The 111,483-nt window shown below is 42.3% G+C and overlaps 1 protein-coding gene across 2 annotated transcripts; it reads right to left on the bottom strand.

Annotated features, from left to right (window-relative positions):
- Positions 1-7,345: 7,345 nt before the first annotated feature.
- Positions 7,346-109,001, bottom strand: SLC1A1 (solute carrier family 1 member 1). Of its 2 annotated transcripts, XM_010389197.2 has the most exons (12): positions 108,582-109,001; positions 56,321-56,461; positions 39,416-39,508; positions 37,010-37,124; positions 35,382-35,424; positions 33,723-33,821; positions 28,681-28,865; positions 26,953-27,060; positions 24,843-24,965; positions 24,202-24,396; positions 11,662-11,796; positions 7,346-9,508 (listed from the first exon to the last, which is right to left on the bottom strand). In XM_010389197.2, exons 1-12 carry the CDS (start codon positions 108,670-108,672, stop codon positions 9,262-9,264), a joined length of 1,575 nt encoding a protein of 524 aa, XP_010387499.1. In that variant the 5' UTR covers positions 108,673-109,001; the 3' UTR covers positions 7,346-9,261. The 2 variants fall into 2 exon arrangements, with proteins under 2 accessions (XP_010387499.1, XP_030776198.1); XM_030920338.1 differs by lacking the exons at positions 37,010-37,124; positions 56,321-56,461; positions 108,582-109,001 and adding an exon at positions 46,244-46,322.
- Between the last annotated feature and the right edge of the window lie 2,482 nt (positions 109,002-111,483).

Here is a 111,483-nt window from a genome sequence, read left to right as displayed (position 1 = left end):
AGTTAAGTCAGGTGGCCTGGGCTTGTTACAAAGTGAAGGTGAACTACTTAGTCAGCAGAATGAAGTATTGATGGAGAGAATAATTGCCCTGCAGAAATAAGGACAGTGTCCTTCATTTTGTGGATTCATATTCTTCATGATGTGTGAGGCAAGATGAACTGAAGGACTAAGGGAACAAAATAGGAGCTCAAATGAAATCCTTTAGGGACTTTTGTTTTTGTGGTCTCTTTTTGGCCAGGGAGATAGAATAGGGAACACTCAGAATTAGTAGGGGGCAGGGTGGGTGTTTCAGAAGCAATGGAGGCCTTGTCTGGGATTTTGTTTAGTATTTTTTTAATCCCTCTGAATCTTGTTCTTATCGTGAAGGCCTCATGGTTGTAAATAGAATTTAGAGGATTATCAAAATACAAGTTGTTTATTCAAGAATTACTTGGGAAGAGAAAATGCAGGAGTACACCACGTCCAGTGATTCATGTCTGGACAGAGGCTGAGTCTTGGGTCACTCACTTCACAAAGAGGCATCACTGTTCACTCAGGGGCTCCCACCTGAAGCCCAGAGCAGAGGGATTCAAATAAATGGACCAACCTCTATAGACCTGCCTTGCAACCTCAAGCCTCTTGGGGACAAAAGCAAGAAGAAATGTTTATGATCCTAGATTGTAGGGGAAATAATGGTGATTTTTAAAAACACAATTCCCAATCTGGGAAAGAGAGACTACAGAAAAGATTGATGAGATTGATTTTGGATAAGTTCAGTTTAAAAAGATGGTGGAAAGGCCAAGAAGAAGTGGTCAGTAGAAGTTGGAAGTGGGGATCTGAGATTTGGCTTGGAGATCAGTGCAGGAGAAACCAAGGGCAGCTGTAGATTTTGTGGATACGCATTGTTGTTAATCATCTGCATAGAGATGGTAGTTGAATCCATAATATTGGAGGAGTATCTGGTGGAGAGAGAAAGACCAGAAGCGTGTGAGCTTGTTCATTCATTCCACAAATATTTGAGGGAACCCTGTGTGTGTGGCACAGGCAGAGATGAGACCCACAGCAAGGGAGCAGCAGGAGGAGGAGGTTACAAAAGTGATGGAAGAGTGGTGGGAAAGGGTCAGGTGGGACAGAACCTCGTAATGTCTTGGAAGCCAAGGAAATATAATTTAGCGGAATATAAAGCTAACCGATAGCGATAAATGTTGCAGAAGAGTAAAAATTGACGACTGAGAAAATGTCTTTTGGATTTCATGAGCAGGGCATCGATGACCTCGGAGTTTCAGGAGTGCTGTGGAAGCCCGACTGTAGGGGATTAGGTGTTTGTGAGTGGGGAGGAAATGGAGTCACAGCATAAAGAACAAAAAGCAGCCCCTAAAATTTTGCAAGAAAAGGAAAAGAGAAATAGGGTTTCAGTTTTTATTCTGACAACTCCCCATCCCTGGTTTTGGAAAAGAAAGGGGTTTTGGGGAGAGTTAGGATTTGAGTGAAACATTTAAAGGTGATATGAGGGAGGGATACAATGATATTGTATACCATAAAGGGGGTGAGGCTGGGCAGCTAGATGAGGTGGGAGATAATCTAGACATATTTAAAATTAATTTTTGCTACAATGAGAAAACAAACAGGCAATTTGAGGGAGCAAATTTGGTTGTATCAAATAAAATGTTATGATTACAAAAGATAAACAGCTTGTAAAGAGGTGATGATTGGATACTGTCATGCATTTCCTCTTACTTTTTAGGCATTTTGAAGCACTATATCTTAATAGTTAGGAAAAGACTCGGAATCATGTGAGTCCCAGCTCTGTGAACTTGGGCAAATTACTTAACCTCCCTAAGCCACAGTTTCCTCAACTGGGAAACAGACAGTAATATGACCTGCCTAATAGAAGTGTTAAGAAGAATGCGTGAGACTATGCATGTAAAGTATTTAGTACAATGGCAGCACATAATTAGCACTTGGTATTAGCAGTTTTTTTATATTCGTTTTTTCTTAAACCACTTTATTCAGGTATGATTGGCATACTAAAGGTGTACATATTTAACATGTACAACTTGGTGAGTTGTGAAACCATCACCAAAGTCCATGCCATAAACCTATCATCTTCAAAAGTTTCCTCTCACCTTCTTTATTAATTAATTATTTTGGGGGGTATGATAAGAACACAATGTAAGAGCTACTATATTAGCAAATTTGTAAGTATACAATGCAGTATTAAGTATAGCTACTATGCTATGCAGTAGATCTAGCCAATGATTCTTATCTGCTTTGAACATTTAGACCACCCCAGACTTGAGTTATAATTAATATTCTAGTAGTCCTGGCACTCTCTGCCTTATAATGCCTGGTGAAGAACAGTGACACTGCAGCCAAATGGCTGAGCCATCTATTTGTTGTGTGGTCTTTGGGGAAGTTGCTTAATGTTTTGTGCTAGTTTCTTCATTTGTAGAAAGGGGGTAATAATAGTACCCACTTTATGATGCTGTTATGAAATTAAATAAATTCATATTTAAGTGGTAAGAACACTGCTTGCCGCATAGTAATTGTAGTGCCAACATTTGCTGAGTAAATAAAAATGTTCTTCCTCTGTGTCTTTTTTTTTTTTTTTTTGAGATGGAATCTCGCTCTGTCACCCAGGCTGGAGTGCAGTGGCGTGATCTCAGCTCACTATAAACTCCGCCTCTAGGGTTCAAGCCATTCTCCTGCCTCAGCCTCCCAAGTAGCTGGAACTACAGGCATGTGCCACTACACCTGGCTAATTTTTGTATTTTTAGTAGAGATGGGGTTTCATCGTGTTGGCCAGGCTGATCTCAAACTCCTGACCTCAGGTGATCCACCCGCCTCAGCCTCCCAAAGTACTGGAATTATAGGCCTGAGCCACTGTGCTCGGCTTGTTGTTGCTGTTTTTTCTTCTGGGCTCAGGACATCCCACTTGCTTGGGCACTCATCCTGGCAGGGAGGAATCTCAGGGGATACCTGCAGCTGTTAGGTCAGCACCTTAAAAGAAACTGGACCTTGATTTGCCTTAGAGTGTCATCTCTAGGAAGGATAATGATGCCCAAAAATAGGGTAGTGACTGCCTGGATTGATGTAGAAGCAAACATTTTCTTAGTGGCAAGAAAAGCAGACTAAATATCCTTGCAGGCTGAGTCAGCATTGTTTGCATGTCTAATTTTTTCATCAACTTCTGTGGCATGTTTTTCTAACTTAACTGTCCTCTTCTGATGGAGCAGAGAGCCTTGGGTTTGTGATTCATGTGGAATTGACACATTCTTTCTACCTTAACCTTTCTGGCTAAAATAGGAAATGGGAGGATTAGCTCCAAAGTACCTGAGAGGTAAAGCCAACCTGGCATGCTGGGAAGACAGAAGCAGGTGTTGAGGATGAATCAGCCAGTGTCCCTCCATCGCCGACTGGTATTGCCTTCTTTTATCACATGAATTTATACAGTAGCACTTCTCTGACATCTGTCAGACTTGCCTAGTTTCCTAAAGACCTGGACAGGATAACCTCGGATTCATTTTGGAGAACCTTTATAATTTTTTTTAAGCGCTTGGCTCAGAAAGGCCTTTTGGCTGGCCTTTTGTTATTCTTGCCAAGCTAAGCTAATAACCTTGGAAACACAACACAAGGGCTCTTTAAATAAAAGTTATGTTTGAATGCTTGGAGGAGGATCAAAGTCATCTTTAAAATGTGCATGCCTTGAGCTCTTTGTGAAGGCATGCTCATAAACTGGAAGGAGTAGTACCTTTCTCCAGCGACTGCCCTCCCAAGATGACTGAAGTCATTTCAATCTGTCTTACCTTCAACTTGGAAAAGGTAACTTTCTATGGGGCACAGACAAAGACAAAGCAAATCCTGGCTGGTGTTATATCTCCAGACCTCTTGCACCTTCCCCTTGACCCTGAAATGCTCAGATGATGCAACTCTGCATCACATTCCCTGAAGTGCCCTGAAGCCTTGGTAATGACTTTCCTGCGTTATGTAGGAATGGCAGCTATCAGAGCCTGCAGTCTGAGAGGAAAAGGCAGCTTCTTGGAGGGAAAATGGGGGACAGGCATCCAGACACTACTGCTCAGTTTAGTTGATTCTGCATTTAGTTCCAGGGTTATTTGCCTCCCTCCATTTTTTGATAAACAGTACTTTTGTGAGGCAAGTTTCTCTCTAGGTAATATCCTGGAGTTGTCCCCATGGGACTAGAGCTTCCGAGCTGCACGCTGCCGGGGCCTTCTAGAAACCAGTGGAATTTCCCTAGAAGAGGCAATGGTATTCCTTTCTTATTTTCTCCAGCCAGAATAATCAAAGGAATGTAAATGTTTATCTTGTCTTTTGGGGGTTTATTCATAACTGTTTTGAACTTGGTGTGGCAGGCCAAGTGGAGATTTGTAGATGAAACCGTAAGTGTCACCCTAATTCTGGAGAGACACCTTCCAAATCACACATGACAGTGGTTTGCCCCAGTGAGGGAAGAAATGGGACGTCAACTGTGTGGTTAGATTTCACTGCTTGCTTAGGAGTTTTGTGGCACTGTGCATGCAGCCTAGGCCATTGAGAAATGTCCCGATCATTTCCATCCCTGATGGATAACTTTATACACTTAGGTACACTCACCCAATTCCATATACAGGTCAATGTGTTGTTCCCAGCCAGGCACGGTGGCTCACGCCTGTAATCCCAGCACTTTGGGAGGCCGAGGCAGGCAGATCACCTGAGGTCAGGAGTTTGAGACCAGCCTGGCCAACATGGCGAAACCCTGTCTCTACCAAAAATACAAAAATTAGCTGGGCATGGTGGTGCACGCCTGTAATCCCAGCTACTTGGAAGCCTGAGGCAGGAGAATCACTTGAACCTAGGAGGCAGAGGTTGCAGTGAACCAAGATCGCAGCACTGCACTCCAGCCTCGGTGACAGAGTGAGACTCTGTCTCAAAATATATAAATATATAGTTCCCAAAGCTAATTTAACAAGGCCTGCTTCTTCTTCTTTATATTATCTGGCTTTCACTTTAAAAACCTAGGATTGCAGAGAGGTACATTTCCTCCCACAGGGTATATTAAAAAGCTCCAGGTAGGGCCCTGCTTCTATCAGGTGAGGAGACTGTTTTTGAATAGTCACACAAGATTTATAGGCTGACTGCAAAAGTGAACTTCATGCTGGACTCTCATTTTCAGGATGTATGAAGGGGTGTTATGTGAAGGTACATCTCAGCTTCACACAGCCCAAGCATCTCAAATCCCTGTCTGTGTCTCAGGGCATAGGAAATGACTGCGAACACTTATTTTTTGTTTATCTCCTACATGACACTTTATAGGAAAAATTTCAGTTTGCTACTCTTTAGATTAAAATGTCCCATTTCTGGAAGAGTTTCTCCTTTATAGAATGGGGGCTGTTTACGAAGTCTCACTAGGTTGGGTATACTGTTTGCTCTGAGAACTCAGCCAGCACCAAGTGGTAGGAGCTTCATTCCTTCACCACATCAGGGACACGGATCCTAAAACACTGGAAGAGCAATTGCATCTCTATGGATTACCCATGTAATAAATGGGGGAAGGAGAAGGGTGTAGTTTTTTCCCAGAAGCAGGGGTGGGGAGAAGAGATACTAGCATTTATTAGACACAGTCTGTAACAGAGTCTTTCCTACATGCATTTTCTCATTGACCACTGAAAGCAGTCCCGTGAGGAAAGAAATTTTATTCCTATTTCATGGAAGAGGAAACCAAGGCTTAGGTTGTTGGCAAGGGACACAAAGCTGGTAAGGAATCAGAGCTGTGTGCCCACTCATTGTATTCCATAGTCCCTTGCTGGGCAGTTGGGGAATACAGAATATCAATCCTGTTGCATAGAAGCTTCTAGCAGCCTTCCAAGGCTCCGAAGGGTCACTTCCTGTCTCCTGTTCCAGGAGGGAAGATTCTTGAGCCCCTGCAAAGCAAACACTGCAGCCGGCCTACTGCGTGAGTATAAGCCAAGCACACTTCCCATGGCTCTTCTAAGAATCGGGGTGTGCTTTAATAAAGGGCCTTGTACCCACTGGACTAATAAAGATTTGCTGGAAGAATAAAGTCATTCATCAGCTGATAACATCATTTCTCTATTCATGAGTAAAATCACATGGAGACCCAGGGGCACCAGCTCTTCCAAAAAAATATCTTTTTCTAAGGAATTGTGTTGTTGAGTATTTTCTCCCACGTTGTACACAAAGGAAACTACCCAGTATTCCATTGGCCAGGTAGCGATAGGTATTTTTCTGAGGAGATAGGATCCTCTCAGTGGGAAACAGGGAGCTGTTCATTCCTTTGTTGTCTGTCACAGCAAGTAAGTCCATTGCCCCCTGCAGGATCCCCTCATGTCTGAGGTATTCCAGGCAGGACTGCACCATCCCATCAGAGATCACTCTGAACACAGCCATTTGTAGCTTGTAATCTTACTTCAGAGGGCAGGATTGGTCCTTTAGTGAAACCAAGCCACCATCATATTGAGAGGTAAGACTTTTTTGTTGTTGTTTTTAAATATAGGGTCTCTGTCACTCAGACTGGAGTGCAGTGGTGCTATCACAGCTCACTGCAGCCTCAACTTCCCCAGGCTCAGGTGATCCTCCCACCTAAGCCTACTGAGTAGTTGGGACTACAGGCACACACCACCACTCCTGGCTAATTTTTGTATATTTTTGTAGAGACGGGGTCTTTCTGTGTTGCCCATGCTGGTCTTGAATTTCTGGCCTCAAGCAATCTGCCTGCCTCGGCCTCCCAAAGTGCTGGGATTATAGGGGTAAGCCACTGCATTCAGCCGACTATCTCTTACTGTAGTAACTTCTAACAAAATCCTACTTTCATCTTCGCCACAAAATATGCATGAAGCTGTTCATAATGGCACTGTATTTCCGCCTTGTAATCCCATTGGCTAACATGAACAATCGGATTATCTTTCCTCAAGCCTCACTTTTTCATTCTTGGGGTAAAAAGTTTTAAAAACAATAATCCAGCTAGGCACACTAGCTCACACTTGTAATCCTAGCACTTTGTGGGGGTGAGGCAGGGGAATCACTTGAGGCCAGGAGTTCAAGACAAGTGTGGGCAGCATATTGAGACCCTGTTTCTACAAAAAATAGAAAAATTAGCTGGAGTAATGGTGTGTGCCTGTAGTTCCACCTACTCAGGAGGCTGAGGTTTGAGCCCAGTAGGAGGAGGCTGCAGTGACCTGAGATCATGCCACTGCACTCCAACCTGGGTGACAGAGCGAGATTATATCTCAAAAAACAAACAAACAAAAAACTGTGTAAAATCTAATTCAACTAATCATATCTCTGCCTTTCCACACCCATCCAAGTAAGTTAAAACAACAGATAACAAGAAGAAAAAGGCAGGGGGGAAAGAATGAGGGAAGTGTTTATTGAGACTGAAATGGAACATTGTTCTCTTTTATGAGTTAACAGCAATGTGTTAAGAGGCTGGTTACAAACTGATTCCAAAATGATAACTCGCAGCTCATGAACAGCTCTGCCAACTCTAGTGCCACTAATTGGGGCATCCTAGTAAGGGGTAGAACCATTTAGGCCAAGAGAAATTACTGATTCAATTTCATTTACATTTAGATTTATTTCCTATAAACAATAGCAATATTTGCATTTTAAAATTCACATTGAATCATTATTTACTATTTATGATGTTTACATAACAATTCAGTATCATTATGTTATAGATTTCAGATGTAGGTGGTCAATACTGAGCACTTATTTACTCTTCTGCTATCTTTGGCACAATTTCTCATTTCTTAAACATGAAAGCACAGGTTTAAGTTGGCTACACAATACTGCAGAAACATGACTATTTTGGATCTCAGTGTAAGTACAAGTTTATGTTAAGCATTATTTACAAGATGAGAACTGAAGCACAGACTTTAATAAACTATCTTCATAAATTAGCAGAATGACAAGCAGAGGATGTAATGAATAGGGCCAAGATTACTAGTTAGAACAGTCCTCCCTGGAGGAGGAGACGAGTGTCATAGAATGGAACTATTTCCCCCGAACCACTGGTATCAGTTTATGTCGTGGGATTTACTCTGCAAGAACCCAGGTTAGGGGCAGCTCTTTTTCTGCAATGTGGCTTGTTCAACCCATGGAATCTTTATTAAAATACAACTTAGTTGGTAGCTTGCTGCCATTATTTGGGCCCTGATAACAGAAGTGCAAGGATGGCAAAGTACTGGCCTCTTTGAGTATGAATGAACTTGGAAGAATAAAGCCTTCCAGTTGGATGAAAGCACATCCAGCCTTTTGTGAGTGACAGCTTTGTATATAATCTTATGCAGAGCTAATATGGATTGCCTCGAGGCAGCTCAAATCTGGAAGTTGTAAATGAATGGCTCTGCCACCTTGGAGTATCACCATAGTACATCTCTGCTTTAGGCTGATATACAGATGTAAAACTATCAAACAACATGATTTCTCATTCTAGTGCTCCTGAGAAAGGAGTTCTGATAAGCCCCAAAGCAGACCTGGGTTGGAATTGTGGTTATTATTCAAGTACAAGGAGAACGCTTTATTTCACATTGACAGTTCAGTTCTGATCTCTGTCTGGCAAATTATATGAAAATAATAAATATATACATATATACATATATATATATATAGCTTTACGCTGAACACTGGGTTAATAGTTACCAGCATCCCAATACAGTACATTAAAAAAAGAATCCTTCTCCCTTTCTTCCAAACCCTGTGCCCATCTTAAAACTTATTGCAGAACTATGCTGGTCTGTTTTCTTTGAAATTGGCTGGAGATAAGTTAAAAATGGACATTTTGGCACATTAACTGGGGAGAGGTGGTTGAGATGCATTATAATTTATAAAAAAGTGAAAGGTCAAAGGAAATTCATGCCAATAGAAAGCCTGAGTAAACATTTGTAACCAATGACAGAATATTTGTTTAAAAACCCAAAACACTTGTCTATGCATGAGAAAGCATTTTCTCTTTCATATCCATTACCTAATTCTAATAGTTATTACTTTATGTACTTCCAAACTTTGTCTCTTATAGAATTTCTAAAACTCAGATAATAGAACTTTCCTTTTAATCGATTTCCCTTCATCTTACCCCACACTCAAATCCCAAAACCTGGAGAGCAAAGGCTGTGAATCCAAATATAGAAAATAATCTGGAGGTCTGTATATCAAATTAAATGAACACCTGGCCATTAGCGTTTTTCTTTTCCTTAACCAGTGTTTGAGATGACTCTCATGGAAATGTCCTTCCTTGTTTTCAGTTATCTGCAGCCAGGGGCCCTAGAACTGTGAGGTCTGGGTGAATGAGATGGTGTCAGACTTGTCTACTGCAAAGCCTCCATTGACATAAGACTTCTTGGTATCTGAGTCTTCGTTGTCAAGGATTGTGGATTCCAAGGCAAAGGGATTCACAATGTTGACTTCAGATGAAACATCCATCTGCTCCAGCTCCTTCTTGGAGAGCTTTTCCACGATGCCTGTCCCAAAAGCATCGCCAAGGACGTTGACCATGGTCCTGAACCGGTCCCTGGGGAGAGATGGGAGGAGTCAGACAGGAGGCCCAGATTTCATTTTCCTTCATCATCGGAGAGATGCAAGGACCCGACATGTTCAGTTTAGATTTAAGTAAATCCAGAAAGTGCTGTCCTTATGACTGACCGACTGAAGGCTCCTCACAGGCCTGGGGTTGTTCATAAAGACACAGCATGAGCTCTCCCAAAGTAGCAATGATTCCCCTAAGTCTCCCTAAATTCCCTCCTCTTCTCCCAAAGAAACATGAATAGAGTCATTCCAGATATTTTCTGGGGGGACTGAGGGAGGTTCAGAATTCAGTAAGTTTTTCAGCCCTAACCTCTGTCTTGTGGTTTTCTAGATTCGATGCAAATGCCATTGTGGGCTGTCTTTGGGCAAAGGTCAGAGAACTTGGGTGTTTTGTGGGTGGTGTATGTACCATGTGCATGGGGGGTATGTGTGTGTTTGTTCAGGTCCATGGTGTACTTGTTTATTTACCAATCTAGGTCACTCTACTTATGAGCAAACCAGGAGGCACGGCGCAGAGCACGGGGTCAGAAGACACAGGTCAGCCCAGGAATGGATTTCTCTGTGAGCCACCCTCATCCAGTCTTAACTCCCAGAGAGCCTGGGGAAGAGACCGGTGACAGGAAGACAGGTAGAGAAGGCACACTGCAGAGGAGAGGATCCATTTTGATACTGGTGCTTTGTTGATAGCAACTGCATGCAGGGGGAATCTTGTGAAAACTACACCTGCAGAACAGAAAAGGCTGACAACGCTTACACATGGCCACCCTGGATGCCCTTCTGTTATTTAGAACAAGTCCAGGGATTGAACTGGACCTAGTGTCTTTTTATCCCATACCTCCAATTGGACCTCTGACTCATCCGGGTATCTTGGCAGTGAAGGTAACTGGTTCTAGGAAGACTCAGGGAAAGGAGAAAAGTGCAAGTCCACCATCATCACTAGAAAGAACCAAATCTTGCCTCAATGCTAGGATATCTTTGCAAGAAGGGTGCCACCTCATTTGGGCCTATAGCCCAGTTAGCTACTGAGGACCCCCTTACCCATGACACAGCTTCCAAGCCAGGTGCAGGGGCTTTGCCATCTGAAATGTGAATCTGTGTTTTCAAGCCCACATAGGATGTCTCTGCTTCCCTTTCCATCTCATCTGTCACCTGCAAACTACAGTACATTGCACTGTACTCCCCAGTGAGCCTGAGCTGGTTCTGAGCAAAGGCCCCATGTGGAGTGATACTTACCTGCAATGCCAGGGGACAGAGCCAGACCTAGATGCTGCAAGACCCATGCACAGAAGTGGGCATCAAGGGTAAAGCTAGGAGCCAAGCTGGTTCTGACTTTAACCTTGAGGGTCACTGAAGGTACGTTCTCACGCAGATGTTCTGCTATATTCTGTGTGTGTGTGTGTGTGTGTGTGTGTGTGAGAGAGAGAGAGAGAGAGAGAAAGTGTTGTTGATTGAGGCCTGAATGGTCCAACTCATTCTAATCATAACAATGAAACTTGCCATTTATTGAGCATGTATGGGCTGCCAGATACTGTTCTAGACACTCTACTCACATAAGCTCACGCAGTCCTTAAAACAACCCAATGAGATAGGCAGATTTTTTCCCATCTCACAGATTATACAACTGGGCCTCAGGTTACGGAACTTGCTCGAGGTCAAGGAACTTGCTCAAGGTCAAGAAGCTGGTAAGACACAGGATGGAGATGCAAACCCAAGTGCTCGTGCCACTGTCCCTGATGGTTCGGAAGATGCTTAGGAAGATGGACTGATTTTGAAGTAGGTGGTTCTGAGCCTATGATGCTGAACCGGGGCTGGGATAGGGCAGGATGGCTCAGAGGCCCTGCCTGGCTTCTCACCTTGTTGTTCTGTGTTTATCTTTGTCCCACACCCAGCTCCTAACCTTGAGCATTACCAGGTATAATGAGCTAATGGAGCTCACTGGCTTTTTAAAATCACTACTCCACGTTATGAGGAGTTAATTTTTAAGCACATTATCAGATGGCCTGGTCAGAGGAAAATTAAAGCAGCAACAGGTGGCTCATTAGGCAATCTGAGGAGAGAATGATGACAGACTGCAGAGCCCGTGAGGCTGGGAAGCCCGCCTGCACATCCGGCTGAGGCAGTGCATTTATTCCAACTCACAGGAGCCAGTCGACAGCAATGATCAGGGTGACATCCTCGGCGGGCAGGCCCACGGCACTCAGCACAATCACCATGGTCACCAGGCCAGCCTGGGGCACACCAGCAGCTCCGATGCTGGCAGCTGTGGCCGTGATACTGCAGAAACATACCAGCAGGAAAGGAGTTAGACAATTACCTCTCCCGTTAAAGCCCTGGCCTGAAATGGTTTGTCCCGCTTAGTCACGATGGCTATTACTGCTGTGTCCCTAAATTGGGCAGTTAGAATCTGTGACCTGCTGAGCCCCAACTCTGCCTCATTACAGGATTAGAGCTGCAGGGGGAGGGGGGCTGGGCGGGGTATGATGCCATCTCCTTGTAGAGAGAGATGTGGCACATCACTCTAATGCAAGGAAGAACTGCATAAGTGGCACCAAAAAATGAGCAAGAGAGATACTCAAGAGGAAAGCAGGAGTTTACTAAATGGGGTGTTAATAGAAGGCTTTGTGTACTCATCTATGTATACATACACTTATCCTAAATAAGTGCCAGGTACCTCTGCACCTGTCTTCCTACACCCTTCTTCCATCTACTCACCACCCAATAATTTACGGAGCACCTAATATATGGCAGGAATTTAAATTGCCCTGAAGAATGGACAGAGGGATAGCTGTAGGGGCAGATGGACAATGGCATTTCAGGTGAAGGCAAAGGAATGAGACAATGGTTAAGCAGGCCTTATGCACTCTCTTGACATCACAGGACTCTTTACCTCTGGGAACTGCTCTTTAGGGCACTGGATTGAGAAAGAGCTGATCCTGTCCAAGATGCAAGCATTTACTCCTGACTGCTCCTTTTTGCCAGTAGATGTACTTTGTGGGAAAGAAAGATCTGGAAGCCAGGAGACACAGCCAGGTGAACTTTATTACCAGGTATTTAAAAAGATTCCTCTTGATAAGATCAGGTGAGGGAGTAGGGATTTTTCTCTTTGTAATGTGCAGTCTCTTTATCAGCAACGTCTTCCTTATTTTAATTGGATCATTCTGAAGGAAACAAGGGCTCACCCTTCCCTGAAAAGTCCCTTGATTTAGATAAGCTTGAGACCACACCCACGATGCTTTCTGGAGACAAATCCTTGCCCTTGGGCCAAGGCCTGAACTGCTGCCCAGGTGCCACTGGGTTGAAAGGTGAAAATGTAAAAATTGCCAATTTAAACTGGAAGAATCCCTGATTCTATCCACAAATTCATATGCTTTGGGGCTAAAAAAGTCTTAGAGTTCTTAGGAAGGTGATTCTACTGCCCATTCATCTGCCTACTGAGGTGTTGCAGAAAGCATTTGAGGGTACAAACACAGGCCAGAGTTTTTTGACAAGTGTATTTTCATTCAGTGGTTTTGACCACCAAATTACAGTAAATTAGAGATTTCTGGGGCTGTACCAATTACTCTAAAGGTTTCAGGCCTCAGTCTCACAGGTTTCTGGCCTCTATAACCCTTTGGATCTCTTCTGACATAATCACTCTTTGGAAAGCCGAAGCTTATTTTAATGCTGGTTGAAAAAACTTTAAATGGAATGCATCAACAGGTTTTCTTTGTCAGAAGTGATTTGTGTCCATGTCAGCTGATCCCTGTTGGAAACCCTGAGATGTCACAGTTATCCATGTTGCTATAGCCTGAGGCTGGGCTTGAAACTCAAAATTCATTTAGTCCAAGAAAACTCTGTCCTTGAGCCTTGACCTTGCTTACTAGACTACGGCTGTTTGACTGGCATTGGTCTGAAAGTCGGAACTATGAACCTTCAGATGGGAGAAAATAATATGAAAACCTACTCCTGCTGCATGAACATATTCTACTTTGAGTTAGAGGATTTCCACAAAGAAAACATAAATATCAGTGGCACAAAGTTCTTTCCTCACACTGAGGCCTAGTTTTAGGACCAGCCATTGGACTCGGCTCTCTAAACGGGTTGAAGGATGGGTTGTGACTTGGAGGGAACACAGGTTTTAGTGTCAGACAGACCTGGGTGATATACTTTGGGCTCTACCATTTCACTGATGGCATTTCTTTAGGCAAGTTACTTCTCTGAATCTCAATTCCTTGCCTGTAAGATGGGGACAGTATGTCTACTGCAAGCTGCTGGGAAGATTAAATGAGGTTAATACATGTAAGGCATCTGGTATAACACTTGTAGATGCTTAAAAACATGCCATTTCCACATGTGTAGCTATGTAACAAACCTGCATGTTCTGCACATGTATCCCAGAGCTTAAAGTAAAACAAAAAACAAACAAATAAAAAGATTAAAAATGTGCCATTTCTGCTGCTACTTTTGCAACAGCAGTAGTTGCTGCTAATGCTTCTTCTATTGCTATTGTCGCTGCCACCACTGGTATTATTACTACTGCTACTGCAGCAACCAGAACAGCAACTATTACAACAACAACTACTACTACTATTACTACTGCTACCTTTTTTCCTCTCTGCTCTTTCTAGGCCCCAAATCCTATAATTATCTTTCTTCTTTATTATATATATATATATATTCCCCCCCCCCCCCCCCCCCCCCCCCCCGCCGCCAGAGACAAGGTCTCACTCTGTCGCCCAGGCTGGAGTACAGTGGCATGATCACAGCTCACTGCAGCCTCCACCTTTTGGGCTCAAGTGATCTTCTTGCCTCAGCCTCCTGAGTTGCTGGGACCACAGGTGCGCTCCACAGCACCTGGCTAATTTTTGCATTTTTTGTAGAGATGTGGGGCTTCGCCGTGTTGCTCAGGCTGGTCTCGAACTCCTGGGCTAAAGTGATCTGCCTGTCTTGGCCTCTTAAAGTGCTGGTATTACAGATGTGAGCCTCTGCGCCCTGCTGTATAATTAGCTTTACTTTTCTTTCTTTTTTCTTTTTCTTTTCTTTTTTTTTTTTGACATGGAATCTCACTTTGTTGCCTAAGCTAGAGTACAGTGGTGCCATCTCAGTTCACTGCAGCCTCTGCCTCCTGGGCTCAAGCAGTCCACCCACTTCAGCCTCCTGAGTAGCTGGAACTACAGGCACATGCCACCATACCTGGCTAATTTTTCTTTTTAGAATATTTTTGCTAAATATGGGGTTTTACCATGTTTCCCAGGCTGCTCTTGAACTCCTGGACTCAACCGATTCACCCGCTTAGGTCTCCTAAAGTGCTGGGATTACAGGTGTGAGCCACCGCTTCTGGCCCTAATTATTTTTTATAAGACAATTTATCCTTTTTTTTTTTTTCATTTTGACACGTGTACTCACACCAATTTTCAATCAGTTATAACCTTTGCGTATTATGATAAAGCCACAAAAGGGTATGTTTTGGGTAGATGGTACCTATGTTTCTTTGACATCCAGTCCACAGAAATATACTTTGGGTCTAAAAATCTCTTTAACCATTAGTCACATGAACTATAACGGTAACTGTCAAGTAAAACCAACTTTTATTATTTCCCATGTAGAGCCAGTGAGGATTTTAAATTTTAAGCCAACGATTACTTTGGGTCTCACAGTTGTTATTGGTTCTGGGCCAGTAGTTATCAGCAAATCTGATTTAAGAACACACCAGAGAGTAGGGGGGAGGCTTTAATGTGAATTGACTAGCCTCTAGGCCCAGAGTTCATTTCTCTGGCAGTGAGGTTAAAAAATGATTAGAAAGATCTAGAAAACTTATAAACAAAAAAGAGGGAGGGATTTCATCATAAAGTGGCAAATACACAAAAGAATTGGCACCTCATAAACCACTCCTTGGAAATCAGTTCAGTGAAGACTGGGTTCCACATGCCAGGGTGAGGGAAGTGGGAAAAAAAACCCTTGGAAATGTAGAAGTAACAACTGTTGGAATCACAGGGGTGGTTGTGGAGCAGAAACTTTCTCAGGCATGACTCAAGGTTTCAATTTTGACATACTCTCTGCTGTTATAATTATATGACTTTACTCAATCTCTTTGGCACAGGCTTCTTTAGCCACTAACACTTTTTTATAGATTACACGGCATTGGGATAGTTCTCCAGCTGGTGTGCCAAATGGTGTATTTTGCACTTGTCTTCAGCCAACAGAAATACTTTGTGATTTAGGGGTGGGGAGGATTTAAAAAATGCATTGTGTTAGAACATTCTTAGTTAACAAACTCTGATTTTATGCCTAGAATTTGTGTTTAGGCTGGGGACACAAGAATGAATTAACTCTAAAAAGTTCAGATTCAACCTTGAGCAGGCCTAGGGACCAGTTTGGTCTTAAACTTTCATTCTAAACTGAACTAAAGTCTTCAGGTTAATTCTAATCCCAGCCTATTACTCTAACATAGCACTATCCAAAATAACTTTCTGCAATGATGAAACTATTCTATGTCTGTGCTATCCAATTCAGTGGGCCACATGGCTAGTGGTTACTGTATTAAACAGTGCTGTCCTAGAGAAACAAATCTGGCAAAATCTACTTATGACAGTTCTACCATCTACTTGGGCAGACAATTTCTATCCTCATTTCATTAGAATTCTCTGCAGCATCTGACTCTGTGGACCATTTCACCCTTGAAAATCTCTCTTTTCTAGGTTTCCATGATACCAAGGTTTACTGGCTTCCCTCCCATCTCTCTGTCCTCCTTCTCCCTCTGCCTCTTGGGTTTTCCCTTCTCTACCTGCTTCTAGTATTAGGATTTTCCAAGCCTCCGTCCTTAATCTCCTTCTCTTCTCTACAAACTCTCCCTACGTCATGTCATCCATTTTCGACATTCACTGAGTGCTCACTACATAGGCACAGTTATAAGCATTTTATATGCATCTTAATTGCCACTACTTGAATAAGTTGTAGGTACTATTACTCATTTTACAGATGAGAAAACAGGAGCTTAAAAATTCAAGTCACTTGCCCAAGATCACAGCTAATCACGATGTAGCTACGATTCCAATACAAGCAATAACTTGTGACTCATACATTTGAAGACCATCATTAAGCTCATGTCCCTGATGTCTGTATCTTCAGCCAGACCTGTATTTCTCATTGCAGGTGTCCACCTAGAAGTCTTAAAGGCATTTCAAATTCAATGTGTCAAAAAGTATTAACTATCTTTCCCACCTATATGTGCTTCCCTTACACTAGTTCCTGTTCTGGTGAGCCCCACCCACCAATTTAGAATCATCTACCAATCCTGGGATTCATCCTAGCATTCCCTTGCTTTTCACCCTGAATCCAGCTGATGCTTCTTCAATTCGTTAGCTCTTCTCCAACCTCAGTGTCAGTGCCTTCTAATACCCTGCCTGGACTTTTGCAATGGTCTCCTAACTGGTTTCCTAGATTTGGTCCCTGCTGCCATCCAATACATCTGCCATATTGCCAGTTATCATTGTAAAAGGCAAATCTGCCAGGTGTGGTGGCTCACACCTATAATCCCAGCACTTTGGGAGCCTGAGGTGGGCGGATCACCTGAGGTCAGGAGTTCAAGACCAGCCTGGCCAACATGGTGAAACCCATTTCTTTTTTTTTTTTTTTTTCATTTTTTTATTATACTTTAAGTTCTAGGGTACATGTGCATAACGTGCAGGTGTATTACATATGTATATTTGTGCCATGTTGGTGTGCTGCACCCATCAACTCATCAGCACCCATCAATTCATCATTTATATCATGTATAACTCCCCAATGCAATCCCTCCCCCCTCCCCCCTTCCCATGATAGGCCCCAGTGTGTGATGTTCCCCTTCCCGAGTCCAAGTGATCTCATTGTTCAGTTCCCACCTATGAGTGAGAACATGCGGTGTTTGGTTTTCTCTTCTTGTGATAGTTTGCTAAGAATGATGGTTTCCAGCTGCATCCATGTCCCTACAAAGGACGCAAACTCATCCTTTTTTATGGCTGCATAGTATTCCATGGTGTATATGTGCCACATTTTCTTAATCCAGTCTGTCACAGATGGACATTTGGGTTGATTCCAAGTCTTTGCTATTGTGAATAGTGCTGCAATAAACATACGTGTGCATGTGTCTTTGTAGTAGAATAATTTATAATCCTTTGGGTATATACCCAGTAGTGGGATGGCTGGGTCATATGGTACATCTAGTTCTAGATCCTTGAGGAATTGCCATACTGTTTTCCATAATGGTTGAACTAGTTTACAATCCCACCAACAGTGTAAAAGTGTTCCTATTTCTCCACATCCTCTCTAACACCTGTTGTTTCCTGATTTTTTAATGATTGCCATTCTAACTGGTGTGAGATGGTATCTCATTGTGGTTTTGATTTGCATTTCTCTGATGGCCAGTGATGATGAGCATTTTTTCATGTGTCTGTTGGCTGTATGAATGTCTTCTTTTGAGAAATGTCTGTTCATATCCTTTGCCCACTTTTTGATGGGGTTGTTTGTTTTTTTCTTGTATATTTGTTTGAGTTCTTTGTAGATTCTGGATATTAGCCCTTTGTCAGATGAGTAGGTTGCAAAAATTTTCTCCCATTCTGTAGGTTGCCTGTTCACTCTGATGGTAGTTTCTTTTGCTGTGCGGAAGCTCTTTAGTTTAATTAGATCCCATTTGTCAATTTTTGCTTTTGCTGCCGTTGCTTTTGGTGTTTTAGACATGAAGTCCTTGCCCATGCCTATGTCCTGAATGGTACTACCTAGATTTTCTTCTAGGGTTTTTATGGTATTAGGTCTAACATTTAAGTCTCTAATCCATCTTGAATTAATCTTCGTATAAGGAGTAAGGAAAGGATTCAGTTTCAGCTTTCTACTTATGGCTAGCCAATTTTCCCAGCACCATTTATTAAATAGGGAATCCTTTCCCCATTTCTTGTTTCTCTCAGGTTTGTCAAAGATCAGATGGCTGTAGATGTGTGGTATTATTTCTGAGGACTCTGTTCTGTTCCATTGGTCTATATCTCTGTTTTGGTACCAGTAGCATGCTGTTTTGGTTACTGTAGCCTTGTAGTATAGTTTGAAGTCAGGTAGCGTGACGCCTCCAGCTTTGTCCTTTTGACTTAGGATTGTCTTGGCAATGCGGGCTCTTTTTTGGTTCCATATGAACTTTAAAGCAGTTTTTTCCAATTCTGTGAAGAAACTCATTGGTAGCTTGATGGGGATGGCATTGAATCTATAAATAACCTTGGGCAGTATGGCCATTTTCATGATATTGATTCTTCCTATCCATGAGCATGGTATGTTCTTCCATTTGTTTGTGTCCTCTTTGATTTCACTGAGCAGTGGTTTGTAGTTCTCCTTGAAGAGGTCCTTTACATCCCTTGTAAGTTGGATTCCTAGGTATTTTATTCTCTTTGAAGCAATTGTGAATGGAAGTTCATTCCTGAATTGGCTCTCTGCTTGTCTGTTACTGGTGTATAAGAATGCTTGTGATCTTTGCACATTAATTTTGTATCCTGAGACTTTGCTGAAGTTGCTTATCAGCTTAAGGAGATTTTGGGCTGAGACAATGGGGTTTTCTAAATATGCAATCATGTCATCTGCAAACAGGGACAATTTGACTTCTTCTTTTCCTAACTGAATACCCTTGATTTCTTTCTCTTGCCTGATTGCCCTAGCCAGAACTTCCAACACTATGTTGAATAGGAGTGGTGAGAGAGGGCATCCCTGTCTTGTGCCAGTTTTCAAAGGGAATTTTTCCAGTTTTTGCCCATTCAGTATGATATTAGCTGTGGGTTTGTCATAAATAGCTCTTATTATTTTGAGGTACGTTCCATCAATACCGAATTTATTGAGCGTTTTTAGCATGAAGGGCTGTTGAATTTTGTCAAAAGCCTTTTCTGCATCTATTGAGATAATCATGTGGTTCTTGACTTTGGTTCTGTTTATATGCTGGATTATGTTTATTGATTTGCGAATGTTGAACCAGCCTTGCATCCCAGGGATGAAGCCCACTTGATCATGATGGATAAGCTTTTTGATGTGCTGCTGAATCCGGTTTGCCAGTATTTTATTGAGGATTTTTGCATCGATGTTCATCAGGGATATTGGTCTAAAATTCTCTTTTTTTGTTGTGTCTCTGCCAGGCTTTGGTATCAGGATGATGTTGGCCTCATAAAATGGGTTAGGGAGGATTCCCTCTTTTTCTATTGATTGGAATAGTTTCAGAAGGAATGGTACCAGCTCCTCCTTGTACCTCTGGTAGAATTCAGCTGTGAATCCATCTGGTCCTGGACTTTTTTTGGTGGGTAGGCTATTAATTGTTGCCTCAATTTCAGAGCCTGCTATTGGTCTATTCAGGGATTCAACTTCTTCCTGGTTTAGCCTTGGGAGAGTGTAAGTGTCCAGGAAATTATCCATTTCTTCTAGATTTTCTAGTTGATTTGCGTAGAGGCGTTCATAGTATTCTCTGATGGTAGTTTGTATTTCTGTGGGGTCAGTGGTGATATCCCCTTTATCATTTTTTATTGCATCTATTTGATTCCTCTCTCTTTTCTTCTTTATTAGCCTTGCTAGCGGTCTGTCAATTTTGTTGATCTTTTCAAAAAACCAACTCCTGGATTCATTGATTTTTTGGAGGGTTTTTTGTGTCTCTATCTCCTTCAGTTCTGCTCTGATCTTAGTTATTTCTTGCCTTCTGCTAGCTTTTGAATGTGTTTGCTCTTGCCTCTCTAGTTCTTTTAATTGTGATGTTGGAGTGTCCATTTTATATCTTTCCTGCTTTCTCTTGTGGGCATTTAGTGCTATAAATTTCCCTCTACACACTGCTTTAAATGTGTCCCAGAGATTCTGGTATGTTGTATCTTTGTTCTCACTGGTTTCAAAGAACATCTTTATTTCTGCCTTCATTTCATTATGTACCCAGTAGTCATTCAGGAGCAGGTTGTTCAGTTTCCATGTAGTTGAGCGGTTTTGAGTGAGTTTCTTAGTCCTGAGTTCTAGTTTGATTGCACTGTGGTCTGAGAGACAGTTTGTTATAATTTCTGTTCTTTTACATTTGCTGAGGAGTGCTTTACTTCCAATTATGTGGTCAATTTTGGAATAAGTGCGATGTGGTGCTGAGAAGAATGTATATTCTGTTGATTTGGGGTGGAAAGTTCTATAGATGTCTGTTAGGTCTGCTTGGTGCAGAGATGAGTTCAATTCCTGTATATCCTTGTTAACTTTCTGTCTCGTTGATCTGTCTAATGTTGACAGTGGAGTGTTGAAGTCTCCCATTATTATTGTATGGGAGTCTAAGTCTCTTTGTAAGTCTCTAAGGACTTGCTTTATGAATCTGGGTGCTCCTGTATTGGGTGCATATATATTTAGGATAGTTAGCTCTTCCTGTTGAATTGATCCCTTTACCATTATGTAATGGCCTTCTTTGTCTCTTTTGATCTTTGATGGTTTAAAGTCTGTTTTATCAGAGACTAGGATTGCAACGCCTGCTTTTTTTTGTTCTCCATTTGCTTGGTAGATCTTCCTCCATCCCTTTATTTTGAGCCTATGTATGTCTCTGCATGTGAGATGGGTCTCCTGAATACAGCAGACTGATGGGTCTTGACTCTTTATCCAGTTTGCTAGTCTGTGTCTTTTAATTGGAGCATTTAGTCCATTTACATTTAAGGTTAATATTGTTATGTGTGAACTTGATCCTGCCATTATGATATTAACTGGTTATTTTGCTCGTTAGTTGATGCAGTTTCTTCCTAGCCTCGATGGTCTTTACATTTTGGCATGTTTTTGCGATGGCTGGTACCGGTTGTTCCTTTCCATGTTTAGGGCTTCCTTCAGGGTCTCTTGTAAGGCAGGCCTGGTGGTGACAAGATCTCTAAGCATTTGCTTATCTGTAAAGGATTTTATTTCTCCCTCACTTATGAAACTTAGTTTGGCTGGATATGAAATTCTGGGTTGAAAATTCTTTTCTTTAAGAACGTTGAATATTGGCCCCCACTCTCTTCTGGCTTGTAGAGTTTCTGCCGAGAGATCTGCTGTTAGTCTGATGGGCTTCCCTTTGTGGGTAACCTGACCTTTCTCTCTGGCTGCCCTTAAGATTTTTTCCTTCATTTCAACTTTGGTGAATCTGGCAATTATGTGTCTTGGAGTTGCTCTTCTCGAGGAGTATCTTTGTGGTGTTCTCTGTATTTCCTGAATTTGAATGTTGGCCTGCCCTACTAGGTTGGGGAAGTTCTCCTGGATGATATCCTGAAGAGTGTTTTCCAACTTGGTTCCATTTTCCCCCTCACTTTCAGGCACCCCAATCAGACGTAGATTTGGTCTTTTTACATAATCCCATACTTCTTGTAGGCTTTGTTCATTTCTTTTTCTTCTTTTTTCTTTCGGTTTCTCTTCTCGCTTCATTTCATTCATTTGATCCTCAATCGCTGATACTCTTTCTTCCAGTTGATCGAGTTGGTTACTGAAGCTTGTGGATTTGTCACGTATTTCTCGTGTCATGTTTTTCATCTCTGTCATTTCGTTTATGACCTTCTCTGCATTAATTAGTCTAGCTGTCAATTCTTCCACTCTTTTTTCAAGATTTTTAGTTTCTTTGCGCTGGGTGCGTAATTCCTCCTTTAGCTCTGAGAAGTTTGATGGACTGAAGCCTTCTTCTCTCATCTCGTCAAAGTCATTCTCTGACCAGCTTTGATCCGTTGCTGGTGATGGGCTGCGTTCCTTTGCAGGGGGAGATGCCCCCTTATTTTTTGAATTTCCAGCTTTTCTGCCCTGCTTTTTCCCCATCTTTGTGGTTTTATCTGTCTCTGGTCTTTGATGATGGTGACGTACTGATGGGGTTTGGTATAGGTGTCCTTCCTGTTTGATAGTTTTCCTTCTGACAGTCAGGACCCTCAGCTATAGGTCTGTTGGAGATTGCTTGAGGTCCACTCCAGACCCTGTTTGCCTGGGTATCAGCAGCAGAGGTTGCATTGCTGACCAGCGTGGGTACCTGTCTGATTCTTACTTTGGAAGCTTCCTCTCAGGGGTGTACTCCACCCTGTGAGGTGTGGGGTGTGAGACTGCCCCTAGTGGGGGATGTCTCTCAGTTAGGCTACTCAGGGGTCAGTGACCCACTTGAGCAGGCAGTCTGTCCGTTCTCAGATCTCAACCTCCGTGTTGGGAGATCCACTGCTCTCTTCAAAGCTGTCAGAGTCGTTCGCATCTGCTCAGGCCTCTGCTACTTCCCCTGTTGTTTTTTAGCTGAGCCCTGCCCCCAGAGGTGGAGTCTATAGAGACAGGCAGGTTTCCTTGAGCTGCTGTGAGCTCCACCCAGTTCGAGCTTCCCAGGGGTTTTGTTTACCTACTTAAGCCTCAGCAATGGCGGGCACCCCTCCCCCAGCCTCGCTGCTGCCTTGCGGTTAGATTGCCGCAGACTGCTGTGTTAACAATGAGGGAGGCTCCGTGGGCGTGGGACCCTCCCGGCCAGGTGAGGGATATATTCTTCTGGTGTGCCCGTTGCTTAAAGCGCGGTATTGGGGTGGGAGTTACCCGATTTTCCAGGTGTTGTGTGTCTCAGTTCCCCTGGCTAGGAAAAGGGATTCCCTTCCCCCTTGCACTTCCCAGGTGAGGCGATGCCTCGCCCTACTTCAGTTCTCGCTGGTCAGGCTGCAGCAGCTGACCAGCACCGATTATCCGGCACTCCCTAGTGAGATGTCCCCAGTACCTCAGTTGAAAATGCAGAAATCACTGGTCTTCTGTGTTGCTTGCGCTGGGAGTTGGAGACTGGAGCTGTTCCTATTCGGCCATCTTGCTCCGCCCCCGGTGAAACCCATTTCTACTAAAAATTCAAAAATTAGCCAGGTGTGGTGGTGCATGTCTATAGTCCCAGCTACTCAGGACGCTGAGGCAGGAGAATTGCTTAAACCCAGGAGGCGGAGGTTGCAGTGAGCCGAGATCGTGCCACTGCACTCCAGCCTGGGCAACAGAGCAAAATTCCATCTCAAAGCATAAAATAAATAAATAAATAAAATGCAAATATGTCCACAATATGACAAAGCATCTAAGAACTTTCCACAAACTCCTCGTACAAAACCTTTCATGACATGACCCCGTCTCCTCATTCCTTTATGTTCTCCACATTGTATCCTTTATGCCAGCCATAGCAAGAAATCTGTATGCTGTAACTAGCCTATGGCTGCATCACAAGCTATTTCTGCCACCCCAGATGCTCTTAGCTTCTTCCTTTGCCTGCTAAATTCCTATTCTTTTAAGATTCAGCTAAATGTTCCCCTCTGGGAAGCCATCCTTCACCTTCCCAGCTAGAACCATCCCTTCCCTCTCTGGAGTCCTCTGTGAACACCGTACAGAGTTCTCTTATATCCCTCATCAGGGTCTTCAGCATTCATTTGGATATGTGCATCCCAATCTAGCAGGGATCTTTTGAAAGCAGGGACTGGCCCTTACTCAGCCTTGAGTCTTTGTGCTAGCCTGTGCCTAGATCCTACTGGCTTCAGTAAACTGAGCACAGAGTGATGGCTTTGGGTACCCAGACCCCGAAGCAGAAATCTTGCATACCAGGATATAGTTGTATTTAATCTTGGGAAGGTACTTTGTAGATCAAGAAAAATAATCCATCACTGGGACATTCTTGGTGTCCCTTCACGGACCATTTTTACTGGCAGTAATCCCTGTATCACCGATGACAATGAATGTGACACCACGCCCCACCTGATGGTGATGATCTGCCCAATGCTCAAATCCAGGTCATTCAACTGTGCAATAAACACCGCTGCCACTGCTTCATAGAGCGCGGTCCCATCCATGTTGATTGTTGCACCAACGGGTAACACAAATCGAGTGATCCTCTTGTCCACCTGGTTCTTTTCTTCAGCACAGCGGAAGGTGACAGGCAGTGTTGCTGAACTGTGTGATAAAAAGAGAAAGGAACTTATGGTCTAGAAATGCTGGTCCTCAGTCCCTGCCTGAAGACATGCCTGTCTTCCAAAAAGTAAATAAAGGGTCCTTTTGGGTAATCTTGTCAAGAAAAGTAAAGAAAACAACAAAACAAAATGAAATAAAGGATCCAAAGCATGTTGGCCCTTTAGGCAGGTCCAGGAATCAGAAGGTGCTATGCCCACCGCTGCTCCCAGTTATGCCATAACCCCTTCCTGAGCTGCAGGGCATGCTAAGAGGGCAGGAAATATGCAACAGCGTGGAGCAATGTGTTCAGGGCCAGGGACAGAGAATACGGAGGCCATTTCTCAAAGGCAGCTACAAAAACCGTAAGCCGGAGTCTGTTTTGTAAAGTGAGGTGAGAGTTGATGACGTTGAGTCTGGAGGCTTTTTCCAGAAACCCCTCTTCTGATTACCTGGAAGAGATCATGAGAGCTGTCAGGAGAGCCTGGGCCATTCCCATGGCAAATTGGAAAGGGTTCTTTCGTACGACTATGAAATATATCAGTGGGAGAATTACAATGGAGTGGATTGCAAGCCTGTAAACAAGAAAGAGAAATTAAAGTTTCAAAGATAATACCACTTCCCCACACTGAATCCTTTTATCAAACATCTTTTTAATTTATAAAATTGACTTTCATAATGGCCCAATGAGAAATGGGAGTAGGGCAGGAATATACATCCCCATTCCATGTATGAGGGTGTAGAGGCTCACTTAGCAAATGAAGCATCTTGTTAGAGTTAATGACAAAGCCAGTAGCTGAATCCAAATTCAAGGCTTCGCAGAACAGAATTATATCATGCTGCCACACCCCTGTGTGTGCTATTCCTGCCACATGCACAAAAATGCCCTTTTTTCCTTCTGATGCTGCTGAATTCTTCTCCTCTAACACTCAGCTAGGCATCCCCCTTCCTCCAGGAAGCCTTCCCTCACTTACCCAGGTAGGGCTGAGCCTTTCTTCCTTTGTACCCTCTATGTCACCACTACATTATACCTCATTAGACCTCTTATCACAGCGCTCAGTCCTCACCCCTTCCACTCCTTGCACCAAGCTGCTGTCTTGCTGGTGGCACCCACTGTCTAAGAAGGAAGTCAGATTTACAGTAAGGAAAAAAGTCTCAGCTCTTCCACAGCCATACTTTGGGATGGACTTTCTTTTCTTTATTATTCCTGCCTTTTCAAACTGTTCCTTATTTCACATGGAAATACACAGATTACATGAACTAGGGGGCTTAAGAAATGAGACTCATTTGGCGGATAGATATATATGTAACTGGCAGCGTACAGTTTACAGATCAGTTATGTGTGTTTGAAATAATAGGAAATGGTCATCAAAATTACAGATCCTGGAGGTCTGGAGAGAGGATCTTCTCGATAGAGAGCTTGTAGCTAAAAACCATGAGGAACTGACTTTTAGTTTTCCATTAGACACCTAGCTGGGGTGACAGAATAGAAATCAGCAGAACTTGGTTATGAAATGGCTCAGCTCAAACACCCCAGCCACATCACTGCTGAGACACAATCCCTGGCACTGCCTGTTTCAGCAGCCCTAGAGCAGGGTGGCCTCCAGTGAGGTGGAAGTCCCGCCTCCCTTGGCACCATGGTCCTCACACTGTAGGGACCAAATCTACCTCTGTGTTGGCTGGCAGGGCTGTGTTTTTGGGAAACACAGATTAAGAACAAAATGTGCTGTGCTGAAAATCTGCAATACGATCAAGTTCCAATAGGTGAGGTGATTGCTCAAGTTGGGTGCTTGTAGGTATTGACTTGTGGGAGTCAAATCAATAATATTTACTTATTCCCTTAGTCTGTATTTCTTAGTGTATGTGACATATTCTGCCTCTGGCTAGGTGTCAAGGGGCACCATTCATATGTTATCCCACCTCATATTTTCTCAAGGAAACAATAGCTAGGCTATAATAAATATGCAAACTACCCAACCCCTGCTGCCTTCCTGTTTAATGGCTTCTAAAAAGGCCCACACAATTCCTCCAGCCTCAAGATTCTCCTGGCACCCTCTCTGACACTCTGATGGTGCAGGCCATGGTGGTGGTTAACAGCCCCAGCAACAGTGTTTGAACCAACAGCCATCCTGCTCCTACTTGCTCAAGTCTGATTTCATTTAGGCCCCTGCTAATTTATTTCAGGTTCAAGGTGCATGGAGGCTATTCTTACTTGCTTGGCTAGTTTACATTCTTAAGGAAATGAAGGCCAGGAGAGAGCCAAGGGAGGCTACAAGTGGGTTTCTCTCTTGTTTTAAAAAATTATTTTAACATAACCAATAAAGGCAGTGACAAAGCCTGGTCCAGGCTGTTCTGCCAAGAGCTGACAATTAGCACAGCATGATCCACCTACAGTACAGCTGTTAAAGGGCAGCCCTCCTCCCCCTGCTGTCTTATCTCTGAACCCTATCTTTCCCAGCACATAGGGGAGAAGCCAATTTTAACCAACTGAAACCCAGCCTCGCAGTGGCCATCCTATTGGATTAAAGGAACTTCCTGTCTCTTCTCTTGAGTCTGACATACCCAGTCAGGACTGTGGCCATGTAAAGGCCCAGCTTGCGGAATATTTCCCAGTCTTCAACTTCTATGATCTTCCCAGCAATCAGGAACAAAATACCCAGTGGCATATAACTGGAAAGGAAGCACAACAGAGGCATGATTCCATCAGCAAGTGTTTTCTCATGCTGGGTTGGTGGGGAAGGAACAGGCCAGTGTGCGCACCCTCGGCTTGGCATGCACACTTGGTGGAGCACAGGATGCAGAATTGAAGCTAAGAGCTGTTTCAAGTCCTGGGTGAACAATCCTGGCTCTAGTTTTCAGTACCTATGTGCATCTTAAATTCTACCCATCCAAACTACCACAGGGTAGTTTGCAAACTTGGCAAGAACATGTGGTTCTTGTTGATCTGAACAGATCCACATGATGATCTGAACAATTTTCATGGTTGCATCACTCAAAGCATTGAAGAAATCCACCAGAATTTGTGGATGAGGGCGCACACCTCATGCCATGTTCCTAGTGCACATATATCCTGCTGATTGTCATATCTGCAGATCTCACTTGAGCTTGATCCTCACTGACAAATATGGCTCTTTCTAGCCATGGTCATCTGTTTCCCAGGTATTAGCAATAGAGGCAATAGTATTAGTACTGGAAGTGATCATAATAGCTCTATTTGTGGAGCTCCCATTATATCTTGCGTTAGGGAAAGTATTTTACGTGCATCATTTCATTTAATGTACTTCTCCTATCCCTGGGGGTAGGTTTTATTATCCTTTTTAACAGATGATGAAGCTGAGGTTTCTGCAGTATTAAGTGACCTGTCTGGCCATTTTTACTGAACCCTTTACATCACTGTCAGACATCACTGTCAGTATCTACACTTTGGATTAAATAATGTTGAACCAATTAAATATGAGGTAAGTGAGGCAGATGTCTCCTAAGAAAGGTGGACTTTTTGGCATTTCCAGGGACAGGGCAGACACTCAAGTGGTGTCACTGGTATGCTCACGGATGGTAGGTTTCATTCAGATGGGTTAGTGCCCATGCTGTACTAGTTATAAATATTTTGAAACTCACTTTTGCATGGGGCACAATAGGGAAAGCACTTTGTGTTCTCATGTACAATGAACTCCTTCTAATCATTTTTTAAAGAATTACTTCTTACATGAAGGCTGACTGGGTGCAAGATGATCTCGCAAGGCTTTGAGGGAAAAGACAATGGTTGATAGCTAGACTTTTGTTCATGAACTAACTCCTGGGTAATATGTGGAATTATTTAATACTCTAGTGGTGGCTAGGTGTGGTGGCTCACACTTGTAATCCCAGCATTTTGGGAGGATGAAGTGGGTAGATTGCTTGAGCCCAGGAGTTTGAGATCAGCCTGGGCAACATGGCAAAACCCTGTCTCTACAAAAAATACAAAAAAATAGCCAGGCATGGTGGTACATGCTTGTAGTCCCAGCTACTCAGGTAGCTGTGATGGGAAGATCACTTGAGCACAGGAAGTTGAGGCTGCAGTGAGCCGAGATTTCACCACTGCATTCCAGCCTGGAGTGACAGAGTGAGACTCTGTCTCAAAAACAAAAACAACCAACAGCAACAAAAGCCCCACAAAATACTCTGGGGGCTCAATATTAAATGTCCAACTTCTCTAGCATGAGGTCAGTTGAGAAACATAAAACCTCTTCTAATTTTGAGGAGACAGAATTGTCAGGGGAAGCAAAATGACATTAAACGGTGTCTGCTCACCACATGATGATCTGAACAATTTTCATGGTTGCATCACTCAAAGCATTGAAGAAATCCACCAGAATTTGTCCCTTTTCTCCCATTTTTCCAATGACAAGTCCAAAGACAAGGCAAAAGACAATCAAGCCCAGGACGTTTATGCCATCTGAATACATGCCAGTGATTTTGTATTCCTTTGTTTCGTTCTGTGGATCAAAACCAAGAAAACATATTGACGCATGATTATAATCTTGTTAGAAAGCACAGGTTTGGAAATGAGAAGATATGATGACCAAACATAATAAACTGGTGATCTCCCAGGCAGAGTCAACAAAACTATAGAAAATATAAAAACAATAATAAAAATACCTATGCATGTAACAAACTTAACCCTTGCTCCGTGAAGTTAACATGCTTTCTCTTCTTTCAACAAGTCCATATTTGAATATTTCTTATAAAGATTTCTTATTCTGGAACGGTTTATATTTTTATTATGAATTTTAGAATCAAGGCACTTTTCAGAGTCATTTTAACTACTAGCTACATTTGGAGTCTGCTTAAAAAAGACAGGAATTAATAATGCAGGAAGTACAAAGTACTTACCAGTGTAAACACTTTTACCATCTGTTTTACCCTGATAATGAAGCATAGTAACATTCTTTATGCCTGTGGTCTTGGATGACCAATAGGCTTTTTTATTTATTTATTTATTTATTTATTTATTTATTTATTTGGAGATGGAGTCTCTCTCTGTCACCCAGGCTGGAGTGCAGTGGCACGATCTTGGCTTGGATGACCAGTAGGCTTATTTATTTATTTATTTATTTATTTATTTAGAGATGGAATCTCTCTCTGTCACCCAGGCTGGAGTGCAGTGGCACGATCTTGGCTCACTGCAAGCTCCGCCTCCCGGGTTCACGCCATTCTCCTGCCTCAACCTTCCGAGTAGCTGGGACTACAGGCACCTGCTACCATGCCCGGCTAATTTTTTGGTATTTTTAGTAGAGACGGGGTTTCACCATGTTAGCCAGGATGGTCTCAATCTCCTGACTTTGTGCTCCGCCCACCTTGGCCTCCCAAAGTGCTGGGATTATAGGTGTGAGCCACTGCACCCAGCCTATTTATTTATTTTACTTATTTTTTTTGAGACAGTTTCACTCTGTCACCCAGGCTGGAGTGCAGTGGTGGTATCTCAGTTCACTGCAAGCTCCGCCTCCCGGGTTCAAGCAATTCTCCTGCCTCAGCCTCCCTAGTAGCTGGGATTACAGGCATCCGCCACCACACCCAGTTAATGTTTTGTGTTTTTGGTAGAGACAGGGTTTTGCCATGTTGGCCAGGCTGGTCTCGAACTCCTGACCTCAGGTGATCTGCCTGCCTCAGCCTCTCGAAGTGCTGGGATTACATGTGTGATGTGTGAGCCACTACGCCCAGCCAGGATTCTTTTTTTTTTTTTTTTTTTTTTTTAAACTTTTACCTTCAAGGGTACATGTGGTGCAGGATGTGCAGGTTACATAGGTAAACGTATGTCATGGGGGTTTGTTGTACAGATTATTTCATCACCCAGGTATTAAGCCTAGTATCCATTAGTTATTTTTCCTGATCCTCTCCCTCCTCCCACCATTCACCCTCTGAAAGGCCCCAGTGTGTGTTGTTCTCCTCTATGTGTCCATGTGTTCTCATCATTTAGCTCCCACTTATAAGTGAGAACAGGCAGTATTTGGTTTTCTATTCCTGTGTTAGTTGGCTAAGAATAATGGCCTCCAGCTCCATCCATGTCCCTTGCAAAGGACATGATCTTGTTCTTTTTTAATGGTAGCATAGCATTCCGTGGTGTATATGTGTACATTTTCTTTATCCAGTCTATCATTGGTAGGATTTTAGACATATAAAAATTAGCTAAATACCTACTACTGTGAATCATGTTTTTACTTTTTTTTTTTTTTTTTTTTTAAAAACGGCAGGGTCTCATGTTGTCCAGGCTGGGGTGCAGTGGCATGATCATAGCTCACTGCAGCTTCAAACTCCTCAAGCAGGGCTCAAGTGATCCTCCCACCTCAGCCTCCCAAGTAGCTGGGTCTACAGGTGCATGCCACCATGCCTGGCTTAATTTCTTCACTTTATCCTGGGTACAAATAGCCTGAGATTTATAGAGAGATAACTGAGTGGTGCCAACTAGGTTTATAAAGAATTATGTTAGCTAGGCACGGTGGCTAACACCTGTAATCCCAGCAGTTTGGGAGGCTGAAGCAGGTGGATCACCTGAGGTTAGGAGTTCGAGACCAGCCTGGCCAACATGGTGAAACCCTGTCTCTACTAAAAATACCAAAATTAGCCAGACATGGTGGTAGGCGCCTGTAATGCCAGCTACTTGGGAGGCTGAGGCAGGAGAATTGCTTGAACCCGGGAGGCGGAGGCTGCAGTGAGCCAAGGTCGCAGCACTGCATTCCAGCCTGGGTGATAGAGCAAGACTCCATCTCAAACAAACAAAAAATTATGTTGAGGAGCCACTGGGCTATCAGTCTGTTTCTTACTTACGATCAAACATATATTTAGGGAAAAGCTAGAGTATTACTGCACTGGCTATAGCATAAGGTCTTAAGATTCAGTTGGAGAGACAAGACTGTGAGAAACATGAGCCAATAATAGCAGGATGGTATGTAATTAATTGTGCACCCAAACTATGAGATACAAGTGTCATATAGAGAATGGGACATGAATGAGGGTTTCAAGGTTAGGGAAAGCTATGGCTGAGGAATCAGCAGCCAGGAGAAAAAGTATGTTTCAAAAAGATGGCAAGCAAAGGCAAAAATGATCATGCACTGGGCCTTTGCACCCTCCTTGAATAATTCTTGCTCATTCATTACGGCCTCCAGACTAATTTAACACCCCTTGCTGAATGCCCCCCAAACATCCCACTCTTCCTGATTGTAATACTCATCATTCTTTGTGTGAGGACAGAGGCCTGGTGTCTGTCTTTTCACCATTATAATCCCAATGCCCAGCAGGGCCTGGGGTATGGAGGGTGCTCAGAAAATATTTGTGGAACAACATCAAAAGGCAAGAATAAGGAGTGATGGAGGAGGTGGATCTGGAAAGAAGAGAGGCGCCCACTGGAAGTAAGTTGTGAAAACTAGGGAGAAGCCAGGTCATGCAGCGCCTCTGAACCCAGTCAGAGGAGTTAAGGCTTTCTGCAGTAGGAAGCAGGGAGCCAACAGTAGTTTATTTAATATGAATTCTTAAGTCTGATGAATACTCCTTTTCTCCTTAAATCATTCCTTCCTGTGTGAAGTTGAGAGAACATTCAGGAGAAATCACTACAGGCTTACAAAGATGCCACTGCAGGCCCACACATTCTGATCTCCAATTCTGAAATCCCCAAAGCTCTCAAAGCATGTTGATTTTATTGATAAGTTTATAGCACACTCTTTTGGCAGCAAAACCTATCCTAAACTGAGATGAGGCTACTGGCTACTAAGGGTCCATTTCTCTCCTTGGCAGAATATTTATGAGTTTGTTATAGAAACATTGATGTGGTTGATTCTGGCATGTTGTTGCCCATCTCACTTACAGAGGTTGCATAATATGCAGTACACACACCACATGGCCTTTCTGAAGTCTGAGAAACTCTGAACTCCGAATTACATCTGGGCAGAGAGATTCTGACTAGGAATTGTGGACCTGCATTGCATGCTTATGTATCTGACAAATCTACAGCAGTTCCTAGAGATGGCCAGCTCTACCGTAAGCAGACCCGGAGAGGTAGAGGCAACAGGGCTCATTTTTTTTGCTCTCTGTGGTCGATTCTCTCTATTCCTGGTAATTATGTTCTATAAAGTGCCCATGAACACTGCATTAGCAAATACTGAACTGTTGCTCCTAGGAGAAATGCAGGGTTACGTTTCTGGGAACCTTGGACACATCCTTTTCAGCAAACAATATATAACACTGTTGTGTGTATTTCTTTTACAGACGCCTTGTTTCATATAGGTTGTTGATTTATTAATATTGACCTCACAGCCAACAGCACTGTAACTCATGCCTGAATGAAGCTTATCTAAAGCACAAATTTTCTCCCTAAGGCACATCAAGTCTTCTTGTGCTTAGGAACCCTGGAGACCACTTCAACATGATGCTTATTTTTTTGAAACAAGAGTCTTGCCCTGTCACCCAGGCTGGAGGGCAGTGGTGCAATCATAGCTCAAACGATCCTCTTGCCTCAGACTCTCAAGTATCTGGGACTACAGGCATGTGCCACCACACCTGGGTAATATTAAGATGTTTTGTAGAGATGGGGTCTCACTATGTTTCCCAGGCCAGTCTCAAACTCCTGGCCTCAAGTGATCCACCTGTCTTGGCCTCCCAAGTACTGGGATTACAAGTGTGAGCCACCATACCCAGCCTGGTCCCTTTTTATTTTTTTATTTTTGACACAGGGTCTCTGCTACCCAGGCTGAAGTACAGTGATTCAATCATGGTTCACTGCAGCCTTGACTTCCCTGAACAAGCGATCCTCCTACTTCAGCCTCCCAAGTAGCTGGGACTATAGGTGTGCACCATCACACCTGGCTATTTTTCGTTTTTTGTAGAGGTGAAGTGTCACTATGTTGTGCAGACTGGTCTGGAACTCCTGGGCTCAAGTGATCCTCCCGCCTTGGTATCCCAACATGCTGGGATTACAGACGTGAGTCATTGAACCCTGTCCTGGTCCATTTTAAACAGCAAAATCAGCAAGGAAAATCACAAAAATGCAAAAAAGATGACACTAAACACACTGCAAAATGGACACTTGTTTCCAGTATGAGAATCAAAGCATGAAAACAGAGCACAACCTTGTTCAGCTGGGAACGTGCCTGTCGGGTGACTCAAATATTTTGCTGCTTTTTATGTACCTGTGGATGACCATGAAAGCCCCATAAGTATGGATTTTGGGGTCACAAATTTTAGCAAGTAGGTGAATTCACAAATGCAGATTCTGTGACTGACAAGGATTGACTGTATTTCCTGCTTGGTCATGATTCAGTGCCTGTCTCCTGGGGAAGAGGAACAGGAAACAAGAATGGTACCTTGGAAATAGCAGTTGTCATGACAGCTGTGAAGGACTCTTCTGTCATGTTCGTCTCTGGATCACTGGGAGGCTGCACTTCTTCACGCTTAGTTTTGTACTGCACGTTGGAGAAAATCAAGGACAAGCAAACAAAAAAATGTTTTTTAAGCTTTTGAGACTAAATCACAGGAACATGTTATTTTGGTCAAACAAGTGCCACTGAAGGGATCTACCTCCAATGCCTCTGTTGGCTCCAGTTGTCAATGGTACCTCCCATCAGGTTTTGGAACTAAAAGCAAGGCAGAAATTTAAACCCCTGACTCCCACAGTCACCATTCACTTATGTCAAAATGTTCCTTCACTTTCACAATAAGCAACAAGTTGATGGAGGAATAATACAAAAGAAAGTACAGGCTTGATCTGCAGGTACTTTCAGAGACAGACTCTGTAAGGATTCCTGTCAATCATTTTTGTTTTTATTAATAAATTATTTTTAATTTGAGCAAAAACACTTCATCACTTTGATAACATCACCACGACTTTAATAAGCATCAAGAAAGGTTTAACGATATGGTTGTTCCAAAATCAACAGTCCCCTTAGGGCTATTCAGTGAGACTGCTGTTGAATTCTCTTCTTTCAGCCCTGTTTGGTTCTGTGGAGTTTCCACATGGGGGTTTAAGAAAGAGTGAGTATATTATTACACCAGGCATAAATGTCCCTCCTATAAGGCTCTGCCAACACCGAGAACCTTACAAACAACCACTGTGACTGATTTGCAAAGGCCCCCCTGTAATAGAGGAGGTTCTGTCCCTCGTGGAGGTCGGCAGAGAGCAACAGAGTTGCCATTTTTGTTGGTATACACAGAAGCCTCTGTTCATGTAACTTATGTAAATGAATACAGCAGTTTGTGATGGACTCAGCTGTCTTAAAGCACATAAATAAATAGGAGGGAAAGGCTTGAAGTAAATGGAGTGAAGAGATTGTTCAATTTTCCTACAGAAAAAAAAAAAAAATCATGGCTTTGTTACACTGCATTGTAGAGCTCCAGCAATGGGGATGCAATGATTTTTTATTATTTCTTTTTAGAGACATGGTCTTGCCATGTTGCCAAGGCTAGTCTGGAACTCCTGAGCTCAAGGGATCTCCCACCTTGGCCTCCCAAAGTGCTGGGGTTACAGGTTTGAGCTTCCACACCTGTCTGGGACACAATGATTAAGGAGAAGACTGAACCCAGATGTGGACCACACCAGGAGGGTTAGATCCTAGGTTCTAATACCAGAGGAAAAGCAAAGAGGAGATAAAGAGCTACCTTTTTTCTCCAGAAAGTTTAAACTTCTGTACAAATATACCACGGTTCTCCAAAAATAGGTACTGGAGGCCACATTTTAAAATACTCATTATTTGACAGATTTCTGACTTGTACCATTTGAGCCCTTTTGGGGGGAAAAGCATAAAGGAAAAGGAAGCAGTGTAAATTGTGACATGCACCTTACTGTGAGCCAGAAAGGCTAGATACAAAATAGAGACATCACCTTAAACTCGGCCAGTCACAGGTGTACGTCCTGCTGCCATTTTTGTGGGGCTAATTCCATTTCTTGAATCACAGCAGAAAAAAACATTTTTTAATTGATAATAGGAAGAGGGTAGCAACTTAAGAGCACGAGTAATTAATATTACCTGCTGAAAACAGGCCTGGACAAGATTCTCAGGGAACATATTCCTGTTGGAGACATGAAAGGCAGTATTATGTTAGGGCAAAAAGTATTGTTTTGTCATACCTAATATATTGGTAGAAATGAGTATAATATAAAACTGGTACTTTGGTTTCTCTTCTGGCCTCTCCTTTGCGGAATACTTCCTTGTATTGAGATTTCTTTTTTCCTGCTGAGCTTCACCCAAGTATAGAAAGCTCTCCTAATCAATTATCACTTAACTGATTCACTGAGTAACTGACATGCTTGCTCTCCTTGGTGAAATGGACACTCACAGTCAAGAGACTATTTATTCTTTAATATTCTGAACATTTCTGTTTTCATCAATGATGTATGTTTACTGATATGGTTTGGCTCTGTGTCCCCACCCAAATCTCATGTCAAATTGTAATCCCCACATGTCAGGGGAGGGGCCTCATGGGAGGTGATTGGATCATGGTGGGTGATTTCTCCCATGCTATTCCTGTGATCATGAGTGAGTTCTCACAAGATTTAGTTGTTTGAAAGTGTATGGCACTTCTCCCTTCGGCCTTGTTCTCTCTCCTGCAGCCATGTAAGACGTGCCTTGCTTCCCTGCCTTTGCCATGATTTTAAGTTTCTTGAGGCCTCCCCAGCCATGTGGAACTGTGAGTCAATTAAACCTCTTTCCATTATAAATTACCCAGTCCCAGGTAGTTCTTTATAGCAGTGTGAAAATGGACTAACACACTTACCATGGGTTCATTGTATTTGTTCCCAAATTCTTTATACCAGTTGCAAATATCATCATAATTACTGAATTTCATATTATGTAAACCAGTGAAATAGGAGCATAAAAAGGAAGGTATGGTTTCTATAAAATCTAAGCCACATGCATGGAAACTCAATAAAGGCCAGTGACTAAGATTTTTATGGTTAGATTAGGTATGGGAAGATCACTGAAATTAAAAAGAAACACTGGAAAGATTTACACTTAGCTTTCTTTGCAATGTCTAAAGGTTTTGGTGCTCTGTTCTACAGAAACTTTATCTGGAAATTGCAGATGATACGTTTATAAGGGCTGTATACGCGACAGAAACTTGAAGAAATTACTATGAGCTAACAAACTTGAAGAAAAGACCTTGACTTTATGTCAAACAATTGGTGAATAAATGCACTGTGTTAAGTGAAAACAAAATATGTAATGTGTATCTTATGTCTTTTTTTACGAGTCTCTGCATTAATTGGTATTTTTTATTGACTGACCTATTTACAGCTCTGGTTGCTTTCAATAAGAGAGTTTCTCCTGTACAATTAAAAAATGTATTTTTCTACTGTGCTTCAGAACTGACTACCAATCCATCCGAGCATCTCTCTGGAACATGTATCTGCACTTCTGTTCATCCTAAATCCTGACTCAGAAGCCTGTTTCTTCTCTTCCCTCTTGGAACCAAGACTTGGCAAGCAGTACTGGCTATGTAATTTGTGGGTTCCTGAGCAAAATGAAAGTGCACAATAATTCAAAAGTTATTAAAAATTTCAATAGAGTAACAGCAGAATATTAAACCACGTACAAGGCCTTGTACTACTATAGGGTTGCATGTCCTTGAAGCCACCTTGTGGCAAGACACTCACCTGATGAGATCTAACATGGCATCCACTGTACTGACTTCAGGGGTGCTGCCTGTCCTGTCGATTTCAGCCACTTTCTGGGTGACACCAGGCTTGATGCTCACCACCAGCACAATACCTGTGGCCAAGGACAGTGTCCACAGAGCATTAGGAACCTTCCAGGGCACCTGGCACAGCTAGCACCTTTAGTGGGCATGGTTATACCAGGCAATAGTGTGATGGGGAGGACCCTGAGGTCCAGCCAAAATGCTGAGCCTCCTCTGGAACCTCAGCAACCACTTTAATTACTCTTCCATTTAAATGAGTAAGCAGAAAGAACTCCGTATGCTTGCGTGCATGCGTGTGTGTGCATGTGTGTTTAAAATGAAGGGGCTGCATCCCAGAATTGCTTCTGGAAATACCTGCTGATGAGAATATTCTTTTTCTTGAACTTATGAGATCGGCCTAGGAAGGTGTTAGGGTAAGGATGATCCATTTTCCAGCCCAGAGAATGCATCTGATGTCTTTCTGCAACTTTTACCCACAATGTTGGTTATCCTCCTGATAATGCAAAACCAGCCTTGCCTTCCTTCCACACCATAGGTCTTCAAGTATCTCGAAAGCAGTCATGCGGGAAAATCCTATTCCAGAGGTGGAATGAGGACAAATAGGTGGGAGTTATAGGGAGAGAAGGTTCATCTCTCTGTAAGGAAGAACTGCCTACATGGCAGAGCATCTGACATCACCATTGTGGCCTTGGTAAGTAATGGGTTCCTGTCACTTGAGTGTCCAAGCCAAGGTGGGAGGCTGTAGAAGAGACCAAGACATTGGAGGGTGTTTGACTGGAAGGAAGTGAAGATGAAAAAGGTCCTCATGCTCTTTATTGCTCCTCCCTCAAGAGGAGGCAATGGTAATCCAAGGGGTAGGGCTCTGGTTTGCTGAATGGGTCCGTTTTGCTAGTGGGAGGAGTTGCTGGGCAATAAGGGGCCATGAGTGGGCATGGCCCACTCTTTTCCTCTCTCAGGGGTGTAGAAGGGCTATATGCCTCCAGCTAATAAGAGAGCAGGATCTTGCTTCTCATTGCTATTTTTTCTCTGTGTCTGTCTTCCTCAGGAAACTCATGAGATGATGTGGTTTTGTTTTATGGCAGAGTTCAGGCCCTCCTGGGTCCCTTGGCCTAATACCATTAAAGCCTCACCACATCCCACCTCTTCTTATCAGCTCATTGAAGCAGGGCTACAAGGGCCGAGCTGCTGCCACATCTGAGTACATGCTCTTTCTGTCTTCCCCCTCTGGACATTCTTCTTAAAATGTCACTCAGGGTTACAAAGACCAAGCATTCTTCAAAAAATCATGCTAAAGGTATAAGAGCAGCTACTCCCTTATTAGAATTTTCTCCCTCCTACAAGTGGGATTTATCCTTAACAAGGATAGCTTAACAAGGATAGCTGTTAGCTCTTGTTACTATGTGAAATGCACTAAAATGCTATATTTCTGGAAATATTTTATAATTATACTCAACTTCACTATTATAGACCAATTTTCCACTTTAAGAATTATGTAAGTGGCTGGGCGCGGTGGCTCACGCCTATAATCCCAACACTTTGGGAGGCCAAGGTAGGTGGATCACCTGAGGTCAGGAGTTTGAGACCAGCCTGGCCAACATGGCGAAACCCTGTCTCTACCAAAAAAATACAAAAATTAGCTGGCCATGGTGGTGTGCACCTGTAATCCCAGCTACTCAGGAGGCTGAGGCAGGAGAATCGTTTGAACCCAGGAGGCAGAGGTTGTAGTGAGCTGAGATCATGCCACTGCACTGCAGCCTGGGTGACAAGAGTGAGACTCCTTCTCGAAAAAAAAAAAAAGTAGTCAGGGCCAGGCACGTTAGAGCCACAGGGTGGCTCATGCCTGTAATCTCAGCACTTTGGGAGGCTGAGGCAGGCAGATCCCTTGAGCCCAATAGTTCAAGACCAGCCTGAGCAACATAGCAAGACTCCCCACGTCTCTTTTTAATTAAAAAAATATATTTTTTAAAAAGTAGTTGAGCTTTTCTTAACGCACAATTTTTTTTTTAATCTTAACACACAATTTTTTTTAATCAGAAAGTGGTATTGTCAAAGTACCATAAAGTTTCCCTTTGAAGTCTGTCTGCCGGGTTCAAGTGATTCTCCTGCCTCAGCCTCCCGAGTAGCTAGGACTACAGGCGCATGTTACCATGCCCAGCTAATATTTTTGTACTTCTAGTAGAAACAGGTTTTCATGTTGGCCAGGCTGGTCTCAAACCCCTGACCTCAAGGGATCTGCTCACCTCAGCCTCCCAGAGTGCTGGGATTATAGGCCTGAGCCACCGTGTCTGGCCGCCAACTACTTTTTGAATGAAAAAAAAATTACCATTACATAGAGGAATAAGGATTCAGAAATAAATATTACCTAGAATAACAGCAATGAGAGTGGTACAGAAATAATACACGACAGCGCGTAGACCAATTTTTCCAGATACGTTGGAATCCAGTGCAGCAACACCTGAAGGGGGAGACAGAAATCAAATTACATTAATTTTAAAAGTTTCCAGGACCCGTGATTTAATCCTCAAGGTGTGAAATAAAGAGATGAGAGGTGTTCTCATCTACAGACAATGGGCAATAACATGCAATGGGCAAAAGCAACACTTCAAAATTCCAAACAGATGTAAGAGAGGGAAGCCCAGTCAGGTGCAAGTTCCCCTGCAGGCAGCTTCCCACAGCCTTGACCTCCAGGAGTGCCCTGCCTTCAGATCTTCTTGGAGTTGGTCAGAAAATGATCATAACGAGTCCCCCTACCACATTTGCAGTAAGAACTTTACCAAGATTTGTATTATATCATTCAACATCCCTTATGATAAACCTCCTTTGGAATTCAGTTATCTAGGAAAAGTTTATCTCGAAGAACTGAGATAGTTTTGTTGTTGTTGTTTGTTTGTTTGTTTGTTTTGAGACAGAGTCTTACTCTGTCATCCAGGCTGGAGTGCAGTGGTGTGATCTCGGCTCACTACAACCTCCGCCTCCCGGGTTCAAGCGAGTCTCCTGCCTCAGCTTCCCGAGTAGCTGGGATTACAGGTGCACACCACCATGCCCAGCTAATTTTGGTATTGTTAGTAGAGATGAGGTTTCACCATGTTGGCCAGGCTTGTCTCAAACTCCCGACCTCAGGTGATCTGCCACCTTGGCCTCCCAAAGTGCTGGGATTTCAGGTGTGAGTCATCATGCCTGGCCTGAGATAGTTTTTTTTTTTTAACACTTGAGAAATCATGTAACTCATGATAGTTTTCCTTTCTGCCCTTTCCAGGAAGCTTAGGCTCAACTGGAAAAAATAATGTTTATATACAATTATAAAAGTAATATATATTCATTATAACTATCTGAAAAAGGAGAAAAGGTAAAGATGACAACAAAAATCACATCATCTCATCAACCAAGTTAATATTCTGGTGAATTTTCTTCTAATATTTTCTCAATTTTTTGTAAACAGCTGGGAGAATTTTATAGTTTTTAACCCTCTCTCTTCTTAATATTGTAGTTGTAAGCATTTTCCCTCATTGTTACAAACTCACCCTGAGGATAATTTTAATGGCTCAATAATCTGTCATGTGGCTATACCAAAATGTATTTAATGATCCACTTATTGCTGGATCTTTAAATGGTCCTGGGGCCAAATTCACAGTAATGTCATTATCCATTCTGGTTAGTGTGTTTCCTTCCTCTTTTCATGATTTTCAAATTGCTTCTGTGTAAACAACCTTATTGTGTATAGCTTTTATTGTGAGACATCTTAAAATTTCTTTTGAAAGAGGAAAGATATTAATAAATAATTTCCCAGGGCACAGGTAATGTCAGAGACTTACGATCATATGGTTAGATCTCACTTCAAATGATTCTTGGCTACCAGTAATATGACTGAGTGTTGCCCAGATTTGAAAGGGCTGTCTAGAGTGTCAAGGACAGCTGGATTAGAGGTGGAAGGCAGGCATCCCTCCTTGCCAGAAACCGTTGCTCTCTGTCAAAGATGCTCATATAAATGGAGTCAAAAGCCGTTCTCCAATTGGACTTGGACGTGGGAAATGGGCCAAGTTGAGAAACAACTGAATCATCTTTCAGCAAGCTGTCACTGGAGGTTTCAGACACTACCCAGCCTGATTTCCAAAATGAGGGTCATATTTTGAGTCAAAGGATCATTATAGAAAATGATTTTGCATATTCAGCACACGTGAGTTGTCCCATAACCATTTGCAAAGCCTAAGGTACAGGGTAGCAGGAAAAAGGAAGAGGTTGTCACAAGGCAACCCCAAGGGAAAGGCAGTAAACCTGTATGGCTATCAGCATGCATAGGTAACTTTTATGTTCATTTCCCACACTAAAAGGCCTATCCATTTTTTTTAAGTGACTAGGGGATTATGCTTCTCATATATAATCATACATATTTGATGTACAGGAAAAATCTGCAAGGAAGTGATCACCATTATGATGACAGAACAAGTCATTTCTCACTCTAAACACACCATTTCTCTCGCTGTTGATTGCTCCTTTGGAAGTTAATATTTTGAGAGAAGGTGTTCTGGCCTCTGTAGTAGCTACCCTAGAATGTTGTTAAGGGGCCATTCATCAACCTCTGGGAAAAGATTGTGCAATTGCCATATAATGGGCATACTGCAATAGTCACATTCTAGAGTAATTTTTATGATAGATTCTATTTGATTTGAGAAAAATGCAGTTTGCTGTGTTGAAGAGTCTTTTCCTCACAGTAAGACAACGAAAGGTAACAATTAGGCAAGCAAGAACAAAAAAGTCAAGAGAGATTGAAGGCCAAAATTCAGAAACAAATTCACTATCTCATGTTTAGTTTAGGTCTCTTAAAGAGCAAATCATAATGCAAATATGTAAGCTTGCTAAGTATATTATATGATTATAAAACGTGCCTATTTCATTTTAGAGTTCAGTGTATTGTTTTGATAACTATAATAATTATTTCTAACAAAAATCATAGGTTAAAAAGAAACAAAAAGAATCACCACCTTAACAGACTCCAAGTAACTCATCTGTAGCCCTAATATGGGATCTATTTTCAGATATATTGTCCTTCTTTGGTAGATGTCTAATTTAAGCGGACTCCAGCCCCTAAAGTGCTGACAAGTGACAGTCACAGCGCAGTTACAGAACTGTTCTAGGAGATGTGTTTGGTGCCCTTTCAGGATTTTCTTCCAGCAGTGAAACAAATTAAATCTATGTGGGTAATTGTTTCCAGCATATGTTAATATGTCTTAATTTGTCTTAATGATTTGGCCATGGGCTGGTGCCTCTGCTTGTACTCCAGGACTCAGCTGGCAATAAAAGGCTTGATAATAATGAGATCTTGGTGAAAATATCTTAAACAAATACATCCCCAAGTAGACATCCAACTTCCCCTCTGTCCTGGAGCACAGCAATTATCTTGCAGTAACTTTCGCATGGTCGTTTGTTTTCCATTCCTCTAATCTACCTCTTTCGTACTGTTTTCCCGGATATATCAGATATTTACTCAAATCAACAATTATACTTCTCTGCACTGTATAGTTACCTCTACCTCTGTACAGTTACCACTGTATAGTTACCCTCTACCTCTCTAGTTATCAATATGGGGGCAGAGCTGGCTCCCAAGTCCAGGCTCTTGCATGATTTATAATGCATTGTTGGGGATAAGAGTGGTGACCACTATAGAGGGAGAGAACAGATACAGGGAAACAGCCTAATCTTTGAAAACCTCTGTAAATAGGAACATTACAGAACTTAATGACCATAAAATGTCTGTCTGGATGGTTGTAAACACCCCACCTGCCACTAATATCAATAATGATGAGGATGATAATGATAATACAAATAATGATAATGACAATAAACACTATAGTGACTGCAATGTTAATGCATCATCTTTAATTCTCATTATAACCCAAGGAGGCAGGCATTATTACGCCCATTTTACAGAGGACAAAACTGTAGCTCAGAAAGGCTAAGTACCATATAATCATAAAGCTGGTAAGGTGAGTGGTAGAACTGGGATCCCAATCTACATTTTACCTCAAAGGCCATATTCTTAACCACTATTCCATACTGACTCTATCCACGTGCGACAAAATTCTAGACTAGCGCTGCCCAGTAGAGCTTCCTGACAGAAAGGTTCTGTTTTTGTGCTGTCCCCTGCAGTAGCCACAAAGTGCACATGGTTAGCAAGCACTTGGAAAGTGGCTAGTGTGACTGACGAACTGAGTTTTCATTTTAGTTAATATATATTAATTTAATTTATTTATTTTTTTTAATTTTAAAGATGAGGTCTCACTATGTTGCCCAGGCTGGTCTTGAACTCCTGAACTCAAATGATCCTCCCATCTTGGCCTCCCAAATTGCTAGGATTATAGGTGTGAGCCACCACACCTAGCCAATTTTAATTAATCTCAATTTAAGTAGCCACACGTGGCTAATGGCTATCCTATTGGACAGCCCAATGTCTCTAGACCCTACCAGTGTTTAGCATTTAGTGTGTGCTCAACAATGTTGAATGAACAAACTACAGCTTAACTCTATTATCAAATTCAGGAAAAGTTCTTTGCCTTGCAAGCATGGGCAGGGGAAAGGAAGATGCTAAGCCCAAATCTCCTGGCACGTAGTTCCATCAGTGCACTGACTGTATTGCTCTAAGGCCTGAAGCTTATTCTTCACTGGGCCCCCGGTGCCTTAAATAAGGTGCTCTAAGAATGTTTGTACTTGAAGCTTTCTATAGGACAGAAAGAGCTGCATATTTTACAAGTAATCCTCTCCTTACAAATGACCCTATTTCAAAGATCCACTTGTGGGTTTGAAACTTGGAACTCAGCAGGTAGTCTCCTTAGAAACCACTTATACATGGTGGTTTAGTTTGGTTCCCAGAGCAGCCAACGAGAACACTTTTCACCATAAAAGACTCCACAGGGGAACATATGTAACATCTCAGTCTTTTTCAACCTTGTTTTGTTGTTGCTATTGTGCAAACCCACCCCCCAAAGCCTTTTTCCTAATCACCACCCCTGTGAAATTCTAAAACCACAAACTGTATATCTGGTTATATAGTAAATGATACATGTGTTTTTTTACATAAAAACAAGTAAGATTTTCTCCCCCAACTCACCACCACCAAATAAAGACAGCTTTTGCTGCCTTGGGGACAATATTGTCTTGGTGAGAACTTGTGGTCTAGCTCAATGAATGTTGACTGTGAGAATGAGAATCCAGGCACTAGACTCTTACTGGCGGGACATCAGAGAGCAGGCCCACCTTAGTCCCAGACAAGTAAAACCTCATTTGCACTTTATTTCTGAGTTTTTACTCTCAATGGCCACCTGTGTTTCTTGCTCTCAGGCCATCTTTGGTGGCTGGCGAGGTCTAAAGGACCCCTTCGCTTTACAGTTCACTATCAGAACTCGTTTCACCTGGGAGCTGAAAGCTGTCCTATAGGAGGTAATAAATGAGAGGGAACCAAGCAGGTGTGATGGCATCTGCACAGAAATCAGCAGTGAGGATTTAAATGTTTATAGTAATCGGACAGTAACTTTATTTCTGTTAAATGTAATAATAAAAAATAGGGGCCGGGCATAGTGGCTCACGCCTGTAATCCCAGCACTTTGGGAGTCCCAGGCAGGTGGATCACCGGAGGTCAGGGGTTTGAGACCAGCTTGGCCAACATGGTGAAACCACATCTCTACTTAAAACACACACACACACACACACACACACACACACACACACACACACACACACAAATTTGCTGGGCGTGGTGGCGTGCACCTGTAATCCCAGCTACTCAGGAGGCTGAGGCAGGAGAATCTCTTGAACCTGGGAGGTGCAGGTTGCATTGAGCCCATATCATGCCACTGCACTCCAGCCTGGGCAACAAGAGTGAAATTCCATCCCCACCCCCTCCAAAAAAAAAAAAAAAAAAAAAATAGGGCTAGTATTTCATGTCTATTTTTAATATAATTTTTCTAGTAATTTGCTCTAACTATGGTTTAGGAAGGTTATTGATCTGTAACAGATCAGAAAATTTAACAACTGGATTTGCTCCATTCAGTTGAAAAACTAGATGTTTTGTGAAGCCCTGGTGCGGAGACTAGGTACTGTGGGTTTTCAAAGGAGCCTGAGCTGTCACCAGATTGAGATGACCAGGAGAGGCTTGATGGAACAGGTGGCACCTGAACTGGGCAGAAAAAGAAGAGCACGGTTCCAGTTCCTTGTGAGCCCAGAGTTGTCCATTAGAACCTGGGACAGTTTTGAGGCTGGGCTGTGGCCTAGAAACAGGGATAAAATCCCCAGTTGTCCTTGGAAGTCAGGGGCACCTGCTAGCTCTTTATTTTAGGAAAAGGCATTTATTTGCTTTTTTCACCTCAGGAGAAGGCTCTGATGAGCAAGGGTGTTGGCTCCCAGCCAAAGCAGTAATCATCTGAACTTTTTACAAAAACACTCCAAAGGAAGCAGTTGCCTGGCTAAACAATAGCCTGTTTTAAAAATAAACATCCGAGGGCAAAAGACTCCTCCTAGAGCTCTCTGATTAAGCAACCACCCACTGAGAACAAAGCTTTCGTGACAATCTCTCCACATTGCTGTTAAGGTATCAAAATTCAATCCCTTATTGGAAGTTCTTTTAGGTCTGGCATTTGGCGGTGTTACGCCATTATAAGTGAACACCACATCCAAGAAACTCACTGTTGCATAGGAGTTAAAACTCGCCATGTGGATGACTTCTGTCTCTGTCACCAACAGAGAGGCCACCTGTGCGGAGAGAAGGCATGGGCTTTGGTGGGATAGACTGGGCTCAAATCCCAGCCTCCTCCCAGACTCAGCTTCTCCATCTATAAATTGGAGGATCTGAAATGCCTCTATCGCCTTTAGGTTAATTGTGAGGAGCAAAGTGAACAACCAACTTCAGCTTGCATAGCTGTTGTGAGGATTAGAAACAATGTATAACAGGCCTAATACAATGCTCAGGACACAGTGTGTTCTTAGTAAATAGCCTCCATGGTTACTGAATAAATGATAAAGATGATGCAGGTCACTGAGCAAATGGAAGGCATTCAACAAGCATTAACTGATTCATTCCCTCCCTCATTCATTCCTTCACTACACGGTCACTAAAGAGATCTTTTAAAGACATAAATCAGGTCATTTTATACATCAGGATAACCCTTCAATGGCACTGAAGATAAGAAGAAAAAATCCTTACCTTGGCCAACAGGCCTTGCAGGGGAGACACCTGCCTGCCTCTCCAGCCCCGCCTTGTGCCATCTTCCTGTCTCATCCTCTCCTTCAGCCTCTTCTGGATCAGACCAAGCTCCTTCCCACCCCAAGGCCTTTGCACAGGCTCTTCCCTCTGCCTGGAGTGCTCTTCCTCACTCTTCATCTGGCTTTTAAGTTCTTTCCTCAGAATCCTTCCCTGATTATCCAGCCTAAACCAGGGTGTCCTGATTTCCTTGCTTGGTATCCTGTGCATATCACGTCTCAACAATTTTTATCATTGGTTCATTATTTTACATCTCTTTCTTGCTAGGTTTTAAGCTCCGTGAAGGCAGGAGACCTAGATATCTGCTTGTTCACGAATGTATACTCAGTGCCCAGCACATAGGAGATGCTCAATAAACATGCTGATTGAATGAATAACAGTTATTTAAGTATGGCTGCCTGCCCTAGATCCCTCTCCCAGGCTCTGGCCCCTTGGCAGCAGAGTGCTGCCAGAACAAAACTTGCCAATTCCAGCTGCTGCCCTTATGATCTGTGTGATCTTGAAAAAGTGGTTTAATCTGTCTTCAACCTCCTGTTTCCTTATCTCTAAAGATGGAGTTAAGGTCCCACCTACTTGACGACTTCATAGGGCTGCTATGAGGATTAAATAAACAGGTTCACAATTTTTAAATTCCAAAATGTTTCTTTTATTCCCCAGGGAAAACAAAGCAGGATATGATCTTACTTTGTTAATCCAGGGCATAGGGAAATCTCTGCAGCCTTGATTAGTACTCCCTGGATGTTCAAAGGGAAAGGAAGAGGCAAAGGGGAGCATGCAAAATCTTTCCATGCATGCGTCACCTATCACATCTACTTTTCTCAGAGACATTAAGAACTCTCTTAAAATAGGTAATATCTCCACTCTAGGCTATTTGGTGATATTAACAAAATAAACTGGTCCTTAAGCAGAATCAGCTAAAGGTCCACTTGAAGCCTCTGTCAGCTGGTCCACATTTGAAGTTCAAAACATGCATCAAAAAGCGGTGGGCTCTCCAGGCGCAGTGGTTCACGCCTGTAATCCCAACACTTTGGGAGGCTGAGGCAAGTGGATCACTTGAGGTCAGGAGTTCAAGACCAGCCTGGCCAACCTGGTGAAACCTCTTCTCTAGTAAAAATACAAAAATTCGCCGGGGGTGGTGGCACACACCTATAGTCCCAGCTACTTGGGAGGCTGAGGCAGGAGAATCTCTTGAACCCAGGAGGTGGAGGTTGCAAGTGAGCTGAGATCGCACCACTGCACTCCAGCCTGGGCAACAGAGTGAGACTCTGTCTAAAAAAAAAAAAAAAGAAGAAGAAGTGGTGGGCTGTGTCCTGGTTTTAGCAGTCAAGGAGCTGTTTTAGCATTTTTTTCATTACTATGGAACACGGTGGTATTTGTAGTTAGGACCAGTTTTTCAGAAGACTCCATGAACTTTTTGACTCCCTGAACTTATTGTCCAGTAAAAGCATTAAACACACCCCAAAGAATCTGAGGAACTCAGCTGTTCTTTTCCAAAGTCCATATGAATGCTCTGACAGCAGCAGCTAGCAAATGGCTCGGTGAGACTTTTCCGGGTTTTCGCCACAACCTAAATATGACTGAGCTGTCTCTTTGCTTCTTTCTCCATAAAATTGGTATCTCAGACTTCTAGGCAAAAGCTTGTTACATGCTGGTGAACTCTATAAACTGATGGCAGAGCAAGTCTTTTTATATTGTTCTCATTTCCAGAATGAATGCATTCAGTATGTTCATATCTGCGTAGCTCAATTCTAATATTGGTCCTGTAGATTCTGCTGCCAGTTCAGGTACTTTGTAGGAACTTCTGAAGGTCTCAGACAAAAAAGAGTAAGTAAAAAAATTGTATAGCATTCTAGATGTGCTATGAAACATTATTATTGTCCATATTTTAAAGCCGAGGACAAGTTAAGTAAAATCCAAGGTTTCACAGCTAATCCATGGCAGAACCAGGATTCAAACCCAGGCAGTGTGGCTCCTGTCTGTGCTCTTAACCACTAGACTCTCCTGCCCCTCTAGGATAGATACTTGTTCAGGTGTCCCTCTGTAGAGAATGGCACAGGTGGGAGTCACTGCTAGAATTGCTTCCCTCACCTACAGGCTCAAGTCCAGTCCCCTTGGCAAGGCACACAAAGCCAATAAACCCTTGTGCTCACCCCTTCCCTCCCATTCCTCTTCCCCACGTTTCCAGCATTCCACTTCAAGTCTCACTGTCCTCCCAAGATGCTATTTTGGGAGGACAAAGATACTATTTTCTTCTGCCTGGAATACCCACCCTCTTCCGTTCACTTGATTTCTATGCTTCCTTCAAAATGGCTCCCTCTAATGTCCCCTGCACTGTCCTCATTCCCAGAAAGTGCTTAGCACACAGCATTGAAATGTACTCTTTCTTGCTGAGATAAGACTTAATTTTACACCTTGTGTGTCTAGCAGAGCCTTGCTCATTAAAGATGGAATGAATGAATAAATAAATGAATGAATGGTCTCCCAGGTCCATGCATCCAGTATATAGAAGGTCCTAAGAATCCCTTTTAAATAATAAAATCAGGTTATCTTACAGCTGAACAGAGCTATGAACAAGTCTAGTACCTGTTTAGTCAGAAAGAAGGCTCATGCATGGTTGATTCTCTGGGCTTCAGTCTCTGGGAAAGACTAAAGCAGGGCATATTTATCTCTTGCCACTATTCATTTTATTACTTGCAAATGACATGTTCATTATGGGAACTCTTCCTTATACACTATGTGGTTGTTTTGTCTTTGGAGGCCAGGCATTACACAGATCAAATTGATGCAATAAGTCCTTTGGCTTCAACAGCTGTATTTTTACTCAACACAAATGTCTTGATAGTCTTAGGGAAAGGAGCACTTAAAGTGCAGGAAGAGCCCACTTGTTCCAGATGTTGCAAATGAGGCAAGAAGTTCATGCTCAGACTGTACAGTCTTAGGCAACAACCTTGTCTTCCTGCCTGGAGTTTTAAGTTTATAAACCACCTTGAATGGCAATTTTCATAGAAACTAAACTGTATAACGGACCACCAATGTTTCAAGAAAAGAATGCATACTCCTCCCCCATAGCTAAAATTGACATTAAATGCTCTTAGCCACCTACGTTTATGAACAGTAGCTTAGTTTTAATAGCAAGTCGTACAACAAAGTGATGTGTGTCTTCAAGTCATACAATTGTTGCTAACAAGGGACTCCTGGACCTGACTATCAGATGACCTCAGCTCTGTGACCATGTGAGTAGTAGGTCCTCACCCTCTTATACGTGGTTTTCTGTTAGTCTGTTTTCATGCAGCTGGAGTTAACAAATGTTAGCTGAATAAAACTGAACCTTGTCTCGGGGAGACACGTGGCATGGTTCTTTTCATAGGAGGATGTGGGATTGTTTCCAGATACACAGCTGCCTCTGAGTAAATGAATACATAGCCTTTAAAAAAAAGCCTTCCTCAGCCCCAAATATTTAAGTGTGTCATCTGCTGTAAAGCCTGAGTTTACAAATAAGGTGTTCTAAGACTATCACCAACTGCACTTTATTCTGCTCATCCTCTATTCTTCAGTCTCTTCAGTGCATTCATACTCATTGCCAGATGTGGTAGTTTATTTTATTACGTGGATTCAACCTTAACTAGATTGTATCTGGAGTGTCAGAGTCTCACTGGGCAGGGGTCAGCTCCTGGCTGGCCTCCTGTTTTTGTAAACGAATGTTTTGCTGGCACACAGTCACCCTCAATCATTTACATACTGTCCGTGGCTACTCTCCCAGGACAAACAGAGTTGGGTAGTTGGGCAAAATACACAGGGCCTGTAAAACCTAGAACATTTACTATTGGGCCCTTTATAGAAAAACCTTGCTCGAAAGGCAACCAACTCACATATGTATTCTACATCTGGCTGTTGTTTAATAAATACCAAATATACCTAAGGTTTTATAAGGCTTTAAACTTTTTTACTTGGTTAAAAAGTAGGGCAGGTGTGGTGGCTCATTCCTGTAATCACAGCAGTTTGGGAAGCTGAGGTGGGAGGATCACTTGAGGCCAGGGGTTTCAGACCAGCCCCGGCAATATATCAAGACCCTATTGCTACAAAAGTAAGAATTAGTCAGGCATGGTGGTGTGCACCACCTGTAGTCCCAGCCACTAGGAAGACTTAGGTGGAAGGATGGCTTGAGTCCAGGAGTTCAAGGCTGCAGTGAACTATAATAGTACCACTGCATTATAGCCTGGGCCACAGAATGAGACCCTGTCTTCCCACCCTCTCCCAACAAAAAGTAGTAGAAAACCTCTGATCTTATGGTTGAGGTCAAGCCCTAAAAATTTTGAAATCCTAATGTGAAAGCTGGAGTAACAATTATCTAAAAGTCTGGAACTTTTTTTTTTTTTTTTTTAATCTTCCAAGGGTAGAGTGTTAAATTTATCTTTGGAGAAGCTCCTCAATTGTAAATCCAATCACCCAACCAGTGTCTGGTGGAAACTGAAAGTTATTGATAAACAAAACACAAATATTTTCTCCTGACGTCTAGTGTTTAGTAATGTGACTTGTTCAGGAAGCAGAATCAGTACTAGGACTCACACTCAGTGGCCTGGGGGAGAGAGGAGGGAAAGGAGGGATTTTTCTTGGCTTGATATCTGCTTGGCTTGACATCCACTGAGCTGCAAACTGGTGCTGTTTCTTGAGGAGCTGTGTGTGCCCTTGTTTGAGCAGGCATTTATAGGAAATCCAGAGCTGCGACATCACAGGAATGGTTAGGAATGAGCTTCTCCTTGCTCTGGAGGAAGAAATGTGCACAGGAACTGGCATGGACTTGGCCCAGCCTGACCTGGACAGACTCCCAAGTTCTACAAGCAGGGTGGTTGCAATAACCCAGCAGGTACTATGGTATGGAATCTACTGAAGGCTCCTGATGGGGTCCACGAGGAAAGGCTATCCCCCTGTGGCTGTGAGGGGGGTTTTCTCTGAAGTGGATATTCCACAATGGCAAGCATCCCAGGAAGAGGTCACTCCAGGTCAGGACAGGATGGCCTGTGTGCTAGTGGAATTTTTCCTTCTTAGAACCTGGTGTCAGGTTCTGGGATCTGGGGTACAGGAAAGCTTGGAATACCTTTAGGGGAGAGATGAACTCCAGCCTCCTGAAGGCAAGCTGGCAGCTAAGCAGAGGGGCATCCCTGTTAAGGGACCCTGGGAACCCCTTCAGGGAGCAGCTGGATGTCACCATTGGTGTTTCATCTGCTTTCGGTTACCTTTAGCAAAGATTATGTCCTGAGTAGCAGTGTTGTCTTAGCTGTACTTTGGAGAATTAAGCTTCTGTTCCTGTCTTAGGATGGAGGAGCAAAGAGGGGAACTCCTTAGGTCACAGGGGTAGTGGCAGCCACAGCAGACACCAGGAGGCGCAGCTGTGCCCACTGGAGTGCTTCTGGCCCAGGTGGGGGTGGTGAGCAAAGTAATGAGCATCCAGGAAGGATGCTCAGGGGACCTCTGGGAGTGGGACTGGAGGTGCTGTTCTGTTCCTGTGCCGGTCATAGGAGGCTCCAATCATCATAATTTAGTTTTGGGAAGTATTAAAGAAAATGTGACCTGAATTTAAACTTACTGGCTAGTGAGACCTGGACCAGGATTTTTCCAGAGCCACAATCCTCAGGCATATTCATAAGCTATTTCCTGTTATTTCTCTGGTGGTTTGACATAAATACGGCTTACAAGACTAAATGTTAGCAGACCCCCAACACAGATATTCCTCAGCATGGCAGGAGCGTGTTCTTCACAATGTAATTTATGGGTAGGATTCTATTAGTACCCACAATGACTGTCTCTGAAAATGTCTTGAGTTTATATCAACTGTGCCATTTTTTTTTCTGTTTTAAAGTAACTTTGAGACATTATGTCATTTCGTAACTCCATATGCATTTAAAAAGTAAGGACATTTTCTTATACAACTATATGCCATTACCATCTCTAACAAAATCATTAACAATTTATTGATACCATCTAATAGCCAGTCTGTATTCAAATTTCCCTGGTAAATATGACTTCTTAACCTTATCACATAAAAAGGAGTTCTTCCTGTTTTTAAAAAAAGCTATAAAGTGTTTTTTTAAATCTCACCAGAGGCTTTGATGGCAGAATTTTTTTCTACCTGTTAATTTGGCAAGAGAGTTTCCTTTCTGCAGGAGCACAGATTATTAATCTTGGGTCTGAGTTCCAGCTGTGTTTCTCCTTCTGATTTACATATCCTTAGGGAACTCATTCAACCCTCCCCAGCTTCCCACCTGCATCCTCCTTCGGCCTAATAACTGTATACATTAAGCTACCAGCCTGCTGGATTTATGAGGGCATTTGCAATGTGAAATGGCCCTTCCTGTGTGTTTTCCATGGCCATCTTCTGGGTGGGGAGGCTGAGGACTACTTCAGAGTTTGGAGGAAGGAGCTGTGTACCAGGTAAAGGTGGCACTGAGCTGGCAGGGGAAGGGAGCAGAGATGGGGCAGAGAAGCGACCAGAGGCAAAATTGGAGGAGCTCAGGGCAGAATCCATCCCCATCTCTTTTATTAAAAATACAAACCAAACAAAGACACATGTTCAGTTGAAAATGTAAAGAAAGCACAATGGATCATGTTTTCTTACTTTCCGGATGTTAACCTTTTGGTTTTGATCACAACTTTTAAAAATGTGTATACATTTTAATAAAATTTGGATTGTACACACTATCCTGTTAATTTTATTTTCCCGCTTTATACTGTATTGGGAATATTTTCACATGTAATTAAATATGATTCTAAAACAAATTAAATATAATTTTTAACAGTTGCTTAGTATGAAAATTTGTATACTATGTATACATATGTATACAATATACATTTGTATACATTTAGGTTGCTTATAATTTATCACCATTACAAAAAAATGTTACCATGAATATCCTTGTACTTAGGAATTTGAACATATCTCTGATTATTTCTTTATGATCTATTCTGAGAAACAGAATTACTGGGTGAAGAGATCAGAACATGCTCCAAACTGTCCTCCAGAAAGTTTGTTCCAATTTATAAGGTAACTGAAAGTATATGAATGAACTTATTTTCCTATAACTGTGCCAACACTAGTCTTGTTGCTTTTCCTCTCTAATCTGACAATTTAAAACATGGACATGCCATCATTGTCCCCACCCTGCTTTGTTCATATCCCTTGAATCTTTGACTACTTCATTGCTCCAAATCAAAAGATGGGGTGGTGGTTTTGCTCACTGTCTCTAGTTCTTGACTGGCTGCTGCAGGTTTGGTGGAGGAAAAGTGGAGAAATGACTTGACCCATGCTATAGCTTCAAAAATAGCTGGGCTATGTCAGTGGAATGCTGAGTTGTAAATTATTTTCCTAGATTATTTGCAAGACTGAGCTAACACACAAAACATCCAGACTGCAAAAATCTCACTAGAGGAAGTACCTGTTTCTGGCTTCTGGCCAAAGGTTATACTTCCCAGAAAAAAAACCAAACCAAACCAAAACAAAACTCACTTATTGACTGCCAAGAGTGGCATGTATTTTCAAACATCTGATATTACAGAATTAGTATATCCACACATGTATTTTTACCTTTTCTTCTAAAACCTGTTTTACCTCAAGTTTTGGGTTTGCTGCATAATTTGGATCAATCTTCTATACTTCCCCTCATAGATACAAGAGTTAAATAGTATTGCTCATCAGGTAGCTTATGCACCTTGTGCAATTGCATGCAAAATACAGTATATACATGTACAATTGTGAAGATTTTTCTTGAAGTCCAAAGCTTGCATTGTGTTCTCAAAGGAGCCCAAGAAAAGATTAGGAATCTTTGGCTGAGTGTGGTGGCTCACATCCACAATCCCAGCACTTTGGGAGGTTGAGGTGGGCTTGATTTCTTGAGCCTAGAAGTTCGAGACCAGCCAGGGCAACATAGGAAGACCCCATGTTTAAAAAAAAGTTTTTTAAAGAATCTTTGATATGGAGAAGATTCTAAGGGGTTATAACTGCAATCCTTATAGCGGCCAGGCAGGTAACGTAAGAGTGAAGTGGACAAGGTATTGGGCAATAGGGAGTTGTGAAGACTATAGCATTCTCAAATGCATTTGCTCCAACTAAATGAAGTAGTTGTCTCTTGGTTTCAGACCACTGTTGGTAGGTGGGAATATTGGGCCAGTGTTCCCAGATCTTCTTCTTCTTCTTCTTCTTTTTTTTTTTTCAGAGAAAGCCAGAAATTTGGATATTTACACGAAATCTTTCCAATTTTAAATTCTTATGACAATTTAAACAAATAAATATTATATGGGACAAATAATTGGTCTGCTGCTGTGTCAGTCAGGCTGCTAGGGTTAAAAGGAACCAGACATTTCCAAACATAATTAAATACATTCATAAAAATAATTAAATGTTCTCTTTAGGTTTCTCATAAGCCAAGAACATCAAGACCATTTAAGGACAGAGTTCCCAAGGGACTCTAGTCTGGTTGGAGTTTGGCAATTGGGAAATCCAAAGACCAAATGTGACAGCTCTTCAAGCAATGCAGTCCCTGAATGCAGCAGATCCTGACCCCCACCCTTTCTTCCCCTGACCAATGTCCAGTACTCTACCAGGGCCAGTCCCAGGTCTTTACAGTGGCAGTGAAGAAAAATATTCTAGAAGGGGACATGTCACCACTTCTAATTGCGTGTTTACATAAAACTTTGATTTTCAAGCTAACAGCACCAGCTACTGTCATGCCACGTTTTACCAATTGCCAGAGTTAAGTACAAGAAACTGTGCAATGCAGAGAAACTTATCACACCCAGACAAATGACATTTTTGTAAACCAAATTTATCTCTATCTACCTAACGAAGCTTCCTCTTCAAAGGAACCCTGCAATATAATGATCAATAAGGGAAAAGTCATTTCCAAATGCAACTGTGTCACAAGTTTTAAAAATACTGGGCTTTTCAAATGTGGTGCACATCCATATTTAAACCCTTCTCACAGAATTTGACTGCTGGTCCCCATAGCAAATACGTAGGGCAGATACATAGCAAGTTCTGGGTTTGAGTAGAAAATGGGTAAGGAGTAGAGAGACCCTGAAGGCAGCTGTTGAGAGGCTGAGGGCAGTACAGCTGCAGTTGGGAAATAAATGAGTGAATGACTGAAAACATGATCAAAATTGACAACCATATTTTTCCTGAGGACACTAGCTAACATGTCAGTGACCAAATAAGCTTTTTTTTCCCATGCCCCAGATAATGTTTTGTTTATGTTTGAAAATGACATTTTCCTCCCAAGACATCATATGCTGGTCAAATGAAGATTTGAGCAGTGGTGAACAGCGCCGCTATAGGCACAGTGTATGACAAAGCAATGCCATGTTGAGAGCAGTGAAATATTTCCACAGAAGCAAATATAGACATTCCAAGTGGAGAGAGGTGGAGAGGGAGAAGGAGAGGGAGAGAGGGAGAGGGAGAGGGAGAGAGGGAGAGAGGGAGAGCGGGAGAGGGAGAGAGAGAGAGAGAGAGAGAGAGAGAGAGAGAGAGAGAGAGAGAGAGAGAGAGAGGCATCTAATGTATTTCAATTTTTCCCATAATTAGAAAAGAACAACTTAGGTGAAAGCCTTTTAAATAATCATAGAGAATGACATGGTTAGGCTTTGTGTTCCCACCCAAATCTCATCTTGAATTATAATCTCCATAATCCCCACGTGTCAAGGGAGAGACTAGGTGGAGGTAATTGAATCATAGTGGCAGTTTCTCCCATGCTGTTCTCGTGATAGTGAGTGAGTTCTCACAAGATCTTATGGTTTTATAAGGGGCTCTTCCTGCTTCGCCCGGCCTTTCTCCTTCCTGCCGCCTTGTGAAGAAGGCTGCCTTGCTTCCCCTTTGCCTTCTGCCATGATTGTAAGTTTCCTGAGGCCTTCTGAGCCATGCTGAACTGTGAGTCAATTAAACCTCTTTCCTTTATAAATTACCCAGTCTTAGGAAGTTCTTTACAGCAGTATGAAAATGGACGAATACAGAGAACATCAGTTTTCTGAAGGTACCTGTAATCATGCTGGATATAATTAATGGCAAAATGATGAGTTTCAGCATCCGCATTAGAATTTCTCCAGGAAAAGCAAAGTAGAATTTCTCCAGAGTTGAGAGATTGCTGTGTTCTCGAACCAAGACTCCTGTGGTAATGCCTAAGGAAAACAAGAGTTGGAAAGAAGGAAGAGGAACATTATTGAGTTCTCCTGTATCCATGTCTATGGAAAAATACCCGCAAATGCACATTTTAATGGGAAGAAAAATAGTTTAGATCATTTCCCACGAGTCTGTAAAATCTAGACTGAAGTTAATATTTTAAAAGATAGCGAACAGAAAGTACACATTATTCAGTAAGTCTATAAAAAGTATTCTACACATGAAAGCTTTGTTGTCTTCTTCCCCATCAATTATACTTATTATAATGACAAAATATTAACACTGTGAGAAAAAAAAATCTTAGTCAATCCAATATAGCTCTTTTGCTTTCACATACCACCTTTGTCTACCTGCAGAGATATTTGACATATTTTATTATTTTTATTAAAACAGGGTCTCTCTGTCACCCAGGCTAGAGTGCAGTGGTGCCATCTCAGTTCACTGCAGCCTCGACCTTCCAGGTTCAGTCGATCCTGCCACCTCAACCCCCGAGTAGCTAGGACTATATGCACACCACCACATCCAGCTAATTTTTTTTTTTTTGGAGAAATAGGGTTTCATCAGGTTTCCCAGGCTGGTCTCGAACTCCTGGCCTCAAGCGATCTGCCCACCTTGACTTCCCAAAGTACTGGGATTACAGGTGTGAACCACCATGCTTGGCTATTTTACATATTTTATATTTACATATCAGTTTGTATTTTTCTCATATTTTTATTATAAGTACATTTTGTAGCATATTTGTATAATCTTTCCTGTTTATGCGACTTTTATAATTTTAATAGGAATATAATATCCTATTGATTTATTTACCATATTATCAAATGACTGTTATCTAATGTTTTGCACTCTTTTCAGTATTTCTAGATAATGATATGTTCAGGTTTATCTGATTAAAAGGCTTTTTACAAAGTTTCTGATCTTGAGTACCTTGTACATGAAGTCTTATAATTATGTGAGTATAGGGACATGTTCACTATTAAGAAATGTTACCATTCTCTGAAAGCTTTGCCTTAACAAGATGCCCATATTGAAATCCTTCAGTTGTATGGATAACACAATTTAATGATGACTTTGATAACTAAAAATCACAAATTTTTATTTCTTCTTTATTCTCTTCCAAGTATTTCTAATAACATCTAACTGCTTTACGCTTTCCTTCTCCCAATACACACACCCTTATTTTAAGGCAGGAAAGGAAATGGCATGACTTTTACATCTTTTTTCCTTCATCAGCCTCTGTTGGATGTCATGATACTTGGAAGTAAAATGACTAAATGGCAGAAAGATTCAAGGAGGATATCACTGGATATGTGAATCTACAAACTCAAGCTATTAGTTTGTGAATACCGAGATTTATTTGGGCAAAATTAAAAACTCTAGGGCAATGAAAGAATATGTGAATTATAATCAGTACTAGAATTTTCATTTAAATTCAGGCATCCTTCCCATGCCCACTAGTAGACCAAATAGATGAACCTCACAAGATGCATTTTGTGTATTAACCTTATCCTTAGCTTAATTTTATTTCCCTAAATATTCTACCTTTGCCTTGATTTCTATTTTGTGCATACACTACTGGATGCATTTCTGGTGATTCAGTAGTGTTTACACACTACTGCATTGTGAATACACAATTTTAAATCATTATTGGAACAAACATATACACATACACATATAAACATTTCCCAAATTGTAGCTAAGACAAAGATGAAACAAAACCCTATTATCAATGCTATTTGGGTTCTATTTTACAACCGTAGTGTTAGAGACTCTTGAATGGATAAGAATACCAAGAATTCAAAATATTTTAAGTAAATTTAAAAAGCATGATATGCTCACTTCCTGCTTTATAAACTGCCTGTGTTCAGCTGTTCTATATAAACATACCCATATTATGCCCTAATACTCTGTAATTCCCAGGACTTTAAAAAACAAACAAACATTCTCATACTATTCAGGTTGCTTCAAGTAAATTTTTGGCTTGTATGTCAAAGAAAGCTCAGTATGTAAAAAATAAAGATGTGTCTGTGCTCAAAAACTAGCCACACAAGGACTCTGTTGAATAGCAAAAGAAGCCCATGTGCCCCAATCTCAGGGCTTATATTACTAATGATTAACGGTGCCTCTAATTATCTCTATGCTAAACTAATGTAGGGTCATTAGAAAGATATGCACTTGCTATTTTTCAGCCTTTAGCCAGATACAGGATTTTCTTAAAGGGAGAAATAAAAGAGCTGCCAGGTATAGTAGCTTGAAAGCAATAAAAGGCGACATGCATGCCAAGCAGGTTACTGTATTTGGCAATTACAACTTTCTAGCTTTTTTCAAGCTTGTTCTTGAAATTGAGTGCCACAAATTGTACTCCAATATTTCTATTTTCCTTCCTTCCTGCCTCCCTCCCTCTCTCCGTGTCCCTCTCCCTCCCTCCCTCCCTTCCTTCTTTCCTTCCTTCCTTCCTTCCTTCCTTCCTTCCTTCCTTCCTTCCTTCCTTCCTTCCTTCCTTCCTTCTTTCCTTCCTTCTTTCCTTCCTTCTTTCTCTCTCTCTCTCTCTCACCCCTTTCTCTCTTTCTTTCTTTCTAAAAAGAAGAATAGAAATACCAATCTAGTGCTGGAAATGAAGTTGGGATATTCACAGATGTCACCCTGAGACCCTCAAATACAAGAAATGGCTAGTGAGAGGCCGGGTGCGGTGGCTCACATCTGGAATCCCAGCGCTTTGGGAGGCCGAGGCGGGCAGATCACGAGATCGAGACCATCCTGGTTAACATGGTGAAACCCCGCCTCAACTAAAAATACAAAAAGTTAGCCGGACACTGTGGCAGGCGCCTGTAGTCCTGGCTACTCAGGAGGCTGAGGCAGGAGAGTGGCATGAACCCAGGAGGCAGAGCTTGCAGTGAGCTGAGATCGCGCCACTGCACTCCAGAATGGGCGACAGAGAGAGACTCCGTCTCCAAAAAAAAAAAAAAAAGAAAAGAAAAGAAAAGAAAGAAATGGCTAGTGAATGACCTCACCTAGGAGGTATGCCTTGTAAATTGGTGTGCTTTATCTTGGTCTCAAGCAGTTTAGAAACAGCAGATTCAGGATGAGGAAAATCACCAGAAGATTTTCCAGGTCCCAAGAAGAAGTCAGAGTCTCACAGAGATAACCTTTCTTTACCCATTAACAGAGTCAGAACCTTGGGCTGGATTAAGGATTATGGAGAGGTCCCCAAAACCAAAGGCTGCTAAGAAGAACTGCCCTTCTGGGAGTATGCAGGCCAGGCCCACCTGGTAAGGCCACTTCCAGAACTAAGAAAGGTGGAGATTATGAAAATAAATAATTCAAAATCTCAGCTGTTGAAACTTTATTTTGAGCCTTAAGGGAATGTGATTATGGAACCTGAGTCACATAAATAGGCAGCTGTAACCTTTGTTTCTCTGATTATAGATTAGTCTTTTCCTTAACTACATTGTTTGGTAAAATGTTGTAAATGACTAAAGGGTGCCAGGGAAGACCCTTTCTCTCTAAGTGTGGATCTTCATTATAGATTAGCCTCCCTCTTTCCTCTTTCACACGAAGTCTTCATAGTTAGCACACTATATAGGATGGAATGTTAAATACTTGCTTTTAAATTGGAAAGGAAATGAAAACAAGCTGTATGGAAAAGAAAACAAATTGAATTTTTGTCACTCATAAACAAGTCTTGTGTAGAAAATACTATAATCCTACTAAACTTCTTTGTTTGCTGTATAGAAACAAGTACTTAACTTTAAAAAATTAATATTTAACTGCAAAGCACTGACCCCATTTCTCTGGAGTCCATGTTTCTTGGATGGCCATTACCAGCTTTTTGCTTGAATAAACTCTTTAAAACTGGATTCTGATCCTTTTGATTATTTCAGGTTGACAAGATCAACAATTTCCCTGAACGGTGTAGCACGAAGGACTTCAGCAGGGCCAACAAGGAATTCCAGAAAGTAAACTAAGTACCTGGACCCCCAAAGCCTCAGCAATGGACACAGGACACCATTCTTGGGCTTCCTTCCCACCACAGGCAAGGTGATTTCAAGCAGATGCTTGGGAAGCTTGGGAAAGACACTGGTATTAGGCAAGCAGGCTCAAGCCTGGTTCCACCAATTGTGAGGTGTGGAACCTGGGCCATAACTTTAACTTCTCCTATTTTCAAGGGTTAGATTAGCTGCCTTCAGAAGTCCCTTCTAATGCCTCTAATCACCTCTGAGCCTTGATGTCCTCAACTTTAAAATGAGATCACATTATCTCATTTCCAAGAAAGCTGCCTGTGCTTTTGAAGCAGGAAATTTCCCAGATACCTTTGCAGGTGGGAATTGGAGTGCATGGATGCTGGATCTAGCTGACCACTTTGGCACTGGCGGGGGCAAACTCCACTCACTTGGACCCACTGCACTTCATCCCTTGCAGAAGGGAGTCCACAGGTGAGCAGGTGCGGGAGCTGGGGGTGAGGGCTTCTGGGCATCAGCCTGAGCGAACTGTGTGTGGAGTCCTGAGGCAGTGTCTAGTGAGTGCCCACTATCCCTGAAGCCCCGGAGAGCGTGTGTTTTAGTCAGCGCTCTTTTAGCTTTTGCCATCCACAGACAGCTTAAGTGTTAACAGTTCAGTGAGCCCTCTGCCTTTTCGCGTGAGACGGTTGCTCTCTACCGAGAGCAGACGGTCAGTGTGATAGCCTTTAGCATCCTCACCCATGGCACCCAAGCTCTTGTTTGGTGTCCCGGAATAATCAGGTCACATGAACAAATTAAAGGGTGGTGAATATGGAGGATTGTATTGCTGGTGAACGTGGCTTTCGATGGAGGGGAGCTGAAAAAGGGATGGAGCAGGATAATCTTCTCCCAGAGTCTGGCCATCCCTGGCCAGACTCCTCCCCAAGGTAACACTGTCAAGCCATCCCTCTGAAGTCAAGTCGCTTGTCTCCAACGTCCAGCTGCTTCTCCTCTTCTCCTCTCTCTGCTGTTGGAGCCTGGGGTTTTTATGGGCACAGGATGGGTGGCAGGGGGGCTGTGGGTGGTTTTGGAAAAGGCAACAGTTGAGTGGGAAAACAAGAATGCATGTTCTCACTTTGGGCCATGGATCCAGGCTTCAGAGTGAGGCCTTTGCTGGGGACTGCCCTCTTCTGCCCAGAATTTCCCTGCCTCCTGTCCCTATCGCTTTCTCCAGCTTTTATGCTAAATATAAGTAAGCTGGTAAGGCCAGGTACAGTGGCTCATGCCTGTAATCCCAGCACTTTGGGAGGCCAAGGCAGGTGGATCATGAGGTCAGGAGTTCAAGACCATCCTGGCCAAGATGGTGAAACCCTATCTCTACCAAAAATATAAAGATTAGCCAGGCTTGGTGGTGTATGCCTGTAGTCCCCTGTAGTCCCAGCTACTCAGGGGGCTGAGGCAGGAGATTCACTTGAACCCAGGAGGCAGAGGTTGCAGTGAGCCAAGATCACGCCACTGCACTCCAGCCTAAATGACAGAGCAAGACTCCATCTCCAAAAAAAAAAAAAAAAAAAAAAGTAAGTTGGTAAAACATGAAGAAAGACACATGGAAGGAAAGCACCCATGATTTCAGCTAGGGATTATTTAAATTCAAAGATGAAGGTTTAAAAGAGAAGATGGACAGAATGTCATTTCTTCCATGATGTCTCAAAAAAACAACTGCCAGTTCACAGTCTTGTCTCAGAGGTTCTGAGGTGATTTGTTTTTTGTTTCTAAGTTTATAAAAAAAAATTATTGTTCAGGAAACAATACTGGGAATCAGAAAAGAGCAACAACAAAAAAATCACATATCATTGCGTCAGTCTATCTCTCCCTCTCTCATTTTTTCCAGGTCCTAACCAGTCTTTGTTCCTACGCACACATACTCTTTACAGTTTTAAAATTAACCTAGGGATAGTAGTTGAATTGCATTTGACTAAGATTTATGAAAACAGCATTGTCATTCTTTTGGGATATTTGCAGAAAAGAGATTAAAATCATCTGTGGTTTTTAAAAATGAAAGCCATAGAGTAGTTCTCGGTACATAAATTAATTTTGGCTTGATTAAATAAGAATTACTGGCAAAGGAAAAAATCTTTTTAATTATTGCTGAAACAGATATCTAGCCATGCCATCATGCTAGGCACTACATTAAGCAAATTAATTACGTGCCTTTTTGCCTTTTGGGAGCTAATCTAAGATGAATGTTGATGATGAGTAAATAAGTGTAGAAGAACACTTATTGACAAATGACTACATGCATTCAGTGGATAAACAGAAGGATAGTTTCTCCATCCTGCCCTTATGCTGTAGTATCTGTAGCCCTTTCTCATCTCTTTCTGCCTCCCTGAAGAGCTGAGTAGCTCCACCAATACAGGCTCTTCACGGGAATTCTGGCTCAAAGCACAGATGCTGGAGTCTGCAAAGCTTTTATTTTTTTGTTTTAAAATCCTTTAAATAAAGTATTTACTATACTGGCAATATATTATAGCAGCTCTGCCTGAAATAAAAATAAATGCAAAAATTCATCCACAAACTCACCAACTCAAATATATCCAAGGTTGAATTGTTTCTATTTTTCCTTATACTGTTGCAGTTGTGACAGGAAAATAAATCTTGGGGCCCCCAAATCCCTAAGCTAAAGGGAAAGTCAAGCTGGCAACCCCTTAGGGCAAATCTGCCTCCCATTCTATTCAAAGTTACCCCTCTGCTCACAGAGATAAGTTTATATCTGATTGCCTCCTTTGGAAAGGCTAATCAGAAACTCAAAAGAGTGCAACCATTTGTCTCTTACCTAACTGTGACCTGCAGACCCCCTGCCTGCTTCAAGTTGTCCCGCCTTTTCTGGACTGAACCAATGTAAATCTTACATATACTGATTGATGTCTCATGTCTCCCTAAAATGTATAAAACCAAGCGGTGCCCTGACCACCTTGGGCACATGTCCTCAGGACCTCCTGAGGCTGTTATAGGCGCGTCCTTAACTTTGGCAAAATAAACTTTCTTAATTAACTGACACCTGTCTCAGATATACCAAACACATACTATATATCAGGCCTTGCACTAAACATTTCAAATGAATTCTGTCTTGTATATTATCTCATAATTTTACAAATTATTTATAATCTCTATTCTGCTGAAATGTCTCATAATTTTTAATGGCTATATATGGAGTTTTTTGTAAATGTTGTATTGAGATCAAATTCATATAACATAAAATTTACCATTTTAAAGTATATAATTCCATGGTTTTTAACATACAATGTTGTATGACTGTCACCAATGTCTAGTTCCAGTATTTCCATTACCGCCCAAATACTCCACACCTGTTAGTCACTGCCCACTTCCCCCTACTCCCAAGGGCTCCTGGTAACCACTGATCTACTTTTCTGTCTCTATGGATTTGCCTAATCTGGCATTTCATATAAATGTAATCATACAAGATGCAGCCTTTGTATCTGGCTGATTTCACTTAGCATGTTTTCAAGGTACATCCATGTTGTAGCATGTGATTTTTTGAAAAAGCACTTTTCATTTAATGTTATGTCATAAGCATTTCCCCCACATTAAACATCTTCATCTTTTAAAAACACTGAGTAATACAACTTTGGCTGTTTGGAAGGACTTGCCTCTTGACCATCAGCCAACTACTAAACACTCCAATCCTTGACAATTTTGCTGAATGTTGCTGACTTTGCCTAGTGACCAAAGAGGCAAACATGAAATATCAAGCACAGGTTCATATTAGCATACATTTTTAGGTTTAAATTTTAAGGTAAGAAAGTACAATAAACACATTCTTTGCAGTAGGTTAATTCAAAACGAGGCAATAACACTTTTGTGTTTATTAATATCCAAATATATCCCAAGCACTATATTGAGTGCTAGAGGATTTGAAGGGGAAGAGTTAAAAAATAATATAATTGTGTTATTAAAGCAATAAAAATGTTTTCCTTCATGGGTGTCTCCACCATCAACAGGAAATGTGGTTTGCACTGTTTTGTCAATAGCAACGATTGTTTACATTGAGTCATCTATCCCTTTTGGTCTACCACCTACAATTAAGAATTCGGTCTGACTCAGGAGAAAAGTTGATTTTGGTAAAGGTCTAATGGATTTGGGCCTGCGGGAAAAAGTGGTTTTCTCTGACACATGACTGTGTTAAACCAGCATCTCTGTGCCCAGGAAGAGGGATTGCTTCTTCTCACAGGACCCTTGGATCTTGAAGCTGCTCCTGAATCAAAGGTTACATTGTATTCTGCATCATTAACATACTGAGTACACTTAGTTGTGCTTTCAGTGCTTTAATTAGTGGTCCATATTGGAGGGCTTTGACAATTCAGTTATCCAGACTTTATCCACAATATTCCATTGCCCACTATCAGAGATCAGAGTTAGTTATATTACAGAAATTGAGAGAAAGGGAAGAATTGGGCCCTCTTTTTGCATGCTCCATCCTTTCATATTTTCTCCCCCTCTGCAAACCTCCTTCTTCCTGTCAACCCAAATAAAAATAAGAGCAAAATAAGGGAAGGAGTCAAGTCATTCACTTTCCATTATTTATGGTGCATTTTAAGGAAGCTCTTAAATATTCAAGTTACTCTCTCAGCCTATTTGGTCTAAATAAATAAGAAAATACATGCACAATATTTGCTTCATTGTCCAACTCAACTTTATCACCTGGTAGCATTCAAGGCATGTATCTCACAGGTAACTGAGAACTCTAAAAGGGACTAGGCCCATGGATCATGAGCAAAATGATACTATTGTGGTGAAGTAATCAAGTAAATATATATTTTTAAAATGAGACCAGGTGTGGTAACTCACACCTATAATTCCAGTACTTTGGGAAGCCAAGGTGGGAGCCCAGGAGTTTGAGATAAACCTGGACAACATAATGAGACACCATCTCTACAACACATTAAAAAAAAAAAAAATGAGAGTTTCATTTTGACTGATGGCAGAGGCTACTAATTATCTAATTCATCCTTCACTCCTCCTTCCACTTATTCATCTGTTCATCTGCATATTAATTTGTTCACTCATACCTAGGTTTATTATCCGAATATATACATATCAAACACTTATTGAGCACCTACACAAATAGGCATCATGGCACACTGTGTGACTACAAAGACATCTGGATGCATGGCCCCTGCCCTCAAGGATGGAGGACAGAACAGTTTCATCAAGAGAGTAGAGACATTTGTCTGGGAAAGGAAGAGTACGAATTCATAAGACTACTGCAAAGGCTTAAAGGTCAGAAATCTGGGGTATCTTGGCACATTTAAACAGCTTCAAGCAATTCAGTATGGCCCGTGATTAGGTAGGTGGACCTAACTGCACAAGTAAGAAGAGGCAGATGGTGAAGGATCCCATACACCAAGCTAAGGATTTGAAACTGATCCTGAAGGCAGTGGGAAGCCTCCGAAGGATTTACTCCTTCATTGGAAGGAGTTTTGCAAGAGAAAGCAGTGTGCGAATCCTATAAGTGGTTGCTGTGATCCAAGGTGAGGGGTGTTAAAGAGTGGAGAAGGGGAACAAATTTAGGAGGTGGAAGGGTTAGTATTTGGTGATTAATTATATGGCTGAAGGTGGAAGGCAGTAGAGATGAGGAAGAAAGTGAAGTTCTGGGGTTCTTGTTTTCTAGCTTGGGTAACAGAGTGGGTGGTGATACCTACCACAATGGGCAATATGGATAGTTCTAAAGATGATGAGTTCATTTTTGGATGGGACACTGAGGGGAAGATGCTTAATGAACACACGGATATGTGTGTATAGCGCATAAGAAAGAGACGTGGACGAGGTATGTTGATAAGAGTATCAGTGACACAAAGAGATAAGGGTGGATGAGGCCACATATATTATAGCCAACTCAGATTATAGACTGAGAAGCATGTACTGTTAAGGTTAGGACTCAATTTATCAAAGCTCTGGTATTATCTCTGTATACCTTAGATCCTCAACCAATTTTACTTCTTCCCACCTTCTTAAACCAGAATACTCTCAAACTATAAGGAAATCTAACTTGCATTTTTTGTTTTTGAGATGGAGTCTTGCTCTGTCTCCCAGGCTGGAGTGCAGTGGCGTGATCTTGGCTTACTGCAACCTCCGCCTTCTGGGTTCATGCCATTCTCCTGCCTCAGCCTCCCGAGTAGCTGGAACTACAGGCGCCCACCACCATGCCCGGCTAATTTTGTTTTTGTATTTTTAGTAGAGACGGGGTTTCTCATGTTAGCCAGGATGGTCTCGATCTCCTGACCTCCTGATCTGCCCGCCTCGGCCTCCCAAAGTGCTGGGATTACAGGCTTGAGCCACTGCGCCCGCCATCTAACTTGCATTTTTAATAAAATCAAACTCTAGTCCTCCAAGATTTTCCATGCAAGAAGTATCTTCTTGTGAGAAGGGGAGGTGGGCTGCACAGTTTTGGTTCTTATTCCTAGAGATGCCTTTCCCTTGGGGAATTCTCATTAACTAGCACTGTCATCACTGCATCGTGGTGTGCATCAAAGTGTCCATGCTCCTAATATCCCTAGCATAACAGAAATTACACTAGAAGGTTTAAATGAGACTTCACTAAAAAGTAGGGGGTGACGAGAGCGAAATAAACACAGAGGATAACATGCACAGAATAAGCTGAGTAATAAGAGGCAGGTATTCTTTCATTCTTAGTTGGGGACCCCAAGAAGGGAGTCTTCTGATGTGCTCCTGGTCTTACTCCAGGAGGATTTTACTTCTTGCATTTTCTAAAGTTCAAGTTCAGATTCCACTTCTTTTCAGAAGACTCACCACTTTGCCATGACAGATACCCAGAATATCTACTGGTTGAGTGAGATGAGCCCCATAGTATGGCTTCAAAACAATAACAAAATGGTCTCAGAACTCAAACTCCATATAATAGAGATGTTCACATAGACATTAGCATTGGATAGGTGCTGCCATTTTTGTTATATAAGCTTAGAAACAATTTCTGTAGATTTTTTGTGGGAATTTTATCTAAAACGAGAACCTGGTTTGGTTATCTCAATCAAAATTGTGCTCTAAGAGAAAGTATAGCAGAATGGCAAATGTAGTACATCATGACAGTCTAGTGTATTGATCACAGTGCTGAGATAAAATGTGAATAATCAATGCCATAACAAAACCAGCACTTTATAGAGCATGTCAGTTTACAAACTGCTTTCATACAACAGGGTAGATAGAGCTACTGCATTAGTTTTCTATTGCTATGTAACAAATCACCACAAATTTAGTAGCTTAAAACAATACACAGGTAATATTTCAAAATTTCCTTGGATCAGGAGTCTGAGCACAGCTACACTGGGTCCTCTGATCAGGGTCTCACAAGGCTGCAATAAGGTATCAATCAGGCTGTATTCCTTCCTGGAGCTTAGGGTTCTCTTCCAGGCTCATGGGGCTGTTCTCAGGATTCACTTCCTGGTAGTTGCAGGATTTCTTACTGGCTGCCAACAGGGGCTTCTCTCAGCTCCTACAAGTCCTGCTATTCCTTGCCATGTGGCCCTCTGACAACACAGTGGCTTCCCTCTTCAGAGTCAGCAGGATGGGCCCAGTCTCTTTAAGGGCTTTCACTTGATTAAGTCAGGCCTACCCAGGATCATCTGTTTTGATTAACTCAAAATCAACTGATTAGGGACTTTAATTACATTTGCAAAAGTCTCTTTGCCTTTGCCAAAGAACATAATCTAATTACGAATGTGAAATACCATCATATCCACACTTAAAGTAAGGGGATTATGCAGGGTATTTTTGCCAAGAAGCAGGAATCTTGGGTACCATCTCAGAACTGCCTACCACATCTACCGTAGATCCCCTACCACAACCAAACCACATGAGTAAAAACCTCATGTGACACTGGCATTAACTTTATTTCTTAATTGTAATTTTGTTAGAATTCCATTCAGTGTACAGAATCCAAATTATTGATTCTTTGAAAGACTATTCTTCTGAAATGTTTCAATGAAAAGTAAAAAACCATAAACATGTATACATCCACCCCATGCAGACTGAAAAAATCCTCCTCAGATCTTTTTTTACAAATAAAACATTATGGTTGAGGGTCCATTGTATCCTCCCCAATTCCATCCTCTCTTAGATAGATTAATCACTAATTTAAGCCTACTTTTTGTCCATGACTTTGTACATCTACTACTCATGTTTCTATCCATTAAAATGTTTTATGCTGTTTGTGCTTGAAAAATCTAACTCACATGGTATCAGTCTGGATGTATTCTTTTACCTTGCATTTTTGAAATTTTTTGTGTGTTTTTGAGATTTATTAATATTAATACAAGCAGATCCAGTTCATTCAAAGTGCTCTTCAGTATTCCATATCACATTCCCTATTTTGTTTTCTATATGACTAAATTCTGCTCTTATCTGATAAATTCTTTCCACCTAATTTTTAAAGGTTTACTCTGTTATTTTTCTCACTTTTGGAGTTGATAGCTTAGCGCATTATCATTATCTTTGTGAGTTTTTTTGTTGTTGTTTTGTGTTGTTGTAGAGACAGGGTCTCACCATGTTGCCTAGGCTGGTCTCAAACTCTTGGCCTCAACTGACCCTCCTGCTTCAGCCTCCCAAAGTGCTGGGATTATAGCTTTGTTTTTGTTTTTCAGTATACGCATATAAGGCATTTCCTTCTAAATTCTGTGTTGGTGTCCTGTGAATTATTTTACAGTATTTTTACTTTTATTTAGTTCTAAATATCTTATAAATCTCTATTGTGATTTCTTTCTTTGAATTGTAAATTCTTTAAAAAAATATGCTTTTCAGTTTCCAAATGTATGGGTCCTTGGAGAGTTTTTATATATTCCTGATTTTTTATCTCTCTGTGATGCATTGACTGATTTGTCTCACACCTATCTTGCAGTTTCCAATCCTTACATCAGTTGCATTTACTGGATGTTTAATTCATTCACTGAATTTTTAATTCCGGTCTTTCTAAGTTTCTTTTCTAGAAGTTATAGTATCCTTTCCACACTATCATTTTTCTATTAGTTTCTATTCTGCCTGTTTTTCTTTAGTTATTCTAAATATATTTAGTATATATTCTTTCAGACTGTTCTATCATCTCCAGTGTGGGGGATACCTATCCTCCTACTGGGTCTTTTCCTGTGTAGTTTGTAATTTCTGATCATAGGCTTGTCTTTGGAGGAGGGGGTTGACTTTTTTCTGAGTTGTGAAAGTCTACCTACAGGCTGCTTGTTTTTCCTGGGGACTTAGGAGTTTCAAGTCCTCCAGGACAGTTTTCATATTAATCTTTCAGCTTGATAAATCAGCATTACACAGTGCTGTAAATTTAGATCATGCACTGAGGGAAGTATAAGTCTGGATTTTAATCCTCTCATGGGTACCCTCTTTACCTCTTACTTTAGCCATGGGCAAATGGCAAACTTTCTTAAGGGTTTCCTGAGTCACTAGGTAGAATTTCTCTGCTCTTGTTTCCAAGGGCAGGGCCAAATTTTGTGGTTCCAGACTTTATGTCAAGGTTTAATTTAAACTCCTTCACTCACATGGGCCAAGATCATATCTCTTTTCCCCATGTGGATGTTAAAACCCCTATCTCCCATTATTAAAGCCTGTAAGTGGGTCTTGCTATGGTTGGTTTGTCCTCACCAAAAGTTATGCTGAAATTTCATCCCCACTGTGGCAGTATTGGAAGGCAGGTCCCAGTGGGAGGCACTTGGGGTCATGGGGCTGGATCCCTCATGAATAGTTTGGTTCTGTTCTTGCAGTGGTGAGTTCTCACTCTGGCAGGACTGGATTAGTTCTCATGGGAATGGATTAGTATACTCAAGAGTGGGTTGTTATGAAGCCAGGATACCCCTCAGGTTTTTCCTCTTTGTATAGATCTGCTTCCCCTTTGACCTTCTCTACCATATTTTAAAAATAATTTTATATTAGTTATTAAAATTAAATTATATACACATGGACCATGATGAGATGACTTTCTCTACCATATTTTGATGCAGCTCAAAAGTCTTTACCAGAAGCCAGGGCCATGCCCGTGAATTTCCCAGCTTGCCGAGCTGTGAGCTAAATAAACATCTTTTCTTTATAAGTTACCCAGTCTCAGGTCTTCTGCTACAGCCACACAAAACAGATTAAGACAGGTCTAGACCTTAGCATCAGATCTTGTTTATACTTCCGGCTTTGAGTTCCCTTTTTATTTCTGGCACAAGGGAATTTCCTTTATTGCTTTTGAGTTTGGGTTTGGCTCTCCTTTAATCTGGAGGGGACTTTTATATATATATGTGTTTGAGACGGTGGGAGAACCCATTCATATTAGCTCAACTACCATATTACTAGATGTGTGACACAACCATCAATTATTTATTCCTTATCCTTTCCAATATGCCCATTTTAAGATGGATAATGGAGTTAGTAAATATTAAAATTGAGAGTTCTACAATGTATAGGAACGATCCTGCTACATCAAGAACTCATTATATTAAAACAATCATTGCTTTTCCAAGTATTCCCATGTATGCACCTAGGATCAATTAGCCAACAATCATTTACAGATCACCTAATTTATACAATGCATTGGCCAAATGGGTAAATATAGATGAGAGTAATGTATAAACAAAGGGCCTTTAATATACACAATGAAATAAGGCATGTTAAATCACATGAGGCATTTTGAAGGAAGAAAGGAATTCAGCAGCAATCCTTCAGGAGGCAGGCTCTTTAAGAAGAGACTGTGTTCAAATCTTGGCCTCACCACTTTATTAGCTGTGTTATCTTGGACAAAATACCCTGTAGCCTGTGCCTCTGTTTCCTCACCTATAACAATGGGAATAACAAAATATCAACCTCATAGAGTCATTAGGAGATTTTAAAATGAGACTATATGTAAAGTACTTAGAATAAAAAGTACCTGGCTCACACTGTAAGTACAGCTAATAAATGTTAGCTATTATTGTAGGCTACATACTCTTTATAGATTTTCTCATGAAATGCTCAAAAGAGTTTTGGCTCTGACAGGTAAGTCATGGTTACAGAGCTAAAGAACAGCAGAGTCAGAAGTTGAGGAGAGAAATTAATGTTAAATATTTTTGGTATGACCAAATTAACAAAATTCTTCCTTCTGTCTATGACATTTATTTTGGTAGAGAAATATTAACTTTTGTTCTATCAATTAAAAACTTCAGAGTTAAAAGTATGATATATAATATAATGTTTGTTAATCTTTATACCACTTCATATCAATAAAATAAAAGTCTTAGGGTCTTAATGGTACTAGAACACATGGCATGTGAAAAAGAAAGAAAGAAAGAAAAGGTATTTGGTATCTTCTGAAATAATTTCCAATGTGACTCAATAACTTAATTAAACTCTACAAGTATCTACTATGTCCAAGGACCTGTGTTAGGTTCAAAGGGTGGGAATCAAGGTATAAAAATGGATGATGTAAGACCCTTCCCTCAAGGAGCTCACATCTAATGAGGGTCAATCATAGATGCAACTCAACACAGGCAGGAGTCACAGCGGGGTACTGAACAATGGAAGGTGGAAGTATTGAGCTGTGGGAAGACGGAGTGAGAGGAGGAAGAAGGGGAGAGGGCTGGGGAAGGCTCAAGAGTAAACACAAATAGGTACCTACCTCAGGATTTTTATGGAATTGTTTACAAGTACTTCGGGGAAATGCTAGTTGATCAAAAGATTGTGTTTCTTCATCCAGTAATGAAAGGAAGCTGCAGCCAGTACTAGGATGGTGATATGGTTTGGCAGTGTCCCCACCCAAATCTCATCTTGAATTGTAATCCCCATAACCCCCATGTGTCAAGGGAGGTGACTTGGTGGGAGGTAATTGGATCATGGAGATGGGGGTCTCCCCTATGCTGTTCTCATGATAGTGAATGAGTTCTCATGAGATCTGATGGTTTTATAAGTGTTTGACAGTTCCTCCTTCACACACTCACACTCTCTCTCATGCTGCCTTGTGAAGAAGGTGCCTGCTTCCCCTTTTCCATGATTGTAAGTTTCCTGAGGCCTCCCCAGCCATGTAGAACTTTGAGTTAATTAACCCTCTTTCCTTTATAAACTACCCAGTCTCAGGTATTTCTTTATAGCATTGTGAGAACAGGCTAATACGGATGGCATCAAGAGTATACCAGGTGAAATCCATGGAAACCATGAAAAGAAAGAGGAAGACTGACTCGCACGGAGGTTAGGCTGAATACCCATGTGAGATGTGAAGGGATAAAGAGAATATAATGTAAATCTATGCTTCTTAAACTCTGATGTGCCTTGAATCACTTTGGGGTCTTGTTAAAAGGCAGGTTCAGGCCGGGTGCGGTGGCTCAAGCCTGTAATCCCAGCACTTTGGGAGGCCAAGACGGGTGGATCATGAGGTCAGGAGATCGAGACCATCCTGACTAACACGGTGAAACCCCGTCTCCACTAAAAAATACAAAAAAAACTAGCCGGGCGAGGTGGTGGGCGCCTGTAGTCCCAGCTACTCAGGAGGCTGAGGCAGGAGAATGGCGTAAACCCAGGAGGCAGAGCTTGCAGTGAGCTGAGATCCGGCCACTGCACTCCAGCCTGGGCGACAGAGCGAGACTCTGTCTCAAAAAAAAAAAAAAAAAAAAAAAAGGCAGGTTCAGACTAGGCGCGGTGGCTCACGCCTGTAATCCCAGCACTTTGGGAGACCGAGGCGGGCAGATCACAAGGTCATGAGATCGAGACCATCCTGGCTAACTCAGTGAAACCCTGTCTCTACTAAAAATACAAAAAATTAGCCAGGCGAGGTGGCGGGCACCTGTAGTCTCAGCTACTTGGGAGGCTGAGGCAGGAGAATGGCATGAACCTGGGAGGCAGAGCTTACAGTGAGCCGAGATTGTGCCACTGCACTCCAGCCTGAGCAACAGAGTAAGTATCCATTGTTCAGTACCCCGCTGTGGCTCCTGCCTGTGTTGAGTTGCATCTATGATTGACCCTCATTAGATGTGAGCTCCATCTCAAAAAAAAAAAGAAAGAAAGAAAGAAAAGAAAAGAGGCAGGTTCAGATTCATTAGAACTATACTTGGAATAACAAAGAAGGAAATGAACCTAGCAAGGGTATCCATAAGACCTTGCTACCAATGGCAAGCACTCACTTTGAAGAGCATAAAGATGGTGCTGCAAGCCTCAAGCAACTGGACACTAAGGTATGATTCAATCAACATGCAAACAAGTGGGGCCGCTCCCTTTGTAAAGGTCCTGAATAAGTAATTGTCTTTGCTGACTTTCTCTCCCACTTAGCTGCCACCATCAACTGTACTTCCCTCTTCCCTCTTCTGCGTCAGTGTGCGGCTCCAGGCCTTCCATAAGGTATGCAGATATAAAGTCACAGTTGAACCTAAATGAGGGAAAATCACACTAGCCAGCCATTATTAAGCTTCTAATCACACCATCTCAAACAACAAACTCATCATGACAAGAAAAAATGTGCTGCAAATATTCTTCCTGGATGATGATGGGGTTCATCTGCCCCAGAATTTTTCTTTAAGAGCAATTCTGAAGCAAAAACAAGGTCTCCATCCCACCATGGATAAAAATGTGATAAACCCACAAGCTTCCTCAGCCACCAAGGCACTTTCTACTATACCAGATGTGACCACAGCTTTCCTTCAGGTGGCAGAGAAGATTAGTGCAAAGCCTCAACAGTAATACCCTCTCCAAACAAAGTGCTTCCTTCTCACCCCAAAATCCATTTTTGAGCATAAATCCTGATGACCTTCGAAATACTTGTGGGTAAATAGGAGGTAGGACCTGGTAGAGACAACCAAGCTTCACAATATAGCAGAAAAAATTTAAAATTTTCTTGAAAAATGTTGCTTTGCAATTTATTCAAAAATGAGAAATGTGCAAATTATGTATCTGGTAAGGGTCTAGAATACATACAGAATTCTTACAACTCAACAATAAAAAGACAACCAAATTGTTAAAAATAGACAAAAGATTTGAATAGACATTTCTCCAAGGAAGATATACAAATAGACAACAAGCATATAAAAAGATGTCCAACATTATTAGTCATTATGGAAATATAAATCAAAACCACGATAAGATGTCACTTTATACTCAGTAGAATGGCTATTTTGAAAAAACACAAAAAGAGAAAATGATATATGTTGGTGAGGATGTGGAGAAATTGGAATCCTTTTGCCTTTTTGGTGAGAATGTAAAATGGTGTAGCCTCTGTGGAAGACTGTTGGGCAGTTCCTCAAAAATTAAACATAGAGTTACCATGTGACCCAGCAATTCCATGCCTAGATATATACCCTCTGGAACTGAAAACATGTCCTTATACAAAAACTGTACAAGAAATGTTCACAACAACATTATTCCTAATAGCCAAATGTGAAAACAATCTAAATGCCCAACTTATTGTTGGATAAACAAAATACTGTATCTCTATCCAATGGAATATTATTCAGCCATAAAAAGGAATAAAGCACTGCTGCATGCTATGGTATGGATGAGCCTTGAAAACTTTACATTAAGTGAAGCAAGCCAAAGAAACCAGTCACAAAAGTAGATGTACTATGATTCCATTTATATGAAATGTCCAGAAAAGGCAAATCCAGAAGCAGAAAGCTAATGAACCAAATTGATTTTTAAAATGGGAAAAAAGAAAAGTAGACAATAATAATATTAAAAGGGATTCATTCAATTTTGATTGGTTGATAATTTGATGGCTTTTTCATGAGATGGGAAAGCTGATGACATCACAGTGAAACTTTTCTTTTTCCTTTAATCATCATACTAATAGCACAAAGATTGCCAAAGATGTGACATTTTGCTCAAACTTCCACTTGGCAGGATGTGTGTGAGCCTATCAGATCTGAAAGTCTCACCATCTGGAAATAACAATTTGAAAACCCAAATGAAGCCAGACATGTTTATTAACAGCTCAAAAGAAGATGATCAATTTAAAGAAAAGTTGTGATTACAGATTGTGGAGCATAGCCTGTAAAGGAGATGCTTAAGAGCTTAATTTCCAATTACAGTGTCTAAAGATAAATCAAAACAGCCAACAGAAAACCAGGATTATTTTGAGAACAGTGTGATATGAAAATCCCTGTAGAGAAAGTAAAATAAAAACTAATGACCTAGAAAAAATCAGCTGTTATTAATTAATGGTTTGCATACCTGTGCATACAACCACTTTGCTAAGCTCTGTGGAGGATATGTGGTCTGGGACCCCATGTGTTACAATCTAGGTGAAGATATAAGACATAGCAGAAATTTCCATGAGTCACCTATCTGGAGTTGAGTATGTCCTACCAGTTACTAGCAGTGTGACCTTATGTAAGTTACTGAATCCTTCTAAGCCCCTGTATCCTCATAAGTTAAAGAGAAATGAGAAGAGGACCTATGTCATATGGCTGTCGTGAGCATTAAGTGAAATAATGAATGCACAGGACTTAGTCCTGCCCTTGGCCTGCAGGAAGGCTCAATAAATATCTATGATTGAATAATAACAACAGATAATAACAGCACAAGTAGAGAGAGCAGAGCTTCCAAAATTATTGCCTGGTGTAAATAAAAACCAAGCAGGATCAGATAATGAAAAGAGGAATTAAGAATCTGGATTCTAATTCCATTTCTACCACATACATACTAAGCAATGTCATTTAAATCCTCTTGCTTTTTGATTGCTTTATCTAAAAACTTCAGTGAGGGTATCTCAAGAATGTTGGGTGAACCCAAAGAGAAAATGTACATAGGAAACACTGTGTAATCTAAACCAATGTCATGCATTATTCTTATTTTACAATGTATTTATCTATTATTCTTGTTTCCATTTCACTGAAGACCACTTAAATTATACAAACAGTTATGGTATAAAATTTAGAGGCCTAAAGACACACTCCCAGTGGAGGATTGAGCAGAAACTTCTCTTTAGAGCAAACAGAAAACAAAGTTTTATTTCAGCTCAGTTTATACTTGTCTAATAAACAGTCCTACAAACTAATAAACAGTTCTGCAAACACCAGTCTTATAAATACAGCTGAAAGGGGTTGGAGACCCTAAGGCAGACAGAATAGTGGAAAAACATGACATGATTAGACACAATTGGGCCCAAACCACTCATCATTTATTTTCTAGCTTTGGGACAGAGCACAAATGACAGCCTCTATGTGCCTTGATTTTGCTATAAGTCAAGAAGGAATGATGCATGACTCAGACTCAGGGTGAGTATTAAATGCAATAAATAAAGTGAGAAAATTCTCTTCTTCTTTCTTCCTTCCCTGTCACTTCTGCCTCTCCCCTCAGGGAGTGTAGCCATCAGTGCTGAAAGGTGGTACAGGCAGCAGAGTGACCTGATATTTTTCAGTCTACCCTGATGGACAGAATGGGACTGATGGCTTCTGCATCTGAAAGAAGCTAGAGACACTGCATTGACAGGCAGCTGGAGTTGGAATAGGGCATGAGGCCTCTATCACCACAGATTCTAAACAAATGAAAGATGTCTACAGAGGCAGAGCACAAAGATATTTAAAAACCATGCTGTAGGCTGGGTGCAGTGGCTCACATGTGTAATCCCAGCTATTAGGGAAGCTGAAGTGGGATGATCGCTTGAGCCCAGGCTGCTGAGGCTTCAGTGAGCTGAGATCATGCCACTGCACTCCAGCCTGGGCGACAGAGGCAGACCCTGTCTCAAAACAAACAAACAAACAAACAAACAAACAAACAAACAAACAAACAAAAAGACCATGCAGTAGAAGAAGAACCTTTTCACCACTCAAGGAAATAACACCTCCTTGGTCATCTTTCCTAAAACCAAAAAAAGTAACGACTTTTTTTTTTTTTGAGATAAAGTATCACTCTGTCACCCAGGCTGGAGTGCAGTGGTGCAATCTCAGCTCACTGCAACCTCCGCCTCCCAGGTTCAATTCTCCTGCCTCAGCCTCCTGAGTAGCTGGGATTACAGGCACCCACCACCACGCTTGGCTAATTTTTTTTTTTTTTTTTTTTTTTTGTATTTTTAGTAGAGATGGAGTTTTGCCATGTTGGCCAGGTTGGTCTTGAACTCCTGACCTTAAGTGATCCACCTGCCTCAGCCTCCCAAAGTGCTGGGATAACAGGCCTGAGCCACCGTGCTCGGCTACAACTTCATTCTTAAAGTAGAGTTGAAATAAATTTCAACAATTTTCAGATGACATCAAAGACTGCAAATGTACAAGGCTACAGGGGTCAGGGCAGAAGTGAGGGAAACAGGCCTGTGGGTCTGTGGTGGTCCTGATGTCTCTGCCCAAGCCCCATCACATGAAAGTGAGGGTCCATGGTGGCCTTGTCTCCTGAACTTTTAAAGAGAAACTAAAAATCTAGATCTTTGTGTGAGACCACCCCATTTTTAAAATGTTAACAAAAGCTTAAAAACAATTGTTAAAGTCTGTGAGCTCACCCCAAATATCTCTGCAAGCCAACTTCCTCCTGACTGTCATCTTTCATTCAGTTACACAATAACAGAAGAGGAAAGGTGACCAGTGTTCAGCCGAAAGCAAATATCACAGCAATCAGGAAATGAGCACGTGGAACACATGAAGCCTCCCGTGGTCTTAAGTCAATCTTACAAATGTTTTCTGGGTGACTTCTTTGTGCCAGCACCATAGGAGGCGCTATGTTGTGAGGTCAAAGAGAGGACGCTGCTCCTGCCACTGAGACATTGTCTTCTAGTAGGCAGGACAAGACAGAAGACAAGAGAACAAGCTAGTCTATAGGAACGACTACCCCAAAGTTGTAGGAGTTCAGAGCTACCCTTGAAATACACATTAGGTGGGATTAAGAAAGGAAGAATTTTAGATGAACCTTGGATGTGAGAGTAAGAAGGAATTCACTAGGCGGGGACTATTGAGGACAGTGGAGAGTGGAGAGAACACCTAAAGACAGAGGGGCAGGGGAAGAAGAAACTAACATGTGTCAGGTGCCTATGGCCCAAACACTTTTATAATACATTATTTTATTTAGTCATCTAACAAGCCTGTTATTTACAGATAAAGACAATAATGTAACAAAGGTTAGGAAACTTGTCCAAAGCCACATGGCCAGCCTCGATATCCAGTTCTGTTGGACATCAAAGTTCTGTTTCTTCCATAAAGAGGTGATAAGAGTGTGTTCAGTCAGTAGTTTGGCTGGTGCTTGAGGGGTGGTTTAGAGAACCAAGACTAGGAAATCCCTTGGGGCACACCATGGAAGGCGTTGAATGCCAGGGAGGAGAATTTATACTTCTCTGATCCTAAGTTCCCTTCCATATAACGGGTTCTTTGGGAGAATAAAATGAGATAAACCATGTGTTAAACTATAAAGTAATATACAAAGATTAGCTATTAAGGATAGTGAATAGCCATTGAACATGTTTGTGTAAGAGCCAGCCTAGATTGGAGAAAAGCCTGGTTAAAATGTGTAGAATGGATTAGCATAGGGAGATCAGGTAGTTGGCAGCTGTTTACAGGCAGGAAAGTGAAGTCCATGGGATTGGAAGATGGGAAGGAACTTCATCAGGAGTGGGATAGATTGAAGGCAGGAGAAGAATAAGAACCCCAGATCCATAGTTTGGGTCAGGTAAAGGTTTGGTGAGATGATAAGGGTGGTTTATTTCAGACTTTGGGTAAAAGGGAGTATGAATCAGTTCATTAATTCATCTTGTTTCCCAGAGAGGAAAAAAAAGATCAAGAGAATCCATTCTGGCTCTGCCACATCCCCACAGCCAGCCCTGTTTTATTTCATCCGCTTGCTCAAATTAAACCCACCACACTGGAGTGCAATCTGCCAGGAGCCAGCTGGGGTGTATTGTGTTCAGTTGTTCAAATGTTCAGGCCTGTTCTGGGTAAGTTCATGCTGGTGTCTCTTGGAGGGATGCCTAGGGTGAAGGGCTGAGCTCTGAAGTCAGACAAATCTGTTTTAGAACCTGGCTCTTTCATAGATCACAGGTCACTTCCTCTTTCTTTATGGCAACTCACAAAAGAGGGAGCAGGGAAGCTCCTGTACCAACGTGGCTCTCTAACAGGATCTGGAACTGAAGACTAATTATTTGGACGTGGCTTACATTCAAAAGGACATTTCAAAGTGGTTGAAGAGGAGAAACTTTGCTAACAACTTGTTCAAAGACTCTTTTACTCCAGGGAACATATCTGACTGGGAAGAGAGTGGAGGATCTAGTGCCTTGTGCCATACTGGAAACACACAGGACAGAAGGCTCCACAACACAGCCTGGCCTTGGGAGGAAGGTAGGAGGTTCTGACTCCGCAGCCAGCTGAGAGAGGTGGAAGAAGACCCTTGATCCGGGCAAGCAAGGGTTCAGTCCTGCTGGAAAGTTGACTCTTTTACCAAGAGAATCCTGAATTGCAGAGAAAGAAGTCTCAGACTGCAGTACTCTAGGAGTGAAACCAGATGGATGTCTAGAGGAACTCAGCCAGCTGGATAAGCTCTCATCTCTCCACCTTTGACATTGTGCTTCACACTGATGTTGATGTTCACCAAGGGTTTTGTCTTCCACCCTCTTCTTGGGCAGCACACTCTCCCACAGGGATCCCATCTGCTTTTATAGCTTCCATTTCCATCTCTATCTGTTGCCTCATGCTGTTTCCCCAGTGACAAACTCAATATACAATTACTTGCTGGGACTCTACCTGGATACCTGCACATGAGATCCAACAAGGGAAAAATAAACTTATCTATCCTCCCTTAAGAAAACCTCAGACTTTTCATCCTGGGTCCCCTGGTGATTTAAAAATAGGCCTATAGAATATTTGATACTCTTTCCATCAGAAAAATGGAGGCTCTGTCCCTGTCTCTTCAACCTGGGTTGGCCTTCGTGATCACCTTGATAGACAAAATGCAGCAGTAGTGAGGTTATGTGGAATCCGGGATAGGTTAGAAGAGGCCAGCATCTGATGAGTTTTCTTCTTGGGACACTCACTTTGCAGCCCTGAAGCATCATGTAAAAAGTCCAGCTACCTTGAAGCTGCCATGCTGGAGAGACAACATGGGAAAACCAGAGCAACAGGGAGGGTAGTGGCGGGGGGCGGGGAGGTTGGGGGAGAGAGAGAGAGAAAGAGAAGGGAAGAGAGAGAAAGAGAAGAGGAGAGAGAGAGAGAGAGAGACAGAGACAGAGAGAGACAGAGAGAGAGAGTCAGAAAGAAAAGGGATACAGGAGCCCCAGCTGCTTGAATCCTGCCAGCCCAGGCAGAAGACAAGTGAGTGATGGCCTTTACATGATCCCAGCCCCAGCCACCAGCTCCCTGCAATCACAAAAGAGAACTGTGAGCAATAATGATATGGTCATTATTATTTTAAGCCACTAAATTCGGGGGTGATTTGTTACCTAGAAATAGATACCCCTAAATTGTGTTTTTATTTGCAAACATTTTTGGAGGGCTTACCATGTACCAGACCCTGGGCTAAGCATAATTCACTCTGATCTTCACAACAACTCTATGAGGTAACTTCATTTTCAGGTGAGAAACTAAGGCACAAGCAAATGAAATAATTTGTCTAAGACCCCACAGCAAATAACTGATACAGCAGATATATTGAAGCGGTTTGGGTCTGAAGTGGTACACTTCTGGAACATTCCAACTGACTCTGTGTCCCATGCCACATACCAAGTTCTGCTGTTATTGGCCGAATAACTCTCAAATTCATCTCTTTACCTTCTACCCTCACTGACACTGCCTTGGTTCAGGTCTGCCGCATTTCTCACCAAGGCTACTTCATCAACTTCCTAAAACTCCTTCTGCATACAAACTTGTCTCTGCCAATTCGTTCTGCAAACTAAGTCAGAGCTATCTTCCAGGATGCAAATCTGGCGGAGTCACTCTCCAGCTTAAAGCCCCTTCAATGGTTCCCTAACAGGGTGGCACGCAAGCTCCCTGACCCACTCTAGCCCCAGCCCCAGCCCCAACCATGCTCACTGTGTCAGTTCTGCCCTGCGCTCATGTCTTTGAGCCTTTATTTACTGCTCCCTCCGCTCTCTCATTTATCTGATTATCATTTCAGCGACTTCAAAACTCAGCTCAAGCATATTTGGAAAGCCTTCCCAACCTCCTCCATGATCCGTGTGACATGTGTGTCCCTGAGCCAGATAACCAGGGAGGCTCTGGCTGGCCCTGTGGATATTATCTTAAGAAGTCGGTGAACCTTCCATGCCCAACAATATCCAAAACAATCAGGTCAGATATCCTCAGTGGGAATTAGGGCAGCATCAGGCCACTCAAGGTTTTGCTCTTTGCAGGGATGAGAACTCACTAGAAAACAGGAATTCCCCACCAGTAAACACAGACCCCCTCTTGCAAATGCCGGACATGTATGCACCAACTGACTCTTAAGGTGATGTATGTATGCGTACATGTGTTGATCATATAATAAAATTGACTATTTTAGTATACAGGTCTATGGTTAACGGTTAACATGTTAAAATTCTTTTCTTTTCTTTTTTTTGACACAGAGTCTCTCTCTGTTACCCAGGCTGGAGTGCAGCGGCGCCATCTTGGCTCACTGCAAGCTCCGCCTCCCGGGTTCACGCCATTCTCCTGCCTCAGCCTCCGGAGTAGCTGGGACTACAGACGCCCGCCACCACGCCCGGCTAATTTTTTTGTATTTTTAGTAGAGACGTGGTTTCACCGTGTTACCCAGGATGGTCTTGATATCCTGACCTCGTGATCCGCCCCTCTGGGCCTCCCAGAGTGCTGGGATTACATGCGTGAGCCACCGCGCCCGGCCAACATGTTAAAATTCTTATAGCTACCGTCAACATTATAATGTAGAACAGCTCCATCAGGCCAAAGAGCTCTCATGCTGTATCTTTGTAGTCACACCCTTTCTCCATTCCTAACCTCCAGCAACCACTCCTCTGTTTTCCATCACTATGGTTTTGTCTTTTTGAGGCTATCATGCAGATGGAATCATATTCTGTGTAAGTTTTGGGACTGGTTTCTTTCACTGAGTATAATGCCTCTGAGATTCATCTGAGTTTTGTACGTATCAATGGTATGTTCCTTTCTGTTGCTGAATGGATCACATTTTATGGATAGACTGTAGTTTACTTACTGAAGAATATTTGGGTTTCCCATTTTGATTGATTATGTATAGTGCTGCTATAAACATTCACATATAGATTTTTGTGTGAACATGTTTTTCTTTCTCTAGGACCTCTACACAGGAGTGGGACTGCTGGGTCATATCATAAAGCTGTATTTAAGGTGAGAAGAAAGCGCCAAATTGTTTTTTAGAGTGGCTGTACCATTTTATACTCCCACCAGCAATGTTTAATAGTACCAGTTGCTCCACATCCTCATCAGCACTTGGTGGTGTATTTTTTTTTGCCACTCTAATAGGTATTTACTGGCATCTTATTGTGGTTTTACTTTTCCCTAATGGCTAATGATGCTGAATATCTTTTCATGTGTTTATTTGCCATCAGTATACCCTTTTCGGTGAAGTGTCTGTTCAGGTTTTGCCTATTTTTAAAGTTTGATCGTTTGTTTTCTTACTACTTAGTTTTGAGAGTTTCTTTATATATTCTGGATACAAATTTAGACAAGTTGGATATGTGATCTGCAATTCTTTTCTCCCAGTCTGTAGCTTGTTTGTTCATTCTCTTAAGTGCCTTTTGTAGAGAAAGAGATTTATTTTTTAAAGTCCAACTTACCATTTTTTTTCTCTCATGAATTGTGCTTTGGCGTCTAAGATCTCTTTGCCTAACTCCAGTTCATGAAGATCTTCCCCCTATGTTTTCTTCTAAAAGTCTTATATCTTTCTCTTTTCCTTTTGGAGTTAATTTTTGAATGTAATGTGATTTTAGGTTGCGGTTCATTTTTTTTTTTTTTCTGCATATGATGTCTAGTTGTTCCAATACCATTTGTTGGAAAGACTATCCTTTCCTCTTTGAAAAGCTGTTGCACTTTTGTCAAAAATCAATTGGAGGGCCAGGTACAGTGGCTCACACCTGCAATCTCAGCACTTTGAGAGTCTGAAGCAGGAGGACTGCTTGAGCCCAGGAGTTTGAGGCTGCAATGAGCTACAATCATGCTGCTGCACTCCAACCTGGGAGACAGAGTGAGACCCTGTCTCAATAAAAAAAAAAAAAAAAAAAAAAAAAAATAGAAGACCAACTGGGCATATTTGTGTGGGTCTATTTCTGGAATCTCTGTTCTGCTTCATTGCTCTATTAGGTTGGTGCAAAAGTAATTGCACTTTTTGCCATGTCTATCTTTTCACCAGTATTATACTTGATATCTTGATAACCATATTGAAATGAGATTATTCCTCCAACTTTCTTCTTTTTCAAAATTAGCTATTCTAATGCCTTTGTCTTTCCATATGAATTTTATTTTTTGTTTGGTTTTTTGGAGACAGGATCTCACTCTGTTGCCCAGGCTTGAGTGCAGTGCTGTGATCATGGCTCACTGCAGCTTCGATCTCCCGGGCTCAAGCAATCCTCCTACCTCAGCCTCCCAAGTAGCTGGGACTACAGGTGCATGCCACCATGTCTGGCTAATTTTTGTATCTTCCTGTAGAGACGGGGTTTTGCCATGTTGCCCAAGCTGGTGTTCAATTCCTGAGCTCAAGCAATCTGCCTGCCTCAGCCTTCCAAAGTGCTGGGATTACAGGTATGAGCCACCACACCCTGCCTCCATATGAATTTTAGAATCAGCTTGTTTGATATATCTACAAAAATCCCTGCTGGGGCCGGGCGCGGTGGCTCAAGCCTGTAATCCCAGCACTTTGGGAGGCCGAGACGGGCGGATCACGAGGTCAGGAGATCGAGACCATCCTGGCTAACACGGTGAAACCCCGTCTCTACTAAAAAAAAATACAAAAACTAGCCGGGCGAGGTGGCGGGCGCCTGTAGTCCCAGCTCCTCGGGAGGCTGAGGCAGGAGAATGGCGTAAACCCGGAAGGCGGAGCTTGCAGTGAGCTTAGATCCGGCCACTGCACTCCAGTCCGGGTGACAGAGCGAGACTCTGCCTCAAAAAAAAAAAATAAATAAAATAAATAAATAAATAAAAATCCCTGCTGGGATTTAGATCAGAATCGCATTAAATCTATACATCAATTATGGGAGAATTGACATCATTCCTATGTTGTCATCCAATCCATGAACAACTTATGTCTCTCCATTTATTTAGGCACTCATTGATTTCTTTCATCAGTGTTTTATAATTGTCAGAGTACAGATCCTATATATATTTTGTTAGCTACATACCTAATCCTTATTTTTTGGAGCTATGATACACAATGTATTTAAATGTCCATTTTCAGTCTTACATTGTTAGTATATAGAAACAGCAAGTGATTTTTGTGTGTTAACCTGGTATCTTGCAACCCTGCTAAAATCACTTACTAGTCTTAAAAATTATTTTGTAATTTCTTGGGATTTCCTTTGTAGAAAATCATGCCATCTGTGAACAGGGACAGTTTTATTTCTTTCTTTTCAATATGCCTTTTATTTCTTTTTCTTGCCCTGTTGCACTGGCTCAGGCTTCCATTGAGATATTCAATAGAAATGGTGAGAATGGACAGCTTTGCCTCATTCCTGCTCTTAGGGGGAAAGCATTCAGACTTTCAGCATTGAATATAAGCTGTAGTGTAGTGTGTGTGTGTGTGTGTGTGTGTGTGTGTGTGTGTCTGTGTGAGTGTGTGTTTGTGTAGAATTCTTCAGAGTTTAAGGCAAAACATGCTTAATTTTTCTCCTCCTCTGCTATGGTATGAATGTGTGTGTCCTCCCTCAAATTCATATTTTGAAACCTAATCATCAATGTGATGGTGTTAGGAGGTGGGGCCCTTGAGAGGTGATTAGATCATGAGGGCAGAGCCCTCCTGAATGGGATTAGTGCCTTTACAAAAGAGTCCCAGAGAGCTGCCTTGCCACTTCCACTGTGTTGGGAAACAGCTAGCAGGCATCATTCATGAGCCAGGAAGTGGGCCCTCTGCAGACATGGAATCTAATGGCACTTTGATCATGGACATCCTGGCCTCCAGAACTGTAAGAAATAAATGTCTGTTGTTTATAAGCTACGTAGTCTGTGGGATGTTGTTATAGCCGCCAGAATAGACTATGATACCCTCTCTCAGCTTTTAAAGTGATTTCCGTCTCAGTTCCATCAATTTCAAACCATGTGGTTAATAACTAAACAATTTCACTGGCTTTTGTAACTATGAATTCAATAAAATTTAACTTATGAGTGTTGTATTGATTGCTTTCAGTAAATAGCTCAGGAACATAACAGATAAAAGGCAAGTTTGTTGTTCTTGTTAAGGGACAGTATCCTTTGTCCCTGCAGTCAACAGCACACCTCCTAACTCTCAATTTGTTTACAGTGGAGCTGAAGCCCTAACTAGTCCAGAAGCTTGGGGGAACATGGTAGGATGAGGGAGTGACCCTGGTCTAGCCAATCAGATCACCATATTCCTTTGGTCCCAAGACTATATTGATGAATGGAGCTCTGACTTAGGGCTGAGTTAGCCTAAGGTTAAGGCCATGGAGTCTTGTTTGAACTAATAGGGATCAGAAACTTTATCTCTCCTGCTGGGTGTGGAACTGGGATAAAGAAACCTCGACCTATCAACTCGTCAGCGCAGCACACCAACATGGCACAAGTATACATATGTAACAAACCTGCACGTTATGCACATGTACCCTAGAACTTAAAGTATAATAATAAAATAAAATAAAATAAAAATATGCTACTATGTATACAATATTGATTTTTAGTGGATATTATAAATATAAAATTTATTAAAGTCATTTTTTATGTTTTCCTTAAAAAAAAAAAAAAAGAAACCTTGACCTGTGCTGGCAGCTATCTCACCACGAGGGAAGAGTCTTGCCTGGGAGTGAAAACGACACAGGTGTAAAGAGACTATATGTAAAGAGAGAACAGGTCCAGATGATATTAAACCCCTGTACTGGAAGCCAGGTAATGTTTCTAGACTCTTACGGTATCTGAGCCGTAAATTTTATATGTCATCCCTACCACCTTCCAACTTTCTGGATTAAGCCTGTTTGAACTGGATTTTCTGTTGCTTACAATTAGAAGAGTCCTAAATTATAGTGGGGAGACAGAAAAACTGCCATTGGTATTCTAGGTGTCTTCTCCACCAACCACATTTGCCCTCCTTGCATGGAAGAAAGGCTGATAGATGCAGGGCCAATGCTCTCTAGATGTGGAGGCCTAGGGCTAGGCCTGTGTGACCAGCTGGAGATGGTCCTGCTGGTATATAGCTAGAGGCTATAGGAGCCATTCTGACCTCTCATTTCCCACAGTGCCCTTAAGCAGCAGCCACCAGTATCACCAGATGTCATCAAAATAGACCAGGTGCGGTGGCTCACGCCTGTAATCCCAGCACTTAGGGAGGCCGAGGTGAGTGGATCACTCGAGGTCAGGAGTTTTAGACCAGCCTGGCCAACATAGCGAAACCCCATTTCTACTAAAAATGAAAAAATTAGCCAGGCATGGTGGCACATGCCTGTAATCCCAGCTACTTGGGAGGCTGAAGCAAGAGAATTGCTTGAACCTGGGAGGCAGAGGTTGCAGTGAGCCAAGATCATGCCACTGCACTCCAGCCTGGGGGACAGAGCAAGATTCCATCTCAAATAAATAAATAAATAATAATTTCCTTGCCATCATTTCCTAGACTGTATCTTTTCAACACTTCTTGGTGTCCCAAGAAAACCTTTCAGCATGGCACTTCATTCCATATGGCTCTGTGCTGGTCACTCTCCATTTGCCCTCAGATTCACCCTCTGTCTTTCTTTGTCCTGCTCTGTGTACTGAGAGGACTGATCCAGGGTTCCTCGCCTCTGGTTTTGGCTGGGTTGAGCAAATGAGAGGCAGTAGCTGTAGATCTTAACGGTGGAAAGAGACAGAGGTTGGGGTTTTTAAATTTTCTTCCGCCCTCCCTGCCTGTGTTCCTCTGCGGCCACACAGGCCCTGTCTTTTGGTCCCTGCCACAACTCAGCTCTCGCTGTACTGTGGAAACCCCATTACCCTCCCTTGCCTGTTCAGGCCTAGAGGAGCTAATAGCTTCCCAGTTATTCATCCCTGGGTGCCTCACCATCCCTTGCTGATTCCTTTTACCCTGCTGAACTCTATAAATAGTCCCTTGATTCAATTCTGCTCAGTGAAACCCTTTTGAGTGAGTGCACCATCTGCTTCCTGCCAGGTCCCTAACCACTACAGGCTTGCATGTCCTTCTCACCCCCAATCCCAGCAGATCCAGTCACAGCAAACTCCTTGCTATTTCTTAAAAGATGTTCCACGCTTTTTTGCTTACATGCTTTTTTGCTTTCACACTCATGTTCACACAGATCCCCCTCCCTCGAAATCCCTTTGCCACTATCTCTGCCTAATAAACTCCTACCCACCCCTTAAAGCCTAGTTAAAAAGCCATCTCCTCCAGAAAGCCTTTCCCAGGCTTTCTCCCTAGGTGGAAGGAATCTCTCCTCTGGACCCTACTCAGTTTTATCTGTATTTCTATTACCCCCTCAAACAGGTCTAATTCGTGCTCTCCTTCCCTTTCATCTCAAGCTCCCAAGACAAAAGCATTTGTCTGCTCATTCCTGTACCCCACCACCCCTGGCATCAAGCTTGACACACTGTAGGTGTTTGATTGACACCTGCTGCATTGAACCGAATCAGGAATGCATTTTAATTGCTATTTAATGCACATGCCCAGGAAGCCACTGCATTTTCTACCCTTTGCTCATCAAACCTGATTATGAAAGGCAGGAAAAAATCACTGAGGGAAGATGTCATGAGCAGAGCATGAAAATTGGGCCACACGAATGCAGATAAATTCTGTCACACTGTCTCAGGGCCATCCAACCCAGAAATGTGTCATAAACACAAGTCTCTCCAGTAACTCCTGACTTGTGAGATGTTCTCCTTTTACAATGGCTATGGTGCTGTACACATGAGAATTCAAGTGCCCAGCTCCTCACCTGCGGGATGCCTCCTGGGGATGGAGTCTTAGGAGTTCTTTGGGCTCAAGTGAGGGTGAGCTTAGTTGGGAAAGTTAGGACCAGCCCACAGGAATCTAGTCTCTCGAGCAAGCATCCAGCTTTAGAGCCCAGCAGGTGGGTGAATCTATCAGTCTCGGAACAATCAGACTCTCTCTCCCACAGGTGTGTCAGTCCCATACATGTGTGCTTGGATTATTTCCCAAGATACATATCTATGACTTGACTTGTGGATTCCAAAGTATTGCATTTTCTACCTGTGGTTGACTCTATTCTACTTTTTTCCTCTTAAAGTGATTTGTTTGCTAATCTCATGGGTGATTCTACCTATCATCTTGTTTGCATTCCTGTGAAAACCCTTTATCTATCCTATGGTCACTTTCTACTCTTTCCCCTCCTCAGTGTCTGGGCAAATATTTGGGTTCCAAGCCACTGATGGAATTTCTGTCCCTTTGCTCAGACTTGCATGGTTTGGAGAGGGCCTGGAATCCTCTGCTTGAAGGGTACACCTTTTCCTCCAGTTTAACTAACATCACGTGTCCCAGATCACTATCTCTTTACAATAGCCAGTTTCACATGCCTGTAAACACCTTCTTGGTTCACTACACAATCTTAGGAAGCCGTCTCCCTGTGTGTAAATAAAAGCTGATCATCTCTCCTGCAGCAGGTTTTAGTCAGGTGCAACTTAAGATCAGATCGACCTCTGGGAGAAAGAAGGTGGCCCATCCTCCTGGATTTTCTAGACCTGCTGCAAGCCTGGAACTCCTGGATGAACCCTGAACCCAGAATGCTAAGTCTAAGTACCTGGGTCTCCAGGACATTCTTTAGCCCGTTCCTTACGTCTGCTTACAAAACTTGTGTCATCTTGAATGCTCTTCCTCATGACTCCCAACTATGCTGCCTGTCTGCTGTTTACCCTTCTCTCTTAACTTTTGTGGAGCTGTAAGTTTCCCCACTCCCAGAAGGACCACAGAAACCTTTCCTTTTATCTTCAGATGAGTTAAGACATATTTTAAGAATTTAAAACACAATAACAAACATTCGTAAGGCACTTTATGATTTCAAAAAGTAACTCCATGTGGATCAGCTCATTTAATAACAACAGTGGATTAGATTGAAGGTCCAGAATGACTGTGAACGCATCTAGGATGACCACCAGAGACCAAAAAAATCAAACATGGTGAGTATAATCTTTCCACAGTAACACTTGAGGATTTTGTTTATTCTTGGAATCTTTTTTTTTTTTTTTTGGGACAGAGTCTTGCTGTGTTGCCCAGGCTGGAGTGCAGTGGCACCATCTCGGCTCACTGCAAGCTCTGCCTCCCGGGTTTGCGCCATTCTCCTGCCTCAGCCTCCCAAGTAGCTGGGACTACAGGTGCTCACCACCATGCCCAGCTAATTTTTATTTTATTTTATTTTTAATAGAGATAGGGTTTCACCATGTTAGCCAGGGTGGTCTTGATCTCCTGACCTCATGATCCGCCCACCTCGGCCTCATGAAGTGGTGGGATTACAGGCTTGAGCCACCGTGCCCAGCCTACTCTTGGAATCTTTTATTATATGTTTGTGAGACTCTTCAGCCCCCTTAGTACTGCCCTCATGGAAAACAGATGTTCCCTGGGAAATGAGGGGAGGTTCTAAGACGGGAGAAAGAGAGAATCTAAGAAAAAATTACTGGCTGCATACTCCACCCACTGTGATCTGCCAACCCTTTTCCCTGGTACACAGGGCCCTGAATAGGCTTCAGGAAGCCTACACAAGCTCAGTGATGAGCACCAATTCAGATAACTTCAGGGTTCTAGATCTTAGGTGCAGTAAGTCCAGTCTTTTGCAGTTATTGACTTGAGGTTAAAAAAGCAACTAAACATTACTCAATTATTTCCACTTAAGCAAAAGTAGATGTCAATTTCTTTTTTTTTTTTTTTTTTCAAAATAAATTAGCTGGAGATTATTGGAAAATATCAATATTCAATGCAGATGTTAAACCAGATACAGAGGAGAGCCAGGCATGCTATTTAAGGTTATGGTTTCTGAACTGGCAACAAGATCTCTTCTTAGGTTATATCAATTTACTTCACATAGAACAGCATATTTCAGGCCTTTTCCACTTAATAACAAAAACCATCTGTTGGCCGGGTGGCTCAAGCCTGTAATCCCAGCAGTTTGGGAGGCCGAGGCGGGTGGATCACAAGGTCAGGAGATCGAGACCATCCTGGCCTACACGGTGAAACTCCGTCTCTACTAAAAAAATACAAAAAACTAGCTGGGTGAGGTGGTGGGCGCCTGTAGTCCCAGCTACTCGGGAGGCTGAGGCAGGAGAATGGCGTGAACCCGGGAGGTGGAGCTTGCAGTGAGCTGAGATCCGGCCACTGCACTCCAGCCTGGGCGACAGAGCAAGACTCCGTCTCAAAAAAAAAAAAAAAAATCTGTACACAGAACCCAAACACAACCATATAGCATTATATGTAAAATGTGCAAATGTACTTTAAAATGCAAGTTGCTCTAAAGCACTTGCAGGATAGAATTTCATAGTAATCTGGCCAGGCATGGTGGCTCATGCCTATAATCCCAGCACTTTGGGAGGCAGAGGTGAGTGGATCATTTGAGGTCAGGAGTTCAAGACCAGCCTGGCCAACATGGCAAAATCCCCTCTCTACTAAAAAATATACAAAAATTAGTCAGGAGTTGTGGCAGGCACCTGTAATCCCAGCTACTTGGGAGGCTGAGGCAGGAGAATCACTTGAACTCAGGAGGTGGAGGTTGCAGTGAGCTGAGTTGGTGTCACTGCACTCCATTCTGGGTAACAGAGACTCTCCATCTCAAAAAAAATAAATAAAATAAAAGTACAAAAATTAGCTGGGCGTGGTGGCACATGTCTGTAATCCCAGCTACTCAGGAGGCTGAGGCAGGAGAATTGCTTGAACCCAGGAGGTGAAGGTTGAAGTGAGCCAAGATCATGCCACTGCACTCCAGCCTGGGTAACAGTGTGATACTCTGTCCCAAAACAAAAACAAAAACAAAACAAAAAAAATGACAAAAAAGAATTTCATAGTAATTAAAGAATATCTTCCTCATTCTAACTAACTTTATCTTTTGCATGTAGTGCCAATGGAAATCTACAAGGCACAACTTAGCATTGATGCTAAATTGTGAAACATCCTCAGATTATTTATTTTTAGATGTTAAAATAATATATTTATTATTTTTTAATGAATCCAGAGCTCATTTCTAAAGCTTCATAAAGCATTATACTGGTAACATATGTGTGGTCAGGACAAACTGTTCTCTGAACTTAAAAGGTAAAAGACAAGATCCTATATTGCTATACAGTATAAAAAAGGAAATATAGGCCGGGTGTGGTGGCTCACCCCTGTAATCCCAGCACTTTGGGAGGCCAAGGCAGGTGGATCACCTAAGGTCAGGAGTTCTAGACCAGCCTGGCCAACATGGTGAAACCCCATCTTTACTAAAAATACAAAAAAATTAGCCAAGCGTGGTGGTGCACATCTGTAATCCCAGCTACTCAGGAGGCTGAGGCAGGAGAATCGCTTGAACCTAGGAGGTGGAGGTTGCAGTGAGCTAAGATCATGCCACTGCACTCCAGCCTGGGTGACATAGTGAGGCTCCATCTCGAAAAAAAAAAAAGAAAAAGAAAAAAATATGTACATATATGTACACATACACCCCCACATCACACACACAAAACTCCACATAATCCAAACCAAGGCCATTTCCTTATTAGCAAAGGTATTTCATGACAGTCAAATATTACAGACTTATTTACCACTTGTTTTGGTCAATCTTGCTACAAAAAGACACTGAAACAGACAATTTTCTTCTTCAAGGTAAAGATGATGTCTAATTTAGAAAATATTCCTCTTGTGATTGCACAGTGAAAGGTATCATTTAATTAAATATAAAAGCTTACTGGGAGAAATTATTTAAATTTACACAGAAGAAAACATCAACTTTTTAAAAACCAGTAAGAGCACTGTCTATAACACAATCCCAAATCTTTCAAACCCAATCACAGTGCTCTTTGCTGTTTTGTGACAACAAGATCTTTATCTCCATCACTTCATAGAACTCAGAATCTCTTCAGTCTGGTGAAACCTCAGGAAATTCTCCACACACAAGAAAGAAATCCAAGAAGTGGCAGCAGAAATGGAGTAAGCCTGTTACATCTCCTGGTTGACAATTAACTTTTGCTAATAAAAAAGTAAAAACTTATTTTCAGACTCTTTGATGACCACATCTAGTGTTTACCCACGCGGTTGTTCAAAGTCTCCTGGAACAGGTAGCACAGACAGGCTAATTAATTTCTTATCATAGAAATAATCTCCAGACAGGGAGAGAAATGGGCAGAATTTGGATAAGGATGTGAAAGGACACTTGGAGGGGGAAAATCCAGAAATAAATTCACTAAATGGTGTAAGAGTTGCTAAATACCACAGCTGAAAAGGCTCTACCATCCAGGGTTGATTCAGCACCAAGCTGTGGACCAATTATGGAAAAATAGATGGATCTTCCATTTTCTCTAATTAGCCCAAAGAATTCTCTGGAGATCAGGCTGGTTCTGGTGCTGGTTTCTTGAGAAGATCAGATCTCCAGTCTGGGAGCTTCAAGGTCATGCTGTGCTCACACTAAAATGGCTTCAAAACTGCTAGCAACCAGACTTGTTCTTCTTCTGGGATCACCAGTCCAGGTGTTAAGTACGTTTGGGATGACTTAGGCTAGCGTAAGTGTTCCTCATGGTCTTCACTCAAAAACCCATACAACTGGGTGGGTTTCTAGGGGATGAATGGGATTGGTTCATCAAAGATGTACTTGTTTTAATTCTTTAGTGAAGAAGGTTGTAATCAGTCAAAAATATTTGGGGTCACCTCCTGTGAAGTAAGTACAATGCTGGATGCTATGATGTGACAGACCTGTGTAGTATTGCATTCTTGTCCTTAGAAAACAGGTAAGAAAAAGTGTGAAAGAACAGCAACACATATATTAAATTATAGTTCCATGTAATACTGAAACTGAACCTAAGAGACGATAAGCCCTCCTTACTCATATCATCACCTTTATGCAGACTTGCTCTTTCCAATCTTCAAGCCCGGAAATCCTACCACACCTGCTCAAGGCCATTCCAATTATGGCCTCCTCCAGGAACTTTCCCAGTTGCACCTTTCTTCTTTGAAGGCCCACAGCATGCTGCAGCCTCCTTGCAGCATTTACCACACTCAGGATCATGTTAGTGATTGTGCATGTATTGCCATCAATGGACTGAGAGGACAAAACACAGACTTTGACTCTGCCTTTCTTATCAGTAACATCAGTACTTGCTCAATTTAAATTCAGTTCCTAATTGATTGCCAAATGAATAAACTTTTCTCAGCAACAAACAATACTTTTCATCTTAGTGCCAATTCTGTTTGATCAACAGTGGTTGCCTGGAGCAAAGTTTCGAGGATTCTGAGAGCACAACAGGGCTCAGTAGTGAAGAGTACTGTAATCAGTAATGTCTGCCACAGAACAGGCCTGGGAATGGTGGTGCTAATGGTGATAATTTAATGCATACAAATCAAGGGTTAAGAATGCAGAGAAGGGAGATTATCTCCAACTGCAGTCAGAGAAGTCTACAAGATACAAGTGGGAATTAGATCCATCTTCAAGGATAGGCAGGCTAACAGTGAGTGAAACATTTGAGCAAAAGGATTAGGGCACGAAAGTACAACAGTTCTGGGAAAGCAACTAGATGTGTTCCACTAGAATGCGAGCTCAAAGAGAAGGCTTATGTAGGAGAAGCGTAGGGGAAAGGACTAACCACACATAATGAAGAAGAGCTACAAGACTGACAAAAGTTGAAGCACCATTTATTAAATAGGGAATCCTTTCCCCATTTCTTGTTTCTCTCAGGTTTGTCAAAGATCAGATGGCTGTAGATGCGTGGTATTATTTCTGAGGACTCTGTTCTGTTCCATTGGTCTATATCTCTGTTTTGGTACCAGTACCATGCTGTTTTGGTTACTGTAGCCTTGTAGTATAGTTTGAAGTCAGGTAGCGTGACGCCTCCAGCTTTGTCCTTTTGACTTAGGATTGTCTTGGCAATGCGGGCTCTTTTTTGGTTCCATATGAACTTTAAAGCAGTTTTTTCCAATTCTGTGAAGAAACTCATTGGTAGCCTGATGGGGATGGCATTGAATCTATAAATAACCTTGGGCAGTATGGCCATTTTCACGATATTGATTATTCCTATCCATGAGCATGGTATGTTCTTCCATTTGTTTGTGTCCTCTTTTATTTCACTGAGCAGTGTTTTGTAGTTCTCCTTGAAGAGGTCCTTTACATCCCTTGTAAGTTGGATTCCTAGGTATTTTATTCTCTTTGAAGCAATTATGAATGGAAGTTCATTCATGATTTGGCTCTCTGTTTGTCTGTTACTGGTGTATAAGAATGCTTGTGATTTTTGCACATTAATTTTGTATCCTGAGACTTTGCTGAAGTTGCTTATCAGCTTAAGGAGATTTTGGGCTGAGACAATGGGGTTTTCTAAATATACAATCATGTCATCTGCAAACAGGGACAATTTGACTTCTTCTTTTCCTAACTGAATACCCTTGATTTCTTTCTCTTGCCTGATTGCCCTAGCCAGAACTTCCAACACTATGTTGAATAGGAGTGGTGAGAGAGGGCATCCCTGTCTTGTGCCAGTTTTCAAAGGGAATTTTTCCAGTTTTTGCCCATTCAGTATGATATTAGCTGTGGGTTTGTCATAAATAGCTCTTATTATTTTGAGGTACGTTCCATCAATACCGAATTTATTGAGCGTTTTTAGCATGGTGCTGGGAAAATTGGCTAGCCATAAGTAGAAAGCTGAAACTGGATCCTTTCCTTACTCCTTATATGAAGATTAATTCAAGATGGATTAGAGACTTAAATGTTAGACCTAATACCATAAAAACCCTAGAAGAAAACCTAGGTAGTACCATTCAGGACATAGGCATGGGCAAGGACTTCATGTCTAAAACACCAAAAGCAATGGCAGCAAAAGCCAAAATTGACAAATGGGATCTAATTAAACTAAAGAGCTTCTGCACAGCAAAAGAAACTACCATCAGAGTGAACAGGCAACCTACAGAATGGGAGAAAATTTTTGCAATCTACTCATCAGACAAAGGGCTAATATCCAGAATCTACAAAGAACTCAAAGAAATATACAAGAAAAAAACAAACAACCCCATCAAAAAGTGGGCAAAGGATATGAACAGACATTTCTCAAAAGAAGACATTCATACAGCCAACAGACACATGAAAAAATGCTCATCATCACTCGCCATCAGAGAAATGCAAATCAAAACCATAATGAGATACCATCTCACACCAGTTAGAATGGCAATCATTAAAAAGTCAGGAAACAACAGGTGTTGGAGGGGATGTGGAGAAATAGGAACACTTTTACACTGTTGGTGGGATTGTAAACTAGTTCAACCATTATGGAAAACAGTATGGCAATTCCTCAAGGATCTAGAACTAGATGTACCATATGACCCAGCCATCCCACTACTGGGTATATACCCAAAGGATTATAAATCATGCTGCTATAAAGACACATGCACACGTATGTTTATTGCGGCACTATTCACAATAGCAAAGACTTGGAATCAACCCAAATGTCCATCTGTGACAGACTGGATTAAGAAAATGTGGCACATATACACCATGGAATACTATGCAGCCATAAAAAAGGATGAGTTTGCATCCTTTGTAGGGACATGGATGCAGCTGGAAACCATCATTCTTAGCAAACTATCACTAGAACAGAAAACCAAACACCACATGTTCTCACTCATAGGTGGGAACTGAATAATGAGATCACTTGTACTCGGGAAGGGGAACATCACACACCGGGGCCTATCATGGGGAGGGGGGAGGGGGGAGGGATTGCATTGGGAGTTATACCTGATATAAATGATGAATTGATGGGTGCTGACGAGTTGATGGGTGCAGCACACCAACATGGCACAAGTATACATATGTAACAAACCTGCACGTTATGCACATGTACCCTAGAACTTAAATTAAAAAAAATAAAAAATAAAGCTTCAGTAACTGTTCAATAAAAAAAAAAAAGGTGAAGCAAGGAGAATAGGTTTTATTTGGCTACTTTGCAAGAATGAAGTCTGTCTGCAAGAATGGTTCTAACTACCAATTAGGTGTATCAAGGTTTGCTAGGAAGGAAGAAGACTTGCTTAATGGTTAATAATTAGTAACCTAAGCTTTAATCAGACAGTCCTGGGTACTAATCCTAGCTCTGTGTGCTCAGCTACATGACCTAAGCCTTGTAAATTTCAGTTTCCTCATCGGTAAAATGGGAACCTCCTAACTCATTGTACTGAGGGTCAAATGGGAGGTAAATGTACATAAAACTTATAGTAAATTCTCAATAAATATTGATATTAGGGTTGGTTAGCCAAAGAGAAATTTTCAAGCGAGAAAATATGTCATTCTCACTTTCTCTCTCAATGTCTCATACTTTGGGGAATCTTTTTTTTTTTTTCCTGGAGACAGGGTCTCATTCTATCACCCAGGCAGGACTGCTGTGGTGTGATCTTGGCTCACTGCAGACTCAACCTCCTCCTGGGCTCAAGTGATCCTCTCACCTCAGCCCCCTGAGTAGCTGGGACTACAGGCATGAGCCAGCCACACCTGGCTAATTTTTGTATTATGTGTAGAGATGAGGTGTCACCATGTTGCCCAGACTGGTCTTGGATCCCTGGGATCAAGCAATCTGTCTGCCTTGGCCTCCCAAAGTGCTAGAATTACAGGTGTGAGCAACTGTGCCTGGCCCATAATTTGAGGAAATCTTAAATGAAACCTGCAAAGTGGCTAAGTGGCTCAGAAAACAAGTCTTTAAGATACCCACAGAAATTGAGCAGTATCAGTTTATTTTCCAGTAATGGGGAGAGGCTCAGGGATTAGGCTCTCTGTGGCTTAGGCATTTCTGGTGATGGTGCATTTTTTGTTGTTGACTTAATTCCTTACTGAGTTATAAGTAACTAGATAATTCTTAAGCAATAGAACAGTGGTAGAAAAATAATCGTACAATCTCACCCAAGCTCTCTCCTATAAGGATTTCCCCCTTGGTTGAGTAAGTGCTGTAGTTTTTTTGTTTGTTGGTTTGTTTTGTTTTGTTTTGGAGACGGAGTTTCGCTCTTGTTGCCCAGGCTGGAGTACAATGGTGCGATCTCAGCTCACTGCAACCTGTGTCTCCTGGGTTCAAGCGATTCTCCTGCCTCAGCCTCCCAGGTAGCTGGGATTACAGGCATGCACCACCATGCCTGGTTAATTTTGTAATTTTAGTAGAGACGGGGTTTCTCCATGTTGGTCAGGCTGGTCTTGAACTCCCGACCTCAAGTGATCTGCCCGCCTCAGCCTCCCAAAGTGTTGGGATTACAGGCGTGAGTCACCGTGCCTGGCCAAAGTGCTGTAGTTTTAACCATCTGAAAGTGCTATACCCAAACAGTTGTCACAGAGAGATTATAAGAATAAACACACTGTGTGGCCATGTGGACCCTCTCTGAGGGTGTTTCTGAAGCCAAGTTCCAGTCCCAAAGGCCGCTATTACTTCAACATGCAGACCAAGCAGAGAGTCACATGATAGCAGGAGAATTATTTGAATCTGGGAGGTGGAGGTTGCAGTAGTCGAGATCGCACTACTGCACTGCAGCCTGGGTGACAGAGTGAGACTCCGTCTCAAAACAAAACAAACAAAATAGAAAAGGCCATTTAAAACACTTTCAAGAGCCTTCCTAGACATGTGGAGATCTGTTGTGACAACTGCCCTGTCTTGGACACAGTTAGGGACTCTGAGACTAAAAAAGGGCTCGAGAGTGGTGACCTCAGCATGAGTGCAGGACTGGTGGGACGTCTTATCTTCTCAGGGCTGGTTCTGGGGTTTAGTGGTAGAGAACAAGGCACTGTATCCCTCCCTGTCTTGGCTGAGTGGGGACCGCTGCCCAGAGCTCACATAGCTGAGGCTGGGCCTGGGAGAGGAACGTGAAGCATCTGTGAGCTGGGAAGAGATCTGTCCATCCCAGAAAGTATAGGACTATTTACTGGAAAGGAAATATTCTACCTTTGGTAATGGAACAGGCAGTCAGCAGATAATTTTCAAAGTAAAGTAGTAACATTTCTGGCAAAGAGTGAGTCACTGAAACACTTCCTTTCCATTAACAGAGGTGTTACTGTGGGTGTACTAATTACAACAGGGCACTCTTTGTTGCAGTTTGGGGCTGTTCCCTCAGCAAGTATAATGTATTAACTCCTTCTAAATCAATCTCTTGGGTGCAGCATGGTGCCTCACGCCTGTAATCCCAGCACTTTGGGAGGCCGAGGCGGGCAGACTACTTGAGGTCAGGAGTTCGAGAGCAGCTTGGCCAACATGGTGAAACCCCGTCTCTACTAAATATATAGAAAATATTAGCCAGTTGTGGTGGCAGGCGCCTGTACTGCCAGCTACCTGGGAGGCTGAGGCAGGAGAATTGTTTGAACCTGGGAAGTGGAGGTTGCAGTAGCCGAGATCGCACTACTGCATCCAGCCTGGGTGATAGAGATGAGATTCTGTCTCAAAACAAAACAAAACAAAATAGAAAAGCCCATTTAAAACACTTTCTACTTTAACAGACACTGCTATGGGGGGTTTAAATGGGCCACTCAATGTCATCTAAAATGAGTTCATTTTCTTCGAGAGTTCTTGAGTTGTCACAGCATATGTGACCCCAAATCTCCAGTGACACGGGAAATTTGCAGTACCTCAGGCAAACACAGCTTCCCTGGCACCAGGCCAGTGTGTCACGGACTCCCTAGGACAGTTATTTTCAGTCTCGGCTCTGTTAAAGGTAATCACAATTTCTCACAAGTAATTAATGTGGAAAGCTTTCTCTCTTTATAAGCAAGTGCTCTCACATGCATGCATGCTCTCTAACAACTGAGTCCTAATCCTACCTTGTCTGACGTAACCCAGGCTTTACCCATCTGAGCTCCACCACATCCTGAATTTGCACACAAAAATTTTCTACACAGCATGTTTTCATTTGAAGCTTTCTTTATTTCTTATGCCCAATGCTCAAATTTTTAACAGGTGAGCAACTTCATTTTGTAGTGTTACTGTACTAAATAAAACACCATATCTTAAATTAAGCAACATCTAACAAGATATTCAAGATTTGCCAACCATTAGTGATTTGTATTCAAAGTCTTCCTCATAGGAGGCATTAAGATTGTATATACCAACCTGCATGTGCAGAGTCTAATATGTAAAATCATTTTAAAGATTCATTTTATAATTTTGTGTTTAGATCATTTTGTTTGGGGTTTTGATTTGATAGACTTGAGTTATATATACCTTGCATAGAACAACCAAAAATCAGAATCATTTCAGTGATGCTTCAAATCTGATTCTGATTTGGCTACAAAAATGAAAACACCAGGCATAAGCATTCAAAGCCCAGTTTCCTTTCCTAATTCTTTAATATGTAGAATTTTGGCTAGGCCAGAAGGATCTCTAAGGTACTTAACTAAGGAGATAAGATAGATAGATGAGAGATAGAGACACATAATATAGGGTCCGGCCCGGTGACTCACGCCTGTAATCCCAGCACTTTGGGAGGCCAGAGGCGGGTGAATCACCTGAGGTCAGGAGTTCGAGAACAGCCTGGCCAACATGGAGAAACCTCGTCTCTACTAAAAATACAAAAATTAGCTGGGCGTGGTGGTGGGCACCTGTAATCCCAGCTACTCGGGAGGCTGAGGCAGAAGAATCGCTTGAACCTGGGAGGCAGGGGTTGCAGTGAGCCGAGAACGTACAACTGCACTCCAGCCTAGGTGACAGAGTGAGACTTGAAAAAAAGAAGCCTGGATGACAGAGTGAAACTTGGTCTCAAAAAAAAAAAGGATACGTAATATATACATACATATATAATACATAATATATACATACATATATGTGTATATAGAGACAGAGACCATGTATCTCAGTATTTTAGAGAACATATAAGCAAATTCATATATAAACACATACACACACACACATATATATGTATTTTCAAATGAACTTAACTCACTATCAACTCCCAAATTTCTAGAAAATATTATGGAAACCAATTAGTAGTGCTCAGTATTTTGCTAATATTGTCATGTCTGTGGCATGCTATGGAGTAAATATATTAATATAAACTAGATATGTATGACTAAACTAGCAACCTTGTCTGTTTTCATCAGTTTTCAGAAATATATAAACATAAAGCTATATTCCTCATTAAAAGCAAAAGTCCCCATTATATAGGAATAACTATGCTTATTTTTGTTTTCCCTATGTCAAACTGATTATTTATTGTTGTGGAAATCACTGGTTTTGAGGATATAGGAACTAGGCTACTCCTGTCATTTTAAAGAAACTATTATTTTGTTTAGTGTTTTTGGAGTATTGTGTACTTTGCAAATATTTTAAATTAGAGACATATAAAGTCCAAAAACATACATATATTAGGTCTTCTATTACCATTGTAATAAACAATCTAATAATACTGACATAGAACATATTACCATGGAAAGAGCCTCGTATACAATTTACATTATTATCCCTATGTCACTGATCAGCAGTTCAAACATAAAACAGTTGACTTAATGGCAAGGTCATTTTATCATCCTGTAATGCCCTTTAACCCCCACTTAGCTCCTTACGGAAGAGTTCCTCTGGCTCCCAGCAATGAACTGTGGAATGAATACACAGTCATAAAGCTAAAGGTTCTTAAAGCTATAGGACTCTCAGAGGTTTTATAACCCAAGTCAACAATTACTAGCATACATACCACTAGTTCCTGACCCTAAGCCAGTGGCAGACAGCAGTAATCAATTTCAGAACTTTGTTTTCAACTCTTTTTCAACAAACATCATACCAGATAATCCACTACCTATAAATGGTAAAAGATGCATGAATAGAATCTTCTTTGCTTTCCTAGCTAATCTAAATCCCTTTCTTCTTAATAAGAACCAAAGACTCAGAGAGTGTAGGTAGCAGATACACTTTTTTGAAAACTAAAAAAAAATAGTTTTTAAGAGTCAGTCTTATTACTTTATGGCTCATTTTATTTTTTAGTGCCTGTGAAATGTAACAACAGGGACCTCAAGGGGTCTGTAATCTAGTTTTGAAAAAGAAAAGATTAACATGCTTGATATTTATACAGACTCATTAAGTGTTAATCTATTTTGCTGACATAGATCAGAGGGGGCTGAAACAGGCAGAGCAGAATTTATGGAGGTAACAGAGTTTGATCTAAGTTTTAGGCTCATTTGTTCCCTTGACAAAAACGGACAACCTTTTACTAACTCTCTGGGTCATAAATGGCTCAACAATTCAACAAATGTATTCACCCTACTGTGCAATGTGACAGGTACTGTGGGCACAGAGAAGAGCAGCACAAAATTCCTTCCCTTAGGGTTCATGAGTTGGTGAGGGAGGCAGAAAAATCAGAATACAGGGTAATAAATATCACACAGCAGCAGGAGAGGACAGTGGTTAGAAGCAGAGTCTCTGGAGGCAGACTTCCAGGGTTTGAATCCCAGCTCTGCCCTTGACCTTGGGCAAGTTTCTTAACTCTCAGTTTCCTGAAAATATGCTTGATGGAAAGATTAAATGGTTTAATACCTATATAGCACTCAGAACAGTACTTGGCACAGAGTAATGGATACATAAGTCTCAAAAAAAAAAATTTAAAAATTTTTTTAAACCACCCAATTTGTGGTAATTTGTTATGGCAGCCACAGGAAAGGAATACAATGCTTCACCCTTAACTCCTCCCTTCCATCTCAGGAGTATAAAGTCCTGTTCTCTGTTCAGGGCCAATTCCCGACCAGGTCCCTCCACTTCACGCTGTCTTCTACTGTCCCAGGCCTCACTCCACACAACATCACTCATTGTTTTCTCTCTCTTCTGCATTTATTATTATTACTTTTTAGAGACAGGGTCTTGCTCTGTCACCTTGGCCAGAATGTACAGTGATGTGATCATGCTCACTGCAGCCTGGAACTCCTGGCCTCATGTGATCTTCCCATGTCAGCCTCCTGAGTAGTTGGGGTTACAGGCACACACCATCATGCCTGGCTAATTTAATTTTTATTTTGCAGAGGCAGGGGTCCTGCTGTGTTGCCCAGGCTGGTCTTGAATTCCTAGCCTAAAGCAATCCTCCCACCTTGGCCTCCAAAGTGCTGGGATTACAGACATGAGTCACCATGCTCAGCTGCATTTTTATTTTTAATGATCACTTCTCTTCAGGTTCGGTCAGACTCAAGTCACCTTAAAAAACAAAAAACAAACAAAAACAAAACAAAACAAAGCTGGGTGCAGTGGCTCACACTTGTAATCCCTAGCACTTTGGGAGGCTGAGGCAGGAGGATAGCTTGAAGCCAGGAGTTCAAGACCAGCCTGGGCAACAAAACGAGACCCTGTCTCTTAAAAAAACAAAGAAAAGAAAATACTCTCTGGATCTTAAATATGACTTCCACTTTCTCTGAATTCTTTCACATCTAAGTGCCTCCAAATAAAAGCCCAGAAGGTCACGTCCCTGTCCTTTGTATCCCCAACGCTGTTGAATACCCTCCCCAGACCCTCTCACTCCTGCCCCTGAACCTGTCACCCATACTGTTCCTGTTCTTAATTTCTATCACACCACTTCCGGTTTCTCCTATGGGGCCCTTCTCTTCCCAGGCCTCTAATGCTGGGGTTGTCCAGAACTCTGTCTTTGGTCTTCTCTTCTCCCTATTCTCCCACGATAGGTTCATTCATTCTCCAAGCCTTAATCAGGTCCCTGACATGCTCTCTTAAGTCGACACTCCACTCCACGTTTGTCTCCTGAGCACCAGACTTACTTAGCCAGGTGCTTCCTGCCTTCCTTTGCCCAAACACCCCTCTGACTCCTTGAACTCAACATGTCCACTGTGGAATATGCCGTGTTCTTTTCCAAGTCGGTGCCCCTTCCAGGACTCTCTGTTTTGCTAGAGATGGCCACCGCCTTCTCCCTTGGACCAAATTCAGCCAAGCCCTGCAGGTTAACCCCAAGCAGCTATCTTTCCATTCTGTTCCACTCCTGGCTGCTCAGCTGAGGCACCCATCTCCCCTTTCCTGGACCTTGGACCTGAACTATCCTATTGCTCTGCCCCCAGCCTTACCTCCACTTCATCTCCTCCTACTCTCTCCCTCCCTCATTCTACTCCTTGATGTTTCTCACACAAACTAGGATGTTCCCCAGATACCTGTGCAACTTTTTCCTTCACCTCTCCTCAGTCTTGATTCAACTGTCACCTTCTCAGTATGGCGTCTCCTGTCACCCTTTTTAAAACTGCAACCCCCCACCTTGCCAGCCCACTCCCTACTCTATACTACTCCAGAACACTATTGGCATCTAACATACTCTATACAGTAGGTTACCTATGTATTCTGTTTATGGTCTTCCTCTCTCTACTTGAACATTAAGTCCCATGAGAACATGCCGTGTGACCTGGCTCTAGAACAATCCCTGGTGCACAGTGGGTGTCTGATACATATCTGTTAAATGAATGAATGGCTTAAGTGTTGATTACTATAGGGATATTCCTAAACAGTGCTGAGCCAAGGTTCTATGCAGGTGAGGGACTGGGCCTGGAACCAGCATGAACCACTGCTGGGCCCTGTCCTCAAGGGCTAGACAGACAAAGCGGGAAAGCCTATGCCACGTCTCAAATTAGCACTTCCAGATGCATGCTACATGAGCTCCAGGGTAGAGACATGAGGCTGGGCAAGGGTATTACTAAGACCATGAAGGAGCTGTTTCTGATTTTAGATAATGGAATCAGAATCTATGCATGATTGCTTCCTTTGTGCTCCAAAGAAAACACTTTAGAATGAATAAGCTTGCCAGCTCTGTCATGTAAATGCCAATACCTATTGCTGTTTCTGAGTAGCTCTAAGTTGAAATCACAGAGTTTTCAAATGACTGAAGTAATGGCATAACTGGTCTGGAGGGAAAGATTAGGTTTGATGTTGTGAATAGGGTGAGGATATAAGAAGTGCCTTAACAACATTATATACTATATAATCATTATTGGATGACCCGAATCAGAAGGCTGGCAGAATTCTCACTTAGTAACTCTGCTTGGACAGAATTCCTACTTAGAGCATAAAACCTTCTTTCAGAATTTACATACTTAAATTATATTTATATAAATTATATATTTAAATATTATATTTAAATAAATTGAGGATTAGCGATTAGCCTGTGGGGCACAAAACAAAATAATTCATTCTTTCCATTTCCCCTTTAAAGAAATGAATAATACTATGGAGACAGTTACTAGCTCAGACAGAGCAGATCATCAAAACACTTGAATCACCCTAAATTATAGGTGGGACACTAAGCAGAACAGAGACAGAGACATAATATGAGATAATTTATTTCATAAGAAAATATTAATTTTCTCATAATCAAATTATTCAGATTTACCTTAAAATAACAACTATTGAGTGCTGAATATATGCCAGCCACACAACCGAGGATTTTTCACATTATCTTAAACACCTCTAATAACAAACAAGGTAATGACTAATATCTCCAATTTCCAGATGAGGAAACTGAGGCTTGTAGGGAATACACAATTTGTCTACATGATAGAGCTTGATAGTACCAGAATTCAAATCCCAAGGACTTTTCACTCCAGGCTCTGTGCTCATTCTACCCTTCTATGGAAGCAAAGAATAAGCCTATAAGAATTATAATGAAAGCCGTGAAAATGTTCCTAGTGGTATTTTAGTAGGGGATAGAGGATTTTCCTGTAAAAATTCAAGATATTATTTTCAGGAAGCATGTAGGGTGTCACAGAAATTAACAAAGATGGTCACCTAACTATTCAATCCCTTCATCTTGTGAACAAGAATTTGAGAAATGTTTAGTTCTTAGCATTTCCTTGTCCATGAAAAGAGTGAACTTCCACTCCTGATAAAGATGACCTTTATTACATTTCCCCTCATGTACTGTATCTTGAAAAATCAGGCTTTAAGCTGGCTCATAAAAATCTTTGCCCCTTATTTCTATAACCAAATATTTTAAAGTGTCAGGGCTACTAAATTATAGTAGTGACTGAACATTGCATTTCATTATTATTTCTTTAAACTTTTTTTAGAAATAGAGATGAGATCAGGCCAGTCTCAAACTCCTGGACTCACTCATTCCTGCCACCTTGGCCTTCCAAAGTCCTAGGATTACAGGTGAGAGCCACTGCACCTGGTCAGGGACCAAACATTTCAATGGCTATAATCAGAAAATGATGTTTTGTCAGGATAGTTAATAAATTTCACAGTTTTTTTCTTTAAGGTCCACATGCTCAAAAGTCCAGAAGGGAGGCTGCATCAGAGCTCCTGTGATTTTTCTGGATCAGTTAAGGGAGTTATAAAATAAACTCTTACTATCATGATCTAGCAAGGGTTTATGAATAGACTCAGTACCACTGTTATAATTTCACTGCCAGTTAAACAAATCAGCCCTTACAGATGACACAAACAGAAGTATGATTTTCCACTCAGGCCCAGTACTCTGAAGAAAAAGGAAAAGGAAAGGATCCCTGTTAATGGGTACATTGGGGGTGTCTAGGTTTGAGACTTCTCAGACCAGAAGCAGGACTGCCCTTTGTTGCCATCTGAGGGAGCAAATATCCAGGAAGATTTCAGCTGGGCACTTGATTTTTAAGTGGTAACTTTCCTTTCTGAAGAAAAGTACTCAAACCAAGCTCTTGGGGCTCACACACATTAAAATTGGAGGAAAGTGCCCATCTGAGACCAAAGGCCATGTCTGCAAAATGGGCATGTACTTCTTCTTGACCCTGAAGACGTATTCATGCAACTGATTCCAAAGGCCAGGGAACAATTGCTTAAAACTTTTTCCAAACCAGTCTCTAGTGAACTGCAAGCTGACCGGTGGTGTGCAACACTCGGGTAACAAGTGAGTATCTCTGGAGAGCCCCATGCTGAAAAGGCAGGATAACTCCACTTTCACAGGGAATCAGGAGGGAGGCACAAGCCAATGTTTACCCTGCAAAGTCTTTTTTTTTTTTCCTTTTAGACAGGGTCTCACTCTTGTCACCCAGGCCGGAGGGCAGTGTCGCGATCATGGCTCACTGCAGCCTCCACCTCCCTGGGCTCAGGTGATCCTCCCACCTCAGCCTCCTGAGTAGCTAGGACTATAGATGTGCACCACTACGCTAATCTTTGTACTTTTTTGTAGAGATGGAGTTTTGTCATGTTGCCCAGGCTGGTCTCCAACTCCTGGTCTCAGGCAGTCCTCCTTCCTTGGCCTCCCAAAATGTTGGGATTATAGGTGTGAGTCATCTTTTTCTTTCTTTCTTTTTTTCTTTTTTTTTTTTTGGTGGATTCTTCGTCTCTCACCCAGGCGGGAGTGCAGTGGCACAATCTTGGCTGACTTCAACCTCTGCCTTCTGGGTTCAAGCAATTCTCCTGCCTCAGCCTCCTGAGTAACTGGGATTACAGGCGTGAGTCACCTCGCCCTGGCCCTCTCTCAAAGTCTTCAAAAAGAGATTTAACAACTAATCCTCGACTCTTATCACTAGGAAAACAAACAAAGCCATCTCTTCTCTTTGGCCTAAAGGAGATCAAGTCATTCTTTGTAGCATATGCCATTTAAATATAGTGGAGTAGGATAACCTTTCCCTTAAAAATGTCCAAAACTGAAGAAAAAAAAAAAATTCCAAAACCACTTGGCACTTGTTGGGGGAAATAGTCAAGATTTGCTTCTCTACTTCTCTCCTTTCCTCCTACAAATAGCCTCTGCTAGGGTCATTCCAGGATGTTATTTATTTACTAGAAACCTGACTTTCCTTTGCACAAGGTTCTGGAGAATCCAATCTGACCCCAACAATCCCATTAACTTCCAAAGGCCATTTCCCTGCCCTATTCCCACCCTAAGGGGAGGGGGCGGTTCGGAGGGGAAGCAGACAACACCATATATTCTGAGATTAGGAGCAGCAACTGGAGAGGAAGGTGCTTGAATTTGGGAGGAGACAAGCTGTCCCCACTTGCCTTTTCAGCAAACACAGCTGCAGTTTCCAAAGGGAAGGTGGAGCCTGCCGAGGAATCCACATTCCTCAGAGGGTGCAACAGCCCTCACCTGCTGAGGAGCTATCATGGGAAAGGAGATAGATATGGCCCTAATCCCAAGGAAGTGCATCCCCGGGCCGGAGCTAGAAACACACAACCTTGGCAAAAAATCAGAATCTAAATAGGAATAACTCATACCTCTGAGCAATGGCTCAGACATCCACCTGGTCCAGTGATCTGTGAGGGGTGGATCACTTAAATACACACTTGTTTAAAAACAGGCAAGGATGGCTTAAACATTATTTTAAATACAAAAGCAACGTGGAGAGCAAGAAAGGCAGGAGGGGAGGCGGCTGAGTTCTCTTAACTCTCTTCCCCCGTGACCTCCCGCGGGCCACAATGGCACATCCCAGAATTCAGGCACGAATGTGGCAGCTTTTCAGAGACCGGGTGCAGGCAGTCGACGCTCGCCGCGTGGGAAGGCACCGTTCCACGCACTGCCCATGGTGAGCCGCGACAGCGTTCTCAGCCTCCCTCCCCCAAGGGTCCGGCCCATCCCGGAGGCCAAGGTACCTCTTCCAATTCGACGGAGAACTGTAATCCACACTCAATCTCTGTACGGGCAGCGTGGCTGGGGGTGTGGGGATGAGGAAGGTGGCGGTGTTAGGGGGAGATATGGTGCGGGATTAACAAAGAAAAAAATCGAACCCTGTTTTCAAACGAGCAGAACCAAGAGCTACTTGCTTCCCTTTCCACTCCCAAGCCCCTTTGATAATTTTGGGTAGAGCAGGAACCAGCAGCTCAAGGAGCACTCAAATGGGAGTCCCTGAGGAGCTTTGTTCTTATTGTGCAGTAATTAGAGCGCTTGAGGGCGGGGGAGGGAAGGCCCCGCGGGGGACTCGAGGCTAAGGCCGAGGGCGCATTGAGGGACCCTGCATGGAGTGCGCCAGCGCCAAGCCCACCCTCACAGCCGCACGCGGCCTGGGCGCAGAGAGCGCGTGAGGGTGCGCTCATCGCCCACCCGCCGCGCCGCTCACCTAGCACCACCGCGGCCACGGTGGACAGCAGCAGCCAGTTATTCTTCAGGAAGCGCTTCCACTCGCATCCCTTCCTCGCCGGTTTCCCCATGGCTGTCGCAGCTATTGTGCCCTGGGCTCGGCCGTGAGCGCGTGGGCTGGGCGACCCGGGGACCGCTGGCTGCTTGGCGGCGCGGCGAGATGCGGGTGCACAGGGGAGAGGTGAGAGCTGGCCGCTGCAGTCGCCGCGGTCACCACCGCCGTTGCCGCCGCCACCCGGGATCGCGCACCGCGCCTGCCGCCCTGCCAGCCCGGTGGTTTTGCGTGGCAGGCGCGCCCGGCTCCTCCTGCCGCCGCCGCGCTCTGCGGCGCCCGGGCCAACCAGCGAGGAAGGAGGGAGGAGCGGCGGGCCCGGGAAGGAGGGTGGGTGCGTGCGTGGGGCGCCCGGGGTCCCTAGGGAGCAGGCGTGGGAGGGCGCCCAGCGCTGCGGCAGGAGCTGGGGTGGCCTCTCCGGGAATCCTGTGTCCGGCCCCACAGCCTTCCACTGGAGTCTGTCTCGCTTTCCACGTCCCACTCATGCTAGGTCTTCGGGTTCAGGTTTTTCTTATGTCCCTAACCCAGAGAGGCGGAGCCACTGCCCTTCTTGGCGTGGACTTCATCCTGCACGTCTCCCTCTCCGTTCTCCACACCAGCTATTTCCAGTGCCGGCACCCTAGAGAACGGGTGCCCTTTCGAGTTGGGGGAAGCTGATTCTGCCTTGGGTCCCTCTTGCCCCGCTACGCAGGCTGGGATGTGCCAGCAGCCGCGAAAGTCTGAAGCCTCTGGGAGGAGAGAAAGGAGTCCTGGGGCAGAACAGGGCTTTGGAAACTTTCACGCGGAGCCTCCAGTGCCCCCACAGGGATTATTAATTCTCCTCTTCGAGTCGCTGGAGGTGATTTGTCTGTGGACACTGGGCTTGGAAGTGTTCCCTGCACAAGAAGATGATGATTTATCTTAGAACTTTACTTCCGCTCCTTGTGACCACAGGCCCTGGAGCATGCAGGCTTGGTGCAGTAATTAGGACTGAGAACCGGACCCGGGAGCTGTTCTGGGGAGAAAGTGGGCGGTCCATCCCCTAAGGTCCAACGGATTGGAAAGGCAAACATAGGAGAAACTAGGTTAGTGGTGCCAAATATATTTGGTGTTGCTAAGTGAATTTCTGATTCTCTTCCATTCTCTACCCAGTTCACTCTCACATGTACAAACTCTTTGCCTCCGTTTACCGAATCAGTACCTCCGCAGCTGTAAGCGGTCTTCTTATCAGCTTTCCTAAAATTAGTGAGCCCGGAACTCTTTTTGCTATTGTAGAATCTACTCTGATTGTGGGTAGGGAGAATTTCCCCTACTAGATTTTTTGATGACTAAATCCTCACAATTTGAGCTTCATTCCTTTGGTGTAAATTGATACAAGCATCTTTTAAGCGATAATAGATTAAGATTTACAACCTTGTAGACTTTAGTATGAATGAGTTTATCAGCTCTTTCCAGAAAGCAAACTTTGACAGAAAGGTTAGAGGGATTTTAAGGTCTTTGGGTGTCTGAGGAAGATCTGAAGGAATGTCAGAAGGGGGGCCGGGCGCGGTGGCTCACGCCTGTAATCTCAGGACTTTGGGAATCCGAGACGGGCAGATCACGAGGTCAGGAGATTGAGACCATCCTGGCTAACATAGTGAAACCCCGTCTCTGCTAAAAATACAAAAAAATTAGCGGGGCGTGGTGGCACGTGCCTGTAGTCCCAGCTACTTGGGAGGCTGAGGGAGGAGAATCGCTTGAACCTGGGAGGCGGAGATTGCAGTGAGCCGAGATCAAGCCACTGCACTCCAGCCTGGGCGACAGAGTGAGACTCTCTCTAAAAAAAGAAAACAAAGAGGAAAAAAAAGAATTAAAGAAACGTCAGAAGGGAAAGTATCAAGAAAGAGAGAACAGTGCCGGGCACTGTGGCTCACACCTGTGATCCCAGCACTTTGGGAGGCGAAGGGAGGGGGATCACTTGAGGTCAAGAGTTCGAGACCAGCCTGGCTAACAAGGCGAAGTCTCGTCTACCAAAAATACAAAAATTAGCCAGGCTTAGTGCCATGCGCCTGTAATCCCAGCTATTTGGAAGGCTGAGGCAGGAGACTCACTTGAACCCAGGAGGTGGAGGTTGCAGTGAGCCAAGATCACGCCACAGCACTCCAGCCTGGGCAGAGGAAAACCTTGTCTCAAAAATAAATAAATAAATAAATAAATAAATAAATAAATAAATAAATAAATAAAATAAAATAAAAAAAGCGCGCGAGAGAACAGATTTGTCCCACAGTAAAAAAACAGCTGGAAAAAACCCAAATGTCCAACATAAATGGAATGGTAAATCTATTATGGAACTGCCAAGCAACAGTACTTTATGCAGCCTACATAAAGGAAGTTTATGAAGTTTTTAACAGCATGGGATAGCACGTGTTATAAATCTATATTTATAAATATAAAGGGAAGAAAGAAATACTAAAATTGCATATACAATTTGATCACATGTATGTAAAATAAACATATTGGCTGGGTGCAGTGGCTCACACCCGTAATCCTAGAACTTTGGGAAGCTAAGACAGGAGGACTGCGTGAGCCCAGGAGTTTAAGACCAGCCTGGACAACATAGTTAGACCTCTGTCTCTACAAACATTAAACCAACCAACTAACAAACAAATGAAATAAAACCATGTGCTTAGAAAAAAAGACCAGAAGAAATATGTCAAAATCTTAACAATGGTCATCTTTGCCTTCTATCTTTTGTATTTCCAAAGTGTCTACCATAGAGCCGGGAGTGTTGGCTCACACCTGTATTCCCAGCACTTTGGGAGGCTAAGGCAGAAGGATCACTTGAGGCCAGGAGTTTGAGACCAACCTGGGC

Source organism: Rhinopithecus roxellana, chromosome 16 (assembly GCF_007565055.1).
Source record: "Rhinopithecus roxellana isolate Shanxi Qingling chromosome 16, ASM756505v1, whole genome shotgun sequence".
In the NCBI taxonomy this organism is placed as follows: Eukaryota; Metazoa; Chordata; class Mammalia; order Primates; family Cercopithecidae; genus Rhinopithecus; species Rhinopithecus roxellana.
Note: the sequence above shows the minus strand (reverse complement) of the source record. Positions and strands in the feature narration are given on the sequence as shown.

Excerpts from the sequence above, each read along its gene's own strand:
- SLC1A1 (XM_010389197.2), bottom strand. The coding sequence starts at position 108,672 with ATGGGGAAACCGGCGAGGAAGGGATGCGAGTGGAAGCGCTTCCTGAAG. Across the intron at positions 24,966-26,952 it reads ATGGCCACAGTCCTGACTGG|GCTTGCAATCCACTCCATTG; the intron begins GTATGTCAGACT and ends TCTTGTTTACAG. Across the intron at positions 24,397-24,842 it reads GCTCTCATGATCTCTTCCAG|TTCAGCAACACTGCCTGTCA; the intron begins GTAATCAGAAGA and ends TTTATCACACAG.